This window comes from Anopheles stephensi, chromosome 2, assembly GCF_013141755.1.
Source record: "Anopheles stephensi strain Indian chromosome 2, UCI_ANSTEP_V1.0, whole genome shotgun sequence".
Taxonomy (NCBI): Eukaryota; Metazoa; Arthropoda; class Insecta; order Diptera; family Culicidae; genus Anopheles; species Anopheles stephensi.
Genome location: NC_050202.1, coordinates 1,888,520 through 1,996,577, shown reverse-complemented (window position 1 = coordinate 1,996,577; position 108,058 = coordinate 1,888,520). Strand labels below are relative to the sequence as shown.

The following is a 108,058-nucleotide window of genomic DNA, read 5'->3' as shown; positions in this document are numbered from 1 at the left end:
TCCTGGTACGTTCGCACAAGTCTTCCATCAGTGCAAGGAACGATTTTTCCCCCTTTTGCTCGGCATGTTGTCTTACATATGTTGTTGTCGTGTGGTGCTTTCGCAAGCGCAGGGAGTCCTTGCACGTAAGGAAACAGGCTGCTTCCAAGGATGCGCCCAAACGGTATGCAAACTAATGCTCTCGAAGCGGACTGGCTCTGACAGGCGAACAAACTTGTGAACATTAGCGCACAACGATCGAACGAGTTCATTTCCCTTGCGGACGCTTTAGTACCAATCAAGCGTTGCAAGGAACGGCTACGAGTCACGCATCAATCACGGGAATGATGAAGAAAAAAGGGCCATCATGATTGGGAAGATCGGTTGTGTGATGATGGATGAAAGTGCAAGGTAGGAAAAGGTAGGCAGGTATGCAAATGAGACAAAACTGGCCCTTTCTTCCCTAACCTTTCCCTAGCTGCTTGATGAGAAGCTAATGAATTTTTGAACTGGCTGTTATTTTGATGGTTCCCTGCCAGGGCCACTGCTGACGACAACTGTACGGTTCCGCTGGATGAGGCGGGCTTTTTTCTTCCATCTTTGGACGAGATTGACGGCAGTATGAAAATACTGTTTGCTTTTATTTGTACTTTATGCAAATGCAAGGCACGAGGAAGTAAAGGCCATTGAAGAGAGTTTAATTTTCCTGAGCAGGAAGCGCGAAGGTGCATGGGAATGCAGAGTTGGAAAACTGAAATCTCATCCAGGAGCATCAAGCACACGGTTCGGCGTCGGAAGAAAACTGCTGTGTAATGAAATTTTCACATTCAAAATGATTAAGAAAAACGATCCTATTCTCAGGATTGCATTAGTTTGCATGATCTTTGGTTCGGTTGCCTGGTGAATCATTTATTATATCCAAACCTCCATTGCAGTTGCGGCATTTGCTTTCTGAAGAATGATGATAAATTGTATTTTAAAGTTTTTCTCACCGAACGATCGTGGTTTTGTGCACGTTTGCATTTAGCGCAGTTTATAGCGAGATGGGTGAAAATCGATTCACTTTTCGAAAACAAAGTCTCACTTCCCCCTAGGGTTTTCTTTGGAATGGCAATAAGAGATTTCGGTTGCATCTTGATCGATCGGTTCCGTTGTGTTGTGAGACAAATTGGCGATCGGGGAGAAATTTGCGGAAAATCGCACCCGTCAGATGTAGACCAGACGCATTGCGTACCGATCTAAAGCAAACATTGCAATCTTTCTCGAGATCCGTCCGTCCCTCCGCCTTGGCAACGTCTTGCATTGGGCAATTTCGTCCCGAAGGTGTCGAAAACTGTCGTTGTTGCAGCTGTTAGTTTGTACCGTCGATTATCCCTCGATCGCCCAGAAGCCTCGCCCGAGACTACGTAACAATGTGTGCAAAGAGCGATGGAGAGCTCGAGGAGAAGCAATAACATTACACCCGGCGCGTCCTTTACGGGCAGGATCTCTGATGCGAACACAATAGCAACCTTAACTAATCTAATGTCAGCAGTAGAGAAAGTGTAATCTTTAAGAACCTCCCGATTCTTGGGTCGTCTATTTTCGGCGAACGTCCCGAAGGTAGCAGCAACGATGCAATTTCTACACCTCTGTCCCGTTCGTACCCGGGAGGAGCAATAAAAGCGGATGGATGTGCATGTCATTTTTCGTCCTGCCGGAGATTAATGGATTTGTTGCTGGATGAAAAAAAAAAGATACTTTGGAAGCATAAGACACCGTTATTGAGGTTGACCTTTTCTTGAATTGCTTTTCGGATTGTGCCAAACGCCTGTTTTCTTGCTGCATTGTTGGGTTCGGTCTGTAAAAGGATGCACCGTTGTGGTGGTCAGTAGCAGCTGCCAGCAGAAGCTGATGCCACCGAGTCCCCGAAGGTGTCTTTGCATGACACATTAGACAGCAGCTTCCTTTCAGAATGTGAGATGACGCTTCCTAAGACGCCCCAGAGCCACGTGGACCGAAGTCGCTTTGTTGTGTGATACGCGTGCTCGCAGGTAACATGGAGGTGTCTCGCTCGCAAAACAGATGACATTTTGACGCCAACATGACAGTTAAACGGGGAGATCTTCGCGAGATTACGGAGGTACACAAATGGCTACCATGTTTGGGAACTACCCCCCCCCGCCTTGGGAACAATCTACCAGATCACCAGATAAAGTCGTCATTGACTCGGTGTGTCCCAATGTAGCTTTACCGCAACTGATCGAGCTCTATTAATTGTTGGTCAGCACGCACGCCACAGTATTCACAAGTCCCAGGAACGCTGAAGGTCCTTTCAGGAAGCGCAGAAACCGGCCGCAAAATGAAGCCAAACTGTTCGGAGGGTTAAAACGGTAAAAACTGCTCGTGCCTCGAATGTGCGTGGAAGGATGCAATTAGGCTGACACCCACTCGGGCCTTTGGCCGGGTTAGACGATACTTTGGAAGGTGGATACAATTTCCGCACAAGGGTCAGGCCGGTTGCCTGTTGAAAAAACAATTCCGATGGTTGGCCCGGAACTCGGTTTATTATTTTTATGACCCTGCAAAGCTGCTGGGTCCCGGGAATTGACCGATCGGTAATTAAGTGGAAAGTCCGAAACCGCGTCTGTTCCTTTATTTTAACCCAGTCGGAAGCAGGAAGTAGAAGCAGCGATGCTTTGTAGGTCACGGGCAGCCTAGCTGAGCGGCTAGTCCGTTGAATGGCACAGAGAAAAGTGGCGGAACAAATTTATTGCTTTACAATTGATCGCCAAAAACTTTCACCCAAATGCGGGCGAGTTCTGACCGACCGGGCTGGGATGAGCAATATGAAACCGAGCTCCGAGATTATTTACGACTCCGGGCCCGCGTTGCGATTCCGGAAAATGAAGATATCACACGGTTGGTGCTTCTGCACGTCGCATGCCGTAGTTCCCAGGCGGACTCAACGTGCGGTAGAACATGGATTTTCACTTTACAAGAACGAAACGGGTGATGTCCAAGATGGATGCTTCGAAGTTTGGGACGCAAAATCTCAGCGAACCAAGAACCAAGAATCGCTCCCGGGATGCGTAAAGTCGTGAGAAAACCGTCCCGCAAGCTGGCATTCTCGAGCACAGTGCCTGTGTTTCTCAGGTTCCGCCACCAACCCGGCGTCCTTTGCCGGAGTCCAGAGTTAACGAGCGGTAATTGTGCGCACAATGGCTGCGCTCGGGTTGCCGCTATTACACCCTTTCATTTCGCTCCCGATCCATAATTACATGCCAGCAGTCTGCACATGGGCACGGATCATGGGACGGTAGACGCCGGAGGAGCAGGAACGCGCCGGAGAGTTATGTCAGTGGAGTTAGGACACCCGGGACAAAACCATCGGAAGTTTTTGGCTCACACGTCGTTGCATCAACTCGTGTCCCGAAATGCAGAAGGAAGAAAAAAGGGTGCGTGAGAGAATAAGGAGGAGAAAGTGTCACACTTGGACTAATTTCTAGACCTGTCGAGTTCCAATATTGTGCCGAAATTCAAAACCCCCTTTCACAGCTGTACGGGCTATGTGTGAAGAGTGAAAGCCCGAAAAATGTCCTTGGCGTACACGCTAGAGGTTTCGCATCAGGAGCCTCGGACGTCTTGGGGTTTCTGTTGCTGTTTTGCTGCCGCTGGGCAAAAGAATGGAATAATCGGCCGGGTATGCAGGGTGGATTATGCTGGAAATCGAAAAATGTCCCCGCAGGACCTTTTGATGGGAGAACAATCGCATAACGCTGCACCGCTGCATGATGGTTTAAGCGCACGGAAAGGGGTTAACGATAGAGTTCAGCATTGTTTGCAAACGATGAAATAGAGTGGAAGCGGTTCTGCGATGGTGTGCGATTGGTTTGATTGAGGATTAATTTAACGGAAAATTGAACCTTGATTGAGGCTTCCTGAGAGAACACGTTCTTTTAAGAAGAAGGATCTTCGAACTTGCCTTTCATTTAGCTGACTCTCAGTTTAAATTTATTAAAGTGGTGATACAGTGTCTACACAATGTCTGCATGCATCTGTACATCAAATACAATCATCAGCATTAACTTCTCCACGAGGCTCTTAACTCTCAGCTTAGTAATGCAATTGTTCTCATTTAGTACATCAGTGTAGTACAGTGTATAACAGTTTTTAAAAAAGTGTTAGAAACCACCAAAGAGTCGTCTCAACAAAATAATGCAATAAAACCCATTTACTGACATGTTTCACGACTGACCTCAGCGAAATGAAACTAATCCTTTCCTCTGTGCCACATCAAGTGTCCTTCCTCTCAATTACATTAGCCACCATAACCTCATAAACTTCAAGAAGCTGACCGCGGTCAGCATGAAATTGAAACGACCGCGAAGAAGCGTATCGTTGATGTTAAACCTTCTTTGTTGGTCGATTAGCTGTCCCGGGACGATTCCGCGATTGGCCAGAGTAGAGGTCCTTTGCGGTCAGCTCGAAAAAGGTGACCCCAAGTGTCCATTACGGTGGACACGCGAGGTCACGCTGGACGTTAGCGGTGACCAGGTCAACAAGAATAGTTAGGAGCATCTGCAAGGTCCTCCTTAAGCACACCGCCGTTGCTAAGGTGAAAGTATTCCACGCGATAAAGGATGTCGGGCTGTCTTAAGGACTTACCCCTTTCGCTGATTGAACTTCGACCCTAGCCGCGCTACCGACTGCTACCGGACCCGAGGTTAACGGACGGTGATTTATCCAGCCGCAGGACCTCTCGCGCTGCGTCGCGGGTTTCTGTTGCGATCGCGGGGTCACGGTTACAAAAGAAAGGGTCATAATTTTAAACACAGCATGACCGAGATGTGTCGTCCGTTTGGTCCGTTAAAAAATGACCGAGCGATCATTAATTTCGTGCCGCGCAATCGCAGACCGGTCGGAGCGCGATCGTTCAAATGGATGTCACTCCAGCAACCCTTCGCGGTCATATTTCGGTTTCGCGCTTATTCGTGCTGTTTGGGTAGATTCTGTTTTAGTATTTGTTATTATTAATGATGATGATGGACAATCCTTCCGTCTCGTTTCTTTTTTGTGTTCTGGTGGATGAGCTGATGAAAAGGGATGTCCTCGTTTTTAGCTGCGGTTTTTCTCGTCATTAAGCAAACAGGACTACGCAGACGGGCTTGTAGCTTGAGGGTGATTTAACGGAAATGGGAAGTTAAAATTGGTGTCCTGTGCCCATCTGTCCCGCAGTGCACCCACACACGCACGCACACGCACACACGGTTGAGTGTTGGAATGTGACTAAGTGTTATTAAATTACGTACCGTGGCTTATGCGAACGTGACCGCAGCAGCGCAAGCATTGTGGGGACGATGAAAATGCAGTTTTTCATGCAACAATTACGCTCGGCGATTACAAAATGACCAGCGTTCGGGAGGGTGGACTTTAAGGACTGCTTATCGCACCCGGTACGATCGACAGTGTGACAATTTCAGTTGCATCGTGTGAACTGAAGTGTGCTAGGGAAAATAAAAATAAAAAATAAACAAATTCCGATATCGTTGGAAAATGGGATGTACAAGGGCTGTATGCAGCTGTGACCTTCAAAGCCCGAAGTAGATCAACAGGAAGAGAACGGAAATACCTTTACAGAGCGCGCAATCAGAGGATGCTTCTATTGTCCTCAGTGTCCTAATTAAAGAGGAAATTGTATTGAAGAACACGCAAAAAAACGAAAAATTTCTGTATCCTTTCTGAGGGTTCCTTACGGCACGATGGGAAAAGGCCATTCCACAAATCAATTGCAATCTACGCAATTGTTGTGCATAAGTTACCATTAAAAGGAGGCTGGGAAACTCCGGGTTCTGCACACGATCGGTCTTGATTTATCCGTTTCATTTGCCTGAACGCTGTTCCTTCAGACACTCAAAATGCCGTTACATCATTTCTTCCGGAGGAGGGACAAAGCTCAGGGATTTGTAGCGAAAGCGAACCGATATGAAGGGATGTGAAATGGGATCGAGTGCCAATTTTTGAATCAATTTTAGGAAAGATACAAATCGAAAGAGTACGAAAAGGGATGCAACCGGATGGATGGCGTTTTTGAGAGTAAGTTATGCATGCGCTATAAAATGGTTCATTTGGAAATGGCGGAATGGTAAGGATCGGTTCGGTAATCTTTGCCCAAGAGATTTCGCAGTGAAATAAATAATGCTGTACAGAACAATGGAAGCGCTGGAAAAGATGGGCTGTGGAAAATCGAACAACCATGAACGGAGAACGGGGTTTTAGGTTTGAGAGCTAGCCGTTAGACAATAGAGGAACCAATTGTGAAGATAAATTAGAGCGGTTGATTGGGTTTAATATCGCATTAACTGGCATGAAACAACTGCCAACGAGGTAGAGTATTGGAGGTTAAAGTTTTGGTTAAAAGTCACGATCAAGGCTCGTTCTTAACACGTCTTTAAGAAGTGGAAGTTTTTTGTGGAAAAGGATAATTCGAATAGTGGTTTTTCCATGGCAATAAGTCTTGATAACAAGGCGCACTCTAAGGTATCTTAGCTTTGATTTTTTCTCCTAATTCGAGGCTCTAGCGAGAAGCCCACAAAAATAGCTACAAAACATTTTCAGTCAAAGCAGCTCATGCCTGGAGTAATAGACACTTAAAGACTACTTTTTGCCAACGATCGCGTCTTTGAGGTCTGGAAAGGATCTATAAAACTTGAAGTTGATTCGCAACGGTTTTATATCCCTCACGAATGATGTAAATCTCGATCCCAAGACTGTCGCCCACATCGAGTTCCCGAGAAGAGATGTTACTTCCTTCAATAGGGTTTTAAATCTCATGAAGACACATAGAGTGTGCCTCCTATGAAATATCATTGGTTTAAATAGTCTTGCAGAAGATAATTTCTTTCTTGAAGGATGTCAACTGAATATCTCTTAGTAGCGACTCATGGAGTTTTTAGCGTATCCTTCATCCGGAGGACCTTCTCCAATGATTTTGAGTTCAAAACAAAGGAGCAGCAGATCCTTAGAAGCCTCCGAAGAACTGTGTGAATGTATGATAGTCATGGTTGAGCTGAGCTTTATAAGTATCCGATGCCATGGCCAGGATCCCGTATTCTCGGTGCATTCTCATGCGTCTATTGCATTTTCTCGTGCCGAGACATGTTATTGCATTTTCAAACACCTCGAGGCAAGAGTGCAGTGAATTAGGCATAGCAAATGATAGGTCCTATTAAAATTAGAGCGATCGTCCAACAAAACCGGACTCAACAATCCTGCTCAGGTCAGACCGATGGTGACCGCAATAAATTGCTTGTAAGTCGTAGCAGCACGACGAAGCTGATGGCCGTTGGCCGAACTGGAAAGGATGAATCGCGACCTGACCTGAGGCGTTGTGTGACCGAAAGCGGAAGCTAAAATCCTTCTCAGGAAATCCCATCCGCAAAACCCCTTGTTTTCTTGCGCAAGGGAATGTTTAAAGGCGCTAAGAAGTGGAACAAAAAATCGTTCCGCAGCCTTTTAAGCCTTTTCCCAGCGCTATCGGCACAGCCAACGTTTGCCACGGTAGGATAAACAACGGTTACAATTTCTTCCTCGTGAAGGATTGTTTTTCCGGTCGTAGTCACCGTCATCCCCTTTGCTCGCTATTCCCATTTGCTCGACGAGATAGTTTTCGAGGAGTTGGAAGAGGTCCTTTGCTTACCTTTCGGCATTCGGGGTATTTCGGTGCTGTTGTGGTGATGATGATATTGGTGCATTTCTTCCGCTTGATCGCTTCGTTCCGTTACTTCCTTGTTGCGAGGTTTTTTTTTGTACTTCCCAGTCCACTTTCTTCGTGTCCTTTCTACGTGCTTCCCTCTTGCTCCCTCCTGCTTGCTATCACGCAATCATTCAGGGGTGTTATGTCGCCCATCACCTTCTTCCGCTTTTCCGTGCCTGAAATTTCGGGGGTTTCTTCCGGTTTCTGTAGAGTGTGTGCTCGTTACCTTTTTTTTCCTTTGCTTTCTTCATTTTCCTGTCGTTTCCAGTTGATTTTGCCCGTTGTCTTCGGGGTGCGAAAAGAAGAAGGATCAGATAATGGGCATTTATTTGCGTGAAATATGAAGCTAGTTTCTTCGTCATGTTACGTTATGTTACGTTCTGATGAGTGAACCCGGCTGTGTGTGTGTGCGTAGATCTGGTGAAAGGTACAAATTTAGATGGAAAGAAAAATTAGTTCAATGTTATGAGGACAAGCCGGGATTTGGTGAGACTTATGTACTGATGAACGATATCATAAATTATCAAATCGTACAGGAGAAAGAAGGCGTTTTTTTGGAAAGCATATCAAATAAGTTGGTATCATCAGAGTTATCCTAAGACGATCTGGCATTTTTTTATTGTTTATCCAAAAAGCTGAGATTAAGATTTTTTAATATGGAAAAATAGGTAAATAAAATTATTCGATCGCTGTCCTGTGCTTTCTTTAGTTATCGTTAGAATAAATTGACTTTTTTTCAATTGTAGTGTTTAAGAATTATAGGCAAATTGTACATTTATGGATATTTTTTTTATTTGAAGGTTATAAAACGAAAATATTAAAAAGGAAAGCATTTCAATCAAATAAAATCATCGTACTTCATCGAAGAAGATTTTGAATGGCTTTAACCGTTTTCTCCGTAAAGCTAACAGCGCCATCTATTGATTTTTATTTGAAGCTATCAGAGGTAGGTGATGTGGCGTCACCTAGCGGTCGGTTTTCGAAACTTCGAAACTAATTTGAATGGAAAGTGGGACAATCGGAGACAAATTTCAGTTAAATTAAAATTTGACAGTTTTTTTTAGAAGTTTCGTTTAAATTTCCTACATATTAGAAGCATTGGGATAGGAAAACAATTATTTTAAAAATACATAATTTTTGGGGCATTTTCTTTTCGCTTATAAAATTAAACTATCGTCTAGTAGAAAAACAAACAAAAGCACGAGGCACTACAGGGCAACTATTGCTAGCACTGAAAACATCCGTACATCTCATCACTTATTCACACACCAGCATCGTTATCATTGCTACCCAAGGACACGTCAGCTGGAAGGGCATTTCGCCCGATTGAATGTTTGATCGGAACTACGCCAACAACATGTGGGTAAGAAGTAGTTTTTGTCCGCTTCAGCAATCCCGTCACCAGCCAGAATAAGGTAAAAATTGTCCTTGTACGCCGGATCCGCCAGATCCGCTAGTAAATATATTATCACACGCATCAAACCGCACTTTAAGCGTGTACGCAGCGACACTTGAGACATGCCATCATTCGACTACGGCAAAGTTTTTACCTTCGGAAAAGTTTCCCAAAACTTGGAGGACTGTCATTCGGCGCCGTTTTGTTGTTTGCGATTTTAAAGTTGCTGGCTTATCAAACGCTTCGGGGGAGAGTGCCCTTCACTGTGGTAAGGGTGGGAAGATAATCGCTGCTATTTTCCTCTGCTTTGCGGTGCGCTTTTTTTTTCTCAGCGTCTGGTATGTCTTGTACGAGGGAGTCGTGGTCGTTTTAAAATATTCATCCAAGCGCTTACTTACGCTTTCAATTGGCTCCGGTTTGAAATGGGGGAGAGGTTTCAACATTTTTGTTTTGCTGCAAAGTTAAACTTTAACAGGAAAAGAAGTATGGTTTACAATGTTTTAGTAGTTTTGGGTTTGTCCGATTAATTGACAGTTTAATTAATAAATTGTCAGTTCCGTTCTATTTACTATATTTAATTTATTTTCACAATGGAAGGAGCAAAATCAAAGTCAGGCTGCAAAGAATCTCCGAAAGCTTCCCAAAATTGAATGTGGACCATTCGATAGAAAACGAAACAATTTCAATTGGCATTTACTGGGGTTAGCCCGTTGGTAAGACAGCCCGGATAGGGACCGAAAATTCATTGACCTACAAATTATTCATCACACCAAACAGCATTTTATTATTCAATCTTCATTTTCTATTTATTGGCCACGCGCGTCACTACGGCTCAAGTCACGAAACTGGACACGAAGCTCTACGAGGGCTTCCCAACCACAGCCACGCCATCAGATGCAGAGATTCGCCCAAACGGACTTTCTCAAACGCCATTTTTTCCGTGTATGCTTAAGCTTCGATGGTTCGTTTAGCTCGTTCGTTCGATCAGCCACAGCAGCCGGAGGTTAACTGAAGCGAGAGATTGTAGGATTGAAGGATTAGAAACGGGGTTTGCGTTTGTTTGCCTCCTGGTCCTATAACGATTCTGAGGTACGATCGGATACGTGTGTGAGTCCAAACCAATCCTCCAATGTCTGCGTTGGTTGGATGAAAGTGCCTCTGGATGTTTGGAGGCCTAGCCGAGGTGTTCGTGGTGGGCTATTTTCGTTCGCCGCCCGGCAACGATGGCAGAGACATTTGACAGCTTGGGATCTGTCCCCGTCTATACCGGGTACCGGGCGTTTGTTTCGTACACTCGAAAAAGGATATTGATTTATGTGTCCTCCCTCCACATACGCCTACCGTTTGGTTAACGCATCAGACTGTCAGGTGCCGTCCTTTTTGCCACCGGAAACACCCAGGTGATATTTGTGTTTTTCCTCGCGAAAGGAACCCAGGGAAGAGGCTTGCTATCCCTTTGGGATCACCTTCGCCGGTGGTGCCCGAAATGTTTGGTGTCTTTGACACGTTCTTCCTGGATGTACGTTTGCTCGGCTGCTCGTACACCGGTACGTAGCGTCCGGACAATGTTTGCTTTTGGACGATGGTTCGGTGTCCGCTTGAGTGGGAGTTGTTCGCAACGGAGCAGAGAAAGACCAGCATTCAGGTGTATATTAACAAATAATAAAATCTCCCACTAGCGAGGCCCGTCCGCTATCCTTGGGGAACCGTGCGTGAGTTTCCTTTTTTTCATGTTGCTGGTTCCGTCCAACCTTTTCCTTTGGCGGCGTTGTTTGAGCGGAACATCCGAAACCGTGTTCACTAGAAATACGACTCATTAGTTCTTCAAACATCGCGAATGTCGCCATGTTTGCCATGTTGGTCCCTTTCCCGGGAGAATGGGTAGAAGCTTCAGTTCCGGAAATCTGGTAAGTGTCCTAAAGCTAAAACTTCGATTTGCGATATCGATCGAAAGAAAGAGAGAGAGAGAGAGAGAGAGAGAGAGAGAGAGAGAGCAAGAGAGGGTACACCGAGAGCATTGCAGCGATGTCAGCGTCTTTAACCCGGTCCAAAGTCCAAAGTTTAAGGACGGAATTAATTCGCACCTATATAAAATCGAACCTCGTAAAGTTTTATCGCGATGGTGACAGGGATCCTTTCACGGTAATTGAACCCGGGGAAAGTTTTACAGATTCTCGAACCGGGGAGTTGCAGGTGTGTCGGTGATTGTCTCCCTTTGGAGCAGTTTGAGGTAAGCCTCGACCCGCTGTACTTGTCCCGTGCAGTACAGACAGTAAAATATTGCGGCGGCTTTAGCAGGTATTTAAGGTAGAATTAACGAGAAAAGCTCACATGTAGCAGGAACTGGAAGAGATTCAAACTTAATTAAGCGCTGAATGCCGACCCAAACCTTGAAGAGTTTCAAGTCACCGAACATCCATAAATCGGGAAGTTGGCAGTGTCGTTTGAAATTAATTTCCTTCTCCCACCATGTCCTAGGCACTATTTCTGCAGGAGGAGGAAAAAAATACAAGAAACCCTTTCGACGAAAATATGACACCGGAAGAACCTGTTCCAAGGACCAGGAGGCAGTGCGTGCGAAATGAACGAACGACGTTCTAATATTTCCTGATTGATTATTATTATTTCACGATTGTCATCCACTGGTGCCGGGCCGGGGTAGCTACCGTATCCCACCATTTGCAGCCAATCTGAATCACAGTGTCAGTGAGGAGCTTGTCTGACGGTGAATCTTTCTCGTTCTCTCTCGATTCTGAAGGCGGAATTTTATGCACAGCAAAGCACTGAGGGACAGAAAGATGAAGAAGCAGTAGCCAACCAAAAAAAAAGGCATCAACGAATCGGTCAACTGAGATGATGCGTCTCTTGTATGACAGGCCGCTTCATGGTCGTACTTCCTATCCCAACTTCTTTCCCGGATCCGTTGCTTAGAGCTGTTTGTCATGTGATAAATTATTTATGTAATCCATCTGATGATCAGGATGATGTGGAAATTTATCGTTTTGCAATCTTCTACGGCGAAAAATCGTCCAATCGTGTTTGTCATCTGTGTTTGTGTGTGGCAGAGGCATGGCAAGTGTTTGTTGTGTTTTGAGGTTCATGGTACAGCAGGACAGTGAGGAGAGAGAAAGAAAGACAATGGCATGGTAATCGAACAAATCGGTTCCGAGCTTCAGGATCTAGCGCGAGCGGGCACCAACTGTCACCGCACGTGGCATCCACGCGCGTGCACTCGAAGAAAGCGCCCAAGCGAAGCACGTGCGCGACCAGTTGCTGCACCAACTGTTACCCTGTTTCTGTCGCGACCGCAGCAGTCTATTGGGGCACCTCCGGTGGTAAGGTCAAGTGGCTTGATGCTGGTGTTTGTTGAGGGTAAATTATCCGGCCCAACAATCGGTCGGTAGCGACACCCAAAAAGGCGTGCGTTAAAATCGTTTTGTTTGTTGGTTTTTCTTGCGGATCTTGGTATTAGTCTTGTTAAAGTAGCAAACATGCTGTTAAAGGTGCCACAACAAGAGAACATAATGAAATTGTTAAATAATTCGCATCATTTCAGTGTTGGTACGCGGATTGCATACTTTCATGCAGGTTTTAGAGAGCATTTAAAAATCAACGGAAAATGCGCCTAAAGGTATGCAATTCGGTTGTGCAATTGCGCTAGGAAACACGAAGGAATATCCTACATGGTGGCACATTTTGTCAATAAACTTGGGTACATTATATTGCCAAGAAATGGGACTCGTTGGGAGATTTTCGCTCTTACTTCCATACCAACTCAATCTCTACCGCTCATCATCGTACCATTTCATTACGGAGACTTTCCTGGTAGCAAGCAGCACGTCCACAGCATAAGATGGACAAACTTAGTGGTCCACTTTCGCTACGGTACGAGGCAACTAGGATCATCACAAAAAAATGAACGAAAGCGCCGTGTAACGTGGTGCATCTCGGAACGTTTACAACCGCTTGAGGATTTTATTTTAATATTCAAGGGACTCGTGCCCTCGTGTAGTGCTGTTTCGAGGTTTTCAAAGAAAGGGGTATAATAATTTGCACGATCAAACATCTTGTACCGGAACGAGTTGGTCGTAAGGTGATGTGTCTACAATACATGAAACCTTTGAATGGATAGGTTATAGAGTTTGATTGTTTTGCGACAGTAGGATCATAAGCAAAGAAACCCCCAGCTTGTCGAAGGGGTCTCCTGGATATCATCTCGACCTTAAATTGCTATCCCTCACCAAAGACTTTCTTGTCTGTTCCTCAAGGGTTAGCAATCATTCAACTCTGCTTCTCATCATTTCCGAGTTTAAGCTTTCTGTTGCCCAACACAGACATCATTCGGCTCTAACTTCCACTTTCTTAGATTTCCACTGTACCCTAGAGAAAGTGCAATATTTTCCTCTTCATAAAGGAAAATGTTCATCCCGCCAGCAGTTGCAATGTCGTTTACTGCTCCGGACTCGACCAGCACAGGACTGCCGCTTTACGGTGGACTACTTTACGATCATGGCAATCGTCTGCGACATGTGGGATACTTGTTTTCGCTCGATTTACTCACATTCGTTCAAAAGTGCTCGTTTTGTCTGCATCTTGAAGGTTTGCGGTGTTCGGCATCGCTAGAAGCAACCCAGCAGCCTGGTGTCCGAATGTCGTCGTAAATCCGTTCACTTTACGAGCGGGAAAGTAGGAGAAAATGGGCCAGAAGATGATTTTAAATAAATAAGCAGCCTATAATCGGATCATCGTCGTTTTGTTCGCCTGCCTCATCGACCGTTCTGTGTGTTTGAAATTATTGTCAGCGTATTAAGCATTCGTAACGGTGCGCCAGGGCAGCAGGGTAGCCATTTTTAGTCAGTCTACCAAGTGTGACACAAACAAAATCACTCCCTCCACTGGGTTTGTGTCTTGATGAGGTGATTGAGAATTTCGGAACCGGGAAGCCGGAACCGGCCAACAATCAATCATTTCTCTAATCAGCCAAAAATTGCTCCATTCGGTTTCTCCAGCGCCAGCGAGTCTTGAGGACATACTCGATAGTCGCAGCTGCTGCCGAGAGGATCTTTACCGTGTTCTGATCAGCCTTCACTGCGCCAGGCTACCCGATCTGGGCTAATCAATCAATTAATTGGCCCGGTCCGCTTTCGGGAAGTCCCGAGCCCTGCATAGGTTTGGGCCAAATTCTTGCACTTCGACGTGGCGTCGAGGACATCATCATCATCGCACACGTAGTCGCAGGCCTGCCTGTCACGCAGGCTGTCTTGATGCTTCTGCACGGGCAAAAATTCGTTAGCCTAATCGAATCGTGCGAACCGGCGAAATTAATGTCAATTAGTGCCTTCTCTAGATCAGCTCTAAATCATCTCCGGGCGCAAGCCCAGCAGGTGTCCGGACGGAACCACGGTTTCCGGGTTCCGGACTCCAGGATTTTTGATTGTCTTATCGAGAAGCACAACAGAGGCGGAGAGTCTGGATGATCTGTGAAGGTAGAGTGGACAAATAATAACAGCAGACTTTGTACGGGCGAAGTGACAGCGAACGGGAGCAATGCAATTAAGATGGAAGGATGTATATGCATAGGCGCTCGCATATGGAGGAGCAGCTAATGTCTCCCATCTGCCAAAGATTCATGGCTCCGGTAGTGAGGCGTTTGCAGCAATGAAAAAAGCTCACCATGCAACAAGCTTTCCCGGTAGCTTATTGGAGGTACAGCTTACGTGTGGGACAAATTGTCTATCCGGCCAGGATCATAGATTCTCGGTGCGCGATCGTTTGTTTCAATAAAGATGGGGGTATGTTCGCAATCATTGCCTTTTACAGTGCACGAGCCATAGGAGCACATCGGAAAATGGTGCTTATGGTAGTGATAATGCCCATTCACGTTAGGGCCTTTTTTGTTTATGTTGTTGTGCCCTTTTTTTTGCCTTTATCGCCAAAAAAAGCTTGATTGCAGGCCATAAAATGTCCTCCACGCAAAGGACGAGGCTGCATCCTGCGCTACAGTGGCCTCATGAAACTGTCCCGAAAAACGAAAAAAAAAACTACTCGAAAGAATGGCCAAACAGCGAACGGTGGTGTGTTATTCAATTATCGAAATGATTTTGTGCTGCCAGCATTCGAGTTCGAGCGATGTCGTACACGTGGCGCATCCCTGGGCACGTTGCACACACTGGTAGCCGTAAGGGGCCACCATTCTAATCCCGGGTGCAGTACGCTTCCCATTAATTGGATTATTTGGTTTTTGGTTTAAATCTTCCAAACATATCCAACAACTGCGTGATAGATGTTTATTCATTTTACGACTTTTCGGCGAAGTTTTGTAGTTCGTGGACGCTTCCACACCGGGGGGTGTTGTTACACTGAGGTGGCAAGTGTCGCACGTGGTGCATGCCAGCGACAATGAGCGTCGTTTGCTGAGTAAGGTTGTAAGGACAAAAATCACGTTTCTTTAATTAGCTCGATAAATCTCGATTTGGAGTGCAGTTTCTTGCCGTTGCTTGGTCTGGACTCGGGGCTAAGACGCTAACCAAATGCCATGCTTACAGTAAATAGATGCAAGAAAGGTTGGACACACACAGCGTCTTAGATGGTGAGTACGGAAGGAAGGCAGACCAAGAAAGGCTAGTTTGGCTCATAACTTGCATGTAACTAGCTTCCGGTGAGAAGTAGCAGGTATTTGCCGCCATATTAAGTGATGATAAATTGAGTTGGATGCATACAAAAGGAAGTTAAGTGGATAATAAATCATTTGTTTTTTAAAACAGCCATCCTTTAATAGGTTGTGATTTTTCTGGAGAAAAGCAACAGAAAAAAGGGTAAATCGAAATTGCGCCTGAAGGTAGACAATCAGCCATACACGAACGCGTTGTTTTGATTTTGTTGACAGTCTAATGTTGTCTTATATCTTCGAGTGTATTATTTAACTTAATAAATGTACATAAAACACATCAGAAAAATGTTCAAGGTGTATAATCAACTCAAGCAATTAATTCCAAATAACGCAGTATCGATAGGCATCTACTAATAGATATTCGATTACAGTAATTTTGTTGATAGAAATCTCCTGTAGAGAGAGCTGATCGTACAGCAAGATTTCTTGCAATACAGCTACATTCGAAAGGGTACTCTCCGTTCTACCGTTCATCCTTCGATGACAATCTGACCCATAGGAATAGTTGAGCACGGGATCGGTCGTAAACAAATAGCTACCGTGTTGGATCGCACAGCGTGAGAACGCATGGCCCGTTTTCCCTAGTCCCGGAAAATCTATCACCGATCCGATACAGCACCCCGCTGGGCGGGAGGAAAACACAACACCACGGGATGAAGAAAAAAGTGATTTCATGAATCAAGCGAAAATGAATTTTATCTCAATTCCCGGTGGACCAACAAAACTCACCACCTCACCCATGCCAGACGCGAACGATGTGACGTACCAGACGCGTTGGTGCTTCTTTTGCGATAGAATAGGGTGGACGAGGGCAACAAAGGAGGGAGAGATCACGTGTTGGTGCAGTGGTCGAACATAAAAAGGCAAACTGAGGGCGTTTGGGCCGTGCGCGTCTCGATCAGCATGGAAAAGCGCAGCACCGAGACACATAAAACATTATCCGGAGGTCCATTTTCCCACCCCATTTGTTGTTTGAATCCGGTGGTAGTGCGTTACGGGTATGTTTGGCCGATAACATCAAAATTCATCCTACATTACACGGTTAATGTTGCTGGGTAAGTGGGTTCCCCCTCGGCATTCGGCCACTTCACATCCAGCTCGCTCACGGTCGTTATTTTGAAGGTAGAGCTCGTCGAGTGGTTGGCAATAGAATATGTTTGTTTAACTTGTTATATTTTAAAGATAAATGTTTTGGGAAGGAAACACTATTCCTGTTTTACTTCGATCCAGGTAAACGAGAACAAAAAAAAGCATAACTTCAGGCGTTAAACGATAAGAAACTAATTTTTTTCGAATGGTTTTATGCTTTTGCAAGTATAAAATTTTTGGTTTATGGTTTAAATTAAATTAAAAACATGTTTTACGTTAAACTTTGTTGTGGAGCTTTTGGTAATGTGCTATTGTGAAAAAAGATAGTATAACTTCACGGGGTTTTGAGTTGATCTACATAAAGGTTTCGATTATCCTAGCGAATTTTTGCTTCTATTTTGTGAACTGGAATGATTCAATCCGATTTGGTTTTTTATGATGAATTATTTGTTTTAAGTAACATGTCTTGTAAAAACTATGAAAACAAAATATTAAATTTTTTTGTTGAAATGCAGGGGTTTCTCTTAAGATTACTAAGATACTGAGATTTTTCATCAGTATATTCTTAAGCTATTTCTGCTCTTACCAATCGGCATGAATCAATGCAATTTGAATACATGTTCTCAGTAGGAAGTGAATTTTCCGACAGTATCAAAAGAAAAATATTGATTTCAGCAAGTGCGTGAGACACGCACAAACGATCTGTTTTTCCATCGTGACAAGTGTGCCACAGCAGGGGGTTATAAGAGCGCAAAAAAAAGCACTGAATATAAAACATATTTATGACAGATATATGCACGCGTACGAGAGTTTCCACAGCATCATAGCAATGGCCTTGTGGCTGATGGGTTATCCCCTACGCTTTACTTTTGTCCCATACTCCAGGACCGACATAGGGAAATGTGTTTTGCTGGCGCAGATCGAAGGGAAACGTCAACCCCTTACATTTGATTGTTGAACGTGACTACCGTTACCATCGTGGCAAGGATCATTTACTCTGTGTGTGTGAGTGTGTCGCTAGTAGGGATGAACAAGTGCTCTATAGAAAGGCGGAAATATAATGCGCTAATGTTGCACCGACATCACCACATCATCCACCAGTCTTTCCCTCCCAAGTTTTCGCCACGACCAAATCCGATATCGAACGATAAATAATAGCACAGACTTCCGCTTGGTGGGGTATTTTTTTCCCACAGTCATGCCAAATCTGCCAAAAGCCTTGCACTGAGATCCTTATAGTTTTCTCGTACACAGAGCACTTGTTGTTTGGCGGGTGGCATAAAAAGCGATATGGAAAAACGCGCTTATCCTTCGCCCGTCTCCCAAGGGACTAGCGAGCTCGTGGGAGTCGCGCGTCGGTTCTCACGACAGGTTCGCATCACACACCACCATCACACCTTCTTGAGGGTCCAAACCGGGACAAAAAACCCCGAAAGGACAAGGACGCTTATAATTTACGGTTTAATTTAGAAAATTTCCTTTCAATTGTTCTTACAAAATGTGCCTCCTTGGTGTGGTGTGGGATCCGGCCACGCGAATATCTCCCCGCTCGGAACAGTGGAAAATTGACGTTGCTTTGGTTTTTGGGTGGCTCATTTAATAATGCTACCCAGTTATCTAATTAAGTAAATTGAATGTCTCGTGAGCAATTTTCCTTCCCCAGTGCATAGCGTCTAGCAGGGGCTGATGCAAAAAAGCAACAAGATTTTGCCACAAGCGTGCATTACAGCTACGCACCGTAATGGGCGAACGGGCCATTAAATGTGTTGTTGTGTCGCTTTACTTTGTAGCGGCTCCAGCGCTTGTCCTGTCCAGCTGTAGTTAAGTGGCCACATTTCTCGGCAATTACTCGGCAAGGCTTGCACGATGGTTTTGGCTTTGTTGTGCTTCGTTGTGCGGATTTAAAATGGCAGCCAACCAACGACGAGTGTACCCGTGCGGAGCAGACTCTGGATTTCGCGCGCTGATGACATCTTTTTGCACTTGACGGAACCAAACACAGTGTGGTACTGGTGGTGTGGTTTCGTGCTTGCCCTGGGCGAAGCGAAGGGGCGGGAAGGATGAGGAAAAGGAGGTGGAATTTTCCATTTTCCCTAATGTTATTAGATTGTGCTTATTTATCAGTAACGGTTTCAATTATGCTTGAAGTTTATGAAAGAGGCACCATCGGGATGGGGGTAGGGGCGGATAAGTCGGGGATTGAAGGGTGACGGTGAGCTTTTTCTTTGATTAGATACTTAGGTGCACAATCGTACGATAATTATAGCGAAAACGGGAAGTAATGAGCGGAGCTCCGGAGGTAAAAGTTTCCACAGCGACAAACCAACCGTGGACGCTCTTGCAGACTGTTTGGAAGAAGTTTTAGTTACTATAGTAAACGATTGGGTGTAATTAGTACGTGCGTAAAATACAATTTCAAGCGAGATTATGAAAATGGGTGAAGAATCTTGATGTAATAATTAATTTACTCAAGGTAAGACGTGCTATGGTAATTTAGAGCATGAAATTGCCTACCTTTAGGCGTTTGAAGGTGAGCGAGTAGAATAGTGCAATGCAAGTAAAAATAGTTTTCGCATTCTACTTTAAAGTGCTTTAAAAAACTTTTTCCAAACTTTTCAATGTATTTACCTTTTGAATGTTTTATTGTAAAGCAAAAACAAAACCTGCTCCAGCTCTTGATTAATAAAAACGTTAATTTCATACCGGTACTTGTTTGCATTACACCGTGCTGTTGCAAATAATCCTGTCCTCTTTCCCTTACGACTTTCCCTCCGTTACAACAATAATTCCCATTCGTAGGGCAACTACTGTAATCAGCCAATCACACCGGCCCTTTCCCGAGGCCCTTTGTGACTCCACTTGCCGAGGAATCGCGGGACGGTGTGGTAGTGCAAAAAGGATACGTTGCGTCGCAGAAAATGGCTAAATTAGTTAAGTACTCAACTGGCCGGGTTAACGCAGCTAAAGTAATTAGCAACAGTCGGTAGACACACACACACACATACATACGTGTGAACGTGTCCCCAACGCATCCGTGGCGTTTGTTTGCATACCCTTGCATACTCAAAGCCCACAGCGAAGCAATGAAAATTCCAACAATGAAAACTATCAGAACGCGAACAAGGCAAGAGCGGGTGCATCGGGATAAGCAAATATTGCCGGCAGTGTTGGGAGCGACACACAGTCACACATACACACAAACAGAGTGTGTGTGCTCATGAGAATGGAAAAAATTCGATTAATGTCAATTACAATTTACATAATATTTGCCTCGTCGGATGCCACGGTCCGAGTGCCGTGCGTCCAATGGTTGCACAAATTTACGGCCCCGATGGCCCGATGCTCGCGATGCGTAAAACTGCGGTGCAGGTGTGTGTGTGTGTGTGACTTTTGGTGAAGTGCATTCGTACGCGAGATGCGTTTTGGGTTCGGATAATTTATGATGTCCCGCAATATCATCCCCAGGACATCAGGATGCTCTTTTTGCCGAGGATCGCTCCATTGGTGCATCGCGTCTGTGGTCTCGTGCGCCAACCAGCCAACCAGCAATGCATCTGCAGTGCGATAGCTCGATGCACTCACACGGGTGGGTAGATTTATGGAGGACGAAATGCATCGGGACACTTGCAAGTCGGAACTGGAAACATCGAACTGGACACGTTGGTTGCGTGAATGGTTGAACATAAATTTTGTCCACCTTTGCCTGCCCAATAATGGCTGGCTGAATTTCTCGCCGTGTAGTGTGTAGGTGCACAGAGCCCAGAGTTATGCAAACCGGAAGCAGAACCCGTGGGTTCGTCCATTTTCCCCGTGGCGTGGTCTTTGATTGGGTTTGACTTTAGGTAAATTGAACACAAAATCAAAAACGCACCATACGAGGGAATTCTATGCCCAGGGTTCGATGGCGATGGCCACCGAAAAACGAGCCTCGATATCCCACCAACGGAGAAGTTGTTGTGGGTTTGTGCGTTCCGAACTGATTGCGTAGTGTCGTCGTCCGCGTTATTTGGTCAGGATGGAAAATAATTAACGAAATTAAATGAATTTATTTGTTTTTGCACGGTGGCAAATGGCGGTGGCGGGGTCGATGTTTATCTGGCAGGAGTTGGACCTGGGGCTGTAAGACTCGAGCTACGGGACACATTGTGGCCATAGCTCAAATTTTATTTCGGCTCTGTTTGAAGTGAAATATTGACAGCACGGCCGTTTTTATGGCGATTTTTCGTCGGGGCCGTCGGTTGCCTTGGGTCAGTGGATGTGATAAATGAGCGCGGCTTCTGCAGACAGTGTAACGACTGACTTGATTCGAAGGATTCGGTTGTAAGATGTTTAAATTTAGTTTGTGTTCTAATTTAGTTTGTGTTGCCGGTTTTAGTTTGTGTTCTAATGTAATAAATAAAATTATGTACTAAAATACTAAATAATTAGAATCACCCTGTGTCCAACGCCGGCCAAAGTAAGCTTTCAACACACTTGACATCGAGAATTGTACTCACACAAGAGCAAGAATCAGCTGATCTGTTGACACGGCTACTCACAAACACTCCAGAGCCTGATCGATGATAACGCTCAATTTACACCGCGCGTGCATTGGTATTTGAACGATCGCTCTCTCCACCGTTGACAGATCCCAGTTTGACGTAAATCGCCTCGGTTGCTTTGTTTATCTGCGAAGATGCTGCGTTTGCGGATTGTTTTGTTAAGTTTTGTGAGTGTTTTATCGTTTTTGGGGCCGGTTAGTGGAGGATTACCACTGGTGGCCACTACTTGGGGCTTCACAAATGCCACTCTGAGAGGTATAAGTCGAGTTTTAGATTGTTACCGGACTTTATTAACGCATTATTCTTCCCCCGTCACAGCGTACCAATCGCTAACAGTTGGTGAGTTTGATCCGATTGAAGCGCTAGTTGAAGGATGCAGTGTTTGCGAACGGGAGCAGTGCGATGGAACGGTCGGGTACGGTGGCAGTCCGGATGAGAATGGGGAAACAACGCTGGACGCGATGCTGATGGATGGTAAGACGATGGATATCGGTGCGGTAGCGGCATTGCGCGATGTGAAGCATGCGGCCGAGGTGGCAAAGTATGTGTTACGGAACACCAAGCATACGCTGCTGGTTGGCAGCCAGGCTACGGAGTTTGCTGTTATGATGGGGTTCAAGAAGGAGTCACTGCAAACAGAAGCATCTAAGAGTATGTGGAGCGCATGGCAAAAAGATCACTGTCAGCCGAACTTTTGGAAGGTAAGTCGATGGTGGTCAGTCCGTGGGGGGGGGACCATTGTTATGAATAATCAACGTTGAGGTTGTACGAGATAAGGAGTTCAATTTGAATGACAAGCATTATGCAGCAATCGGTTGTGGCTGATAAGAAGGGGAGAGGATTTATTTTTAACTTATCGAATCGTCTTTTTTATTGTAGAATGTGATTCCCTCTCCATCGATGTCTTGCGGTCCATATGAACCAGTGTCAGCCAACTCCATCGTCCGTACTTCATCCTCTTCCTCAGAGAATCTCTCCGATCGGTCAGATTATGACTTTGGCCAGTACAACCACGACACCATTAGTATGATCGTGATCAACGAAGAAAAGCACGTGGTGGCAGGTACATCCACGAATGGAGCTCGTCATAAGATCCCCGGTCGTGTTGGAGACTCCCCAATTCCTGGAGCGGGAGCATACGCTGACGCGGAAGTAGGTGCCGCAGTGGCCACAGGAGACGGTGATGTCATGATGCGCTTTTTACCTTCCCTGCTAGCTGTGGAAGCGATGCGTAGTGGCCTAAGCCCAGCCGAGGCAGGTCAGAAGGCCATGGAAAGGATTGCCAAATATTATCCTTCCTTCGTAGGTGGAATTGTGGTTGTGGCAAAGGAAGGCCAGTATGGAGCTGCTTGTCACGGTATGGAACAGTTTCCGTACTCGATAGCTGATGGTGCCGTGGCGAATGGTGAAGTGCGTGTGCTGACTGTTAAATGTCAAACAAATTAGTTAAAACTAAAAAATAAAATCATCGAGTTCCAAATAAATTGAAGCTGAAAAAATACGCCCCAAACTGTTTGGCAAGGATTGTTCCAGTTGCAATTAATCCAAATAATAATAAAATCGCCGTAATCTAATGGTTAAGTCCGCTTTACGGCTGTTTTGATTTGAAGCGATTATGCTGTATTCATTATAGCAGCGACTAGCACCACCGTCAGCTTTAAACGAGCGCAAGGACGCAAGGAGGGAATCATCAATCGTAATCCAATAAAAGGATACACCTTCGGGGCTTGTTTTCTGGAAATTCAACAGAAGCACGCGAACACGGCCCACTGTACACTGTCTTGCGTTGTCGCCGTCGCCGCCGCCCTCGCTCGTCCTGAGCAGCGAGGCACAAACAATTCTTGTGCCCTGGTTCGGAAGTAACCCAAATGCACCAAGGCGTACTCAAGAGTGTTGTTCCATTTCTTGAGCTTCGAGTTGCACTCGGGAAGCAATATAAACACCGAAATCTGTGTTGAATGTGTTGAAAAATATTGAGAAAAAAATGTAAATAAAAAGTTGCACTTCTTGCTTTCTGACTCTAGCGCACGTCCCACCACGGAACGGAACACGATGGGAGAAAGTTTGGGTCGAGTGGCGAGGGTGTACCAATTGAGCAGGAATGTCTGATCGCAGCGTCGTCGCTTCCGTTGGGATTCGTCCTAAATTGTTGTCCCGGTTGTTTACCTTGTGTTGTTTTTGGGGTTTTCTCTCTATCATTGCAATTTCAACTTTATGTCTCAAGAGGATTAATACAAGAGCGGCAACTACACAAACACCCATTCATCCATCGGACGCAATACCAATACTCAGGATATGATAGAAATAGCTGCGACTCTCACGAGGGGTTCGCACGGAACTGCATTCGGAAAGAACATTTAGCAAGAATCTAGACGAAAAGAGAATTTATTAGAAGAAACACCGGGCGACGCTGGAAAAACTACAATCATGACGTCACGGAAAACTCTCAGCTTTTCTTTGCGGCATGTGGAGCTGCTCCGATTCGCCCATTGGCGGTTGCTAGAAGTTATGGCGATAGCCACGCCCATCCAGCAGACTGGTTCAGGATTTTCCCCTCATGGAAGTAGAGTGTTCCTTGCTTGCTTTGAGGTTTAGGGTGCACCGTATCCTTGCGCACCGTGGACAGTGGCCTACTTTGTTTTCATTTCTTAGCACGTGCTGAAGCACATTAAACGGAAAGAGAAGGCATCGAGAAGCGAATCAAAGTGTATCCTTTTCAATCGGTAAATCTGACAGTAGGATGGAAAAGGATAGCCACTGTGCTAGGACTATTGTTCGCACCCTGTACATCCGTTCGGTTGCGTACGTACGTACGTACGGTGCGTATGACATGTGTTCCGAGTGCCAGTTGGCGTCCCGTGTGTAGGGAAATCGCGGGGAAAACAATAGGAAAACACCACCAACAGCATCCGGCCAGCAGCATCAGATGGGCGACCAGCGTCGTGACGGGACAGGCTTTGAGTTCACATTTATTGAATTAAGCTTATCATTTGATTTCGGCAAATGCAAGCAACCGGTCGCACAGCCAGAGCAGGTCCTGTCGTTCGAATAGTAAAGTTTTGAGTCGAGATTTCACCGTGGTCCATATAGGCTATTCGTCGTGCTGGATGCTGGGTATACAGTCCCGCTTTTCCGAGAAGTGTCCAACTAGGAGAAATAGTTTGAATAAGAGTTTTGTGAAGAATTGCATCTGATCGTGGAGTTGTGAAGGGTGTAGACTAACCAATGAGTGAATATCTTTGATCATGTGCTGAAGTTCGACAACAGATCTAGTGAACGTGGTGCAAATGAAATAATTGAGATCGCCGTGCTGTGAGGAATTTTCAACTAAAGTTTTTGAATCTAAATTCCCACACCTCAGCACAGTTCTTCTGTACGAGCTGCGAATTTATGCGAATGGGCAATATCCCATCAGCAGGTGTGGTAAAACATTGTGTGCAAGGTGACGACGTGAAAATCGGCAGTTCAATTCGAGAGCGTACGAGGGAGCAATACACAGAAATTCATGGATAATAAAAATAAATAACGCCAAAAAAAAAGAGCAAACGAAGGAACGAAATTGCACATCAACAATAACCTCGCAGACGCGGTGGAAAGGAGGTGTACGAGAGCGGAGGTCGGGAAACCCCTCGGAAAAGCCAACTGACAGACATTTCGACGCGTAAGTGCGCAGCGGTCTCGGTGTGGATCGAGTGTGTACAGGTGAAAACGTAAAGAAGAGAAGAAAAACACACCAAATTGGGTGTAAAATATTGTACGAAACAAGTACGCGCCAATCGAGTGGAGCAGGAAATTAATATTTAATTTCAATTCAACCAAACGATCCCCCGGTTGTGTGTGTGTTTTTGGCTTCCTCGTTTCATCTGTTAACGGTGTGCGAAAGGTGCGAATTTGGTGCTTGTTTTGTGAGTTTCCATTCCCGGTGATTTGGAACATCGAATCGAAATGGGTTTTTCGCGGTAGAATTCAATTCTCCTTTTCCATTTGCCATCCGCAGCTGGTTGGGCGGAATAGTAGTGATCAGTGAAAGTATTATTGCAATCAGCATTATCATCATCAACGTCCGCACCGGGAAAGTAGCTCGAGCCGTTACTCGTGCAAACGTTGCGCCTGGAAGGTAGGCAATACGGGGATACTCGATAGTGGTGAGAAAGGTTTGTTTACATCGTATTGACAGTTGTGTGCGCGATTGTGGTTGGTTCAGCAAAACGGGTTAGAAAAGCTCCTGGCAGACTAAACGCTTCTTTCGAAGCAAACGACCCCGTGTGTGTAACATTTCTTCGTGGTGACCCCGGACCCCATAAAAGTCGCCAAAATTTATCCCCACGATATGGACTATTCGTACCTCAACCAGGCGGCAGCTAGCTTCGACTCTAGCTGCCTCCAGGGTGGTATGGATCCGACCGGGCTCGGCAATATGCCATGCTCGTACGGGGACCTTACGTCCTGCAGTCAGATGTCGCAGGCGGCCTATCGCTACACGGCTGCTGCGGCGTCCATGGCACGGTCGTACAATCCCGTCGGCACCGGCGTCGGACCGGGGAATGTGACGATGAGTGCACTGCACCATGCAGCTGCTGCAGCCGGCCCAGGATCGCAGTGCTCGGTGATGGGTGGCCGGACACACCAGGACGTGCATAGGGCTTCGATGTTCCAGACTTCGATGAATCTTCAGTGTAAGTACAAGCTTAATAAGAACATTTTCATCCTCTGCTTTGCTTCGATTAAACGTAATTGGTTTTATTTATCGGGATTTTTTTGATTATCAAATGCTTATAAAATAGGATGTCTTTACGAGCAACAGGGACATTCGGTACGTAGGTACGACGCTCGACAGGAACTCCCCCATTAACCTATGACAATAGTACTAGAAACAAACGCCGTCATGCGTTCGTGTTGTCTTTATCGCTAAAATGTACAGATCACTTGTGTCTTTTTGTAAGAGTCTCATCGTATGTTTTGCACGGATAGCAGTTGTTCATCAAACTGTCAAGCCGGGATACTCTTTCGACGACACTCACGAATCGCTTTGTCCAGCTGCTCAAAGTCGTAGAACACGCGATACTCGAGATCGGCTCCCTCGAACACATTACCAACCGAGGGTTTAAGGTTCAGGAAGAGTAGCAGTTGGTTTCGACTCTTAAAGTCTTTGATGAGCGTATCGATGACTTGGGCCGCTGTGAAATCTGCACCGTATATGTGCGTACAATCGATAACGACCGGAATCTGGCTCTTGAGACCGTGCTTGTTGATCAGATTGCGGACGTAGTCCACCGAGGGGAAGATGAGGCAGCGATCAGGTGTTAGCATAAGATACTTCACCCCACACGGTGTGATGGCTTGGTCCATGTGAATCTTTGGCCGTGCAGCGTGGTATAGGATGAACAGTATGTTCAACCCAATACCGACCAGAATACCGTACTCGAGGGGTAGGGCAAGACAGGCGATGAAGGTGGCAATTCCTGGGATTAGATCCGTTTTCTTACTTCTCCACATCGGCTTCACGACACGCACCTCGATCATGAAGATAACAGCTGCAATAATGATAGCTGCAAGGGCTGCACGAGGGATGTAGAAGAAGTAGGGTGTGAAGAAGAGCAGGGCCAGGATGACGAGCAAGCCGGTGTAAAGTCCACCGAACGGTGTGCGTACTCCACTAGCATTGTTGACTGCACCACGCGAAAGCGCTCCCGTGCCAGGATATCCTTGAACGAAGGAGTTCGCAATGTTTGACACACCGATAGCGATGAGTTCCTGGGTAGCATCGACAGGCTTTCCATCGGCTGGAATGAAATTGTATCGATTAGTTTGCTTAATACATCCTTGACGATTGAGAGAACCTACCGAAAGCCTTGCAGATGGCAATATTTTCTAGGAGCGCAATCAACGGGATAACGATTAGCATTGACCCAAGTCCTTGCAGCAAATCCCCAAAGCTCTCGTACTCCTGTATGATCGTTCCATTAGCATCCTTCATCTCCGGTACGGAGAATGGCGGTGCCTGTACACTCGGCAGACCACTCGGTACCTCGCCAATCATGCGGAATGGTTGCTTTCCATTCTCGTAGAATGCTGCACCGATACCTCCACATACAACCACAATAATAGCATTGCGTGCCGTTCCGATAAGCCACAGCGACTTGTTGATGATCCTCTGCACGATCGACTGGTCACAAGCATCCGGAGGTCCGACCTTAATGCGTGGCAGAAGTCGCATCAGCAGCAGCACCACAATACAGATGAAACCCATCAGAGCATCTCCGATCTGGGTGTTGTGTATGTCATCGATAATGGACGACCATTGCTCGATGAAGGTGTTGCCCTTGGCGACGATTCCTAGCAAATCTTTCACCTGAGAGCTAAGGATGATCAGCGAAACGGCAGAAGTAAACCCGGAGCTCACGGGACCGGACACAAAATCGATGAGGAAGCCAAGTCCGAAAAGTCCCATCAGCAGCTCGATAAGTCCGGTCAAGAAGCACAGTAGTACGGCCCGCTGCCATACCCCATCCGTAGCCTGGAAGGTTAAGAGGGATGCGATTGCCGTGGGTCCCATGGGGACGTCCTTGCACGATCCGAGCAAGATGTATACGAAGCAACCGACGAAGGATCCATAAAGACCGTACTGTAAAATGAAGAGATAAAGGTTCTTATCTGTTTGCGAAACGAAACACCTCCTCTTGCTTGCTTACCGCTGCAGGTAAACCGGCAATGCTGCTGTAAGCGAGGGCCTGAGGAATGACAGTGAGGCCAACGGTAATACCCGCGACGAGATCACCCACCGCGTCGTCCATGTTGTACTTGGGCAGCCAGTTAAGCACCGGAACTCGTTTGTAGAGGATCTTGCGCCGGCAAACGTTCTTGCACTTGCGCCGGAACCAAGGTCCAATGGATTTGATCTGATCCATCGTTGACTGTTTATCGTCCGTTACTATGTGAGAGCGTTTTGAAGGTGTTAGCTTTGTAATGGGCGAGGCATGGTACTTTCACTACTTACAGATGAACTCGTTGCTACCACGATAACCAACTACATCCTTGTGAATAGGAGGCACACTGAGCGAGTGTTGTGAGCCGCTCAAACCGTGAATGTTGTAGACCGAGGCCGACTTGATCTGGACCTTATCCAGCTGGGTGTCACTGGACGTTCGTCTGTTGTTGGGAAGAGCAGAGAGAAACTTGTTCTTAGTTCGTCGCGTTGTTGTGAACTGCAGGTGGTGCTACTTTTCAATTTCTTGGTAGCGCACTAGCACTCTGGCTTCGCTGACCACTGCAAATGTGCGAATTGAGTGTCGAGTGAGTCATCGGCGTTGTTAAGCCCTTGCGAGCTTAGCGAACAGGCGTCCTCAAGGTCGCCCTCGAGGAGGGAAAGCAAACAAAACTGCGCAACAAAACACATTTGCTGAAGTGCTGCTTCGGGTGTTGGACACACGATTAAAGCAAGCAATTTCGATGTTCTAATGTGCTCATTCAGAGATGCAAGTGATAGTGGGCCTTCGAGGGCACATGCTACATTAATCTAGCTCGATCCGGAACTCGAGAGTGCAGTGATGCACCGTACAGTATAAATCATGTGTTTCGCTCACAATTTGGCGCACCAGCAAGGTACGCTAGAGCCAGAGCAAACACATAAAAATGGGAGGAAATAATCATCTTTTATTGTTTCCCTAACCGGTCACTCGTAAAACAGACGGCTGCAAAATCGCGTGTCGAGCACAGCGGGGTGACAGCATTCGGAACGGTGCCGGTGTGCTAAAATTAACATTTTTGCCAATGTGTCTTCCTGCAGTACTACACACCTTTGTCGTATGTGCAAGAGACTTGTGGTACTCGGTTCGATGGAGTGAGGAAGATCTCGAGAATGTGATATCCTATCAGCTGGCGAGGGTGTAAGAGTGACCAGAAAATCTGTGCCATACGTAATTTGTGCATGGATTAAAAGTTTTACTAACAGAAGAGTGCTCATCGATAGTAAGACATTAGACCAGATGAAAGTAAGAGTAAACAAAGTGTGACGAATGCTCATTAGAGCATCGCTGAGATTTTGTTTTCTTCTTCGTTATGTGACACCAAATGAGCTGCTGCTAGAACCGTCCACCGTCAAGTCATAATTTATTCACCTACACGTAGCATCATCTCTGGCTGTACTTTGATGATAGCACGAGAGTGGTCACGTTTGCCGGTTGTACGTACAGTAGTTAGAATTAGTGAGGCCTATCGGTCATAAATCCACGGTTGTCTCGCACGTAAGGATAAACAGAGCGCGTCCAGGTAAGATAGCCAGGTGGTAAATCTGTTCTGCCCGCTTGAAGGCGCTCGTGTGACGCCTTTGGAGCGTGTACGCAGCTTCCGGACAATCGCGATGAGCATTTAGTCTGTGATTATTCCGCTGGGCCCAAGCTAGCACTGTCAACTACCCGGATGTAGTGCACCGGCTAGGGGAAAAGAGTTGTTACATTCCTTACATCGGATTATGATTAATTGCCGATATTTGAGACATTCCCGGCGGTGCCAAATCGCGCTACCAGAAGCACAACACGTGCAGTGCAATGAACGGCCATGATTTTGACCGTCAAAATCCTCTCTTGACTGAGATTTGGGGTGTTTCTGTTGCTTGAAACAGTTTTTGGCAGCCTATCACACTTGACACCCGTACCTAGATTATTTGTTCATGCGAGTGATAGCAAAAAAAAACCGACGTTAGCTATCCTTCCTATGATCCCATTAGTCTCAAGGGATTGGACGCGAAACGGAACAGCAGGTATCACGTGATGCTTCGAGGGAGGAGAGAAAAAATACCATCCACACACACAAACTCATCCATATCCTGCTCAATGGGCACGGAAGTTGTCGCGAGTGATGAAACTAGCTGAACTCGGGCAATGGCATACAGAACCAGGTTGTCTTGAGTGACCGACATCATCACGAACCGAAGAACGGTACGTGAAGTTCATGAACGCGAGAACGTAATTTGGGCAAGTCTATTTTCGGAACTCGACGGAACACGGCAGGCATGTGTGTTTTCTTTGCCGTGTTGTGAATGGTACAGCCAAACCGCATCAGCAAACGCGGCCACTGCTCAACGTTTAACTTTCGGGACGAGACAATGAAAGTCAGCTGATGCTTTGAAGCGTTGAAGAACTCAAAATCGTTATGTTGTTGTAAAATTTCAACCATGTAGTGTAAACCTATCTAAAGCTTAAAGGCTGTCAAATCTAACCAAATCGTGTATTTCGTACGTTGGTGCTACGAAAACGTAGCACTGGCTCATGGCAACACCACGATTGACAAGTTGCAAGTGCACCAGAGCCTACACCGGGGCACGGAACCAATTCGCGCATCCCTGGCAATGGCAGTGTCAAACGGCAAGGTGTCAATTGTCGCGATAAGGCCGTTTGATGAGCGTCGTTAAAAAAAAAAACTTGAACAAAGCAACCAAAACTCGGTTATGATCGTTTATGATGGGCTGATGCCGGGAGTTCAATCTGACGTGTGTGTCATGTTGACAAGGGCCTGTCCGTTGTCGTGTCGAGATATTACTTCACGAGACCACCGATAACGGGTTGTGGGCTTCGACGGGATGGGAGATCTTGAAGGTGGAGTCACACAGCACGGGTACACATAACGACAAGCGTTATGTTTTCAGAACTCTGTCAGATTGTTTTTGATGCTCGTTTTGTTTGCGAATTGCACCTGTTTTGGGTATTTGCACAGCGGACAAAGTTATCAGCTAATATATGACATTAGACTCTACGTGGGCCCTCCACCCCCATCCTAGCACCCCCTCCGGAGATCAAACGGACCTACAGAAAAAAAGTGGCCACAAACAAACAAACAGAACAATTGGGCAGCTTCGGCGTTTGCGATAAGCGTGGTCAAATCTTTACTTTTCGTCTACAAAACAACGAGTGGCTATGGAGCGCTCGTATAACGGTTGTAAACGTCATCTTTATCGTCCGCTTAATTAGTTTACTTCTTGGGGCATTGTACGCCTTTTTTTTTTTCGTGGGACTGAAGTCCTCATGTGGTGTTGCGGAGTCACACTGTTTGCCTTTAACATTCTCGGTACACAACAGCCGCACATTAGTCACACGATTGTCTGGACGCAATGCGTCTCGTGCGATATGGCACTTATGGTCACGAGATTTCAATGGCACTGTCACTTGGGTAGCGTTGCTTGATGAATCCGTTAGCCTTACCGAATATTAATCCGAGGGATGGTGAGGCTAAAGGTGCTGCTAGTAGCTGGTTCTGGCGAGTCGTCGTTAGCCATATTGGAAGTCCGAGAACTAGAACTTTCGACGCGATTGAACCGTACGGCGAATGTCCTGCCCACCCGAAAGCTATCGATCAACTGACGGATCATCGATGGGTATGCGTCTCGGGCTCGAGCAAAAACCCTTTCCGAACCCTTACGAACATGCATCCGAAGCTAGGCTGCTTTCGGCGTATACATGCATACATTTAAAAAGCACGTATCCGTACACCGATCGAGTGTTGGACCACTGACAAGTGTACCACTACTATGCAAGCAAGTGTCACCGAAAGAGCCGATCGTCAACAAGCGAAGATCACTTGCGCTGGGAAGCTTTTGCGTCAGATGTCAAAGTCTGTGGTTGCGTACACATGTGTGGCGTTGTTTACAGAGAAAATGGAAAATTGATGGACGGTTGTGAATGGTGGACGTCGAAAAATGCCTATAACCATTTTTGGGATAAAAATATCTTAAATTCTTACTGCACTGTTTTGGTAAACAGAAGAGTTATATTACCTCTTAATGAGGTAACTTAATAGATACGGAGGTGTACGGAATCGCTCTCAATCAGTTACCTATTTCTGTAGCCATAAAAGCGAACGATGGGAATAATGGGAAGGGAATAGACTGACGGGGAGTGAAACGTCAGTGGGTAAACGTTTAAAGAACGATAACTGCAATTGGCATGCACTGTCTTATCGTGACGAAGTGATAAAGTCTAGCGATGCTAATCGTTCAAGTGCTTTCCGTACACGGCTTGGGTTAGTGACGTCTGGGGAAGTGATTTATGTGTACGACGGTTTGTGCTGTGCAACACACGCCACATTCCAAATTGGTCGCTTTTTTTACATACATCTTCACGAGACGTGAATGTGTTTCAATTTCCACAGGTACACGTGCGTGATCGAGTAATCGATAGCGTAGGTACACGAAAAGATTGTGTCCTAATCAATCCACCAAAAAGAGCGTAGCACTGTATCTCGTCGCGACAAAATCGTTGACTGCGTTTAATAGCCCACTTAATGTGGTCCAGGATAAGAAACAATACGTTTAAACTGACATTTTCCTGTGCCGGTCTTCCGGTAGCAATTGATTTTTATGACTACGTGCTGTATTCATAGGGGTTTTCCATCAGCCGTCCGACAGCTGTTTGCATGGATTATGATAATCTCTGTGACTGGGGACTGTGTTGAGTGTGATACGGCCCAGAGTTTGTGCAGGGTGACGTTAGACGTTATCATAGGTCGATCTTTATCCGATCGTTGAACCAGCGCGTTATATTAGCACGTTGATCTTGAAATATGGGTTTTTTTTAAAAGTTAAAAGAGGGAATTAGCCTGTAAAATATGAACCTGTAGCCATTGTTCGGGGCGTGTTGTATGACATCAAAGTATAAAAAACGAGTAAAAAAGGATAGAGAGACAACGCTCAGAAATAGACAATTTTCTATTTTCTCTTGACATTGTTTGCTCAGACGTGTGTACGCGAGAGTTGTTAGAGTTGTTTCTTTTCGTGTCGTTATTAATTGGTTCGCAGAACTCGAGTGCGTTTTCGATGCGAAGCCTTTGTGTGTTGCTTCACTTTCTTCAAATAAGTTGAGCTAATGAAGTGAAATCACTTTCGAGAGCTTTTCACTCTCGAATATCAAAGTCACAGACGCAGGACACACTTGTTAGAGCCCTTGTGTCTCGTGGCAGGGCACAAGTGTTGGCCAAATGTACCCGTCAGGGTATTAAAACGGGCGCCCGATAAGGTGTTGCGGTTCATCCTCAAGAGCCACTGTAAGCATTTCGGGCCGGTGGCGTCAAGTTTGCCTTGGTTTAAATAGTTTCTATTAGTTTTATCTTAACCCTGGCCGGGCGCATGTGTTGGACAAGTGCACCCAATGGTGACGAAACAGCTGGTCAGAAGCGCTTCACAAACAAATACTTCAGCTAGAGCATTAGGTCAGCCATGTGATCGATCGTTAAACTAGATCTAGGTCCTCATGTAGTTTAATCAATGCTACAATAGATAACTGAAACACGGAGAAACAATACTTACGACATTGTGATTACACCTTTATACGATCCTTACACTTTACTTCACACAAACGCCAAAATCCACCTCACCAAACAAGTAGAACACAATCACACCAATGATACCGGCCCGGTGTCTGCCACGCACTCTTCCTTCGGATCACTCTCAACCGACCATTCAGGATCTTGAGGTGGAAAACTGGGATCTTCCCGGACCGTGTGCTAACGGGTTACTGAGCCGACTCGGCCGATGGTGGGGAAATTTTAATCAATTCTGCCAGCGTCCACCGAGTAGGTGCTCTCTGAATGACAAGAACAAGTGCGAACCATTCGTTCCTTCTAGAGGTGTTGTTTGAGTTGCATCTCTCTTCTTCACGCGCTTGTAATGGGTTTAGTACTTTGTTGTTGTTCTCTCTTATGTTCTAGACTGTCACTTGATTCGCACAGAGTCGGAGTGCACTGTTGACTTACAACAGGAGGCGCTCTCAGACAATCTCAGCTCTTACGCACTTACTGAGCACTGTGCGCGTATGGCAATTTCTCTCTATTAACGTAAGTACTAAGAGGCGTACTAAATAAGGAGAGAGAGAGGCAAATTGGCAGAGCGTGATGTAAGAAGAGTGAAACTCGAAGGAAAATCATTAGGTATACCAAAAAGTTCTTCAGTAATTTATGTAAAAACAGGTTTCATTGGGATAAGTTTGGAACATGAACGATTTTCCATCTGTTTTGTCGATTCCATGATCAGATGTACTCATAGCTAGATCGTTAGTAAGCAATATTTTTGTTTGGATCGGATTCGATGTGAGTCGTTCCCAGGAACTTAAACTTCAATTCCCAGCACAGTACTCTACTCCAAACACACCTGTGAACTGTTTGTTTGTTGTAACTTTTAAACTGTAGTTACTCTTGTTGTACATGGTTGTCTTATCACATCGATCAGGTTGAGTTGCCGCGTTCACAATGCGCCCCCTACTTATCTACCCAACCGCCCGAACCGGGGAAACACCGTACATGATGTTGGTAGCTGAGAAATCGAATTTGCTAATTGACAATTGAAGTTTACCGTTTAAGTGGGTTGTTCCGTGATTTGTACTCACCGTCTCGTGCGCGCCGGCGATTGATAATGACAATTCGCACGCGAGTAAACAACAACACCGAAACCCCGTGCGTAATGGTAACGTGTTTCCGCATTGGGGTGGAACAAACATGGCGCGGGCGACAAAACAACGAAATATTCATAAAATCATAAATCTTGCTCGTGCTGGTGCGGTTGCGGTGCGCGGTTGCGGTTTGCGTCATTTTTCCAGCTAGCGTGTATTGTCCGTGAGGAGACCCGAGAGAGAGAGAGAGAGAGCCCTCATAAAACATAGATAAATGAGGTTTTCCATCGGCAAAATGTAAACAGTACAGATAACTAGGCTCTCAGTGGCACACAAAGCACAAACTGCATCCATTCGCGTAGGACCTAGAGTTGACCTTTTCGTCTCAAGCTAGAAACATTCGTCAGCTTGATCTGTCCAACTGGTACCGGGAGCGTTGGCAGCTGTCACTAGGCCGAGGATGAGTATTATGCACGATAAAAACATGATCATAAACTCATCCACTCCCGATAACGGGCGGCATTTGGTGTCATTGTCTGTTTGTCTATCCACACGTCACACGTCACAGTCAGCTGGAGACTGGGAGTGTTCTAGATGGGCAAAGGCGGCGACGAAAGACCATGGAACCTGGAGGATTGACCAGCAAAGATTAAACCCTTTTCGCAGACCAGCAACCTTGACAGTTCAACAATCGCCAATCGAGTGTCCACCAGAGGCTATCGGCTAGAGGAGATTCGATCCGATTGCAGTGTCGTAAAATGATCCGGTCTGAAAATAGATTAACAGCAAGGGAGCTTTACGAGCTATTCTTTCCCATCGGGTTGTTTTGGTGCGCTAATCATATCCACACGAGGAAGCTCGATAGGATCAAAATCAGGTCAGTTTTATTGGGACGCTTGATTTAGAAAGATGGGCGAGGTAGGGTTCTTTGATGCGAGATGGTCGTGAATGGTTTGTTGTGCACGGTGATAAGCGGTGTGGTTCGTGCGAAACAATAGTGCCACCTTGATAAGGTTGCCGGCCGGTTGGTCGGCCGTGAGGCTTACGCTAATTGGGGTGCAATATTAAGGTGCTTTGTAGTACGCCATGTTTTACGATGTTTGTTGGTAGCCTGGGGATGGGTACGTGTGCATTTTAAATAGACAAATAGCTGTCGCCGTTTGATGTGTGTGTTTATTTTGGGGCGTTACTGTAGTATGGCGTGTGTTGGGAGTTGCATAGCTTTAGGCGCACATGTAAAGTGAGTGAGGACGGATGATTTTACAGCTAACGATTAAAATTTAAATAATTGGCAGTTAAAATAAGCAAGATAGTTCTTCCTTTCTTCAAAACAATCAAACATTAAAATAAATCTCTGATAAATATGCTTTATCTATCCTCATCCAAAATTGAACGAAAAAGGATTTATGCTTTGAAAGGGTCGCTATGGAACGTCGCAAAGGCACGCTTTTCTCGATGGCCATTAAAACCAAATGCGAAAACCCATTATCGTAACTAATCGACCGCAAAGCAAAGTTTATCCGTGCCGTTGGCCAATTAAGTCACCAGTAGTAGTTGGTGGGTAACCTCGGTGTGAACACCGGGCGAAAAGGGATGGTGTAACACCTTACGTGTAATCGCACGTACACCTGGAGACAAATAGCCCTTGGCGGATGCAAAGCACAGAAGCCACAGAGCCACCGAGCAGGCAAGCAGTGATTTAAAGTTGCATGAAGATGTTCCGAAGCAAAACCGGCCGGGCCGAATCGAACCGTACGGCAAGACGATAAATATCAGCCACTAATTGGCAAATGCCGGACGTTTGCCGGGCTTGAGACGTGTGCCTTCGCACAAACAACCATTCGGAGAAGGTGTATTGTCCGCAGGTTAGTATCCTGTGTATGTGTGGAACGCTAACGATCGCAGCATGGCCGCAATTAAACCACATTAGCTCTGTAAAACGGTGCCCTTAATAGCGTTAATGTTATAGGCACTAAATTTACATTACACGCACGCAGGCTTCTTGCGAAGGTTCCGGGTGTCGGAGCTGCTTAGTGGGTATTAGATATGCGTCTCACGGCGGCCGGGACTAGCCTGCAAAGTGAAAGCTGGAGTTGGGGATAGTCCTTCATAAATAATTCCTTCCAACGTTCCTCTTTGGTGAGCGGTTACCCGGGAGGGCGAGAGGCCCTGGCAGGAGCGGGGTGAGGAAGAATCTTCTTGAGTGTCTTAGTATACGCAGTACATGTGTGCATGTATGAGCGAACCACACTTATCCGTACGTTCTGTAGGGGATCTGTTCTAAAGTCAAGAATGGATGGTTTTCGTATACCGCTGACCGGACGACAAAACGTTTGTCCTGGTTTGGTCCTCCATACGAGACATGCTCTGACACAAACATGCACACGCACACACGAATCGCTACGGGCCGTGTGTGGTTGAATGTCGGTTTTATCTTGGTAAGGCCCCAACTCCCGGCTCTCGGATATAGTCCCCGGATGACGATGATTATCACTGATGCTGGCGTAATTGGTAGTGTAATAATAAATTAACATTTCCAGACCATAACTCCGTTCTCCATTATGACTCTCTCTCTCTCCATATCGTTTTCTCTGATTCAATCGAGATCATGCATGTGTGGAGGGGGTTTTTTGTTCCGGGGTTTCCCTTTTCCAGAAGAGGCCAATCCCACTGGAAGTTTGCGTATGAATCTGACATGGGAAAATCTTTGGGGAGTTTGTAGGAAAGGCTAGAATTGAAAAGTCTACCAGATCCATGGTCTATTGTAAAGAAGCGAAAACTATTTTCCGGTCCGGGTTTTTTGCTAATCCTAATGCTGCAGTGTGCCTTGTTTGTGTGTGTGTGAGAATGTGGGGAGGTTAGTGTGCTTGAGCCGATTGGCATTTATGTTGCGGTTTACCATACACGGACTCTCCGCATACCGAACGTATTCCAACCGGCATTCGCGGCATTCAAGGGTCATAATAAATTCAGCAACACTTGAAGCCACCCGGATTTTGAAGATTCAAATCTCGGCATTTTAATTCGATTGCAGACCGGCGGTAATTGTTGATAATTGAGAATGATGTTGCAAATTGGATTACGGTGGCAATTAGTAGCCATTTAATCGGATATCATATTTCACGGCATCCGGGTCTGGTGTTGGGGTTTATGCTGCATTTGGCTGGTGGTTTGCATGCTTTATGATGCTCATGCTTTTCGGAATGTGGAGAGTTATAATCGATCGATTGTAATGATTTTTTTGGTGCTTTTTTGTTTTCGAGTGATTCATCGACCAATCGTCACGATGATGTGTGTCATTAAATCATGATAATTATGCGTCATTATGGTTAAGCGGGACACGGACAGAGAAGCCAGAAAAATGTCATTATCGAATCAACACCCTAATGGTTCTCTGATTTCATAAAAAATGGCTTCCTCTTGTATGTTTCTAATTACAAAATAATTAATGTGGTGTGCTTAAATATTCTATACTACAGGTTGTTTCAAGTGAATTCACAACACAGAATAACCACATGTTAATCAGTGTCATCTGATACTGTTGTCTTATCAAGTGAAAACGTTACCTAAGATGATGTTGTTCCTTTGTGCAATAGTATGAGACGATCTCCTTCAAATTGTAGCCTCTGTGTACATTTTTGATTTAAACTTTCATCAGAATTCATTCTCTATGACTTAAAAAAATCTTTCCAACTCTCGCCGACAACAAATTGCACTGGAATCTTTTCCCATCCAACTTCAACCAAGCTTTTGACGAAAAGATATTGCAGCTCGCTGAGAGGATCGCGTCCACTTATGCCAGCAACAACAGCAATCCAACATGCGAGGCAAATAAATGTTCCGAAACGGATGCCATTTGAGCTGAGATTTCATCACGTACTGTTGATGTGTTTTATGCATTTTGCATGACGGATGTACCGTGATGGTGGATGTTAGTTGGTGGTTTCACTTGTCTTTCTGCAAGACTGGCTTGAAGATGTTGTTGCTCTTCTTATGGAATGGAAGGGGTTTCTTAGACACAAACACACACACATACGCTTGATGTGTGTTTTTGCGAGCGAGTAACAAATGCACAGAAGGATCAACCATTTTTGCCCTTCATTTTTATCGCTTTCGGGCACATTTGTATTCGAAATCGCTTGTAATTGTGTGTGAAGAAGTTAAGAGGAAAAAAAAACTATAAATGACCCAACCAATCGTAGCTGCTGGAATGGAGCGGTTAATACAGGCCGCGATGGTGGTGTTTGCTAGTGCTTAGGTTTTTGAAAGATTGCTCCTGTAATTGAACCGGATAGATATGGTGCGTCTTCATCTTTCTCCGGTTGGTATTTCACTTTTTTCCTATATCCACTCCACGAAGCGAAAGGCAACAATCTTCCACCGACGGAAGACGACGTTCATCTTTGCCCGATGGCAGATTAATACCGATTGACCATAATCCATAACCCAGTAACGCCCTGTCAGTTTCGTCCGTTGCCGTTGACTGGAAAGAAAAGGGGGGGGGGGGGCCCGTTGGCTTACGTTATTGTTTAGTTCGGTCTTTTCTTTTGCCGACAGTCTGTGCAGTCGACTGGAATCGTTGGAATGGCATGCCGGAGTCACTTGGGAAGTCAGAAAAGATGTCCTCAATGTAGTTCCGAAATTGTTGGCAATAATCCCTTCGGCTTTGGGGGCTGCCAAAAATATGTCCAGCGATTTGGAGTGAGTACAGAATGTTTCAAAGAACAAAAGGGAAAAACTTTTTCTCCTGGCTCATCATCATCGACCATGAAAATTCCTCCATGATGCTTTGATATGATATACTGAAGTAGCGATGGAGAAACAATTGAAAAAATCATCCGCTTTTTCCTTTTATGTGAATATTTTACTGTCTTTCGACTTTGTAACACACATTTGGGAATGTGAATTTTTCGAAGGATTGCTTTTTGAACAGAAAAATGACTTTCTTTTACTACTCTATAAATGTACAATAAATAATCGCGCCTGAAACTAGGCAATACGCACATCAACCATACAAGAACGACAAAGGCCGACAATTGGGCGCTCGATTCTATATGAGAACAATGAACACAACGCAGCAAAAATTACATCAGGCAAAGAAGCTGGTACCGTACCTGGTACTGAAACGAACACATCATCCGTAAAAAAGAAGAAGGTGGCAGAGACAAATATTTACCCATCGGCTTCGTACGCCATTCGTAGGGATGGCGGAAAGAGGCCTGCCCGTCTAAGCGTCAGCCTTCGAGCAGCGGTACATCCGCCAATCCGACAAGCTCGGAATTGGACTCGGTTCCTCCACCATAATCAAGCCCATCACGCCGCTCATCAAATATACATCGGCAGGCCTTTGGGTGATGCCGTGAGGCAGCTCGGGCTGGTTCGTTCTGCTTCGTTCACGTGCCCGTAGGCCGTGGCCGAAAATTAGCTTGTTTGCATTGAAATTTCCGCCTGCCCGAGCATTGCCAATTGTCAGCTCGGGACACTCAGTAGCTGGCGATGGTGTGTTGGCCTTGATGAAGCGAGGGCGAACCGTGTTCGGTCGTACCGGCTGCCTAACTTCTAGGGGCAGTGAAAAAAGGACCTTTTGAAGCGAGGAATCTCCTGGGAAGGCACGGGCTTAAGTAAACAAAGCACTGAAGGTAGCAGCGGCTCAGGGTAGAAACGAACAATAACAGTCTATGAGGGAGAATGGAGTAAAATGAAGGAGAGAGACCGAGTAGGAAACAGTAAATCGCTTCAGCCAATGTGTGTAAATCAACGGTAAGATTAAAAAAATGCTGTAAAGAGCCAGGAGAAGACAAAAACAAGGCTGGTGCATAAAATAGTGTCAGAGTGGATGACTTTTTGTGAGGGGAAATATCATGGAAAAAGGAAATATTAAAAAAAAAAACTGATGGATACCAGCAATGGAGACGCCTGGTGTTTCGTGCCAAAGAGGCCAATTAATAAGTATTATAGCGAATATGTTTTGAAGTAACAGTTTATCATGAATTTCATGGATGTATTCCTCACTTTACGATTCGAAGCATGATCATGTGCAAACGATTATGTATTGATTTTTATAGAGCCAATCTCACCACAATCAAACTTAAAATGCACCGACAACGGTGAAAGATTCAATATTTTTACCCATCGTTTTCTCTACACAAAGCGGTTGGCGAAAACCGTTGCATTTGCAAGCAAACTCGCGCTGTTAAACATTTGCCCGTTAAACAAAGCGGTGAGAAAAAAGCGGGACAAAAAGGCGGGGAAAATCCTCGGAAAACGAGGTAGAACCGTAACGAATGCTGATGGGAATACGATTGAATGCTTATTGCTTGGGAAATTGCAAGCAACGATGGTGCAGTATAGCTCTACGTACCGAAATCTTTCAATCGTGAATCGTGCCCAGAATATCCTTGCTTAAACATTGATCCTTGCCGCAAAACGAACGGAGACTACACGCTGCCGGGTCCGTCTGCTTGAAACCGGTGGCTCTAAACCACCCGGTCGTTTCAAGTGTCGGCGTCTCTCGTTTGGATAGCAAAAAAAGAAACCTCAAAACCGACAGCAGACAGAATCCGAGCTGGAAAGCATGAGGAAAAATGGGACGCATGAAGATGCGGCTGAACGGCGAGGCAGCTGAAAACCTGTTGAAAAATCAATACGAAAAGAAAGCAGTTCATCGTACCAGAAGCCATAGTGATGGTGGGTCTCTCGTATCGCTAATGCAAATATCCTTTCCACTTTTGCCATTACCGAACGGCTGTGCCCCATGTGTGTGTGTGCGTCGACATTTAATTTCTCGTCGAGGTTTGAACCACTACTACCCCCGGCAAGAGTCTAAAACGGTGCGCTTTTGCTCGAATAGTTTCTTCGGAATCATTCGAAACACTTGCCACCGTCTCGCCACAAAAAGCTACGGGTACGTTTTCGTCTGAGGTGGGTTAGAAACGTGAGGTGGAAAGGAGGAAGTGGGACGGAGGGGCTGAGTGTTTTATCAGCAAGTTAAATAGAGCGTCGGTTTCTAAGCGTTCAAAGTGGCGTGTGTGCGATTCGTTCTGTGGTGGTTTTTCCGAAAATGAAGATGGCAAATTGTGCCAGAGCTAGAATTAAACTCATCTTTGCTTCGGTTTGTTTGGTGTGTTGGGTTGGGCTTTGTCGGTTTTTGGTACGGTGCAGTTTGTGAGGGTTTTGTACTGGTGTTGGTCGATGTCATTTTTCTGCTGTCAAAGATGAAGTTTATTTTATATTTTTTACACGAAATCATTTTGTAAATTTCTTATGCATCTCTCTTATCTTATGCATAGGAAAACTACAGCAGTTACTTTTGAGTAAATTTGGGAATCGGTCAGTTATACAATTTTTAGGAGTTATTTACAAAATTGTGCAAAACAGAAAAAGAACTATTCAATAATTTTAAAATTTATGCATTTTTCCTTCTCGAATCCAACAAAGAAAAAAAAGGAATTCTTTCTGTTTTAATTCCAAAGCTTTAAGGCTAAAGTCCTTAAAAAATCGATGTTCTTTAACGTCTGGTCCTTCGCTGAACCTCAACAGCGATTCTGGCTTTTTAAAACAGGAGCGAATCGAGTGAAAAACCAGTGGCAAAACGATAAACAAATAAATAAAACAGCCAAACGACGTCGTAACCGATGAGCGGGAGCCGTGAAACCGAATGATGTCATAAAATCTCCCGAAAATCCTTGCCCTCTTCCAAGAGAATAAAACAGAGCGCGTGAGAGTCAAAGGAAAATTTGAGAGAGCATGATAACGCTTAAAAATACTATCACAAGAAGATAAGAAGCGAAACAGCAGTGGTGTGCGTACACTTTGCTGGAGCGTGTTTAAATATGAGTCACGAGAGCCCCGAATAAGCACGTGCCGACATCTTTATAACAGCGCTGAAAGGACGAACAGGCTCAAGGTGGCCGTTAGCGCTGAAGAGCACGGAGAGCAAGAGCCCAGGCATCCCGAAGAAATTGGTTTGCCTGGTGCGTCCGTTTTGGAAGGCGAACCATGGAGGCCATCCCGTTTTGCCAGCCATTAGTCATTCGTGTAGAAGATAAATGACGACATGGCGGTTGTTCTCCATCCACCGTCACCACTACTACCATTACCAACTACCATCAGCGGACACAATCCGGTGCGCATGAAGACGGATTTTCCATCGCCATTTTCTTGATGTTGCTGTGCACACTTTCTCGCACACTGTACACACCTCTCTTTCTGACACGCTACACGCTTGCTTCCTATGTAGTGGTGAAGCAGTACACAGACACACATTAAAGTCTGCATTTAGCAATGCCGCTTCCCTCCAAATTGTGCCTCCATTTGCAACGGGGACGACAGGGACGACCAGGTCCAAGTGGTAGCGCTATCATTTTGTTTTGTTTTTCTCCCTTTTTTCTCGCACGAGGGTGTGCGCTGGGATATCTTGTTCTCCAGGAAAAAGGGCAGTGTAATATTTCAGAACCAACCGGCGGTGCGCATGTGAGTTTCTTCATCGGTGGTGACTTCACGTTGGGTTGTAAATAATTTTACTACCAATATAAAAATCCTCACCTAATTTCATTTAATTAACGCTAATGAATGGAGTCATCGTTTTAATTTGATGTCCCGGTTTTGTTGGTCCGGCTTTATGATTACCGTAATGAGCGAGCGAGAGGTTACAGTGGCAACAGTTACTTATCATGTTAACCTGCTTATGATGTAGCATGATGAACTCAATTGAAGCCTAAAGGTAGGCAAACGGCAAAGCACTTCCACTTGTAAGCACTTTCTAACAGATATCGGACTATAAACATACTTACCTTATATTCATCTTCCATTTTGTTTTGCTTCTTCTTCTTCTTCTTTCTCGGTGAGCAGCTGGCCTTCCGTACAAGGTGTACGCCGGGCACGATTCGGTACTGGCGGAAAAGCGTAAACAGCGCCGGATACGAACGACCTTCACCTCGGCCCAGCTGAAAGAACTCGAACGAGCCTTCCAGGAGACGCACTATCCGGACATTTACACGCGCGAAGAGATAGCGATGAAAATCGATCTGACGGAAGCACGCGTACAGGTGAGTTTCAGTTTGGTTTGGTGGGCGAGAATCGAGAATCCCGACTACCCGGACGGTCCGTGGACCACCTGAGCCCAGCCAAAGGGGCCGGGGATTGATTGATTAAATTGTTTCCTTTTGCTGTGTCCCAGGATTTCGTCGTGCTGTGTCCCCGTCGTGTGCTGAATGTTTTTCCGATATAGTGAGCAGAGGGTAAAACAAGGCCTGCTGTGTGGAGAGCCGTGCAAATAACGTCCATTATTTATGACACGTGCCTTGCTCAATATTTCATAGCCTACTTGAGCCTTCTTGAGGTGAATATTCTAGAAGAGCGAAGAATACAAAAACCAAGTGATTCGGGGTCGTTTCTACCTCGATGTGGGTTTCTTTTGCGTGGACGGCACATCTCTGGAGTTGTGTTGTAATGTGTGTGCATTTTAGATGACTCCCTCTCTGACTTTCTGGCCCCAAGACTCAAGATGAGCAAGGTACGTACGAGCATACGCACATCATAGCCAAAAGGCCGAGAACGCTTGACACATGCCGTACGATTACGAGACGGCTATAAATTTATCACCTTTTTGCTTCCATCCTTCGTGTTGGACAGTTGAATGGATTGCCTATTGCCACTACTCTCCTGATCCCAACGCGAACGCAGCAATCAGACGAATCATAGCACCGGCAGTACGGAAGCTATCTTGGGAAGATGATCAAAATATCCACTCCAAAAAAGCAGGTCAGCTAGGGTGTGGGAATAAAGAATGATGGATTATTGGGTGTCGTTTGAAGAGACCCGAACCCCAGAGTCCGGACAATGAAGTTTGTACGGAAGTTCATTTTGCCTTGTTCCCAAACTGAAGAAGCTCCGGTCCATTGAAGTCCATACCGCTCTGGACGTCGTTCATTTATCCCGTGAGCAATTGCGATTAGGATGTCATGGTGTCGGCACACGTCGCCGGTCGGAGGGGTGCATGACGCCCTTTCGTTACACCTCTCTTTCCTGCAGCAAGTAATCTGCAACATCAAGATTCACTTCGATTAGGCTCGGTCCTGTTAGGCATCATATCCCCGGAGTGTGAATGAGTTGTAAAACAAGTGTACCAAATTGATTCGTCTCGACCGTTTCGGTAAGGATCTAGGGCGGGAGGCTCCGATTTGTAACCGGATAGCAGCGTGTGAAGTGGCTCGAAATTGATGTCGCATGGTGAGATTACATCCTGAAAAATGATAACTAGCTCAAGTGGGCGTAAAAAGGCGGAGACCAGTCATGATTGAGCGGGAGAAAAAGGAAGGTTCCCACCGGAAATTGTTGGTGAGAAATTATGCATTCCGCACAGGCTGTCATGCTTTTGTCGTGCAAGTTGCATACTTTGAGGCGAATTCTTCATTCAGTTGAAGTTCGTGTCGTAATGACTACGCCTTCAGTTTGGTTTATTTTTAGCACTGTTCAATAGAGCAGCTTAGTGCCTAAGGTAAGCCAATCGGGACTTGCGGACGATGTAGTTTTAAATGGCATCCTATTGTTTTGATTGAGTTACATCGAATGTTATCTTTAATTACATTAAACCAATATTGTTCACAGCTTGTGGGCTTCCGGTAGTTGGTTGCCAATGTCAAGTGGTTCCGAATAGGTTTACCGTGCCCTGCGCATGCTGGGATGGAACGCGTTAATTTACATGCCGATTATAGGCACTGTTGACTGCACGGAGTCGTAGAAGCAGAGGGTTTAACGTAAACATTCCATTTCAGTTAAGCAATTTCGTGCGAAATGTGATTAGCGGTGTTGGGTTGGGTTCGATCGCCGTGCAACTATGCAACCATACGTCAAACTTGACAGATGAATAACAATAACGATCTCCGAGGCTCGTTTGACCGACACGCCGCCGTAGCTGTCACAGGGTGAAAGTGTTGATCGATTCAATTATGCGCCTGTACACGGTTGCTTCACGTTGCTGCGTATTCAGGGCGCTTCACGATCGGGAGGACCCAGTTTAATTGAAATTTCAATTCAATTATCGTACATTATATGTCGCGAGAGTGTAGTAGCGTTCGATGACGATGATGCTGCTGCTGCTGCTGATGATGATGATCGTTGTTGTATCCGCCGTTGATGCAATCCGTCTGTCAATTTATTTGGTCCAAATGGCCGTCCGGAAGCGTTTGCCTCGAAAAAGGCTCTTTTAATAATCAATAGGGCATTATTGTGTGTCAACACGCGCAGGTCCCACGCACAGGATGCACGATTCATGAACTCCCGACTCCCGTAGACGAACTTTCGCTTGTATATTTTGGAACAGCACCATTGGATGTTTGTCGATATTGACAAAAAAGATGTCGTGATGAAGCGCGTCTGAAATTAAAATTGGGAAAATCGTTCGAAAATAATATCGAAGCGGGTAGCGATGCTATAAATAAAAATTCCTTTGTGTTTCATTTTCGATTACAAAAGAAAGAAGATACAAACGAACAAGTGTTGCAAAATGCATTTCGCTAATGAAATTCGCGAATTGATGGCGGTGATGGAATGCAAAAACGCAGTACGAAAGGAAATGAAAACATAACCTGGGTTGAAACGGGTGTTGCCCGGTTGTTTGAATTGATATTTTAAGACCACTCGGCTACTGTTGCCTTCACTGCCGTCGCGTCGTGGGAGTTGTGGATTGGATCGAAATGTGTCTGCTCGACGTTCATGTCCACCAGTTGCAGGCTCTCATTAAATGTTGGCCAGCGTTCGATTGTTGAAACTTTTCTGCTGGAGGAGGGTATTGACGGTCGTTGGCAGAGCGTCCGTTCCCGAATGATACAATGTTGTACAGGTGATCGGTGTCAATCAGGTTCGCTTCTAGCCGAGTGAGTGGGTGGGGGTTGTCGGCTGTCTGCAATCTCCGCTTATAATTAGTGTCAAAAACAGTCGCTGACGGTAACAACGAGCATGGGAACGAGTTTGACCACGGATATTGGATCGGTTCGGTGGAACGGTTCGTCTGTCAATTAGCGTGTGTTGGTGAGAAAAACGGTCTAGGGCGAATGATTAGTCATTCAGGTGAGTGCACTCTGAGTTAAAATACTAATCATCGCTGTATCGAGTTGCTGCGATCTTTCACTCGAGATACTTTAAAATACGCCTAAATGTATGCAAACCGCTGATCCAGCTGATGGCAGTGTGAGGAGCAATTCTGGTAGATACAATATTTTTAAAGCAAGTCTAACAGTGACCAGGATTTTAATTCTGGTCTAAATTCAGACAAACAACACAAACACACAAACACCTCCCTTAATCCGGTTCTGCTCCAGTTTTGTTAAACCTAATCCTCTCGCTTATGAGTTTAGCAAACATTGGGAAGAAAACCTGTCCGATGCGTTCACACCCTGCCGATGATGCTTTGTCCAAAAAAAGGGGGAAACAGTATCCCTCGCAGCTATCGAAACTGCATTGCTCAAAAGAACAAGGACCCTTCTATACACCCTGAATCCGGCTGGTCCCCGGAGTTGATTGAATTAAAATTCATCACACATCTGTGGTGTTTGATGGCATAAACACGTCCTTCTCGTGGATTGAAACACTTGCGTGTCTGCGTGGCTGAGGGCTATTAAACCTCAATCGTTCGGTTCCCTGCTGGGGTTGATGTGCAACACTGGTGAAGGTAGTTTAATGTTCGAAGCGGGGTAAACATTTAAGAAGGAACATAGTTTTTGCATTGCTTCATTGCTTTTGGATTGAGCGAGACTGGGATAGGTTTGCAGATTTTTATGGCAAAATTAAATAGACCTCTAGAAACGAAGAGCATTAAGTTAATTAATCCATATCGTTTCGCTGCAGCTGGACAGTGAAGATGTAAACCATAATTGAAGCATTAATCTAACTACAGTTAACCTCATTTAGATAATTGATTTCGAATAGTCATGTGCTCAAATGATAGGAGAATCTTGAAACCGGCGAAGGTTCATTAGAGGTGAGCGTCATAAAGTCAACAAGATATAATAAATGTTGTCATGCCGTTTGCATACTTTTAGGAAATAAGCTTCTAGACGTTTAAGAAATATGGAACAAAAGAAAATCAACATACTCTTCGTTTGATGGATTGTATTTGAAGGAAAACTGCACAAAGATTAATGTCAGTTGAACGTTGCTAACGAGAAAAGAAAAATGGACCCAATAATGGACGTTCGGCTGGCGTGTAAGCCTACATTTTGAATTGCCTCGGCTATTGGTGATCGTAAATAAAATTCATTTCGCTTCATGCAACGCCTTGATGATACAAAAAAAAAAAAAAACTAACAACCATTCCTTCCGAAGAACAAGGCATTTTTTAGCAAAAAAAGGAAAATAGCCATACAGAGAGAGAGAGAGATAGAGAGAGAGAGAGAGAGAATACGTGAAAATTAAATGAGATAAAAATGAAGCAAAAAAGGATATTTTTTCTCTCCACCAACCTGTACGACGGGAAGGTCTAAGACACACCATGTACACACACTTGTAACAGAAAGAGGCAGGACGAATACGCACCCCAAAGAGCACAGCTACATACACCAAGACCAAGGCTGGTCCCCCTGTACTGGCGCGTTCGGGATGTCAAAAGTTTGAAACAATTTAATTCATCACAGCCGGGCACCACCGACAATCAGATGAAGGAGGAAATGGTTTAGGTGCTGTTGTGAGGAGGAAAAATGTAGCAACATTTTACTCCCATTGCTTGAGGGATGGGGGGGGGGGGTTGTGGGTGGAATACAGTGGGGCAGGTGGGGTTGAATGAGAGAAGACGCTTGCTAAATTTATTCCCGTCGCGAACACACGGGTCTTGAGATGGGAGCGAATGCGATAAAACCGTTCATTCACGGTGGAGCAATAATATTCTGCATTATTTTTTGCTGCTCTCCTTTGTTGTTGTTTAGGATGGAATTAAAGCAGGAAAATGAAAGAAAAATCTGTTTGAAGCACGCGCATTGTTTAGTTTCGATGAGAAGATTTGTAGTTTTCATTATTTATTTGTTTACTACATTTTATATTTCACTTTCTGAACTCCAAGTTTTGTTTTCAATAAGCTTATGTTTTATTTATTGCTGACATAATTTTTTGATCAATTTTTTTTTTTACATGTCTAAAAAACTATTTAAAAAAAATCCTATATCTTCTTTTTACAAATTTTTAATTTTTTGTGGTGTGGAAATTATTTAAAATAAAAAAATTAAATAGTTTTCAAAAATTTGGAACATTTTTTTTCAAATTTTGTAGCTTTTTTTATTCATAAAGAACGGCCTGGCCGTATTGCTCAAGTTAGGAGCTTTAGGACATTAAAAAACAAATAAATATAAAAATCCTGCCTTTGTTAAGTTTCTTAAACACCAATTAAAACATTCATGTTAAGCTTAGAAAAGGGATACTTCTAGTCCCAACGAAGCACCCTTATAATGATCAGATGTTTATAAAAGTCTACAACACCGAGCTAGCACGAGTTTTTTTTCTCATTTTAATCCAAAGCATCGTCATATTTCTCTTCAAACATTTTTCCAATCCAATCTCAATTAGCTTTCCACTACCTTCGACCATGCTTGTGTTTGTCGTCGCTCCCGGTAGCTGGATTACACCCACAGCTGGTCGATTACACCGTGGAAAGCTGTCTGTTTCTACCAACAATACGTCCCCAAACCACTAACGCGGGTATTGTACAACAGTCCAGCAAACCAGCGTATGGAAATGCGCACATATGGTACCGCAAGGATGGAATTATTTTTCTCGATAAATATAAATCGTCGTCGTCATCGTCGGTTGTCGTTGCCCAACCTTCTGGACATGCACATATGGACCACATGTGCGATGGAGATGGGTCTGTCCGTGCACTCCGTCAGGTGAACGGGAGTGTGTCTGGTCCGTGGTCTATGAACCTGGTCCGGTTCGCGGAACACAGAACCGCAAATCATAAAATACTGGAACCAACCCGGAAGCCAATCTGCCACTGGTTTTAATGTTGAAAAAGGAAAAAAAAACAATGCAAACACCGGGCCAGTTTACATCTAAAAAACAATGACCTTTCTCCATTGGTTGAGTAGATGTAGAAGCAGAAAAAAAAACAGGGCAACACATAGAATTAACACGCTCCACAGTAAGGCTAGAAAAACCCCTTTTCCACGTGCCCTTTTCCTCAAATTACAAAACCGTACAGTGGCTCTCGTGGTTGGAGAGAATGGGGGTTTCCCTCGAACGCCGAGTGGTCAAATGACCACGAGCAATCGGTTTAGCGATTTCTGCTATTAGAAGCAGCTGTAGTATGATTATGAAAATTTATGCTTACGGATGGCCAGCGAAAACCACCATGGTGGAAAATAATGTGCCGTGTGGTCGCGCAGAGCGGTTTGGTCGTGTTTTTCGCGCTGTTTCGATCCAAACAATGTTCGTAGAGGCAGTTTATTCATTTTAAACCTAAAATTCATGAAGTAAAAATGTACTAAATGTGAAACACTAACAAAAAGAACGAAGAAAAAATTGAAACTTTGTCAATTCAAGACTCAACAATAATTGTTAGAGTAATTGTTTTTACAAACACATCTGCGCATGCCGACAGAACTGTTCCCCACAAACAATACTAATCAATAAAACACCGAAACACTGATTAAACAGGGATGAACACATTTTATCCCAGCTCTCACTATTCTTCGGCTGTGAGCCTGTGGTTATGTCTAATCGAAATTCAAAATTCATGTTCAATTATTTATCACACACAAACACCGGAGGGAGTTGGTGCCCGTTGTCATGACAAAGTCGAGCCTAACCGGCCAGGATCAATCCCGGGGTATTAACACTATTAGCACACAGGGAGTATGTGTGTGTGTGTGGACTGTCAGAGCAGAAAATCATAGCCCCAAAAACCACAAAACCATCACCACAGGCGTTAGTCAAAAACAATAAATTATCTAAACAACAGCACTACCTGGCGGTGAGTAGGATGTGGCGAATTGGAAAGCCGTTTGGGAAAAATTGATTCGACAAATCGGACAGGATTAGGATGGGAGCGTGCGGGGTGGGCCAAAGGCTCATGGTAGAAACGGTCGAACCGTCGAAATTTATTCAAATCACCTCGGAAGACAAAAGCTATCGGGAGGGGGGATTTTGCAAATATTAAACCCCAAACTATGGAGTGTAGGAATGCTCGGAATTTGGAGGCTGGAAGTGCTAGAGGACCTCAATGACGGTCCAAAAACAATTTCAATAATTAGTTAGAGGATTTCCCACTGGGGAGGGTTGTGCGTAGAGAAGTGTTTGATTTTCAAATTTGTTGTTAGGAGATCCTAAGGACATAAAACTATTGAGAAGCGAGATTTTGGAACAAGAGATAATGTTTGTGATGTTGAAACTTTCGATACAAATTCAAGTTTATTTAAGAAGCACATTTTTCTTCATCCCATCTGGCAGAAAGTCATAAAAAATGTAACTTCTTTTCGGTGTTTGACAGTGATGACAGCAAACCATAACAAATGACAGTGTCAGCTGTCACCGAGCTATTGTTATTGTCATGATTACCAAGTGGCAATGGATACTTTTAAAAGCTTTATGCGCGAGACGTAAGAAAAACAGGGAATATCGATAATAAAAAAAACGAACATGTAAACCATGTTCATCGATGTAAACACGATGTACAATGACCCGAACCTAACAAAAAAACATCACTTTAATGACCTCATCGGGTATACAATGCAGCTAAGTTCGTAAAAAAGTCCCGGAGATCATCCCTCCGCGGTGGTAGCAAAGTTTGCAAAGTTAATTGAATAAACATCACGGTAACACGGCTGCGAAAAAGTGATTTCTGCGCCTCGGGGGTTTTCCCCCGCTCTTCACGGTGGACATGGGTGCGAGGGTGCGTTTTGTAGCCGTTGCACAACCCTCGCTCGCCACTCGCGAGGATTATTATTCATCGATTAACAAGTGAACGGTTCGGTGCGCCTGGACGTGTCCCGGTGATGGGTGTGTCGCCCTTGTTACGCACTAACCTCACTTTAATTCTGTTCGTATGGTTGTTTATTGTTCCGGTTTGCCGGAAAAAGCTAATCAAACCGGTACCGGTCGAGAAACGGGGAAAAGAAGTAGAAAACCACCCTCCCTTAGGACAATTGACGTTTTACACTTGCCGTTTGACAGGGTGGCCAGACAAAGGGAGGGATGAAGCGCAGGGCGGAGGTTCGGTGTCGTCACCGTGATGAAGGGAAAATATTAGCACAAGTGCTTCGTTATCCACTAAGCAAGGATAAACAATGCTTACTGTATTTAGTTTATTGCTTTACAGTCACCCTCATCCACACTGCCATTCGTGAAGGGGTGTGTGTGTGTGCCCGTCCGCGTTCCTGGTGCCGTGACCAGGATCAGCTCGTTTGATTTGTTCTACCAGCGTAACCCTCCTATTCTTCTTGTGGTCCGCTTCAATCCTTGGTAGGGGATTGTAGAGGATGCTCGAGCTCAATGACTTGCGTCGTTGAGGCCCTATAAATTGTAGGGGACGTAGGGTCGTAGTGCGACCCTTCGCAGCCTCCGCATGAGTGTGTGTTGGTTGCACGTGGAAGAATAAATGTCGCGAATGAAGATATCATTGTTGGTTCGATTGTTGGGTATTTGTTTAGCGAAAGTATCGCCACATCTGTCGCAATTTAGCGTAGACATTAGGAGATGCTACTTTACTGAGCAGTGATGTAGCAAAATTGGAGAAAAAGTTGTATAATCATAAATTGAATACATTTGTGCAAAAACTTTTGAATCCATTTGATTAAATAACAGTCGTTCCACTAGAAAAGAGAGGAAAATCACTTCTCGGAAGGAAAAGAAGCATTACGCTTCTTTTTATAGCCTATTGCGTATACGTGTCACTTTTTAATAGCATCGCTCTTCACAAATTTATGACCCGAGCCCGAGGTTGATCGATTGATCGGTTTTAACTGATCCGAAGAAAGGGAGCAAACGAGAGAAAAGAAAGTTTAAATTTTTAATCTAATCAATTTGGACCAAAAAAAAGCATGGGCTCTCACACAAACCTTGGGGATGGATATCGTAAACTATTATCGAATGAAGGGTGTCCGCCGCAAAACCGCTTTCCCTTTTCGATGCTCCGATTGGAAAAGAAAAACGGTTTTATGCCGATTTTTATGAGCTTTCCATTTCCGATGATGCCAAAAGGGGTGTCGGAATGGGAACACGAATGGGATGAATTTTAATCGTTCTGCTCCCAACCGAAAGATGTGCTCAAAATGCTACTTGGGAATACTTTTGGCTCGGTGAAAATGCTGAATTGAATTACGAGCGGTCGAAGCCCAATTTCGCGGTTTCATAGCATTTGGCGGGGTGCTCTAACCAAATCAAGTCACATTGGTTTGGAGAAAAAAAGTAGGAAAAGGTCAAATCAATTTCACAACAAAACTGGTCGACCATGAATTAATTATTAATGGAAGCGAGGTGTGTGTGTGAGGGCCGATATTTGGTGACCACCAATCCATGGATGAGGAATGTCTCGCCGAAAAAGGTGTCGGTGTTGGAGATGTGGTCGTAAATAAAATTTGTGGGGGTGAAAGTTTGATTCGCTTTTTTTACGATGGCTGTTTTCGACCATAAAAAGCCCATTGGATTCTAATTTCTTCTTTCTAGGGAGATATCCTTTCCTGGAGGGTGGCCGGACAAGTGGATCGGCCTGGAAGGGTGGGAATAAATTGAGTTTCCGAATGATCCCAGGACACTTGGGGACCGAATCCTGAATCTTTACAGAAGATTTCCCATTTTATGGAACTATGGAGGAAAGATGTTCTCAGAGAAGGAAAGCCTCCGCGCAAAAGGATCATTTAATTAGGCAATTCCCTGTTCGAAGCTGGGCGGACACTTAGCAGGTGAGGTTTGCAACTCGTGTCCTGTCAATTTATCAATCAGACTGGGTTTTCCCCAAAAAAGTGGAAGAAATACATTTAAATGTCTTCATCGTAGATTTAAACAAATGTCACGTCACCAAACCGATTGTGGTCACTTTGGAGCGTGTGTTCACTTGCCGGCAGCATCCTTAAGATGTTGACCACTGATGATGATAAAGACAAACAGAAGCTCATCAAGGCTTAAGATTGTTGAACGAGATGTCCAGCGTGATGGGTTGATTTCAAGGGGTTTCTTTTTGTTGTATGTTGTGTCGCTCATACGAACCCTTCTTGTGATACAATCCTGCAGGATAAAATGTGACCGATGGTCGGCAAACATTGGCAGAGTCTTAGGAGTTCCCGGTAGCAAGATACTTGGGCTCCTGCTAGGGACGGATATATTTAGAAAGCCACACATGGACGCCAAACGATCCATAAATGAATTGTTTATTTTAATCATTTATAATCAAATAATAAATTAAGAAAGTCAAACACTCACACACATACCCAGCATCTCGGGATCATCTTCGAGGAACGCTGTCTTCCGGTGTTTGCTATTGTGTTTTCCTGTTCTTTTCTCTATCTCTAAGACAAAGACGATGAGAAGGAATGTACTGTGGACAGTGTCTTGTTTTTTTGTTCTATGTGCTTTTGGTCAGAAAGAGCATCAAGACGTTCGGTCGTTAGACGTCCGATTGCGGATATGACAGAAGCAGCTATCGCTTCCAGTCCCCGCAGTCTTCATTAGCCGAGCGGGGACGAGTTCTTCGACAAACTTCTGTGTGGAAGAATTCTCGCACAGGAAAAGAACAAAAAACGTTGTATTTTACCAATAGTTGAGTAGTTACCATTATAAATAAAAGAAAAAACGAACCTCAAAATCTCACACTCTGCAGCGAGGACGAATCAAAACGGACCTCCGTGCTCTGCTCCGGAAAGAAAAGAAGAAAAAAAAAACACCTAAGAACCCTGACCAACGAAAGACTAAAGACGAAAGATTCCCGCACTAATTGCATTAAAATTCAGCACGATTTGGGTCAAGACGTTGGCCCGGGCCCTGGGAAAGAAAATGACTGGAACTGACCAGAAGAAGAACCCGGGATCCTGGCGGTGGTAAAAAAAAGTACGAGCGGTAAGACAACAACCGAAGTTCTGGGACGCATTTTGAATAGCAATTGGGGTTTGATGGTGTGTGGGCTCGGACAAGTTTTGCTACCGAAAGCCAAGCCAATTCGGTCCAAGCGGTGCTAAAGAAGTAGAAATTGAACACACAAGGGCGAGGTGAATGCTTAAGATTTGTTGAACGTTGTTGGGTAGTTGGGAGTAAAATAAAACAGAAAACTGGCTGTGATTGGAGTTAGAATAAAGTAGTTGGTACAGAGAATGGGAAGCAGCTTTGGTTTGGTTGTTAAAGCTGCTTGATGGATGTTGTTTCATTTATCTGTCAGTTTAGTGAGTGGAATGCTTGTTAAAAATATTTAAGTAAGAATAAGTCCTACTTTGACAGCTCTGATATTAGTACATTTGTGTGATTTTTTCGCGATTTGGTTGTTGTTGAAAACTCTTCAGTTGAAAGCAAAAGAAGTAAATAATAAAAAGAAAGCAAAACCTGGCAAGTTGTAGAGTAAATAAAGTTAGCTGGGAACAGAGAAAGGCAAAAAAGAAAACAACTCCAATACAGCTTGATTGGCTAATGGTAAGCTAACTGTTCACAAGGTGAATAAGCAAGATGGGGGAAAAAAAAAGAAAAACTCACACTCGCTGACTACAGTAACAGCAAACTACCAGCGTCACACTACAATGTCCAGTGCAAACAGTGAAGCAAACAGCAGTCGCAATTTTATCAGATGACCAAATCAAGCGTGATGTTCCACCATCCTCATCCTAGCTGTGAAGGTAGAAACCCGAAACAAAGGGCACCGATTCGTGACAATCACCGTGTCCTCGTAGCGAAAAAATCAACCTCCCAATTGTTCGCAGCACACACACACACAGACCGGTAACTCGAAAGGGTAGAAACCAGCCCGAGGGCCTGTTATAGGGTCAAACAACAACGCGGAAGTAAACATGGCGCGAGTCGCGAATTTGCAAAGTTGATTAGATATTTAAACATGACACGCGTGATAAAATGAAGCCATAAAAAATGACACCGCGCCTGTTTCCACGCATCATTTGGTGAAAGTTTGTTGCTCTTTTTTTGCTTCTCTGTTCTGTATTGCCCTCATTCCCAAGCAGAGTTGTTTGCATTATGCTTCTTTTTTATATTCAATGCTTTGACAATTTGTTCGACACTTGGAATGCCATTGTTATGTGCGCATTTTCTAACGAAAAACAGGCAGTGAGGCTCACACACTGAACCGCATGTTTGCGCATCGACAAAGTTTGCTCTAATGCTAGCGCATTATTGGGCTGGGTGATGGTGGGAGGGCGTGAAAAACACGACAAAACGCTTTCCAGTCATTTCATTAATTGGCGCACGTAAATATTAGCTAATTAATTTGAATATTTCATAAACGCGTGCGGTTTGGTGGCGCCAAGGAAAATACAAGCAGTCGACGGGATGACATCGCTCGGTAGCATACATTAAGGCGCACGCAGGAATGGAATGGCAGATGCGTTACGGTTTCACCGATTGACAGTTTGCCAACCCGTTTGTTTGTGCGGTACGGTACCATTCTCTGTGGTGCACAAAACACATACATAGAGCTTTAGATTAGAATTTTCGCACAATGTTTACCACCAATAGTGTGCGCATAATTAGTGGTTGTGGTACCGAGTTGGTGTGTTTCGATGGGTTTGTTAATGTTTGATAAAATCATTGCAATTAAGGTTGCAGTGAAAAGAAGGACGGAGGCGACAGAGGCCTCGAGCAAATGTATTTTTCATGAACTGTGGTGGTTTTTACACACAGTAGGCACTAAGTTTGACAATGACGGATGATGATGGTGATGGTGGCACGTATGGTGCAGGCAATTGGTGGTTAAACAGTGTTTGTGTCGTTTATCTTGTTGAGGTTGGCTTGAAATATGTAACGACATGCATTTGTGTCAGCTTTGTGACAGTCGAATATTTTATCTGCAGACTTTGCGGTAAACATGGGTCATGACAAGTACAAAGAATGCTCTGTCTTGCTGTCAAAAGTGCCTTCCTTTTTAATTTGCTTAGTACATTTAAATAACAATCGACTTAAGACATCGTTGGTTGGAACTCAACTAGTCTTGAGATTTCTCTAATACAGTGGGAATAAATCTAAAGAAGATATCTGATCTTGTTTTTGCTTAGTACGCTGCTAAGTACACTACAACTTCTGTTGCGTACTGTTTACACCGAAACGTCATCGCTGAACTTAGTAGGCGATCATTAAAAAGAAATCTCTCTTTTCGGTTAAGAAATCTTATCAAAACAAACTCATCTTTGGTCGCTTCTGTTTACTAAAATCTCCACCATCTTGTTTCGCTCCGGCTTCCCTCCGGCAGGTCTGGTTCCAGAACAGACGGGCCAAGTTTCGCAAGCAGGAACGCATCGCCCAGCAGAAGGTGTCCAGCAACAATAACAGCAGTAGCAGCAGCAGCAGCAACAGCAGCAACGGCAGCACCAACAACAATGGCACCGGTGGCAGTAGCGCTAATCAAGATTCATCGTCCGTGAAGAGCGAACAGAAGTCGTCGTCGTCGGTGGTGAACGGTGGCAGCACGACCCCGAAGGACATCAAGCCGCCCGGTTCACCCTGCCTGTCCGTCACCACCCTGTCCACCACGCCCAACTCGAGCGCCTCCTCCCACCAGTCGAACGGTGATATCAAACCAATTAATGGTAAGTGTTTTCCACCGATTCTACCGAACAGTCTGCATGTGTTTCTCTCTCTCTCTCTCTCTCTCTCTCTCGCTCGCTTGCTCTGGCCCGGTTTCCTTGGAAACGATGGTCCTCAATTGCCGGGGAGAGTGTGCATTTTTCTTTGGTTTGGGGTTTGTCGGAATTGTCGCACAATGATTGTCATCCTACATCCTCGATTTGCCAACGCCACGGCAAGGCACAGGGACGCCATTGTTACTCACCCACCCACCCACTCTAATGCCACGTCCTTGGGATTGCACGGCTGATGCGAAAGTGGTCCCATTTGGTATTGGGGTGGTGCTGTCGTAAATTTTTCATTATAAAAGTCACCGGAAGCCAGCCAGCCAGCTCGGGGAGGATCTTCTCCGCGTAGGTTTGGAAAAACAAATCAAGAGAAAACACGGGGCAACACGGGCGTGTTGCCGTCTTGTTGAGGTTTTTGTTTTTGTGTAGGGCTCCTCCGACATTGTAAGTCGTCCTAGATTCCTTCACCTCACGGTCGATTCCATCTTCTTAAGCGGACAAGAAATTATACCCCTCTCCGACTCTCCACACTGCTCCACACGAAGTTCCCATGAATCCTGAGAATTCTACGCAGCCACTCGGTCGGATTCGCCTGATGTTACCGTCAGGATGTGCTTTTGTCGCTCGGTACGCTTGTTATTATCTAGCGCACAGAAGCGAACCGAAAGCTACAGCTACACCACGCAAGTCATCGTGCGTTACTTTCGCAGGAATCCTGGGGAATCCCTGGAACGCGTTCCGAGTTGGGAAGCCAGCAGCAGCAGGCGCGACATTTTCGAAATAATCTGACATTAATTCGTATAAATGAACGGTGTAACAAGCAATTTTCTAGATTAAACCAATTTAATACATTTCGCTAGCATCCAACGCGCCCCGCTTCGTTGGGATGCTCTCCTCTTGAAGGACTCCCGCGCGTCCTTCCTGCAATCGAAAACAAAATGAAGCGCGAAGAGACTGAACGGCAGATAAGCTTTCAGAGCATGCCTCGTGTAACAGGTGGTTCTACTTTGGATAACATTTTCCAACCCAAGCGGCACACTGCGGGGCGAGTTTGGGAAAGATTTTTGTCTCATTTTTCACATGTTGTGTGGCAGATGAACGCATTAGCGTTATGAAGGTGTCATGGTGGAACAGCAGTATTGATATTTACCGGTCGTTAAAGCACAAGCTGGGACAGCGAGTGGGTTGTTGTAAATGGGAAGATGAATTGAATTTAATTACCCACACGGAGACAATCGCATAAGTAGAGTAAAAGTTAGGAGCAAAAGTTCACTAATATTATTACTGATCGTTAATAATGGAAAGAATGGAATCTACATGTAGAAATTGTCCTTAAATGTGGAAAACACTGAGTAAGGTTGAAGAAGCCTTGTTGTCTTTGTCCCTCATGAGACCAGATCGATCAGCCTCAACTAGTAAGAGAATTTGTCGTCCAGGGGCCTTGTCTATCTAGAAAACATATGCCTTGTACCCCAACATGCCTAGTCCAACAAGATTGTTCGTGTATCAAGGGTGTACCTAGAAGAAAAACTTGTCGTCTAGGGACCCTCACTATCCATGAGCTTTGTCACCTCATCGTTAAAAAATTCTCGTCGTCTAAAGGGCCTCATAGTCCAGCGAACTCAAAGGATTGTTTGAAGTACGGCACAATAAACCTTACGAATAAAATAATATTTGACAGGCGGGCAATCACTTGCACCATAAGTCATAACGATATCCGTCCTCAATAGTGCCTCAATTTCAATCGCAATAGTTCATCATTTCTGGCTAGTCCAGCTACCACTGTCACGTTAGTTCGAAAGTTTTGTAAATCCAAGCCCCACTCAACCAGGATTTTGTCTGGTGGACTGGCAAAACTGGTGCCATATTCATTTTGGAATATCCGATCCCCAGCCGTTCGGACGTGTCGCATGTGGAGAACGATTTTCTGCTTCTCTGTGTGCGCGCTGTAACAGACCAGTTTTTTGTGGCTACTCGTTTTTGGAGTTGGTCCATCGAACGCAAAGGAAAAGCTGGTGCAACTTTCCCTGAGTTTATGAATTATGGATTATGAAGTTTGGGTTTGTTGCTGGCGCACACACAGACACAGGTTCTCGCCGGGGAATTGTCGTTTGAGAAACTACTCTACATTCGTTTTGTGTGGTGGGAACGTATGTGTGTGTGTGTGTGTGTGGGCAACACTGGCATAAGGACGCTTTCAAAATCGTTTCGAGAGATCATTCGTAACTGTCGTGGCCCGTTTTGTCGCATGTCACCGACGACTTCACTGCGCTACAGGCGAGTGAGCTCTCATCCTTATTCGTACCATTCGCCACTGTTTGTACGATTATTGTGTGTCTGCTTCTCATGCTCTGCAACCTCTTTTTCTCGTAGGAAAACTGACAGACGATCTGAACGGGGCGAGTCTTCACAGCGGACCCAACCATCATCATCTCGTGGTCAGCAACGGTACGAACAACAACAACAACAGTCACCATCACCACAACAACAACAACAACAGCATCAGCAACAACAATAACAACAACAACAAGTGGAACCCGTCCTGTAATCCGCTGCTGCAGAACCAGAAGGCGGCCAATCATCTGAGCATGAATCATAACCTCCAAAACCATCATCATCACGCGGTGGCGGCCCTGTCCTCACCGTTCTCCTCGTTGCTGGGCGCGGCTGCCGGTGGCGGTGCGGCCGGATATTTGTTGGATCCGCTCGGTGGACTCAACAAGACGACGGCCGCCAATCATCTGTTCTAGAGTGCGCTGGATGGAGAGCGGCCTGGTAGCGCGTAGGGCTGGTTTAATTAAGGAATTTCGAGGGAGCTGAGGGTCTGTTCATTAGAGACCTCAAATTCTGACCCAGGATGTCCTCGGCTAGCTCGTGGGCAGGGGACATCAGGGTCACGGTGGAGGAACAAATGCAAGAGAGTATGATTGGAACACCTTCATTTTTCGGTCTGAGCTGTCACTAAAAATAAGTCCCACAAGAGAGGGCGGTGGAAAAAAACAACGAGAGAGAGAGAGAGAGAGGGTACAATACCCGTTGGATTAATTAAGGCAAAGGTTCAACCCGTCGTTGGATATGGACCTGGAGGGACCCGGTGACGAGGATCGGATAGAGATGACAGCGACGTCAGTCTGTCATCATCAGCGTAGGTGACATTAATCAAAAAATTTAAGTGAAAAAGTGCATAATAAGTAGAGGCACCGAAGAAGGATTGTGAAGATATTGGTGGAGTCCGGCAAGAATTCAACTACGATACGGATGGGACATAAAGCGATACGGTTTTGTATACGGAGCACTGGAAGCATCTATATTTCCGATTAATGTAGGAATCGTTTGTGGATGGTAACACTAAAACATTTAAATACTTCTACTTACTAGCTACTTAAACAGCCATTTCCAACCAGCAACCAGTTTGTAAATAAATACCTCCCAAAAAAAAAAACGGTTTGAATCACATACTAGTTCCATCGGGAACAGGTGCCAGATGTAGATGTGTACATACTAGCGCTAACACTTCACAGATTAATTTAATCCTACTACACTCATACACAGCAACAAACGCGTTGGAAATGGCGCGAATCACGCGACTTTCAGCTGGAACCGATCCAAATAGAATTCCGGAAGCGTTGAAGCTAGCAGAAATAAATACCTTTCCCCTTTGAGCGTAGTGTATCTGGAGACGAGGACACTTAAATTGTTGTACAGCTACAGTGTAGGTTCGAGAGGTAGACTTAATTGCTTGTAGAATTCAAATAGCCGGTTCTCTGTAAATGCGTCCCGGGGAGCTAGTCGATAATGTGAAGGGTTGTGTTTTGGTTATTTTATGTTCTTATCTTTATTTTCGAGGAGTGGAACTTGATCGAGAAATGATATCCCAAATGGGAAAGAAAGCCTGCAGTAATGAGTCTAACCGATAGTCCAAATAATGTCAAATGTAAAACGAAAAAGAATTAAACAAAACAGCCCCACATTGTACGATAGGTTGATGCTACAAGAGTAAGTCAAATATACTAAGATTCGGATCAACAACACAAAGCGCGTAATTATGTTTGACGGTGACGAGATGGTCCCGTCTGTCGAGCGTCTGCTTCGGACGAGCATGATTCGAACGTATTGGAATGCGCTCACACAGACGCACACGCACGCTGGACACAATGGGAAGTGGTGAGACGACACTGTATTTTAAGCTGATCAGCAATACACACGATCGGAGCGTGGAGCATCACAGCAGGTCTCAGAGGTTTATTTTCGTTCTTGCCAGCTCAGGTGATTGGAAAGTGAGCGCTTTCGCTCTTTACGGACTTATTACGGATGCGTCGTACAACTCCAACACATTCCTATCGATGACGAAAGAGCGCGGTTCTCGACCACTCCATCCCGAAGTTCATCGTCCTTGGGCGTGGGAAATTCGGAAGAAATGGCCCATATGTGTAAGGGGGCCCTGTGCTGTGCTGACACATCGGGCGCGCTGCTCTGTTGTCAAGACGCTACCTGTGTCCCCAGCGTCTCTAGCGTGCAACAATATTCATCTCTAAATTTAGTCCACGAATTGCTTATTGGTTGTTTTCCCGAGTTCGCTTGTGAGTGATGTCCACCGGCGGAAAATAATGACAGCGGATGTTGTTTCACGCTGCATTTTATTGGGCCACTTAACATGGCCGACCATCCGCAAGGAACACTTTTTTCCATTAAATTCCAATTCTACTTGGTTTGTTTGTGAACGGCTTACTCTAAGGGAGGGTGTCGTTTGATGTTAATCTTTAGCACAACAAATAGACGTGCGTCCGGAGCTTTTATCCGTAGAAACCAACCGGGTGGAAAACAAACAAAGGAAAGGAAACCGTTTTTGAATGCGAAAGTGACGCGGTTGGAACCGTATCGTTTGATCGTAACCTTGAGATTGGGGCGTTGTTTCTAAAATTAGTATGAATGCTGAAGAGGTTTCCGGCCGATGTTCGATGTGCGACGGTGAACATTGGACCTGAAATGAAGTGGAACAGTACGCGCGTTGGCTGTCCATGGCAACGGGTGGCAAAGGTCAAGCAGATTTCTCAACAGGTGAATCATTGCGGCGATCGGTTCGGTCCGGTTGACGGTTTCCTAGCTGGCGCTACGATTAGTCAGCAGCTAATGTTGGCCACTGTGAGGCACGCATTTAAGGAGCAGCATTCCAACTGGATGAAGAAGCACTGCATTCTCATTAATTACTGGCAATGTCTTGCAATTAAGTAAGCGACGTGAAACCGTCTAGAACATACGCGTAATTAGAGAGTAAGCAGAGAGATGTACAAAGCGCACACTATGGCGATCGTAGAATGACGTGTTGAAAGATTGAAACCTAACCTAGACGTGGCCGAATGCGGCACTGTAAACAATCTGCGTATGGCGTAAGATGCATTGAAGCACGGCGCTTCGTGCGTGTTTGAATGCATTTTAGCGAAAGAAATGATTGCATCATTGATAATGAATTTGATCGAGTAAGCTGCGATCTCTTAGTAAACAAGCGAGGCAGTGTTTAGATGAGCTGCTTCAATACTTAGGAGGACGATTAAGGATAACATTGGCCTTAAAGCGGTCGGGGAATTCTTTTTCAAAAATCTGTATCCATCAGAGTTAGTGTCATCAATCAGTTGGAAAAACAGACCCCTTTCTCTTCGGAAGACAGTTTAATGTACTGTTTAACGAAACTGAAAAGCGTTTTTTATTTTTATCTTCCGCTCATCTTGATTCTTCGCTCTCCAAAGGTCCATTCTCGCCATTAAGAATATTTTGGCAGCTGAATTTACGCAAAAATTCACCACTCCCCCCTATCTGAACTCCAAAAAGAAAAAGCAAATAGAAAAACTACAAGCCGTACGTTGGTGCGTCTGGGAAAATCTGTCATTTGGACGGAAATAAATTACTCACGCTATCTGCTTCACTGGTGCGGACGCTGATCCACGCCATGGAGATAGCTCCGGCCCGAGCGTCCGCGAATGGTGAACGTTCTCGAAATAATGATGTGTATTTTATTGTAAACACGTCATCACGGGTAGGGTGGGGGGTTGGTGGAAAGGAGGTGGGAGGGGGGCTGGGGGTCCTCACCCCCACCATTTCCCAAACAAAAATATCGGATGGAAATAATCGACAAATCCGACGCTCTGGTTGAACAAAAAAAAAAAAAGAAAGAGATGGGTCAGGGAGAATCTCCCCGGACATCCCGAAAGGACGCTTCCTTCGTGCTTCTTCCACCATGATGCCACAGTATTAAATTTCGGAAAAACAAAAGGCAATCTCCATCGACGAAGATCACCGCAGGAGGACGATTTCGGATGGTTGGTAGTGCGCAGTCGCGGGCGCATGTTTTTCCATCACGCGCACAAGCTGTGGACGATGTGGACGGTGTGGTGAAGTTTAAAAGCAATTCTACTGCCCACAGCAGTCATCAGTATACGAGCGACAGCAGCTTAGCGCAGTTTGGTGCGAGGACGTTTAGGATTTTTCTTCCGAAAGCATAAACACACAGTTAGTGCGCAATAGCAATGGCTTTGGAGCGTCAAGTTCGTGCTAAGGTTTGTAGAAGTGGTTGAAGTGATACCAGAATACTTGGTGTACTGTAGGAGTGTTGATAACTAATGAGGAATGCTCTTCGATCGGATACCTGCAGATCGCTGGCAAGCGTGACCTGGAGAAGGATAAGGAAGCTCAGTACTGGGTCGAGGAGGTGCTCGGTGAGAAGTTCCCGGCCGGTGTCCTGTACGAGGATGCTCTCCGCGACGGACTGATCCTGTGCAAGTTGATCAACAAGCTGGAACCGGGAGCAGTGGCGAAGATCAACACATCCGGTGGACAGTTCAAGATGATGGAGAACATCAACCTGTTCCAGCAGGCGATCAAGAAGTACGGAGTTCCTGATCTGGACGTCTTCCAAACGGTGGACCTGTACGAGAAGAAGGACATAGCGCAAGTAACCAGCACAATCTTCGCCCTTGGACGAGCGGTAAGTTGAAGGTGAAGCTCTCCGTAGGTGCAAAGTGGCTACAACGTTGTTGATCTTCTTCGATCCACAGTGCTACAAACATCCAGAATTCAAAGGACCGTTCCTGGGCCCGAAACCGGCCGACGAGTGCAAGCGTAACTTCACCGACGAGCAGCTGAACGCGGGTCAGGCCATCATTGGACTGCAGGCGGGCACGAACAAGGGTGCGTCCCAGGCTGGCCAGAACATTGGCGCCGGTCGTAAAATTATTCTCGGCAAGTAAGCGCCACCAGTGTACGAGGCGGTACGAGCACCGGTCCGGAAATGTGTACAAACGCCATCCTACACCACCAACAAGCACACATACATACATACACGCACACGAGCACACGAAGAATCCCGCGACCTACATTAAAATGTACTCCCCGGTTTTACACTACAACGCCACCACCACGACCAACACCACACCAAACATCCACCACTATGCGAGTGTGTAAGATATAGTAGGACGGAGGAGGAGCAGATGTTGAAGTTGAAGATGATAAGGTAGTAGAACGTGCGAGAAGGAACCTGGCGATCTTCCGGGTTCCGGGACTGTTGACCAGAACTGGTATTACTGATACGGCGTACGGCTTTATACACCTTGAGTTTTTTGTATAATTTAACTTCCCCCATTTTCAGCTTGTCCCATAGCGGGGCGGAACAGTGACCTCGTGGGGAGGAAATCGGTACTTTTTTTGTAAGAGGAAATTCGTTGATAATTTATCTGTAATAAAATTAACTACTATTTCGTAAAAAACGGCACTCTCACACAGAATCTTCCTTTTGGGTGCGATTAATAGAGAAAGATGTGAGCGTGATCTCCAACAGAGCGCGTTGGCACACGCTGTTGGCATTGCATCACGTTGGGCTGAGTAGTGTCGCCCACGATGATCTTCACCAGCCGAGCCGGGCATGTGTGCGAGTTCTACATTTTTGACAGCTCATAAACTGCGTCCTCGAACGCAGGCGGGAGCGCACGTTTCGCAAGGTGTACCACTTCAGCAGCACGGTGGAGAGAGCGATAGCCATGAGCGGCGGGGAGCCATGATCTTTCCAGTCCATTAACCGCCTGTCCGGAGGTCCGCAGGTTGGGATAGTGATCCAGGGAGCAGGAAGGTGTAAGGGGGTGGACACACGCGCTCGTACACTTCACCAATCGACTTGAGCTCGACCGCGTGCGTGTGTTTCGTTTCGTGTTTTTCTTTCGCTTGTTTGTTTGCGTTTTCCTTGGGGGAAGTTTTTCCTTTTTGGAGGCCGAGTGGACGTGGACCTTCGACTAATTATACGCGCAGCGGCTGGTCGGCGTTTCGAGGCGTGCTCGTGTTCGTGGTTCGTGAACCGCGGTTGCGATTGCGTTACGGGAGGTAGCAAACTACCATTAAGGAATGTCCACCCGTGCTTGGAAAGATGAAAAATCGGCACCCGTGGGAATGATTTATTTACATTTGCAACCGGACCGTACGCCGGTCACCGATCGATGGATTGCAAACCTGGACTCGTACGGTCGTTTGCGATTTTCCAACCGCGTGCCGCGAGACTGAGCTGACCGAGTTTTATGGTGAATATTGTTTAGGTTATCGGATATTTGTTTACAACACGGCGATTTTTGGGGTAAGGGCCAAATCACCAGATCAATCTCTGCTGTAGCTTGATTGATCAGAAACATGCACGAATTTTGTAGCAAAGAACATTTTAAGATCATTCCAATGAATGGAACGATTATCGAAGGGAAGAAAATTATTTTAAACGCCCTGAAAATCAGCAATAGATGAGAGTAAAGCGACCTCTATTGGGAAATGTGTGAAAGCAATCAAATGTGGGAAGGATGCAACGCATTTTCCACCAGATGGCTCGCAGATCTTTTAAGGGGTATGTGTTGGTCAAATTATATTTTTTCTTTGGAAAAACGATCTGGAAAAATAAATTTCAAAATAACAATGGAAAACTATGAGAAGATTTTGTTTAAAAAATGCTTTTTGATTCCTTTTCTGGTAAAATTTATTATATTTTATTGCACACAAAAACAAATATATGATGGATTTCCTCCCAGCAGCAATGTTGTGTTACAGATATTAGTTATTGATGGAGGCGCCTAGTACTAGAACAAAGTAAAGAGTAGTATGCATTTACTAATCGGAGCAATTAATAATAAGTTTAAAATTTAATTATTTTACCTACAAAAAAAACCGTTTCCGATAATTTCTCTTCCAGCAGCGTCCAGCAAAATTGTGTTTTGTGTAAATAAATGTTATGATGGAGCCGCTTGGTACTTCAAACGAGTAAGTAGTAGTACACGGTTAATTTACCCATCGTAGCAGAAAAGAATGCAATATTTTACGTTGATGATTTTATCATTTCATTATTTTCAATATGAAAAACATATTTCTGATAAATTTCCTTCCAGGAGCGTCCAGCAAAATTATTGTTACTTATATTGGTTATTGATGGAGGCGCCTGATACTTCAAACAAGTAACCAAGAATAGGAGGTTATTTTGCTGTTGTGGGGAGCCAAAAATGCAAAAATATTGTCTAGATATTGGAAATTGATTAAAAGGTTGGAGCCATTTGAAAGAAGAAATTAATTCGGACAATAATAAGTTCTTGATCGCTGCAAACTGGCAAGGAGAGAAATAACCCAGAAGAGTAGCTGGTGATTAAAGTAATTAAATTTACAATTGTTGTCCGCTTCAATATATTCGCTAACTTACTGTGAAACTGTCATGTTAGGATGTGAAGATGATTTTTATTACCCCAAATTTAACGACCAGCTTATAATGGACGGACTAGCCCATGTTTCTCTCAGCGTAGCATCTTCGTCTGCCGCTTTTACCTCGCACATGTTTAAATTATTATTTTTTCTGCTGCACGCTGAACCGAATGCCCAATCTATTTTTGTTGCATGCACACTGCATTATTTCACCTGCAGATTTTACGTAATACTGTGCTACTCAAAGAATCTCTCCACATGGGTACCCTTCAAGGTAATCGTGGCGTTGGAATGCACCTCACAAACACCACTCCTTGTTTGCTTCTTTGGTGTGGAGGAAAAAAGATGGCAAACCGATCTGAGTAGGATCGCTTTGAACGCATATTGCGATTTGTTTAGCGAAGTAAACAAGCACCGCTTTAACGAGGAGATATCTAATGATGGGATACCGGTGGATGAGGAACGGACGATGGCGAGGACAAGAAAGGGCAAATATAATTTTAGCAGGTGAAAAAGAAGTATTATAAAATGAGAAAACACGTTGCGGTTATTTTAAGCAGCATATCGTCATTTTTCTACATGTGCTGAAAATAGATTTCACTCCACTGCGTACCAAGTACGTATTTGTCTGCCGGCGAACGATTTTCCTCCATGAAGCCTTCAAGAGGTAGAATTGGCGAAAAGGAAACAATCCTGGGTGGTCTGCTGCTGGGGAGGGCGTAATTAGAATCGCTTACCGGGAGCTTTGCTCTGAAGCAGGCCACAAAACTCCAAATCCAAATCCTTTCGAGGCAAGAAAGGTCCCAAAAGGAAACTTTCCCTTTTCTCGAACGGCTGACACACCTCGAGGATAGACATGTGCACAATCACAGACTTACTGTCGGTGTGTCTTTCGCCGTCGTCATCCTCCGAACAACCTCACCTGCGCCTTGTAATAACCATCTCACACGGACGATGTCCACACGCGCCCTAGCTGACATTTATTCGTGCCATTTTATTTCACATCGGGTGTGATTTTCATGTGGTGTTTGTCGCTCGAAAGGAAAATCACGTCACGAGAATGCTTGAGCGTGCACATACACAGGGAACAGTGAGGGAAGACACAGGTCGTTTCTTACAATGGCACGCGTGGGATTGCCTCGTGCGGTGCCGTAGACCGCCAACGAAACAACGGAACACATTCTAGTGTCGGTTATGAATCATCCGGCTATGATTATTCACTTGCCGACAGGCAGCATTATGGGGAAGGGTTGTAGGAGATAGTGGACCGAACGAGAGAGGTTTATTTTTGTATGTTTTGTTTGTGTAAGTTCGGTAAGAGAATGTATGAACCCTTTAGATATGAGACGTTGGCTGCAGCACTCAAGAAGAGAACGAACATGAGTTGATGAAGATCAATATTGAATTTAATAATTTGCAAGGTAGATACCGGAAAGCGTAAAGAATTAAGAAAAGAGAAAAAGTAATGATAAACTATTATGAGGAACGAAAGCTTCATTACTAGCGTGTTTGCAAAGAAGGGAAATACATGAAAACTAAGGCAAGGTACACAACAAATATAAAAATTGAATGAGTCCAGTAATCGAACCATAAAGTTCACGGTTGACAAATGAACCAAAGAACATCGTCGAGAGAACAGTAAAACGACTTTATCTACAGGGTTAAACAGTTCCATGTGACACCTTGCCCATATGTCTGTTACTCATCTGTTGTTATTTGTCAGCTTTGGACGGTTGGCTGCATTACAATGGTTATTTTCCTCCTGTTTGTGCCGGTGATTCATACCGCGTAGGAAAAGATGTGTCTCCACGTGAGCAAATCGCCGACCCCGTTACGAAATTGAGTGATTGGGACGATGATGGGCACTAAATTTATGATAATGTTCCTACCAGAAGAGAGAGAGAGAGACAGAGAGAAAGAAAGAGAAATTGAGAGAGAAAAAGATAGCAAAATGTGTGAACAAGTAGGACATACACACACCGGATAGCTTTTAATTGGGAATGCTTGGGTGGAAATGTTTATGGGACGATCCGGTTGCATCGCGATGGAAATAAGAAAAGGAAATTACACTTACGAGACGAGTGGGGTGAAATTATGATCGTTGAATTAACCGAATGTCAAAGGGTCCTACCAGCGAGGTTTACTGCTGCCATATAAAATGTGTCGCAAAGTAATGCGGAGATAAAATTATCGCTTCAACTGCAGCGGGTTGTTAGGTTTTTGGAGGCCAAACGGCACCTTAGGTCACTCAGCCGCATCTGGCAAATGTTGTAGTGGATAATCGTCCATTCCGGACAGAAAAATTGTTTAGCTTCTTCGGACTGGATCTTTTACTCCGTTTTTCTAACCCACGGCGATCATCACGATTGATCATCCCGTGAGTGAAAAATGCATATTAATGAGAGGTGATTTTTCTTCCGCGCATTTCGATCGCTGCGTTCCATTTAAAGTTGGTTTTGTGCAAGTGGGAGGAAAATTGTGGATGAGTTAGTTGCACAGTGGCAAGGAATCGTAGCAAAAGAGAGTGGCGAGAGAGAGAGAGAGAGCGAGCACGCCAAAGACCCGGTATCGCTGCCGGTGGGTCATACCGTTGGCGGTGAAGAATTTTCTCCTGCGGAACTATTTTTGGCAGATGAGACCGGAGATGTATTTTTAGTGGGGCTCCAATTTTTTCGAGAACCCACCGACTCAGCTACGGCCAAAACGGTTAAGCAGTCGTCGTACGCGAACGGTTGACTTGGCACTTGGCTCGGGACGGGAAGGAGATGAGGCGTTGACGAACCTGTTGACCGATGGGTCTGCGTTCACCTGTAGCGTGCTTGGCGTAGAGAAGCTCGCTGGACCGAATATTCACCACGAATCCGGTATTTTTGATAGCTTAGATTGAACTGTAGCGGGGTTAAGAACTATTTAGTTTTGATTTTAAGAGCTTTAAAAATAGCTTGTCATTTTTTTCTTATGTTTTTGAAATGACCACCCGGCTGTATTATTGTTTTTTATTAAATTGAAACAATACGAAGGCTCTTCAAAAGTACTTTCAAAAATAAAAATACACTAAGACAAGCTTAGTACCATCTTTATGTTAAGTTTAAGTATGCTATTTTGCCTACTTTGAGGAGTAATGTGACGTATTTTTCATGTTCAACCTTGTTCTCATCAATTAACGTTTTCTGTAGTATATGTAAATAGCTATTGGGTTTAGAAATAAAAAAGTTATTAAATTGAGGAGGATACAATCAAACTGTCTATAATTTCTTATAATTATCAATACTGTATCTCCATAAAGAGGGCCCTTTCAAGTGATTGTATAGAAGCTGTAGTATGCTCACAACTAAAAATATGTTTGAAAAATATGTTTGGTTTGCATACACTGAGGTATTAAGTGACATATCTTCTCAATACATCTCTTTTGTTTAGGATTTTTTTCCCAATCTCTATTTTATGGCCTTCTTCAAACTATTACACAGCTGTAGGGCCTGATATAACATAACTTCATACTTCCAAGCATTTATGTTTGATTGCCTGTTTATTTAGTCCTTGAAACAAATATGATTTTAAAGCTCTATGATAAAGGGTGCGGGTAAAACAAAGTTCATCCGATAGTCCTACATGTACCATAAAATTTATGCTAAAGCATACCACAAAGCACAGAAGAAATAGTTAAAAAAACGCATGAATGTGCTCCTTTGCATACATTTAGGAGTCGCAATGTAAACATGAAATTCCTACAGAAATTCCTTAAATTGAATTTTGATCACCTTTTATCGATTCTAATGGCCGTCAAATTATCTCATCGTCCACTCCGGCGATACGATCGCTGTGAACCGGTTCCGGCCTATTGCCGCCTGTGCTGCCCAAAGAAGTGATCGAAAATAGAACATTCTCCAGCAAAAAGAATGAAAATAAAGCAAGAGTAAGTTTTTGGTTTCAGAAGGAAAGAAAAACATAAAAAAAACACTCACCCGCGTTCCTGGTTGATGTTAGTGGAGCGAATATTTGACTTTTCGAGTTCGTGGAGTTTGGAGCGGTCCACGCCAGGTCCCGGTGGCATCATCGCAGTTTTAAAAAGACCGAAATGTTTACCGTGTTTAGAAGCAGTTAAGGTGTTTTTTTGCTGCCTTCCGTGTCTCGTACGCTTCGCGCACACCTCTCCGAAGGGAATGGCGAATGTGGCCACTAAAAATAGCTCTGCACACGAAAAATTTGTGCTCTCAAGGTGTACCGAATTCTTCTATTCCGTGGATTTCCCTCTTCTAAGCGGACGAGCTTCCGAGGTGTTTTTCTCCCACCCATCCGATTCTACCTTTTAGCTACACAAAGCGGCTCACTTACGCTTGCTTAGGTGAGACCGATCGGCTAGGTGATCGTGGCAAAGTCAAGAGGCGGTAGAAAACATTCCTCATTTTTATAAGTGTGATTCATGCGACTGTAGCGTGGTATGATGAGTGTACAGTACGCGGGTCATAATTTTCTCGCTCGTCTATTTCGCTCCGTGAAGCACTTTCCCATTTAGCTAGCAGGGCACGTGGGAGAAAAGTCCACGAGAGGAAGGGTACTTCGGTATGCTGCTTTTCATTTCGGCCTGCATCTTTAAGGTGCAAAGATGCATTAGGAGCTCCGATTTGAGTGCTTACACTGAGCAACACCTACGAAAGAGTAAAGTCCTGAGTCTGAAGGAGTTTCGTACGGGGTGTGACATATGTCTCTATCTCCTTCCTTCTGAAGAAAGATACATTTTTCAGATCGCGAAAACGTCAGACGACGGTTAAGGCACGCCACTGTCATCTTTGACCTCGCCCGAAACGTGTCTGCAGATTATGTTGTTTTTTTGCCCTCGGGTTGCTGTTTTTCTTTCCATGCTTACGAAGATAATTGATGAGGATCGGCGTCGGTTCGCTGGGCAGAAGAGTAATTACTTCACCCCGGCGTTGACAGGAGGACCCCTGGATGGAATATCGATTATCGTTACTTTGTTGAACGGATTGGCGAGATTGGTGCAAATATTTGGGACCGAATACAGCATAGTAAAAAGCCGGTGCCCCATAATTAACATTCCAAACGATGCGCTTGAGGCAAAATGTCAAGTGATGCAGCAGGATGAGGAATTTGGATGTGGAGGATTTTTTGAGTGGTATTTTTTGAAGAATAGAACAGAGAGCTCCAATTGTTTTTTGCTTAATAATGCTGAAAAACAATGAAATTCAATCAATTTTAACTCAACAACAGAGAAATATAGATTTTTTTAGTGAAGAGAATTTGACAGTTAATAGATTTAGAGTATATTATTTACTCTTCTTCGGTTTGGGTCTTTAACTATGAAATTTAAGGAACTGTTTTTACAGAAGATTTCTGTTGAAGAATTACTGAATAATTTACATTGAAAGGTTACACGCATATTACAAGATCAAGACATCCATCGAGAGATTGACAGTTCGTAGTTAGACAGTTAGAATGCGCTCTTCTGTTTGATTCTGACTTGATTCTTTAGTGGACACTAGCAAGATTTACCTAGGAGAATAAGTAATATGTAAGAGTTATGGCTTATAGTATAAGGAGTAAGAGGGCACTCCTGTTACCAGCGTAGCAGATATGCCCACAAATCGTCAGTCTAACAACGCCACTAGTTATGAGGGAGTTGAGAGTCAATCATTCCTTCATCGCGATAAGCATGATTCATTTCGCCCAAATTGAAACATCGAAACAAACTGCTTCCTCTTGAAGGGTAAAGCATCTTTCCCAGTTTTCATCTGGTTTTCCGCTGCGGAAAACACACCGAAACCATCTCCCTGATACGTTACCTCGAGTGCTTTTAAAAATATGTGATTTATGCCGTTCATCACCATGCAGAACTCGCGCAAACGGTGGCAGATCGGAGGATGAGATCAAACAGTTGTCATCCTCGTCATCATCGGCATCTACGGTCCACGGGCTGAGTCATCGACTCGAACGTGGACCGCAACCAACATCAACAGGTCTTGGGGAGTAGGGCAAGGAGCGTCCGTTGGAAGGGGAAGGATGCGGGAACCAGCTAGAAGCGAGATAGAGTGACGTGTGTTTTTTGGGCAGCAAGATGCTGCTTTTCCTTGTCGGTTCCCCGTCTGCAGTGTGCTGGTGCAATCGTCCGCCAGGGAAGCCGGCATCGTGGAACTCGACTCCTGACACACCTCTCAGCCATTTTGCCGCGTCCCCAGCACTGAATTGGGCTATCTCCCTTCCGAAAACGCAATGGACAGCAATCGGTCAGAAAGGGACTACCATAGCGGTTGGTTCCGAATGATACACCGACCGACATAGCTGAGCTGTTCGCACGGCGCGGTGAACGCTGGTGGTGTTGGTGCGCATTGGTGAGTTTTGCTACCGAATAAAGTAGTGGCGTGCCGTGTGCATCCTGATACATAGACTACCGAGTGCACGGCACCATAGTCAATCATTCGAATACACGGTTAGTAGTTGACGAGTACTCTCAAGCTCGCCAGAGTGTTGTGTTCAGCTGTGCGTTTCTGTGCTTGCTTCTTGCGTTTGGTCCAGCTTTACTGCTTTGCCGCAAAGGATAACTGGGACTTGTAGATCGATTTGGTTCAATCGTCCTTCCCTAAAACGGACATCAAGTTGTAGTGCTTTGCATGTGATCAAGACTTTCGGATTGTGAACTCACCTGATACTCCGGAAGTAGGATACAAATAGTGAACTCTTTCTCTCTCGTTAAATTCAGGATTCGAGTTGAAAAAGTGTTGAAGCCATCGAACTGTTGCGATCGAACCTGATGTTGTGAACTTATCCATAATCCTTGAGTTCTAAGTGCGAAAGGAAAAAAAAAAACATATTAGCAAAGAATCAAAGCGTGTGGCGTGTGGAATGGTAGTGATGCAACGACTGTCCGTTTGCGAAATCTGTTTGCTCCAATTTTCAATCCTCAATCCCAACCGACCGCTCCAAATATTCTCCTCTCTTCTGCTCCATTTTTCCAAACCCCACAAAACCTCTCTCGGTGGTTTTCCGTCGTGCGTATGTGTGGTGATGTTTTCGGTGGCTATTTATAAACGTGTGAAATGTGGGAAGCGTTTTGGGGATTCGGTGTGTGAAAATTTGGTGTGAAGAAAACCGTTGATGAACATGATTTGTGCGTGATGGCGTGTTAGGTGTTGGATGAAGACATAAGCAACGAGGATGAGTTGTTAAGGTCAACCGATGTCTCGGGATGGATTGCGCATCAAACGAACTGCTCGGGGACCGTAAGAGAAGAAACTTTAACGTACGAGGGTGTTGGCTATGTAGAGCTCACCAACTTAGTGAGATCTCAGATAGGGATAAGCTGGATCGCTCCGTAAGTAACCTTCCAACGCAGATACGTTGACATTTGAAAAGGACAGGATCGAAGATGCAGAGCTGCAGTCGCGAGTGCCTTGCGTATGCATTCCATTACGTGTACTTCTGGCACCGTGACAACTGCAGATCTGTCACTCTCCTTTGTGGACAGCGAATGCTCCTTGCAGTTGCCGGTTCGGTGCTATAACATAATTAGAGCACTGTTGAAAATATTCATCCCGCACGGATGGAATGTTAATGATGGCTCTTTCTCCTCCGGGACGACGACGGACAGTCAGCCCTCCTTTCGGCTGACACTCAATTAATTGTGACAGACGACGATCAAAAGCGTGAGGAAGATTATCATTGGGCCTGTCAACGATCATGAACGCTGAAGGAGGTTACATCGCTGTCGCATTCACCGTTTTTGGATTTCATTTCATCCGGAGCAGCACGGAGAGGTCGTGCTCTCGGTATTGCCCAATGTTATTTTGTCGACGGCAAGATTGAAGCAAGCCACCCACGCCGAACAGGTTGTCGGAATTTGTTGGTGCAGTGGGCAAAAGTAGGTGTGAGGCGACAACGGATTGGTGACTTTTTCTAATGGGACTTTGGCATATCTTGACGAACCGAACATGACAAGACATAAAGCGGAGTTAAAGCGAAAAAAGAAATTCCATGAGCCATCTCCCCACAGCAGAATGCACCTATGTTAGGAACGCTGGCCTAGCGCCAGCGTATTAAAAAGTTTCCCAGCACGGAGCACACAGCTGCACCCCACGCAGAATTTATTAATACAAACACATGCAAACACCGTCGTTCGCAAACGTGCCGGTTGGAAAAGTTCATCCCCACCGTGGGGAAACACAACGGCAGCAGGTGTTTGTTGGGTCGTTTGTGGCCGTGTGCAGTTGGGTGCGACTCGGTCAAGCAGCATTGCGTTGCCGTGCCTCGTGTTGCGTAGCCGATGAAAGGTTGTTTTTTGTTTACTTTTATGTTTGTTACCGTTTCTTGTTCTTCACACATGCGAAGGGAAGAATGAAAAACGCGCGAAGGAAAACTCTCGTGATGTTTTCCCTTCACTCGTGCACGGTGGTATTTTTATCTCGCGTTGTTACGGTTACGTACGCAACGTAATAACATGGTTCGTGGTGTCGCGTGACGTTCGGTGTGTGACGTACTGTTGCACTCTATGCGTTTAGTAGACAAGCAGTCGCGACTCATAATTTCATTTAAAAAAATCATTGCTATGAATACACGATAAAAATGAAATAAAATAAATAGTAAATAATAGTTAGGATAATATCCTCAAAGATACCATAGAGATACATCACGATCAGATGCACTCACGCAGCACTCTGCACACTAATTACACGATCGTCTGACTACACGACGATATCTGCGTTACCTAATCCCGAAGTGAGCCGATGCGTCGATGCACTCGTCAAGTCTACCAGCGATCGATCGGTGCAGATCAGACATTAGATTTTCAGTCGTTCATACGCACGGTGCACTGTCGGTTGCAATGTGAAGAGCGAACACATTTCGAAGCGCAGTCACAAACGGTCGTTGATCCTTTTTCTTCCACGCTTTCAAGAGTGTCCCAGAAAGATAACAAGTGCGTCGCAGGGAATATAGCGCAGTGAAGCCTTTCTTGCATCTCGTTGTGTGTGCTTTTTGCTGGTAAAATATAAGTTCGATCGCCAAAACTAAATCCGGGTTTGATCGCATCACGGAGGTGGCATTCAAAAAGGACGTTAAAAGACCAGTGCTTTCCGTAGCTCAAAGTGTGCTTCCTGCTAATTACCACCCGGCTATTGCAACCTTGCAACCGCGAGTGTGCTCCTACTGCATCCATTTACATAAGCAATATTCGTTTCGTTCGTTTCGTGTTGCTCGGTCTAAAGGTCATCGAAGCAGCAAACAAGTCGCGCCACGCGCTAGTGCAACAGGTCATCCCGAACAGGCTCGGCTCCCGAACCCACGCGATCGAACGCAACGATTTTCGGACGTCTCCAGCGTAAAAGCACCGAAAACAGAACAGCCCTACCAGAACCATGCCTTTCAAGCCAGCTGAAAACCCCAAGTGCCCCAAGTGCGGCAAGTCGGTGTACGCCGCCGAGGAGCGTGTCGCCGGAGGAAACAAATGGCACAAGCAGTGCTTCAAGTGCGGTAAGTCACACAAACACATCGCCAACCGCCGAAGGGATGTATTGCAATGTTGCAGCAGTAGCAGGGTTGGGGGTTTGGCAAACGAAACAGCTCTGTGGACGGGCTGAAACGCATCCGCCTGCGTTCGCTGCCAGTTTTTTGTTGACAACTAGGCGTCGCCTGGGGGCTAGGGAGTGCCCCGGCAGACGGCCAAGTGTCGTTGACGTGCCGTAAGGGTGGGCGCAACGAAAATAGAACATCGAGGACATAGATCGGGCAGAAGCGACCGAGGGACCGGCTGGTGGGGTTGCCCGGCTTTGGATGTTCTTTTTCGCTGCGTAACTTTTCTGCAGCGTTCTTCCCTGTAGAGAGGTTGATCTATCTAATGTTTTCTTTTTTAATGTCTAGTAAAAAAGCAAGAACTAAAATATACACTTCGGTACGATAAACGGAGTAACGTCATCGACATTAGAAGCTGTTGTTGATGATCAAGCGGTGAAACGTTTCGGAAACTTTTCAAGCGCTGCTACTTATGAGTATGAAATGTTTCAAGCATTTAGAAGTCGTGCCTTTCTGAAGTTTTTGTGTTGAGGGGAACGTCTTTTTAATTAAACTGCGAGATCTATGAAGCTAATAAGCCAATCAACACGATCGTGATCTTGATTGAATGAGAAATGTAAATCTGGTATTAAAATTGGTATAAAAATCAAATGATTGTTTGCCATTTCAAAATGCTCCAGCTCACGAAGGACTGGGCGCCAACAATTAGCGATTACTATTCCACGGCACAATCTCGTCTTTTCGTGCGCAACGGCAAAGTCTTCTTTCAGCCGTCTTAATTTTCCCCTGCTGGCTCATTATATGGCCAACATTTGGCAGAATGCCCATCACGACCATTGCCCGACCACTGGGCGAACCTCTAGCACGACGGGTTTTTGCAGCGTAAGGGTAAAAGTCGGTATTTTCAGCCCCCGGCGCTCCCAAAACTCTTCTGTTCCCCTTGTCTCGCACACCTGCAGGAGATTGCGCGGACCGTAGCATGTGACCCCATTCGTGGCCGAAAACTATTCGCACGTAGTACACGGCTTTTGCACTTTTTCTTTGTCCGATCGCTGTGGTCCCCAAGCGTGGTGGGAGTTGCGCTCAGACGATCACGGCGGGCAGGGTGTCAATCAATAAATTTTTACTGGGCGCAATTGCAATGTCGTCGATGTGTCGAAGGTTTATTTTTGTAACAGCACTCACTGTACCGTAGTACCCGAGCAAAATAACAAGTGTTTTCTTTTCTCTTTTCGGTTTTCTTTTCTCTGTACCGGTACCGGTCAATCGCAACAGGAATGTGCGGCAAGATGCTCGACTCCACAAACTGTGCAGAGCACGAAAACGAGCTTTACTGCAAGAACTGCCACGGTCGCAAGTACGGACCGAAGGGCTACGGTTTCGGCGGTGGCGCCGGCTGCCTCTCGATGGACACTGGCGCCCAGTTTCAGGGCGAGAGGTAAGTTTCGCTATTACAGAACGGCCATTTTAGCACACTTGATATGTACCTTAGACCCAAAGTCGGAGAAGAGAAATTTGAACCCCGATTGATCCATCTAGTACGTGAATTGGCCTACCCAGTTAGGGCTTCTCCGATCCTCTCGATCCCTTTGTTGAGTGTGAGGACACTGATGTATGATATAATTTGTTATCTTACCACCGGATCAGAGCCACCTGATTAAATTCGCTTCGTTTAGCGCTCGTTGGGCCTTTCCTTAGACCTGTTGCACAGGGGACAGATTTCCTACTAAAGCTCTGAGTATCTCTCAGGTACTCTCTTCTGTCTCGCAACGAACTACTCCAATATATTTCGATGTTTTACTTAGCCCTGCCTTGGCGCACATCAAAACGAAAGATTCATCTCACACAACTATGTAAATTAATACATCGTGTATTAAATGCCAATGATTGCCGCATGAATTGTTGCGGATACTAATTTCCCATCGGTGCAGCATGACTGAAACCCGACGAACCCGCGTCTGTAAAATATCGAAATATACTGTTGCCCACCTGTTGCCTCACAGCTGGCGCCATCTAGTGTCAAATCTATATGTTTTGCCATTCATTCCATCTCCGTCCTTATGATACTTGCAAGATACGTTTATATATATATATAAATGATCGACATACACCAACTAAATATTAAAACCAAAACCCCCTGCGACGAATGAAGAACATGCATGCTGATTTCCACTTTTTCTGTTATTTTTTTCTTACATTTTCATGCCAAAAACCAAAAAATATGAACACACCAACAACAACTACCACTACTACTACCACCACCACCACCACCACCACTACTGCCACTACTACCTTCACTATGTCCACCAAACTGCATTGTCTTTTGTCACGCGATTGTGCCGATGTGTCGTTTTTTGTTTGCTACTGCCCGAACTGAACTGACCTGTCGGTCCGAATGCAGCAAGTAAATGTTGCCCGGTGTACTAGAACACTCAAACCCATGTTCGTTTAAGTAAGAACCCCGAGCGTAGAGAGCAGGAGCCATGAACAGCAAGAACCAAAAACCAGACCTCCAACCTCCAACGCTAGTAGCTCCAGGGTTCAGGGGATGTAATGGAAGAGCAATGATTGTTAGTGCAAGTGTGAGAGCAAATTGAGCAATTTCTTGTCACCACCACCACCAGAAGTATTGAGTAGATGATGATAATGTCAGGAAAGTATTGTTAGGAAATGTAGGAGATTACACAAAGTAAGAGAAGTCAAAAAAGTACCAAATCCGATCCAAAAACACGGGACATCCAATTTGAAGAAAAAGAGTTTTCAAAATTATAGATACACAAATCGCTTTTACTACTTTGGATACTACCGTACATGACAGGTCCCACACTATCCAGAACACTATCTTGTATTTGTCCGTTTTGTTGTGTTAGATTGTAGGAGCGTTAGTTTCAGCCTAAAAAGAAAACCTATACGAGAAACGCGTACCTTTGTTTCGTTATCTGGTTCACCGGAAGCGTCAGAACTACGCCGGGTGAACTTCCCTATTCAGATCCGAGTGTTCAAGTGTTCTTCCTCTCGTTTGTTACTATTATCGAAAGCAGGACAAGAAACCAGGCTTTGTGATGTTAAACAAACTAAGGCAATCGTGTGCGTGTGTGCGTGCTTTACCTTTTCGTACCCGATTTGTTTTTCTCCAACTTGTGTTCAATTGTTGATGCTAGAAGAGAAGGATTAGGGACGGATAGTAGTTCACCCAGTTTAGCTAGGTAGATGGTTTTCCCATTCACCGCCGATCCGCTGTTAGTATCCGGTCTGTTGCGAACTGTTCGTTCGCTGCCGTAGGCTCGCTCCCACGAGCAGTGGAGCGTTTGCCGTTTCGATCGGCCGAGGTTTTTGTATCGAATCATTAATTGGATGAGAATTATTTTGGCAAATAAATCGTACATTATCTGTGACTAATTGACGCCGGTTTCACAGTTTCATTCGTGTCCTCTGTGAGATGACACAGGGAGTAGTACGACTGGGCGGGGTTTTGTTGTTTCGTTCCTCATTTTCCCCGGACGTTGGTATTGTGTTTTCGGGACCGGCAAGAATGTGCATGAGAACTGCATCATAAACATCACCAATATTACCACCATCATCATATTCACCATGTTGTGCCTACTTGGCTGTGACATTGCACCATCCACAATATCGCTTCATGAGACAGCTCTCCAGAAAACGGCCGAGAATTTGGGCTCTTTCAGGCATAGCAACACTCAAACACACACGAACAAAAATACTACGCACACAAGCGCACACTACGAAAATGACAAGTGCGACCGGCTAAGTAACTTCCGGGCTACTACTACTTGACAGTAGGCAGTGTGACAGCTCACCCAAACACACACACACTCACACAAAGGAAAGAGCACGCTGCTTTCCGTCGTCACAACAGGAACAAAGAAGACCATGATAGATACTCCTCATAGCAACAGCCATCTTGTTTTTGTTCGTCTCTCGTTCCCACTCTCCTCCCGTCGCGATGTACAAAAACCTCTCTCTACCCCTACCGTTGTGGCGTCTTCGTCCGTCTGTGTCCGTCCGTGTGCGTGTGTGTGCGTGCGTGTGTAATTTTCTGTATGCCGGCTCTGAAGATGAACATGGCGTACGTTCGTGTGTATGTGTAAAATGTCGTTTCACCGTCATCAAAAGGGAGTCGCCGACATCGAAAAAAGCGACCTAACCACGCTAGAGAACGCTAACGAGCGGCAAAAGAGCACAGAAACGATGGCTCCGTGACGTGACAGCTCTCGATGTCGGTGTTCAAGTACCACCCAGCATCAAAACCACAAGGCATACAATAGAGCGCCTGGAGGCAGGCTGATCCATGTGTGTGTGTTTCATCAATTGTAAAACCAATCATGAGCAAATATGGCGTGTGTGTTTGTTCCTTACTTCGGCGTGTTACTGTCGTAAATGTTCCCGTGTGTTCCAAAGATCTGGCCCATGATCTGGTGAGATATTCACGTTCTTGTTGTTTGACGTTTGCTGTTTTCTGTTGTTATATTTTGGTGTTGTTTTGTTGTTGGGTGTTGTTGGCTGTTGTTATTGTTTTTTTTATCTGTATATTCTTACCTATTGTTTTGTGTACTTTTTTTTACCCTGTTTCCCCTGTATCTGATTCTCTACTTGATGTTTCCATGCCGGAAGCAAAATGTTTGTAATTTTTGTTTTGTTAACTGTAGTTGGTCCCTGTTTTTCTATCACTTGTGATAACCACTTCTTATTTACACTCCCCCATCCTTGTGTTGTTTGGATGTTGTGCCGTGCTGTGCGTAAAACGTGTATTTTTCTTGTTCCCGGGAGTTCCCACCGCAGCTAAGACTTAACACGAACGCTTCCTGACTTGCAGCGCTTCGCCTTCGCTGTACGATCGCCCTCATGATATGCCCTCATCTCATCATTTATGTGTACTAAACGTTGTCCCGGAATGAAAGTAGACGCTTGTCAGTAATTTCTTCCCTTACTTTCACCTTCTCTAATGTCTAACACTGTGTTGATGGGATAAGGAAAGTGCCCTGGAGCAAAACGAGTACGGAGAAAAGCGATATTGAGTTTGCCAATCATGTGTGCAAAGCGTTGCAAAAGCGAACTTGATTATCTGAAAGCGAAAAGAAAGAGACTTATCGTAATGTGGTACGAAGATAGGCAATGAGGCAACTGTTACAGGGGACTTTGCCTTGTCCCAGAGAAGTAGTCGATCGGCAAGGAACTCCTAGCAAGATCATATTGTGTTAACCTTGTATTAACAGAACTATCCCGATTGGGTGGGAACATCGCTTTATCGAGAGAAGGCTATGTTCTTGTCCTTTCGCAGAGACCTCACAATAATGCAGATGGACACTTCCCCCGGGAGTTCCTCGTGTGCAATGGATCGTTTAATCTCCTTGTTAGACTCCGCATTGAATGATTTATATGTTTCTCTTACATGATCTCTCTATCTACTTTCTTCTTTCTTTTTCTTTCTCTCTCTCTCTCTCTCTCTCTCTCTTTTTCATACATCATCCATGTCCCGTGCATTTGGCCACCTTTGCACAACAACCCAATTCGTATCGATCGTATCATATTACTTTACCCTCCCCGTAATGTGTGTGTGTGCGTGCTTTGGATTTTTTGGATTAATGATGATGATGATGATGATGATGATGTACACAAAAATACAATTTGCACCAAAACACACTTTGCTACAACCCAACCCAATCTTAACCGGGACCAAACCAATCCGACCAACCAACCAACCACTTTTATCCGTCCCACTTCCATAGCACGAACGGACACTTTGAACCGAAACCAATGTCAAAGGCACCTGAAGGAGAGGGTTGCCCTCGCTGTGGCGGATATGTTTACATGGCCGAGCAAATGTTGGCACGTGGAAGAGTGAGTTGACTACTACTACTATTTAAGCGCATATCCCTGAAGAGATACCAACTAACCAAGCTGGAGCTGAATGAGCAGTAAAGGAAAAAGCAGTCACTCTACTAACACAACTTGCTGGCTCACTATGAGGCTCACAAAACAGCCTTTTCCGAGCGTGATCTTGACGACCGAAACGATGCCTTACCTTCTCTCTTGTCTTCTCTCTATCTCCTTTCTACCGCTTGTTCTCGTCTGTGCCGAATGCCAACCTGCCACTGCCTACGCGCTGCTTTCTATCCCTCTGACATCCAGGGTTACCATCGGCGCTGCTTTAAATGCTTAGTGTGCAACCGTACGCTTGACTCCACGATGCACTGTGATGGACCGGATAAAGAGATTTACTGTAGAGGTAATGCATGCGTTCTCGCCGAACTTTGAAAGAAGGGTCGTGGAAGCTTGCTAACCCGTGAGATTGTCATGTAAATAATACGCGTCTTAAACGAACACGAAGCAGCTACAAAGCCAACATACAGCAAATACACAAACACAAACACTCTCTCTAGTCTCATCTCGCAAGAAGCCGCTTGAGCTGCTGTACTTTCGATGGTTGTTTAAAAAAAAGCGATACTACCACTACTACTACTCCTACTACCACTACGGTGTGTTGTTAAATATCTGTCGTCCTTTCCCGTTACCATACAGGCCTACCATAAGGGATGCTTCAAATGCGGTGAGTGTAAGAAGGGTCTCGATTCTGTAAACTGCTGCGAGGGTCCCGATCGTAACATCTACTGCAAAGGTAATGTGCATTTGGCCGATGCAAAAATGCGAGCCGTCTGCTGGATTGCGATGTAATGTTGTTTATCTGTTGTGTATCTTTTCGTCAACCATCTCCATGTTGTACCTGCAGTTTGTTATGGCAAGAAGTACGGCCCGAAGGGCTACGGATACGGACAAGGCGGTGGAGCACTGCAGAGCGATACTACTACGATCGAGTGGTAAATGTCAAACGGGACGCTGTCAGCTGTCACCTGCACACACTAAACTGTCACTAACTGTGTTCGTTAGTAGTTGTCAGATAAATGTCCCGATTCGTTGTTCGTTGTTCGTGTCGTCCATCGAGTGAGAGCTGGACGATATAGCTGTCACCAGAATAATGATACAATCAATATCTCTCTCCCTTCCTTACGCTTCCTTAGGCTGCTACGCCAGTCGTTTCGGTTCTCGTGGTTATGGCCACTCGGGAATCTCTTCCCTTGGCTTAATGAGTGACGCACGCGATTTGGACTACAAGAGGTAGTAGCTCTAGACGTTGTTGTTTAAGTACCCGTTTCACTGTAGTACTCTGTGTCCCTTTTCCAGTTTTGCAATGTCTTTAGCTTTCATACCATTTCGTACACCGTTAGTGACATGTTTGTGTATCGTGTCAGGTATTTTGCCCTATACGGGGGAGTATTCTAATCTGAGATCTTCTTCCTTCGCCAGTGAGTTTGCACCGAAACCGTCCGCTGTGGATACGACGGTAATTAAGGCCTCGCCCGGACAGGGTTGCCCACGTTGCGGCGGTGTAGTGTTCGCTGCAGAGCAGGTCCTGTCCAAGGGACGTGAGTGGCATCGCAAGTGCTACAAGTGCCGCGACTGCAGCAAAACGCTCGATTCCATCATTGCCTGTGATGGTCCGGATCGGGATGTGTACTGCAAGACCTGCTACGGCAAGAAGTGGGGTCCGCATGGATATGGATTTGCCTGCGGATCCGGTTTCCTGCAGACTGACTGCATGAGGTAAGCTATTCCGATTACTGTACCGGCTATACGGTTGTTTCGTGCTCTAAATCCTTGGTTTTGCTGCTTCAGTGAGGATCAGCTGGCGTCCCAGAAGCCAATGGTCACGATCGACACGACTGTGATCAAGGCCCCGCAGGGTCAGGGATGTCCGCGGTGCGGCGGTATGGTGTTTGCTGCTGAGCAGCAGCTGGCCAAGGGAACGATGTGGCACAAGAAGTGCTTCAACTGTAACGAATGTCACCGGCCACTCGATTCCATGATTGCTTGTGATGGTCCTGATCGTGAGATCCATTGCCGTGCCTGCTACGGCAAGCTGTTCGGACCGAAGGGTTTCGGCTTCGGACACACTCCGACGCTCGTCTCGACCGATGCCCAGGCTGCACCAGTACAGTAAGTTTCTTGCTGTAGATGTTCAGAAGGACTCATCATGACTGACGAATCTTCCTTCTCGTTTTCTCCACAGCACCGATTCAAAGCCAGCAAATGGACCGAAAGCCAAGGACGGCAAAGGATGCACCCGGTGCGGTTACGCCGTGTACGAAGCCGAAAAGATGCTGAGCAAAAACCGCATCTGGCACAAGCGATGCTTCAGCTGCTTCGATTGCCACAAATCGCTCGACTCGACGAATCTGAACGATGGCCCGAACGGTGAAATCTACTGCCGGGGCTGCTACGGCCGCAACTACGGTCCGCGAGGTGTCGGTTTCGGCATGGGTGCCGGCACGCTAACGATGGCCTAAGCCGGAGGTGGTGTTATTATTTGTTCGTTTGTTTGTTTTTCTTCATAATTCGCTCGTTCTTTTTAATTGTTGGTAACGATTCCCACTCGCACTCGAAAAGCATAAAAAACACACTTACACGCCAGCACACGTACGCAAGCGATACCAATCGGTCCGGGAAGTTGATCCGGAACAGTGAGCAAATGGGCAGTGTGCGATTTCCAGCCGATAGATGGCACCACCTGCAGCAACGAGCACGATCGCATAGTGTAGCATTCCGAATGATCGTTTGTGATCGTACGGTCGCTTTTGCCGGTTCGATTGGGGCGCACGCCAGCCACCCCACCATCATTTTATTTTCCCACCCGCCTAACCTACCGTTTGCGAGCCTCCGTAGCCTTTGCCCTTTCGAAAAAACGTAACTTTTTTATGGTGTAAGATGACTTTTTATTTCACTAGATGTAAGCTTTGCTGCTCGTACAAATATTAAAAAAAAAAAAAACAACAACAAAACACCGCGACCATGCGCCAAACAATCACCAGCAAACAGCGTGCATTACACTCAAACACGGTGAGTGATGTGTTAAATTGATCACACAATTTCCATTTGGTTTTTGCGGTGAAGCTTACGGTAGATTATTTTATTTTGTGGATTTTGTAACGGAATGACGAACGACCGGGTTCGCGATGGGCCCGCGATCATTTGAGGTTTAGAAACCATACACACGCTGCACACCCGATCATATCTACATTACGCAGTCACTGATAGGGGTTGAGTGATCATATCAAGTAACGACCGAATCTGTGGGACGACTAAAGAGACAAGCGGTGCCGATATATATTCACTTACGATAATTAGTGGGACCTCCGATAGGCCGAGTGAATATGTCCGACAGTCTGCTTAATGCATCACGCTCAACTCACAATATCTAAAGGGAGGACGCTGTGCCGAATTGTTTTTGCTAGACGAGTTGTTTGCTAACCGCGTTGATGTAGTGCAAAATTTGCCAAAACCAATCCTGGTATTTTTCGGAAACGGTGTCGGAGTAGCCGATTGTCTGATGCCTCTTGCTGAACGCATATGCTTCTTCCCTCGATGTATTAGAAGCATGATTACCACTAAATTCGGAAGGAAAAGATGATGTTTTTTTCTGTATCGTAAACCTTAATTATATCACATTATATATTACCATTGTAATCGCTAACTATTCTACTATTACTTTTTGTGAAACAGAAGTAATTAAAACAAATACACAAAAAAATTGAAAACGCGCAACCGATAACATAACGTGGAACTTTATAAGAAAACGATATTTTATCAATAAAGGAACGGAAACAGCCTAACAGAGAAGTTGTGTACTTAATTAGCATCAGAAAAAATGAAAGAAATAAAGAAAATAAACAGTAGATAGCGAAAAATCACGTAAAATTGACTGGAAGGTGATTCCGTGGTAAAAACAGCACAAAACCGTTGTATATAAAATTAAACGTCCGATGGCTGCGTACGTGTGGCTTGAAAACTTTCACGAACGCAGCCAATCAAGAATGCCTATTCTTCATGATCCTTTTCTCTATTATTCGGAAAAAGCTTTGAAGTCTGAAATGAGTGGAAGAATTTCTTGTTTTGCTTATGCTTTTCATGAATTATTATAAAATAATAAAATAAGTTCATTTCTTTCCACACAATCCTCACCACGCGCGATTGGTAAACATCAAACGTCAAGTGACACACGGCTGCTGTCAAACACGCTTTATGGTGCAGCCTGACAGCTTACATTGTTGTTGTAAATGTAAACAAACATACTGTTAAAGGTTTCGCTACAAATTTTACCTTAAAAATGTCGGAAAGAAAAGTTTTAAACGTAAGTAAATCATTATAAATATCATAGCACTTTGTCTGGCTCACATTGAAACCCCATTTTCATCGATATTTGCAGAAATACTACCCACCGGACTTTGATCCGTCGAAGATCCCGCGGGTGAAGCTGCCGAAGAATCGGCAGTACACGGTCCGCTTGATGGCTCCGTTTAATATGCGTTGCGTTACCTGCGGCGAATACATTTACAAAGGGAAAAAGTTTAACGCCCGCAAGGAGGACGTGGAAAACGAAGACTACCTCGGCATCCGGATATATCGGTTCTACATCAAGTGTACCCGCTGCCTGCAAGAAATTTCCTTCAAGACAGATCCACGCAACACAGACTACGAGATTGAGGCGGGCGCAACGCGTAACTTTATGGCACTGAAGCTGGCCGAAGAGCAGGCCCGCCGGGAGGAGGAGGAAGCGCGCGAAGAGGAGGCCACCAACCCGATGAAGCTGCTCGAGAATCGTACGCAACAGTCACGGAACGAGATCGAGTTGCTGGAATCGTTGGAAGAGTTGCGGGATTTGAACCGCCGGCAGCAGGACATCGACTATGACAGTATGTTGCAGCAGTATGATCGTTCCGAGAGTATCCGTGAGCGGGAGGAACGGCAAGAACGACAGGACGAGGAGTTTATCAAGTAAGGATGGACCGTGAGAAAGGACAAACGGAAAAATGGAGTTTTTCAGTGTAAAAATTGAACCGTTCTTATTTGTTCGCAGGTCCGTGAAATTCCAAAGCAAATCCGGGGTTAAGCGCGTAGCGACCGAAATAATCGTAGAAGAGGTGAAGGAAGAAGCCCCAGACACGTCCACCTCATCGGCGAGCTGCTCATCATCCTCCATTACCACTGCGACATCGACGGCTAGCAATACCATCGCCGGTCCAACGTTTACAAGCAGCAAGGCCCGCAAGCTTGACAACATAAGCATCGGCGTGAAGAAGACAGCGCTGAACAATTTGGTTGTCAAGAAGAAGGAAATGCCACCACCGAAAGCGCCACCGCCAGCATCCGCGTCGGCTGCCACTTCGACCGCCTCGTCACAAGGCACGAAATCTGCAGCAATGGCAAGCGTTGGCATCGGAAGTTTGGGGTTGCTCGGTGCTTACTCCGACAGTGACGAAGGTTCGGATGAGAATTAAGCGAGGGTAGGGCATGCGTCCGAATAAAATGAGAGTCGAACCAATTCGAAGGTTTGCCAAGGTGAGGTATTATGTTTGATTTAACAACATTTTTTGTTACTTTATTTAAAGGTTTCCGGAAGAGATTTCATGTGGATGCGATAGTTCGATATGACCTACTATAACTCATCTTTTGGGATCTGGATTGCTCCCTTTTCAATTGATGTCTTTGTTCTTGCGTTGTCTTTCAAGCTGTATGTTTGTGTGATGTGGATAGCTCCTTCGCAGCGTGTACACTTTAATTCTACCCGATTCCTTACGATGCCGAAAAAGTCCTCATCTTCCACCATTCGTGCGTTGAACTTTGAACCTTTCGTGATGCGAAAGCTGCAATTAATGCAACGCATATCGAACGGCACCGTAAATTCGATCGAAGGGTACACGATCTGCATGAGTTCTACCATCATGGCCGCCTGTGAAAGCATTGCAATATTGGAATGTAGATTAGAGATAAGACACTGCATTTTTTTCAAACTCTTACTTACATATTTGTCTATCGCGTCTAAACTTTCTTCCATTTCCTGTTGTTAAACTGGTGCTTTGTGAGGCGAACCGTGTGTGAGCACTGTTCTTTATATAGCGACTTTGTGATAAAATACGTTATGAACAACTCACAACACATACACACACAAACGGATGTTGCAAAGTGCAACAAAGAAACGCCTCAAACGCATGTCAGCCACGTTTTCGCACGTTCGGTAATGAATCACTACAGCGTGCAGCTGATTCCCGATGGCGCTCACGAAGCGAGGTGGAATTAAATAATTAATTTCTGCTGCATGATTGCTTCTCAGCGCTTCTCGACGCTTCGACGGTTTAAGACGAATCGGGAAGGCATGTCAAGTCATAACGCGCTATCCCTGCCACATCCGTCGATGGGACAGTTTCGTTTGTTCTGCACCCAAACTTCGGACGACCTATGTGAGCCAACGCCAGTTTGCATGCATGATTGATGGTGCGCTGCTCGGTTTTTGCGGAAATTGTCTGCATAATGCAGGCTTAACGAGCCAGCGAAGCCTGATGCAGATGCAACAGGAGAAAAAGTGCATCAACCCGGCAGTGGAACGCAGGAACTGAAATTGCTGTTTTATTATAGGAATATGCACCGGTATGAGGGTTGAAATGAAGCTCATAAAAATGGTTTTATCCGCAGGAAGTTTACCAAAAAAAAGAAAACCCATACGTGATTGACAGTGGGGAATTCATGAGCAAAGTTGTTAACACGTGAACGCTGATACGGGGATAAGATATTAGGGTGGAATTTCCATTTAAAAAAGCCATCACAAACTGATTCTTTTTCCGTTTCGTTGTATTTTTAATGTATATTTTTATGGCGTTCTGACCACGCCAGAGCTATTAATGCAGCAAGTTGCAGCCGTACGATTCATACGGTTAACCCCCCGGTTGTGTCGGCGAATGGGACAAACGAACTGAAAATAGTTTTTCGTGCGAGAGAGAGAGAGATGACCCCGTGTTTCAATACCTTATTCATAGCTTAACACGCTTCTGTGCTTTTATTTTGCACCCGGGGGGGGGGGGGGGGGGGGGGGGGGGATGAAAACGCATGGAAAAAGAGGAAACTAGTTTTTAATACCACCCGGAACCGAGTGGCCACGGGACGGGTTAAGGCTTGCAGCCGTTTGCTGGCTCCATTGCTGGTGTGTTTTTGTTTTGCATTTTTCCAATCGATCGGGCCATGTGACAACTTGACCGGAACGAGCCGGAACCCGGTCACAAAACGACCCGCAGGGACCAATAAAGTGCAGGTGTCGATGTGTTTTCCCACAGTCATTCCACTAAGGGGGAAAGTTCCGGGTCGACCGACCGAGTGCCTGCTAAAATTAAACCAATACGTTCCGGAGCGCGGTTCCTCTATGGCTGTGCTCGAATTTTCCGGTGAAAAGGGGAAACATGCTTTAGGCTTTCCCCATTCCGAGCACGTTCTTTTTCTAAAGCGAGCCATTTGCTAGTGGTGCTAGTGCTGGAGGTGATTAAGTGATTTCTCGCCGATTTTTGTGGCTTTCCTCGGAGCTGGTACGCGTTCGCGTGAGGAGGCGCATGGAGAGCGCAAGTACCGGCACAGTGGTTGATAGATCGGGAAGAAACCTCAATGATTAATTTAAGGTTCGTTGGAAGGCAATAGCTTCTCGGGTGGTCGAGGATCACTGTGGATGCTGAGAAGGCATGGCGTGGAAGGGTAGGATGTTTGAGAAATGAAAAATGATTCATTAAGTTGTAACATTTTCCAGTGTTGCCAGGACGGATATGACCGCCGGAAGGCACTTGTGTGTTTATGAGGTTTTTGGTTCGAGATTGGAATTCTCCCAGGAACAGAAATTGGAGCGAAAACTTAGCTTTAAAGCGAACTTAACTAATAATTGTCCTTATAAAGCTTTAATTTTTGTTTTATCGACTTGGCCCGAATATTCTAGTGTCGAAAGCCGTGCTCGGACGATACGGGATATTTCCGAGCCATTTAATCAATGAGTCGAAATTGGCTGATTTAACGACTTCCAGCCGCGAAGATATTTGCGCTCGGATTGTCACATGTGGCTATTAATAGTCAATTAAATGCCCTGTGGATTGCAGGAAGCGTGAGAATGTGGAATGATGCACACGGAATGTTCGCGAACTGATGAAAATGCTAGATGGAACTGTGCATTCCCAACGCTCACGTATCCTTCCACGAACTGTAGGCTTCCACAAATAAATGTTTTACATATATTTCTCACTATTTGCTGTACTGATTAGCTACTCACATGTTACATTTTTCCCCGAAATATTCTATTTCCAATTCTCCGTCACAAGCACAACTTAACCTTCCGACCGACCGACAGATGATTACAGTTGGCTCGCTCGTTTTCGGCCTGGCCTGGGTAATTTGGAAGTTCATTATTTAACCGCGACCGCCGGAAAAAAGTCGTGCGGTTGCCTTTTTGACCAAGCTGCCAAAACGCCAAACGCCACTAAATGAAGGCAGCTTCCGACTGCACCGGGGCAAAGTGTTCATTTGTTCCACAAAACGCACAAATGAGCGTTTTTCCATCGAACCGGAAAGATTATTTTCCATCACATTGGCTTTTGCGTGCTCGAAATCCTACCCATCGGGCTTCCGCCTGCTCTTGGAACTGGAGTGTTCGCTTTTTCTCGCTGTGGTTTGCAATTATTTTAATGCTATTCAACGCCACACAGACCCACACGCACGCACTCGGCCGGTCGGGCGGTCGGTTGGCCGCCCTTTGGCACACTATTTTAAGCTGTACGGTGTACCGCAAGAGAGCCCGTGCGGCGGTGGGAAATGCACTTTGTGCGCAAAATAATGAAAGCACCTGTCAACGATTTTAATATTTCCGAATGATTGGACCGTAAAACCGGGATGACCCCTGCGCGAGGAACGTGCTCGCGATGCCACAAGGGGTTTGTGTTTAGAGCGCCTAATGTGCGTGGCCTGTCCTAACGCACGGATGGTTTAGGGAATGTTGGGCTAAATTTATCGGATTCGGTCCAGCGTACAGGGCGTACTACGGGTCAGGCTGTGCGGTTTAGGCGTGCTTGCGTGTGAAGGTTGCCTAACAGCTCGGTCGGTATGTGCCTGCGGGATCTGTTTTTAACACACTTCAGCTAATTTTATTTGTGACCTGGATTAGCGGGGACGGACGTTTCCAACATGAGGTGCATTAATTTTGAACGTTTATTAGCAAACACTGGTGGACTGAGAATGCGTTTATCGAATGTATTATAATATTCGTCAAGAAGGCAAGAAGTTATAGTCACGCACATTGCATAACTCGTGGCGTTTTTCCACTTAGCCTACAGATATGCAATCCGTGTAGCAAATCGTGTAGAAGCCATTGGTTGTTTTTTTTTTGTTCAGTTTCTTTGCCTCTTAAGACACTTCTACCTTTCCGGTCCAATATTCTTCTTCGTGCGATCTGGCTCCTCCGCCTCCGCCGTAAAAAATCTCCGCTGAGCCCACAACATAAACTACATATTTCACCAGACGCAACAGGAAGCGGTGCCACAGGTTGCGCATCGGAAGTCGGTTGATTAATGGTCGTCGTCTGACATCAAATGCTAAATCTTGTCATTCATATAAAACACTCGCCATCTATTCATCCATCACACGGTTGCTGTTGATCCGGAACGCTCTCTCTTCCTTCGCTTCAGCTGACGAACGGTTTGCTCGTCGGAAGATAAACCACACAGCTGTACGCATCCCAGCTAACAATGTACGATGGACGCTGGCATGGAACGCCCATATGACGGTAGGTGTAAGTGCACTGTCAAGATTAATAGCCCAGAGGAATGGTGAAACTGCCGTGAAGAAGAAGCCCAATACCAAGCAACACACATAAAAAGATAATAATTTGATCCAAATTTGTCCATCTTGGTTCAATGGAGCATGTCTTTTTTCCTTTTGTTTTTGGGTAGAGCGAACTTGTATATCGAACTTGTGTTGTGTTGTGTGGTTTGTGGGGAAAGAGAAACTTCCGAATGGGATATATTTATTGCGCATCTGTTGTTGCTACGGGAACAACAGTGGACGTAAAACGTCCCCGTTGGTGAACCGGCCACGCGAAGGTATGGCCGATTCGGAAAAGAAGTCGCGCACCTTCCTTGGGGCGTTGAATCAACGGATGCAACGTACCTCGCACAGGTCAGACAAGTGGCTTCATTCCCGGATTACCGGGCGATCTTCCAAAAGTGGACCTGATGGGAGGGGCGGTCGCGATTCTTCCAATTCCTCCGACGGAGCAGTTGGTACTACTAGAGCACCGGCCCGAATTCCGTAGGGAGGACGAGGTCGAATCTTCCGCTGACCAACGCTTGGACACTGGCTTCTCTCCTAGCTTCCGACGAAGTGGTAGACACCGCTGAGGTGTCGGATCCGGTCTTCGGAGGGAAGCAAGGGGAGATTTCCGGAGGCTTCTCACAGTCACGATTCCTAGTAATTTCCGTTGGAGTGGTAGACACCGCTGAGGGGTCGAATCCGTTCTCCGGAGGGAAGGATTATTTCGGATTTCGTGCCTGGAAAGAACCCTGAAACTCTTACGACGCGTTCGGTTCGCCGGTTAAGATTTGTGTTCTCTTTATTGAATAAGTTGATTTCTTATATACTAATTTTGGGGTACCTTAGAATGAGACGAAAGATCATTCTTTCTTGTTTAACTATTTCCTTGTGTTTACTATTCCAGCTTGTGTTTACGTATCCTTTATGCTAACGCCGCATTATGCTAAAGTTTAACTCACTATCGTGGTCGCAAACCACCAGTTCAAACCCATGCTATAATGTTTGTTCATTGATCAGGAACACTTGCGTTTCACATAAGGTAAACATTCATCGCGCTGGACGCACTTGCCGTTTGTCACATGCTGTATGTAAACGTTAATCGCGCTGAATGCGCATGTTGAGGCGCGCATTGTTCTGTAAACATTTTCGATGCTCTAGCACCGCGCTAAAGGCGTTGTGTACGCCACACTGTATCATAAACACTGGTCACGCGCTGCTAATGCCTTATCCACGCTGATTTGCTGCCTAAGCTGAAATCTTCTCGGTGCGTGAGACATTCTATCGAAAGAATTGTTTCTTTCATGCAACATGTTTAATCAAGATTTGGTTTGATTATGCCCAAGGTTACCTTCCTCTGTCCCTAGCGCTGTCGCGTTCGCAACAGCATCATTTGAGAAGATTGATGAACGTGATTAACGTTTTGAATTATTTGATCGATAAGAGTAGTATAGAATTATTATTTAGGAACAAGAGGAAGATTAGAACACGCTAAAGCGGTTTCCCCCTCCTTAATTCTTCTGAACTTTGTCTAAGAATTAGAAACGCCTGAAAGTATGCAAACAGTTTTCTTAGGATTTCTAACGAAGCTCAACGAGGTATTTAGGTCTACTACTACCGGCTAAAAGGACGACGATGGAAGTTTTTCCTTCCTTGGCACGCATACTTTCAGGCGCACAAAACGCTTGACAAGATTTCAATGAAAGGAAAAAAATCACAGTCGCTTGAAGATTATATTCTTCTAGTCACAAACAAACAGCTTCTACCGCATGTTGTCTGTCACATGAAACCATATTTAGACGCACCAAATAGTGTCACACACTCGTCCTGTTATTGAAGGATGAGATGAAAATTCATTTCCACAAAGTATATCCCTGTGCAATTGTGTCGCTTCAGCCACCTTCGAAACAGCTTTCGTTGCATGATGCACTACGAGAACAGCCACGAACACTCACGTTGCTTACGCTTGCGATGAATTTTCCGGCCTGTTGCCGAGTATCACCGTTCGGCAGACAAATTGCACCGTCCCTAAATCAGGAAGCGGAACTAGTTTTCAAGCACAAACCCCCATTGGTACCGGTGTAAGACCGGACGCTAGCTCGGCCGGGGAGAGGAGGCCATCATCCATCGATATCACTTGCAGGCACGTTTCTCAGCTCCCGGTAAGGACCATTATGGTGCTTCAATATTTTGCCAACTACAAAACCACTCGCTTGAGTTGGTGTACGAGCTTTTTCGTACACACCCGAGCGCGTGGTGATCGCACACGCACACAGGGGGACGCCGGGTGGGCGTTAACATTAGTCACCGGAAAATTGAAATAAATTGCTGCGTCGCTTTGCCGTTGTCAGCGTTGATCCGGTGCGATCTCGCTCCCGGTTTTTGTGCTCCCTTCGAACGGCAGCGCCGTTCTAAACGTTCACTTGGGAGCTGAGAATCCTAATGATGATGACGACAGCTTCCAGCAACGGGTGACGGTGTGTTGAACGGCTCCAGGATCGTGTCGAATTATCTGTGGATTTGCTAACGGCATTGCACAGCGTGGGAAAGTGTGAGGATAATGGCGTCAAAATAAGTGTTGTAGTTAAAAATTAACCGAACGGAAATGAGGGTTCTGAAACCTGGCGGTCTATTATAAAGTCATTTGAAGCGACTGTGGTTGAAGTAGTGCACGCATTCTATGGTCTATGCTATGGAAAATAAGTTGGTACGGTCAACTCTATCTCCAAGTTAAGAAGAGACACTTCTGAGCACCGTTATGGTCTTATGCTGACCTTCAGACACTGAGGAAGGTAGCAGTTGTAGATCTGAGAACTTTTTCGTTCGTATCCTCGAATCTAGAGATGAGAATAAAAGTGTGATTCGTGTAAAAGATGATGCACATTGTAATGTTCAAGCCATAGCAGAGATATTTCCTGTCTGAACATCAGACAACGTCTGGTGAGATACGGTCTATCGGAGACAAACAGTCCTCCAAACAAATCTAAGCTAATGCCATTAGAATTTCTGCGTATCTCCATATCGAGGAATATTCTGACCTCAGGAACAAGAAGACTCAATGAATTAAAGGTTTTCTGTCAGAAACGCTTAATCTTCCAGAGCGGTCCGCCTAGAAAGAGGCTCTCTTTGCCTTTGTGAAGTATCAAACTGTCGTGCGGATTGCATACATTTTCATTCCAACTGTTAAATTATTTCTAAAACATGATAGACACTGATTTGATGATTCGCTTTTCCTCTCTGTTTTGCATTAAATTTCCTCTTTAATCCTCATAAATAGCTTAAACAAAAATGCTTTCCCAAAATATCAAATTTTAACCACCACTAAATCCCACTGTAACCTCCTTCAAAAGCTTTCTCACCGGCCGCATCGCTTACTCGCTGCGTACGACAAAATCGACTTTTGCGGTGGTTTCCGTGCGAGCGACTTTTCCGGATGAAATAATCCCCATCGTGTCGTGAGCAATCCACCCGTGGGAAGGTTGATAGTGCGAACGACTCACCACGCAATCCTTCGCAAGGACCCGCTGAACCTGTCAACTTGAATCAGCGCCTGGCAGAGCGCACGAAACGCGCCCTCCCGAGTTCGGTTTTAATTATCAACCTTGAGCGCTGGGGCGTCGAAAATGGACCGGGTAATATGCAGCGTACAAAACCCCATTCATCATTAAGACATGGCATGGGTTTGTGTCTCCTTTTTTTTTTTTTGTTAAATCGGAAAAGGAACGCTCACAAATTGCGACTGTAAATCCGGTTAGCAGCGGAGATGAACGCAGCCGAGGGCGTTTCACTGTGTGCGTGATATATGGATGACTTTTCAAAAAAGCGAAATGCCTTTCCCAAAAATGCACCACAACGACAACAAACCAGAAAACTGTGCTCGAACAAAACTTCACCAGCAAACGCTTCGGGTTTTACGATACGATAAATCTTCACCTGCTGAATTGGTTGTCTCCTGTGCTTCAGTTTCTAAGCTTTTCTGGAGGATGGTGTTGCCTTCCGGCATGGTGGAAAAGCTCACCGCCCCTCCCCCCACGCATGTCCTCGTGCGCACCGTCGTTGATGACAAATGCAGCAGTGAAAAGTCGTTCCCTTCATGTGCAAGCAGATTCATCATTTTGCCTGTTCGAAAAATGGATTCTGCTTGCTCCTGTTTTTCACCTTCTCATTTCCTTATTCACACACACACACACATGCATGCTCTGGGTGTCACAATCGAAACGAACACCAGCGAAATTCCTGGTTCCCCCGAAGCGAAGAAGCTTAAAGTCAAACAAAGTCATTTTAATCAGACGAAATGGATTTCTCACACATGCATTTCGCGTTCGTTCCAGCCGTTCGTGTCGAAATGCTAAGCTGCAACAGTGTGTGAGGCTTTAATTTGGGAAACCCATTCCCGATAGGATTGTTCATTAGGACGAACGAGCAGCAGCAGCACAGTGAACAGCAAAAAAAGAAAGTAGGTAGAAAAAAGCTCTCCTAAATCATCACTGTTTGCTGACGTTCTACTATTTTTGTCCCTTCCTTGGACCGAATTAAAAACTCTGCAGCGTTGTTTTGTCTGGCACCTGGTGGAGAAATTCTACGTTCTCTCTCCCCGCTCCTTCATCACCAAGTAACCCGGAAGGGATGAATGGTTTGATTTTCAAACATTTTCAGAAATTTGACATTCCACTGGAAAAAGGAACCCGGCCCGTATGCGACTCCGGTGAAAGCAAGTTGCAAAGTTGCAAGGGCCGGTTTACTTTCGGCAACCATTTGCCGGAGCGCTCGAATGCGCAATGACCGTCAGTTGATGGCAGTAAAATTTAATTAAAGCTTCGCCCGGGTTTGGAGAATTCGGACGACGAATGTGTCCTTCTGTCACCGAAGCAGAAGGTAAGCAGGAATTTGGGCCTAATTAATTTCATCGCTCCCTCTCGCTCTCTCTCTCTTTCGGACTCTTTTATTCTAGTAGTTGGTACACATTTCCCAGAATTGAGGCAATCGTCCCTTAAAAGGGAAAGCGAGATGGAAGCTTTGATTCTGGCGATTCTGGTTTGGAGAATGCAGTTCCGACACTGCACAAATAATGTGTGGTGCATGCTGAGGTGTGTGTGTGTGACTGTGGTTATGTGTTTGAATGTGGGGTTTTAAGCAATTTTGAACATTTAAACTAGCAGTGTGACTCATTCTAAACGGTTCCCACGGGAGCGTGGATGTGAAGGTGGTGGAATCGAATAAAATTTAATGAAAAATTAAACGTTCAGTTCAGAAAAGTGCAAACGTTGGTTGAAAACTTTAATTGACCTGGTAGAGATAATTGAGGACGCAAGTTAGACATTTTCTCGCTGCAATCGGCTGTCCTAAAATCACTAGTTTTAATAGCCATTTTTGGAGTTTGAATACCTTTCCTAATGAAGTGTTATTTGAAGCTTTTATCCGGTGCCGTGACCAGGACGGACCTGGACGATTTAAGCTGACCGAATGGAATTCCAAGAATTCAAATTACACCCTATTGCTTTGCTCTAGAAAGCCTCAACTTACTAAATGGAGAGGATTAAATCACGACTGCTTGTAAAAGGGCCAACGTCGAATAGAGAAAAAGTACGTTCACAATATTAAATCTTGAGCATAGTTCTGGCATGTTGCCCGGACTTGACTTCTCAAACTTTTACTGATGCAATAGAATTGATAGAGCTATATAGCTATTGAGTTTTCCCCAAAAGCACATCTTTTAAAACCAATATTGACGATTATAAGAGTTATTTCAGTATTAATAATTTAACCCATCTCGCGCCTTGACCAGTATTAAACCATACTGTTTCGCTTTGTAAACCCAACTAAATGGGGCGGGTTAAACGATGGAACGCCAGCTCCAGTTTTTATTTCCTCCAAGAAGTACTGCCCAAAAGTTTCCCATCCCCCACGGGAACTATTTATTCATTCCGAATGCTTTTTTTTTTGCCCGCTCGCTCGCTCGCTCATATTTAAAACAAAGTTTATTTCATCGAAATGTGCCTTCGGGGTAGCAAATTTGTTTGATGTACTGTTTTCGATAAAAAAAGGAGCAGCACCTGAAACACTTTTCCACAAACGTACTCGAGCGTAGGGCGTATGCAGAAAAATGGATTATGCTCCAAGCTCGTGGCTCCGGTTCCAAATTTGGCTACTCTTGGCAAACGCGTAAGCAATGGCCCCGTAAGCACCAGCAGCAGGATGCGGACAAAGTTTGCACGCTGCATTCCATGCTCGAAATGTTGCATTTCAAAAGGGCGAAAAAGTTGAGCGGTCGCTTTGGCGAGAAAAAACGGGGCTTGCTCGCTGTTTGCTTTCGTTTGGTCTTAAAATGTCGGTGTAAATGCTCACAGAAGGTAACCCGGGACGAGCAGCAGCGCTAGAAGTAGCGTGATTCGAAACAATAAAATTGTAGCTAAAGTAAGCCAGCAAAAAAAAACATTTCGAATCGGTAAAACACATTAGCACACATCTAAATACGCCAAGGAAAGAATGCAACCCGAAAAAAGGATATCGCCCCCCTAAGGAGGAAAATGCTACCTATGGAAAACTCTTAAACTTTTCACTTATCGTCTGCGGGCAAGGATTTACAGCGTTGGTGTGATTGGTGTGAACGGGATCCTAATTTTCACTTCAACCATACCGATGCACCGTTTTGCTCGGAACAAACACACGCGCGCTCGCTCGCTCGCCGCTAGGCATAGTTTCGATTCCCTTCCAACAGCTAGTTCGCTACATTTCGACCGATTTTTTTCATTTTCGTTTGCCCGTCTGTTGCAGCCACAAAGTCCGAGTTCGACGGCAGACTGAGACTGATGATAATTGCAATGGATTGTTCACCGATCGAGTTTTTGCCACCCTGTTTTCCCACCGTTTTCGCTGGCGAAGGAAAAGTTGGTGGCGTTAAAGTTGAGCTTTACCACACCGGGACTCGTTTGGTGGGAAAGTTTTTGAAAAATAGAAAGGCAGAGATAGAGAGGCAAAAAAAGCGATAAACTCATACAACCAGACCGACCGAGAAGACTTCATTCGGTACGTAGCGTCGCACCGAGTACGAGTACGGAAAAATGGTTTGGGGTACAAACAATCTGAAATAAAATCAGAAATTGACAATTGCCATTTTCGAATCTTGGGTAACCGAGCTTTCAAGCTTCGGTTCGGTTCGAACGCTGCCAAACAATTCAAACTCAACACACAATTGGATTTTTTTGAAAAAGAACGAAATTTAATATAGACAAAAAAACACACACACACACATCTCACACATCGCACCAGAAAGGGTGACGACTGATACGGAAAACGACCACTTTCGGGAAACGGAAAATCACACGTAGGAGTGGAAATTGTTTTTTTTTGTCACACCGAAGCGAAAGAATGGTGGTTCACACGGACAGCTCGCCATAACGAGTAGGCAGGCAAAATGGTGGTTCTGGTGGTCGTTCTGATGGCAAACTGTTTGATTGAACCTTGGTGCCGGTGGTTTTGATTTTCACTTCCAATCCAATAATCTTTTCGATCGAGTTTAGCATAGTGATAGCTTGATACATAGAAAAAGGGAGACCGTTGATGATCAAAACACACCACTTTTTTTTAAGTATTTTTTTTCTTAAAATTAAAATAATAAATCGTTGTGAGAATTGCATAGCTTTATGCGTAACATTTGAAATGCTTGATGAAATCAGCCGTAAGGTATGCAACCAGCGTGACACCTTCATTTCGTAACGAAATGAAAGCTTGTTTTTCTTCTTTCAATCATGCCACAATAAACAGCGACGCTTCAGGAAAACGTTGATAGGATTAAGCTGCTATTCTTCCACACTCAAGCTCAGGACAGTAGAAGAAGCGGCGTTAATAAAGGAACGAAAAATCAATACAATCTCTTTCTTCTGTGTTCCTCAGGAGAAGCTCGCATTGGACTCTGTGTAGTACTAATAATAGTATCTGTTTCCAATCCTTGATTCTTGATAGGAACGAATCGAGTTTCCAATCAAGCGTGGGTAATACGTTCAAAGCTAAAAACCGCGATACGCAACCGAAGCGAACCATCTGTGGGAATATTGTTGTGAAGGACTATTGCTTTCTGTTGGTGTGTGCGTTTGTGAGTTGATGATGAGGAAGAGAGCGAAAAGAAAATAATAATTTTTCCCATCCCATCCCATCCCATCCGATTCTGAATCGTTTCGTTTGGATCGTATCAGAACGGTTTGATTGAAAGAACAACTGTCACAGCGCAAAGCCTCCAGGGAACCGTCATATCCATTTCGGCTTGTTGTGTTTCGATTGTGTTCCTCGCGGTTCGGTTCATCTATGGGTAGTCCTCCGTTTTCTTTGATAGGGTAAATTGAGTATCAAAATCACCGAAAGCAGGATGGAATGTGCACTCGCGGGAGCTAGAGGCTCACTCGTGGGATTATTTCCATTTTCCTCTTGATGTGTAACCCCGAGTGCATATTTGAAAGAGGTTCCTCATCTGATGCGTGCAGATCCTTAGAATCATCATCCATATTCTGCATAGCATCATCCGGTTCGTCAATGATGGTGACGACGATGTTATCGCTCACGGGGCTACGCGGATTGTGTTCCATTGTCTTCCCCAGCTCGTAAGTCTCGTTTTCGGTTTGTTTGTTCTAATGCTTTACATATTCAAGATTTCTGCGACTTTCCCCCCTTTTTGTAGGAAATGTTTTATTTCACATCCCACACTCAGTCGGTATTAATTTGCTTCCTTCAGTGTTGACATTTGACATTCGTTGTATCGGATGTAATGAATCTATTTCGCGAAAAAACTCGCGTATGCTGATGTTTGTTTGCAAATAATTTCCATTTCTATCGAGCCTGGTTCTTGACTCCGGATAGTATCCGATTGTCAGGAACAAGTGATGTGTACTGCAGGGTTTTCCAGAAAATTTCATTTGAGCAATTGATCGAGACACCACAGTAGAGGCATTGTTCAGTATTACTTCGTGCAGTTAGTGAAGCAGCTTCAGAGAAGGACTGTCTCTTCTATTCTCGACGTGCGAACCGTACAAGCATCGTTACCCACACATGTTGCATGATCATGTCTATCCATTGTACTTGAACTATTTCGACATGGGATTTTGTACGGAATCTTCTTTCTTTCTCTTTCTCCCTTTTCTCTGATCAGTTTAATGGCAAGGACCTTCTCAGGAAGAAAGATGACCTTGTTAAGGCGAGTTGCATATATCAAGTTTGTCGGATATTGTTTAAGCCCTCAGAAATATTCCAAGTCTCCTATATCAGAAAGACTATCAAAGTTTTAAATTTTGACAAAGTATCGGTCACAGGTTCTGGTTCTATTTTGTTTCTAACTGCTCCAAGTAAACTTAGTGTGGTTTTGTGATGTATTAACTATGCCTAAACTATTTTAATTCCCCTGAAGTTATGTGAAACCTCCTTTATTCTGAGCGAAAGAGTTGCTTACAAAGCTACAAAACTTCCTTCAACGTTCTGAATTTTCTTCCAAAATGTATGATGATCTTCACACAAACAAAGTATCCAACAGTATAAACAATACCATTACGGGCACACAGTTCGTTGGAATCGAGATTGAAATGATTTTATTTAACGCGAGCTCCCATCCTGAACAGCCACACACGTGGAGCAGCGCAGTTTTTACCTTTTTCCCTCTTTTCAGTTTTTAATATGAAACCGTCGGTACTGCCGGTGACAGCGTCATTTACACGGCGGGGCGTAATATTCGTAATCTGATAACACCTTTCACGCAAACAGCATCCGGACAGCCAGTCAAGCCCGTCGACATGCGTTTGTTTTCGGTAACGTATGTTGAGCTACCACGTGTCTGGCTGTGTGTGCGTCGACTTTATCTTTGTTTGTTCTTTATTCGTTTTTCGAAGAATTTGCAAGAGCGAGATTGCTTTCGTCAGTGGCTTTAACCATGTGCAGAAGTTACGATTTTGTTTCCGAAAGACAGAAGAAAAACACAAACGCCCCGGAGCGTTTGTGCGTGAATGGAAAACATGTATTTTTGAAAGGAAAATGTTGAGCAGGGATTTTTCCACTCTCTCTATGTGTGTGTGTGTGTGTCTGTTGAATCTCTGTGACTTGGATAAAATTGAAGAAGAATACAAGACTTTGCTTGGTAGACATATAAAGCGAAGAAATCATATTACATTCGCTCTCAAACACAAAACCTTTGGTGGGTGAAAAATGTTTCAAACGGAAAACTTCCAGTTCTTAGCAAACGAAACCAGCTCTCAAGTAAGTTCAGTTAACAAGAATCAGCAGGAGGCACGTTCCTCCCAACAGAAAAAAACTTCTCTCGAAGCTTTTTCGGAGAAAGAACAAAATGACCTCAAACCTTTCGTCGGCGGGTGACAAACGTGGCAAGCCCGTGCCAATTACCCTTACTTACTGCTAATATGTCACAACGAAAAGTCAATATTGATTACGATTAAGAAACCATCGACAGGAACAGGGCAAGCGAGAGGGAAAATCAGACCAAACTGATGGAATGGAGCCACTCACACCATTTCCATCGTAAATTCAAGCAGTCACACCTCTCTTTTCGAGGAAACGGCCTGCTGCTGCTGCTGCTACTGCTGCTTACGGCATCTGATAGATTATGAAAGTTTGTTTCGATCTCCTGGGGAGGGTTGGCATTCGCAGAAAACAGTGTGAGACAAATTGAAACACCATTCAGCCTGTCCCCAGCGGAGGTTGCCCGAGATTGGCCAACATTCGCCACGACAGGATGAAAGGCAAAAGCGCACGCGAAGTGTACGAGCGCGTATTACAAAACGGAGTTTTCTCGCCATTTTACTGTTGTGCTGTTTGCTTCCAACGGTTCCTTGCTTTGTTTCACGTGCTGTGCGTGTGTGTGTGTGTCTGATTGACGAATGGTGACATTTGGAATCGATTTCGTATGCCATAAAAATGAGCCACCTCCTTGCGAGCGTATGTCGTCTGTATGTGTGATTATGGTGAGGTTGGTATCGGTGCCGAGGCGGTCCGGTGGCCGAGGCGACAGCGGCGCCGGTCTTCACACGGCAGGGCCGGGGTTCAAATCCCATCCAGACCGCCTCCCCGTACGAAAGGCTGACTCCTTTTCTACGGGTATAATTAAGTCACAGAAAGCCAGAAATGGCAGGCCGAGACCTCTCAAGGTTGTAGTGCCACAGAAGAAGAAGAAGAAGGTATCGGTGCCATTTCGTTCCATTTTGTCGCATCGATCGCAACTCCAGTCCAACGGTAATGGTGATGTGTGTTAATTATGGTCTTGATGAGAAGCGTTCTTCCCGCAGACGTCTTAAAAGCTTTATTTCGATTACGATTAAATTTCGAACCGTTGAATTCATTGAAATTCATTCCAACACACACACAAACACTTACACACGTGTTGGCATCTTTTCTCACGCCCGAAAAAGCACTCGGTTACGTTAAGCAAGTATTACGTTTGATCCCTCCGGCTGGAAGGAAACGATTTCACCGTGATGATCGAAAACCGATAACACCCAACATCGCCCCTATTTCGCGTTACCGATCTTAATGAGTTTCGGTGTATTTATTTTTCAGGTCTGCTTACGGAACTCTAGCTTTTCGCAGCTTCGAAGGAGATCGTAGCAAATGAACTCCTTCGCACACTGGTTGGTTCTGACGCTTCTTGCTGCCAGCAAATGAGTGCTGAGTAAACAAACTCGTCCTGTTGATTAATATTTCCTCTGATTTTTTCTTCTTCTCCACGGGTGTGCGAGGAAAGTGTTCATCAAAAAGTCTGCTCGGGAAGGATAAGAGCGTACGGTTGGGATGCAGGAACAACAGCACAAGAACATGTGAGTGGGTTTTTGGGATAATATTTTCCCGCGAACCATCGGGGATTTCCTGAAGCACGTTTCCGCTTAAAAAAAACCGGAATCTATTCAGGTTATGTGGTTCAGGGTTTTGTAAGTCTCGGAAGGACGGCTTAGAAAAAAGGGGTAGAGAAAACGGAAAAGAGGAGCGTGCGAGCACGAAGACTTATTTATTCTAACACATTCACCGGCAAATGAAAAGATGTTTCGTTTTTTTCCTCTCCCATCAGCTTGTTAAAATAGTGTGAAAAAAGAAAATAGTGGCAAACGACACGTTACTCATAGGAAATCTTGCCTAAGAAACCGTTTCCTTTATGAAAGACTCGTGCGAATTATTGATGTCGTTGGGGACGAACGGTTTAATGAGTTTCTCTCCCGCGCTCGCTTGTGGCACTATTATGAAGGAATGTTCACACAAAGTGCATTCAACGGTAGCTCATTTGGGAGCTCATCGTTGAAGGATTGTTAAGGATTGTGAAACAGCCTAAAGCTAGGCTTTGTGTGGCTGCATGCCGAAGAAGCTCGAATGAGGCTATATAAACAGTTCTATTGAAATATGTTTGTGTGCGTGTGTGATACGGTTGGTCCTATCCTTGGAAGTGAGGCTGAATGTGAATCAGCGTCATATTCAACACCTATCGACTGGTTCGCAATCGAGCATTAGGCACGTACCCATCGAACGCCTCGTAAATGATTGATGAAACACGACCACCACGTTTTCGATCGTTCTCTCTCTCTATCTCTCGCTTGCTCACGTCACTGTTCGTCTATCTTCATGCTGGCCTTCAAATACATCATCTACGCTTTTCCCCCAAAACCGATGGACGGAAACGGGAAATTACTGCATTACCCTGATGGCTTGCGATATGGTACCATTATCATCGTCGGTACGTGACCGAGCGTCCGAGCTGGCGCGAGATACGAATCTCGGCCCCTGCCATGAATGCGATGCTAATTGAAATCCGTTCCACATGTACGAGCTGCATATGTCATCGTGAAGCACGTGAAGTACTGGGCGCCTCCACCGGAAGACGATGCTTTTCGTGCAACGGGGCAAATCCGTGGATCAGTTACACCAGCACAGCAAATGGAGCACTTGAGTGTGTGAGTGTGCATATGTATGTGTGTGTGTGTGCAAGGACATTAGCCTTGACCATAAGTCTTCTCCGAAATAGCACTCTCAGGTGAGAAGAAGAGCTTTAATCTTCGCTCCTTCTTGCTGGCTTTCATGCAAGAGGAAAATCCCTCCGATGAAGCAAGGATTAGTTAGTTCGAGGCCGCTTAAAGAGAGAACAAAGTGGAACGGTTTTTTTCTTATTATTCCTTTACCTCCATTATGGGGATCTCAAAATCAGAGCTAAGCCTTTCCCCGTTTATCGCTCGGTGCAAGAAACTTTTTTCCTTTGCTTATTCTGTTTAAAGTTCTTGCCTCTTCCTAAGCCACCAAGACTTTTCCCCAGAAGAAAAGGTATGAAAGATTTGCCCAAGGAAAAACTACCTTCTCCGATACATCTCGGAACACGCGGTTTTATAGCTACTGCTCGCTTGCCCTTGCACTTCCCATAGTTTGCCAAAACGCCTTCCAGCGGGAAAACTTTGTCCTGACTTGGGCCAGAACACCCGAACGCTCGCGCAAGGATTCATTTCAGTACGTGCAAGCAATTGCTAATTTATCTCCAACCCCCACCCGCCTCGGACCCGGGAAATGCGAGTCAATCTCAGTCCGCCGCAGGCAACGGCAGCCTGGAACGGAATGGAAAATCGATCGAACAGTCGATTAATTTACCCCCGGTTCCGTGCACGCCACCACTGTACGCGGAAAAATCTTAATTTCATTTCAGTGCGATGCGCTTTCGGATGGCTGGTGTGCGAGTTTTACTGATGAGCCAAACTGAAACAAGGGGAGGGCGATGCAATTAGAGCGGCCGTTTTTCGACCCCCGGGCAAGGCTGTGCGGTGAGTGTCTTAAGATGCACGGCACGACGTTTCGTATCGGAGTTTTGTTCGTACACGTTTTCGGTATGCTTTAAATAATGCATCTGTAGGTTCGACCAATTCGCGTACGTTGCTTGGAAAATGGTGACCCAGCGAGGAATCTCGGCACAAAATAAGCAAATTACATCCCACAGAAACCTCCATTACTCAATTAGTGCAGCTTGTACGGTTCGTGAGGTCTGCCGGTTGAACAGATTTTGTTCCGGTTCGCTCAATGGTTGTAGCTCAAGGACAACCGTCACGTGGGTTACTGCATGGTTGGGCTGGTAATGCATGCACGATGTAAAGAAGACAGTGTTTGCATTAATTAGACTGTATGACACCGTCACAAAAGCTCTCGGCTTGGCTTTGATCTATGAAGGCACTGGGTTATGCGTTGGCACTTCCAAGAATTACACACATCTGCTCTTCTGCGAAAGAAGTTCTTAAGGGTTAGATGAGGACGCACACCAGGATCCTAGTTGGGAAGGGCACATCTATGAAATATGGCAACATCATCAACGTGAGGAGATTTTTTTTTCTAGAAGGAAGTCTGTTTTGCTAATTATGAGCAATTTTTAAGGAGAAAAATTAAAGCTTTTATTTTAAATGGTCTTCTTTTGTCCACGAATTTATATTTACGCAATAAATGGAATTGAAGTAACGCTTCTCAAGATCAATGCAACTTCATTAAACGTTAACAATCTCATCCGCTTAACATTGGCTCTGACCCTCGTAGCTTTAAAGAGCTTTTCTTTACCGACCGGACTGTCGCATTCGTTCCTTCGGAATAATTTAATCAACTCATCCCAATGCTTGAGTGCACACCAAGTACGATGGATGAAGTAATTGATGTACAGTGCAAAAAAGGCTTCCCTCGCCCCCTGCAACGAGAAAACACATGGTCGACCGTCTTATTAGATCTATGTCATCCCCGTTTTCAGTGGTCAACCAGGCGGAACGTGAAACGATGCCCTTTTGATGGACCCGAGCGCACATGTGTCGATGTTCGGCCGAGGGGAGCCTATCAATCAGCACAACACACATCAAACGATCCATCGATAAGTGAGCTTGTCGTGTATAATTAACATTACGACAGCATAAAGCTGGTACACTTCTTCGCTCGGCTCGATCGAAAACCGATGGAGACGCCTAGTACTTCGTCAATCGTAATGGAGACGCCTGGTAGGTTACAGATCGATAAACGCACTTTGATTGATAAACGATGGGAATACACAGTTCATGCGAAGAGTTGTCTGTTTGTGGTTCCAAAAAAGGAAACTTATCCTCGTTGTTGCATTTTACTGTCCCATACCATTTTCAGCTCGCATTACAAACCGTAGCTGAGCGCATAACTGTGTTGCTAAATACATTTAAATTGCTTCATAATGTCCATTACTACACACACACACAGCTCTGTCCCGATGAAATGGACAAGGCTCTTAATGGGCAGTAAAATTAGTAACCACACCGTCTGCAAGTGGTAAGCCGAAAAACGGAAGCCCTAACCTCGAAATGGAACACCCCGCAGACCGGTGCTTGAGCCGCCCTCACACACATACGACGCAATCAACAGCCGCTTGTCACCGTGTGATCGTCTGCGAGGGTTTCAAAAAGGCAAAAAGGACACCCCACACATATGTTATGCATGAGGTGCCACCATCATTTATTCAATGGTTGCTACATGCTGCGAATGCTGAGCCGCACAGAACCGTCAACCGTTTGACATTCTCATGGCCCGTGGTTCAGGGTGCTCTGTACGGTGGCTGGGCCTGCCTGTCGATGCGATGGCAGCAGGCATCGTATCCATCTTTCCG

At 45.1% G+C, this 108,058-nt stretch overlaps 7 protein-coding genes and 1 long non-coding RNA gene across 40 annotated transcripts; 5 read left to right on the top strand and 3 right to left on the bottom strand.

Moving 5' to 3' along the window:
- The first annotated feature begins 21,439 nt into the window (after nt 1–21,439).
- Nucleotides 21,440–22,924, top strand: LOC118503057 (putative N(4)-(beta-N-acetylglucosaminyl)-L-asparaginase GA14866). The gene is made up of 3 exons (XM_036035922.1): nt 21,440–21,665; nt 21,729–22,111; nt 22,290–22,924. Exons 1-3 carry the CDS (start codon nt 21,545–21,547, stop codon nt 22,854–22,856), a joined length of 1,071 nt encoding a protein of 356 aa, XP_035891815.1. The 5' UTR covers nt 21,440–21,544; the 3' UTR covers nt 22,857–22,924.
- Nucleotides 22,925–24,264: 1,340 nt separating this feature from the next.
- Nucleotides 24,265–61,578, top strand: LOC118503055 (paired mesoderm homeobox protein 2B-like). The gene is made up of 4 exons (XM_036035920.1): nt 24,265–26,086; nt 43,634–43,830; nt 57,162–57,498; nt 59,917–61,578. The coding sequence occupies exons 1-4, from the start codon at nt 25,741–25,743 to the stop codon at nt 60,291–60,293; spliced, it is 1,257 nt and encodes a 418-aa protein (XP_035891813.1). The 5' UTR covers nt 24,265–25,740; the 3' UTR covers nt 60,294–61,578.
- LOC118503054 (sodium-independent sulfate anion transporter-like) lies at nt 26,125–33,992 on the bottom strand. 2 transcript variants are annotated; one of them, XM_036035918.1, is made up of 5 exons: nt 33,706–33,992; nt 28,408–28,559; nt 28,103–28,341; nt 27,255–28,035; nt 26,125–27,193 (listed from the first exon to the last, which is right to left on the bottom strand). In XM_036035918.1, exons 1-5 carry the CDS (start codon nt 33,708–33,710, stop codon nt 26,400–26,402), a joined length of 1,971 nt encoding a protein of 656 aa, XP_035891811.1. In that variant the 5' UTR covers nt 33,711–33,992; the 3' UTR covers nt 26,125–26,399. The 2 variants fall into 2 exon arrangements, with proteins under 2 accessions (XP_035891811.1, XP_035891810.1); XM_036035917.1 differs by lacking the exon at nt 33,706–33,992 and adding an exon at nt 31,607–31,766.
- A 2,356-nt stretch (nt 61,579–63,934) lies between the features above and the next one.
- LOC118503056 (muscle-specific protein 20) lies at nt 63,935–65,305 on the top strand. The gene is made up of 3 exons (XM_036035921.1): nt 63,935–64,094; nt 64,190–64,522; nt 64,593–65,305. The coding sequence occupies exons 1-3, from the start codon at nt 64,065–64,067 to the stop codon at nt 64,782–64,784; spliced, it is 555 nt and encodes a 184-aa protein (XP_035891814.1). The 5' UTR covers nt 63,935–64,064; the 3' UTR covers nt 64,785–65,305.
- Nucleotides 65,306–68,717: 3,412 nt separating this feature from the next.
- LOC118503053 lies at nt 68,718–71,602 on the bottom strand. Its single transcript, XR_004905117.1, has 3 exons — nt 71,214–71,602; nt 69,383–71,133; nt 68,718–69,136 (listed from the first exon to the last, which is right to left on the bottom strand). It is a non-coding gene; the product is annotated as an uncharacterized LOC118503053 (long non-coding RNA).
- Nucleotides 71,603–73,117: 1,515 nt separating this feature from the next.
- LOC118503051 (muscle LIM protein 1) lies at nt 73,118–86,453 on the top strand. 32 transcript variants are annotated; one of them, XR_004905113.1, is made up of 10 exons: nt 73,673–73,743; nt 76,464–76,728; nt 78,043–78,205; nt 82,515–82,626; nt 83,308–83,404; nt 83,516–83,603; nt 83,805–83,901; nt 84,091–84,387; nt 84,460–84,780; nt 84,854–86,453. XR_004905113.1 is itself a non-coding variant. In XM_036035896.1 (10 exons), exons 3-10 carry the CDS (start codon nt 76,614–76,616, stop codon nt 85,128–85,130), a joined length of 1,479 nt encoding a protein of 492 aa, XP_035891789.1. In that variant the 5' UTR covers nt 73,713–73,743; nt 76,154–76,174; nt 76,464–76,613; the 3' UTR covers nt 85,131–86,453. The 32 variants fall into 32 exon arrangements, 28 of the variants coding, with proteins under 28 accessions (XP_035891791.1, XP_035891799.1, XP_035891780.1 ...); XM_036035896.1 differs by lacking the exons at nt 83,308–83,404; nt 83,516–83,603 and adding exons at nt 76,154–76,174; nt 82,918–83,014 and having other exon boundaries at nt 73,713–73,743; XM_036035898.1 differs by lacking the exon at nt 83,805–83,901 and having other exon boundaries at nt 73,118–73,693.
- Nucleotides 86,454–86,836: 383 nt separating this feature from the next.
- On the top strand, nt 86,837–88,190 carry LOC118503049 (splicing factor YJU2). The gene is made up of 3 exons (XM_036035884.1): nt 86,837–86,971; nt 87,047–87,615; nt 87,698–88,190. The coding sequence occupies exons 1-3, from the start codon at nt 86,948–86,950 to the stop codon at nt 88,116–88,118; spliced, it is 1,014 nt and encodes a 337-aa protein (XP_035891777.1). The 5' UTR covers nt 86,837–86,947; the 3' UTR covers nt 88,119–88,190.
- LOC118503050 (splicing factor YJU2-like) lies at nt 88,188–88,767 on the bottom strand. The gene is made up of 2 exons (XM_036035885.1): nt 88,643–88,767; nt 88,188–88,570 (listed from the first exon to the last, which is right to left on the bottom strand). The coding sequence occupies exons 1-2, from the start codon at nt 88,673–88,675 to the stop codon at nt 88,277–88,279; spliced, it is 327 nt and encodes a 108-aa protein (XP_035891778.1). The 5' UTR covers nt 88,676–88,767; the 3' UTR covers nt 88,188–88,276.
- Nucleotides 88,768–108,058: the final 19,291 nt, after the last annotated feature.

What these genes read in the sequence shown, in the direction of transcription:
- LOC118503056 (XM_036035921.1), top strand. Translation starts at nt 64,065, where the DNA reads ATGGCTTTGGAGCGTCAAGTTCGTGCTAAG. An exon ending in AGCGTCAAGTTCGTGCTAAG is followed by an intron (nt 64,095 to 64,189) that starts GTTTGTAGAAGT and finishes GGATACCTGCAG; the next exon opens with ATCGCTGGCAAGCGTGACCT. An exon ending in TCTTCGCCCTTGGACGAGCG is followed by an intron (nt 64,523 to 64,592) that starts GTAAGTTGAAGG and finishes TTCGATCCACAG; the next exon opens with TGCTACAAACATCCAGAATT.
- LOC118503049 (XM_036035884.1), top strand. Translation starts at nt 86,948, where the DNA reads ATGTCGGAAAGAAAAGTTTTAAAC. An exon ending in CGGAAAGAAAAGTTTTAAAC is followed by an intron (nt 86,972 to 87,046) that starts GTAAGTAAATCA and finishes CGATATTTGCAG; the next exon opens with AAATACTACCCACCGGACTT. An exon ending in CAGGACGAGGAGTTTATCAA is followed by an intron (nt 87,616 to 87,697) that starts GTAAGGATGGAC and finishes ATTTGTTCGCAG; the next exon opens with GTCCGTGAAATTCCAAAGCA.
- LOC118503054 (XM_036035917.1), bottom strand. Translation starts at nt 31,680, where the DNA reads ATGGCTAACGACGACTCGCCAGAACCAGCTACTAGCAGCACCTTTAGC. An exon ending in ATCCCTCGGATTAATATTCG is followed by an intron (nt 28,560 to 31,606) that starts GTAAGGCTAACG and finishes TCCCAACAACAG; the next exon opens with ACGAACGTCCAGTGACACCC. An exon ending in TGGTAGCAACGAGTTCATCT is followed by an intron (nt 28,342 to 28,407) that starts GTAAGTAGTGAA and finishes GCTCTCACATAG; the next exon opens with TAACGGACGATAAACAGTCA.
- LOC118503057 (XM_036035922.1), top strand. Translation starts at nt 21,545, where the DNA reads ATGCTGCGTTTGCGGATTGTTTTGTTAAGTTTTGTGAGTGTTTTATCG. An exon ending in CACAAATGCCACTCTGAGAG is followed by an intron (nt 21,666 to 21,728) that starts GTATAAGTCGAG and finishes CCCCCGTCACAG; the next exon opens with CGTACCAATCGCTAACAGTT. An exon ending in GTCAGCCGAACTTTTGGAAG is followed by an intron (nt 22,112 to 22,289) that starts GTAAGTCGATGG and finishes TTTTTATTGTAG; the next exon opens with AATGTGATTCCCTCTCCATC.
- LOC118503050 (XM_036035885.1), bottom strand. Translation starts at nt 88,675, where the DNA reads ATGGAAGAAAGTTTAGACGCGATAGACAAATAT. An exon ending in TAGACGCGATAGACAAATAT is followed by an intron (nt 88,571 to 88,642) that starts GTAAGTAAGAGT and finishes ATGCTTTCACAG; the next exon opens with GCGGCCATGATGGTAGAACT.
- LOC118503055 (XM_036035920.1), top strand. Translation starts at nt 25,741, where the DNA reads ATGGACTATTCGTACCTCAACCAGGCGGCAGCTAGCTTCGACTCTAGC. An exon ending in TGACGGAAGCACGCGTACAG is followed by an intron (nt 43,831 to 57,161) that starts GTGAGTTTCAGT and finishes TCCCTCCGGCAG; the next exon opens with GTCTGGTTCCAGAACAGACG. An exon ending in TGATATCAAACCAATTAATG is followed by an intron (nt 57,499 to 59,916) that starts GTAAGTGTTTTC and finishes TTTTTCTCGTAG; the next exon opens with GAAAACTGACAGACGATCTG.
- LOC118503051 (XM_036035887.1), top strand. Translation starts at nt 76,614, where the DNA reads ATGCCTTTCAAGCCAGCTGAAAACCCCAAGTGCCCCAAGTGCGGCAAG. An exon ending in CAAGCAGTGCTTCAAGTGCG is followed by an intron (nt 76,729 to 78,042) that starts GTAAGTCACACA and finishes CAATCGCAACAG; the next exon opens with GAATGTGCGGCAAGATGCTC. An exon ending in AAATGTTGGCACGTGGAAGA is followed by an intron (nt 82,627 to 82,917) that starts GTGAGTTGACTA and finishes TCTGACATCCAG; the next exon opens with GGTTACCATCGGCGCTGCTT.